The sequence below is a fragment of the Squalius cephalus genome (genome assembly GCF_949319135.1).
Source record: "Squalius cephalus genome assembly, chromosome: 21".
NCBI lineage: Eukaryota > Metazoa > Chordata > Actinopteri > Cypriniformes > Leuciscidae > Squalius > Squalius cephalus.
This window is the reverse complement of record NC_137142.1, coordinates 29,264,363-29,377,303: the sequence shown is the minus strand read 5'-3', so window position 1 is coordinate 29,377,303 and position 112,941 is coordinate 29,264,363. Positions and strand designations below refer to the sequence as shown.

The 112,941-nt window shown below is 38.8% G+C and overlaps 7 protein-coding genes across 15 annotated transcripts; 5 read left to right on the top strand and 2 right to left on the bottom strand.

Moving 5' to 3' along the window:
* Positions 1-4,860: 4,860 nt before the first annotated feature.
* LOC307148920 (exocyst complex component 3-like) lies at positions 4,861-18,555 on the bottom strand. Its single transcript, XM_079854858.1, has 11 exons — positions 18,308-18,555; positions 11,919-12,432; positions 10,804-10,891; positions 10,539-10,652; positions 10,327-10,427; positions 10,085-10,183; positions 7,968-8,097; positions 7,651-7,761; positions 7,404-7,556; positions 5,997-6,118; positions 4,861-5,875 (listed from the first exon to the last, which is right to left on the bottom strand). Exons 1-11 carry the CDS (start codon positions 18,408-18,410, stop codon positions 5,731-5,733), a joined length of 1,680 nt encoding a protein of 559 aa, XP_079710984.1. The 5' UTR covers positions 18,411-18,555; the 3' UTR covers positions 4,861-5,730.
* A 1,433-nt stretch (positions 18,556-19,988) lies between these two features.
* On the top strand, positions 19,989-26,783 carry LOC307148886 (eukaryotic translation initiation factor 5-like). Of its 2 annotated transcripts, XM_079854810.1 has the most exons (12): positions 19,989-20,080; positions 20,304-20,500; positions 21,858-22,137; positions 22,300-22,381; positions 22,489-22,661; positions 23,480-23,591; positions 23,748-23,875; positions 23,955-24,116; positions 24,804-24,965; positions 25,491-25,655; positions 25,758-25,898; positions 26,366-26,783. In XM_079854810.1, exons 3-12 carry the CDS (start codon positions 22,066-22,068, stop codon positions 26,459-26,461), a joined length of 1,293 nt encoding a protein of 430 aa, XP_079710936.1. In that variant the 5' UTR covers positions 19,989-20,080; positions 20,304-20,500; positions 21,858-22,065; the 3' UTR covers positions 26,462-26,783. The 2 variants fall into 2 exon arrangements, with proteins under 2 accessions (XP_079710936.1, XP_079710937.1); XM_079854811.1 differs by lacking the exons at positions 19,989-20,080; positions 20,304-20,500 and adding an exon at positions 20,619-20,751.
* A 1,525-nt stretch (positions 26,784-28,308) lies between these two features.
* mark3a (MAP/microtubule affinity-regulating kinase 3a) lies at positions 28,309-63,599 on the top strand. 7 transcript variants are annotated; one of them, XM_079854598.1, is made up of 19 exons: positions 28,309-29,317; positions 31,308-31,499; positions 32,017-32,070; positions 41,934-41,982; positions 43,600-43,665; positions 43,771-43,841; positions 45,921-45,977; positions 46,285-46,521; positions 46,599-46,718; positions 47,977-48,076; positions 51,706-51,818; positions 51,901-52,051; positions 52,608-52,810; positions 53,216-53,319; positions 54,525-54,764; positions 54,972-54,998; positions 57,863-57,972; positions 61,289-61,333; positions 62,541-63,599. In XM_079854598.1, the coding sequence occupies exons 1-19, from the start codon at positions 29,264-29,266 to the stop codon at positions 62,627-62,629; spliced, it is 2,082 nt and encodes a 693-aa protein (XP_079710724.1). In that variant the 5' UTR covers positions 28,309-29,263; the 3' UTR covers positions 62,630-63,599. The 7 variants fall into 7 exon arrangements, with proteins under 7 accessions (XP_079710724.1, XP_079710725.1, XP_079710726.1 ...); XM_079854599.1 differs by lacking the exon at positions 54,972-54,998; XM_079854600.1 differs by lacking the exon at positions 61,289-61,333.
* Positions 63,600-71,016: 7,417 nt separating this feature from the next.
* Positions 71,017-74,424, top strand: LOC307149386 (uncharacterized protein). Its single transcript, XM_079855683.1, has 4 exons — positions 71,017-71,336; positions 71,680-71,849; positions 72,024-72,127; positions 72,889-74,424. Exons 1-4 carry the CDS (start codon positions 71,124-71,126, stop codon positions 73,989-73,991), a joined length of 1,590 nt encoding a protein of 529 aa, XP_079711809.1. The 5' UTR covers positions 71,017-71,123; the 3' UTR covers positions 73,992-74,424.
* Positions 74,425-75,832: 1,408 nt separating this feature from the next.
* yipf3 (Yip1 domain family, member 3) lies at positions 75,833-84,688 on the top strand. The gene is made up of 9 exons (XM_079855589.1): positions 75,833-76,098; positions 77,436-77,645; positions 78,522-78,628; positions 78,725-78,770; positions 79,750-79,842; positions 79,956-80,087; positions 80,176-80,289; positions 80,374-80,497; positions 83,735-84,688. The coding sequence occupies exons 1-9, from the start codon at positions 76,027-76,029 to the stop codon at positions 83,875-83,877; spliced, it is 1,041 nt and encodes a 346-aa protein (XP_079711715.1). The 5' UTR covers positions 75,833-76,026; the 3' UTR covers positions 83,878-84,688.
* A 741-nt stretch (positions 84,689-85,429) lies between these two features.
* ckba (creatine kinase, brain a) lies at positions 85,430-92,984 on the bottom strand. Of its 2 annotated transcripts, none has more exons than XM_079855587.1 (8): positions 92,860-92,984; positions 90,331-90,535; positions 89,620-89,774; positions 89,238-89,370; positions 88,374-88,545; positions 88,008-88,131; positions 85,942-86,131; positions 85,430-85,820 (listed from the first exon to the last, which is right to left on the bottom strand). In XM_079855587.1, exons 1-8 carry the CDS (start codon positions 92,872-92,874, stop codon positions 85,642-85,644), a joined length of 1,173 nt encoding a protein of 390 aa, XP_079711713.1. In that variant the 5' UTR covers positions 92,875-92,984; the 3' UTR covers positions 85,430-85,641. The 2 variants fall into 2 exon arrangements, with proteins under 2 accessions (XP_079711713.1, XP_079711714.1); XM_079855588.1 differs by lacking the exon at positions 92,860-92,984 and adding an exon at positions 91,605-91,723.
* trmt61a (tRNA methyltransferase 61A) lies at positions 92,282-109,999 on the top strand. The gene is made up of 4 exons (XM_079855590.1): positions 92,282-92,456; positions 93,605-93,998; positions 100,059-100,325; positions 109,097-109,999. The coding sequence occupies exons 2-4, from the start codon at positions 93,668-93,670 to the stop codon at positions 109,414-109,416; spliced, it is 918 nt and encodes a 305-aa protein (XP_079711716.1). The 5' UTR covers positions 92,282-92,456; positions 93,605-93,667; the 3' UTR covers positions 109,417-109,999.
* Positions 110,000-112,941: the final 2,942 nt, after the last annotated feature.

The following is a 112,941-nucleotide window of genomic DNA, read 5'->3' as shown; positions in this document are numbered from 1 at the left end:
CTATATGCAGGGGGCAGACTGGTTCGAAAATTCAGCCCTGGCACTGTAGCCACACCAGCCCACATTACCACACAAACACGCGCATTGAAATGTGAGGTATTAGGGGGGTTCTAAAATTTTGATTTCTCTGACCTCCATATGTGCATTTTAAGGTGTTTGAAGACCAAAAAATTGGATAACAATAGCTTTAAAAGCATGTCAGTGTGCAGCAACAGATTATTTGTCAAGCAGATAACAGATTCGTAACCATGAGAATGAGGATAAATGTTGTAATGAATGATCCTTATTGTTGACAATACACAATCACATATTCCAAACAGGAATGGCCTTAAATGAGAAATCTTTCAAGGATTATTTTGCATAGGCCTAGATGTTACATTTCAATCAAACACCAGTGCAATATTTTTGTGTCCAGAGGCAAATGAGCAATTTATATATTAGCATTAAAGTTTGGTTTCAGCAACTCTTTTCTTTTTAAAAGTTAGAAGTTAGAAAAAGTTGGTTCTCTTACGAGAGGTTCTCTCGTATTGCATAAGTTGCTTACGCTACGGGTAAAGTCATCTTTTCTCGAGGTATGAAGCCAAAAAATTATCCTTAATTTTGTATTTATTGTCAACGCAGTGCAGCAGCTAGCAGACCTACAGCAAGCTTTCTAGCGCGCTCATTGCCTGCCCAGCAGCAACTTCAGCAGCCTACCACTGAGCCCTGCGTGACGTCGCGCCCTCACGTGTCACAGCCCGCCAGAATGAGGGTGGCTAAGTGTATAAAAGGACGGGCTCTGCTTACCTGATTTTCATCTCTTCAGCGAAGCTCTTCGCATCGCTGGGTCCTGAGAGAAGCCGCCGCCGTTGAAGCAAGCGACTAGCAAGCAGAGGACAGCGTCTGAGGAAGCCGGTTGTCTTCGCCGCCTTCAGCCATCCATGCCTGCTGCGCTAACCGGCGACAGTATCCTTTTGCTTCTGCTGTGTGTGCTCGCCTCCGCGACACACACTCTCTGTCTAAAAGAGCGCGAGGCGTTTTTCTCAAAATGCCTCGCAATTCCTGTGGCTCTTGCAGAGCCTCGCTCAGCGACGGAGACCGCCACGTGATCTGCGCTCTCTGCCTGGGTCGGGAACACGCAGCCCTCGCTCTGTCTTCGGGAGGCTGCGTCCATTGCGAAGAACTGTCAATGTCGACCCTGCGGGCTCGACTTGACTTGTTCGACGCCGAAGCTGTCACTCCGCCTGTCTCTGCTGGGCCGCGCAAGAAGAAGCACCGCTCCCAGAGGCCACCGGAGTCCGATGTGGCCTTCAAGTGCTCGCCGGAACCTTTCCCTCGAGCCTCGCTATCTCCCTCTCCACCTCCCCTTCCGGACGCGCAGCTGCCGGCCGCCGCCCGCACTGCCGCCGCCTTAGGGGATGAGGCGGACGGAGACGCCATCGGTGACAGCTGTTCCCTCCTGGCTTCGGATGGTGAAGAGTGGTCCGGATCTCTCCGTTCAGCCTCCTCTTCGATCCAGGAGTCCAGCCGGACTCGGGCTGGCGTGGGCGCGGAACTTCTTCGCCTCCTCACTAAGGCCGTCAACCAACTCGGCCTCGAATGGTCACCGCCTAAGGAGCCTGCGCCCAACAGGCTCGACGGGTGCTTTCTGCCTAGCCGCCGCCAAGCGCCCGCCTCTAGGTCAGCACCCTTCCTGCCAGAGCTCCACGCTGAGCTCTCTAAATCGTGGAACGCTCCATTCTCCGCGAGACTCCGCTCCCCTGTCTCCTCGACGTTCTCCCAGGTATACGGAGCCGCTGAGAGAGGCTAAAACTTAATCCCCCCCAGTGGAGGAGGCGGTAGCAGCGCACCTTTGTCCGCCCTCTGCGGGATGGCGTTCAAAGGCTACCCTCCCGTCTAAAGCATGCCGGGCCACATCAGCTCTCGTCGGCCGCGCTTTCACCGCCGTTGGACAGGCTGCTTCCGCCCTGCACTCTATGGCAGTTCTTCAAATCCTCCAGGCCAATCTCCTCCGTGAATGGACGAGAAAGGCCCGGACCAGACTGTCATTAAGGACTTACGGAGCGCGACGGACCTTTCCCTTCGTGCTACTAAGTCCGCGGCTCAGGCTATCGGAAGATGGAGAGGCACCGTCACGGAGAGGCACCTTTGGTTGACACTTGCTGACATGAGGGAAGCTGAGCGAGCCGTGTTTCTCAACGCCACGCTCTCCCCCACCGGTCTCTTCGGCGGGATTGTCGACCGTTTTTCGGAGGTGCAGAAAGCTACGCAGGCCATGAACCTCTTCCTGCCTCGACGCTCGAGCTCAGCTGCAGGCCGCTCTCAAGCTCAGCCTCCTGCACGAAGCTCTATCCAGCGTCCATCCCAGCCTCCGTCTTCGCAACGACAACAGGGCGGCCGCCCTAGATCACGCTCAACCAGCCGTCACAGGCCGCCTCCCTCGCGGGGACCCCGGCCTAAGATCGTGTTGAAACCTGAGCCCGCAAAGTCCTCCTAGCAGCCGCAAGGAGGAAGAGAAGGTTGAGTGCTGCCACGGCCGGACCGCCTTCAAAACGCTCCTCTCTGCCAGTCCCCTTAGAAAAGGCTACTGCAGAAGTGTATACTGCACCCAACGAGCCGGTTGTACAACCCGCTCGCCTGCACACAAACGCCGCTTTTTACAGCGACCCAGAGAAATCTCAAAAAGAGTATAATATCTGGTTATCCGGCTCACGCCGATGGTGTTTTGAGTGTAGAAAATGTGCCCATGTCCCAGTGTTCACCCCTACGCACAAGCACGGTTCCCCCTGTGTCTCTCACTCCCACAGAGCCCACTCTCATAAAGCTGGCGCTCACCGCTCGAGTGTTAAATGTAGGAAACCTGCCGTGCTCGCACCACGAGCTGATCTCGCTTCAGTCGATGAAAACCAGGTAAGCAGCCCCCGAGCCCGTCCTTTTATACGCTAAGCCACCCCCATTCTGGCGGGCTGTGACGCGTGAGGGCACGAACATATCATCTGACAGAGGACTGTGCGGCGGTGCTGACTGCGTTATTTTTATTTTTTTTTATTGCTGTGAGATTGTTTGCTGCTGCGCGCAAATCCTTCAGATATTCTAGGATAGGCTGAAATCACTCATGTGGTGCGTCTGCAGTGTCTCTGTGTGAGAGATTTCAACAATCACCAGTCAGAGACAGCAACAAAGCCAAAGCACAATGAAATAAGGCAACTTATGATTTCGGGGGTTTACAGTCAACTTTTCAAAATACATTCGGGGCCACACTCAAAACATTCGGGGCTGAAGCCCCAGCAAAATCGACTGACAGGTCTGATCAAAAGTAACCTGCCTTGTCTTGTCTGTTGGTGTCAGTGGCCTCTTTGCTTCGGGGTTTTTCATTGCGTGAAAAACGGAGAACAGTGTCAACACGATGCGTGAGATTTGGCAGCCCTGTCTTTACCAACAACATTGTGCATTATATTTCTCAAAAAACGATTGTATTATCGCACTGAGGGGGGGCTGGGGGGGCCTTTGGAGATAACTGGCCCCAGGGCCTTTACAAGTCATCCGTCCTTGCCTACTGCTCACTCGTACAAAAAAAGTATCGTTTATTTAGGGCGTTTTCACACCTGAAAGTCCGCACCAAGGTCAGAAGGTCATGTTTTGATACATTGTATACAATACATTCGGTTAGTTTTGGTTTGGTTTCACATTGCAATTATGCGAGCACACTAAAGAACTTTACATGACGTACTTGCGTCCTGTCATCATCATCTATGTGGGCTGCATCTTGACATTGATTGGTTTGTAAACGGACGTGCGTCTGACGTCAGCGTGTTGTCAATTCGGCGGGTAACTTGTGAATGAACAGATGTATATTGTTGCCACTATACTTTTACGCAAAGTGGCAGAGCAGTCTTTGGGGAAACTGTAGTGTCTTTCCAAGTCTTGCCCTCGGCGGTGGCATATATAAATGAGGAGACAAGTTTGAACAAGGCGGTGTTCTGTGCTCTTTTTTTAGGTCTTCTCTCCAGGGGTGTGTTTTATTGCAGGGTGTTTTGATCTCAGCTTTCAACTTAGCAGGAAAATTAAGTCTTACACTACCTGTTAGGATGGTTGTTGTTGCAGCACAGACTGTACAAAACATGTATTAAACAAAACATCTTAACACGCTATACCACAGAGCAACTGGAAGGCAGAATCAGCTGTAAAGTCTGCAAAACGACTGTTGAAAAAGGCCAAAGCTGATGGGAAGGATCCATACCTCGCCATGATTGATCAGAGAAACACACTATCACAATGGATCAAAGCAAGTCCAGCGGTTGTCCAGTAGGAGAGCCAGAACTCTGATGCTCATGCATGACAACCTACAACCAAAGGTAATTCACTCACAACAAGGGCAGATTGAAAACAGAAACCGTCAGGCTGTAATATAACAGATATGCGAAGGACCTAGATCCTCTAAAAGAAGGAGACAGAGTCCATGTCCAGCCAGGAGAGCCTAACAAAACATGGAGAAAAGCGACAGTTGTGTAACCTGTGGACTACAGATCTTATGACGTCCAGCTTGACTCAGGGAACATTCTGAGGAGGAACCGCCGACACCTCAGGAAGGACAAGGCCACAGTAATGGAACAAACTGAGACCAGACAGCCTGCAGAAGTACAGAGAGACAGGGTGACAGGCTTGAACTCAAGCAAGGACACTCCTGTTGTTTCTATTACAAAGTCTGGAAGAAAAGTGATCAGACCTTCCTACCTTAAAGACAATGTTCAGTAACCCAGTAATGCTTACCTCCAGTCCCCTGTGAGACGATGAAGAAAAAGAAGAAAAAAGAAGAAAAAAGAAGAAAAAAAAAGAGGCGGAAAAGATGACCAGTAAAGATGACACTTGACACTTTATTTTGTATATGAGTTTAACACTTTATTTTGTTATAGGAGTTTATTAACTGAGGGGAATATGTATTAGAATGCATTAAGGAGACATTACAAATGCAGTTAATACAAAGTTTAGTGAACGTATACATGCTGTTCTGAGTTACAGTTCAGGAAGTTCTTAAGTGATCAAATTGTCCTTAATATTGTAAGTTACTTAAAATAAAATAAAAAGGGAAAGGATGTTGGGATGGTTGTTGTTGCAGCATAGACTGTATTCAGTGTAACACCTGTTGACTTCCGTTGTTTACACCTATAGTACAGGCCGGGTTTGTTGTGTTCAGATAAGTGTACGCGACTATATTGGCGTTAACCATCCATTCTATGTATAGTAAAGAATAGAATGAAACACTACTCCTTTCAATAAAGGGTGTGTTAGAAGTAAGAAACTGATGGCTTGCTCAAGGCTGTTGATCTGCTGAATTTCAAACAATGCTATAACTTATTGCTTCCCTATATTCTATTTCAGCTCTCTTTCCATTGCTAAACTGTATGCATGTATGTGTGTGTATGTAGTATAGTGTATACTAAGCAATAAGGTACGAGAGGCTGTGCTGTATCTGAATAAGTCACAGCTGAAGGGCATTGTTAGGCACGAAGCAAAGCGCAACTCCTTAAGCCATGGCTTATTCACGATACAGAACTAGCCTCGAGTACCTTATTGCTTTTATAAAACGGTTACCACACAATATAAATATTAAAGCCAAAATAATATGTATATATACAACTTCCATGAAGTAAAATCACTAAAAGCCTTCCTTGATTGATCCAAATATTTATAATTAATTATAACGAGTTGTAATTAATTATTCACATTTCCTTTGGGCTATTTTGAAGCAAGTTATTTCCCACAAAAAAAAGAAAGGCCCAAAGAACGGGTGACACGTTTATTTGGATACAGGTCCCGGATCACATCCAGTATTTCCCTCACCTGTCGCTCTGATAACACCCCTTTCCAGCGCAGCATACCAGGTACATACTGCTCACTGCAAAACATTCAGAAGACTTCACTGTTTGAAAACTCTACAATGAAAAGAGATACATTAACAGACCTGCAAATACATGTTTGAAACTGTAGTGAAGTGTTGATGACTGATCTGGGTTTACCTCTCATGTGGGAAATCTCTGAACAAAACACCACAGGAAATCTTCAGTGCATCTACTTCACTGCAAAGCAAAACTTCACTCATTCTCTGAAGGAGCTGGTTTTGCTGAGCAACACTGCCATTCTGCAGAGAGAAAACTCAAATCATGAGCTTTTTATTTATATTATGTAATGAATGTAAAAACAAACTGTTCTCATGTGTACAGTCAAGGATACAGTTTGAGGAACAATTATGTTAAAGGGGTCCTATTATGCTTTTTTACATGATGAACTTTCTCTAGCATGTAATGTTGCTGTTTGAGCATGAAAAAGGTCTGCAAAGTTACAAAGCACAAAGTCACTCCAAAGGGAGTTATTCTCTATATTAGTGCGCACTGTTTCTGAACTCCCTGAAATGCCTCGATTAAAGTCTTGAGCTTTCTTCCGGGAACGAACACATCACAATATTCCTCGTTTTGATAATTCCCGCCCAAGGCATACACAAACAAAAAAAGGAGTGAGGCCTGGTTGAGTTGCGTTAATAGTGTGTTAAAACTCACAGTTATGGTAAGGGGCATGACATCTCCCAAACAAGCTCAAAACGGCTGACCAATTGGTGCATTCAAGTCCTCCTGGGACCGTTAGTATTACGAGATGTCAGGTGCGTTCAAGCTGCTTTCATTGAAGCAAGATGGTGTAACGGAGGCCAGCTAGTAAGAGCTGTGCAGGTAAACCTCCCTCCTCTGATCTCAAGAGGCACACAAGCAGCTGATGCTATAGAGACTGAGGTCTTTAGCGTCCTTGTTAGCGCACCTGCCTCCCATGACGGTGACCCGGGTTTGAGGCCCGTAGAGAGAGGGTGAGTAGGACCTGAGGGGTTACAATGGTGTTTACCTTCTCTTAATTAACTATGCAAAAATTCAGAACTAAGAATTTGCATCAGGTGTATTTTGCTTTTTTATGTTTTTAATTCATTTATGAAGCCACTGTAAACTTGACATTATATTGTTATATTACAGTGCTATTATATTTTGTGCAGGCAATTAGCTTATTTTAAAAAATCCCGAGCTTCCCACTCTTATTTTATGACACTGTTAATGTGCGTTCAGCTCGTAAATCTTTCTGGCATGACTTCAATGCACCAAATCAAAACACACTGATCCAGCTGACCAATCAGAGCACATTGCACTTTTCGGAAGGAGGGGCTTTATAGAGCGTTACAGACAGACTGGGAGGAGAGGTGCTGCAATAATGTAAAATATGTGAAAAATAATGTTTTGTGAACATCCAAGCATGAAAGGCTATTCTAGACTCCAAAACCAAAATCAAGAAAAAGGGCACAATAGATCCCCTTTAAATATTGTTTGACCCTGATTTCCATCAGGAAATCAGCCCATAAAATAAAAAAATTAAAGTGTCATTTTTTTCACCAGTTTAGAGAATGTTTCATGAAAACGTTGAACATCCTCTTTTATCTTTTCTTCAGCATTTCCCCAAAGCTTCTCTAGCTTTCTGAACTTTGTCTTCATCAGGCATTCCAGGTACACTTTGGAAACACAGTTGTAAGCTATTTTCACAATGATCTGTCAGAAATAAAGGAAGTATTGGAGAGAATGAGGGTGAGGTATGGAGCTTGAATGGTTTTTGAATGGTTTTAAGGTCATATACAGTGCATACCATTTTGATCTCTAAGGCGGTCGGAGGCAAAGATGTACACTGCCCGTGGATTGCTTCCATCAGAATATTAATATGCACTTTCTTTTTCTTGAAATAACTTTTTAAATTGGCCTACAAATGAACATTTAAAGACAAACAGGATTGCAAGATTGATATAAAATGTGTTAGGAAAGGTATCAGTATCCTTGGATAAATCTGATATGAATTTATGCAGCTGAAATAATCCCAATGAGATGGATAGAGTTAATTTCAAGTGCATGATAGCAATCTTTTCTTCTGAACAGATGATCATTAATGTTGAAAATATCGAGACATACCTGTGCTAAGGATGTCATGATCTTTTGAACAATGGATGAAGCCTTATCTTCCAGTTTCTGTAGCATGCTTATAGTGCTTGAGACATCATCTCTGTTGTTTTTATCTGGACTGATTTGTGTAGCGCAACATCTGTAGTAAAAGAACACTGATTTTATGAAAAAACTGCAGAAAATTCTCTGAATTAAAGATTGTAGGGTTTACTCTTACTGTAAGCATGTGAATCAATACATTTTAGACAGGGAAAAAGCCTATTAAAAGTGCACTAAAAAGTTAACTTAAAAAGTTTTTGATACAAAGAAATTAATATTTGCACTAATATCTTTTAAAATGATACACTCACAGGATATAATGACTCTAGTCATAACCTAGCCATTTTATTTTACACAAGGGCTGTCCCTAATAGTTAACACAATGTTTTACACAAATATGGCAGTCATATTAGTCACGATCTGTGTGCTTAGTTTAGTTTTCATGGACTTTTAGGCTTATATAGCAGCAGGTCAGGCCAGTGCATGCCTGCACACAATGGGTATACTGCAGGCATTCTAGGCCAACCTGCAAAGTCTGTTCGGAAGAGTCTGTCAGAAGAGATGCCTGAGGTCCCATCTGATCAGGTGTGTGAACCGGCCATTAGATCCATGCCTGTGGGAGTTTTAGTGGAGCTGGAAGAGGAAGAACAGCTAATAGACTGGAATACGGAGGTAGTGCTTCCCACCCTGTCCACCCACAAACCTTCTCTGTCACTGGTCCCCTCCTGCACTAATGTCTCTTCATCACCACTGGTCCCATCCAGCACAGTGTTGTCTTCATCGCCGCTGGACCCGACCAACACAGAGTTGTCTTCGTCACGACTGGTTCTGTCCAACACAGTATTGTCTTCGTCACCATCATCCTTGTCTATCACCAAGTCTGTCTCTGTCACCAACTTTCCTCTCTTGTTCGCTCCACTGAAGCCAGCCATTCCCTTGGCCCCGCCTCCACTGGATTCTTTCAGCCCTTCGGCTCCACCATGCAACCCAGATCCGCCTTGGGACTCTCAGTCACCAGCTCCGCAGAGGCATGGGGATTCCCTGGCTCCACCTCGGACCGTCGACCAGTCGGCTCTGTCCTGGCTCCTCGTCCCCTCGGCTCCAACTGGGACCGTCGTCCCTTCAATTCCACCGGGCTCCCTCGTCCACCGACTCAGTCCTTTTCAGTCGTTGCTCCACCATCGCCTGGGACTTCCAGGCTGTCGGCTGCGCACCATCTCTCAGGCTCCACCGGGGTCCTCACTCACACTCAGTCCTCAGGTCCACTGGCTCCACCTCAGCTGCTCGTAGCCGGGACTCCGCCTTTATCACCAGGTCCAGCGATGGTGTCGGGTTTCTCGATCCAATGGACTTCACGCCTCATCTCCCTGTGTCACCTCAGTCGGTCATGCTCGAATTACTACTTTGGCTCCTCCCTCCATCAGTGTTTTAGTCATCATGGCCGTCTCCTGGGTCGTTCTGAAATCTCGTTGGATGTCCATTCCTCCCTGGATCCTACCACCATCCACTCTTCCATGGGTCCTTCCACCGTCATCTCCTCCACATGTCATCTTTGGGCCACCTGCTCTGCCCAGGTTCCTCCCATGTGCCCCCCTATGGAAGCAGATTTCCTCAATCTAACCATCACTGTGCGAGGCCTGTTCATCAGTTACGTGTCTCCAGTGTTTCCTTTGTACTTTCCCACAGTCATCAGTTGTCATGGACATTCATTTAATCATCACACCTGTTCATTATGTTAATATTATTATGTTAATGTGTATTTAAGTTCCTCTTTGTGCTCCTTTCAGTTGTCCGGTATTGTTTGTGTGTTCACTGTTATTGACTTCTACACACTGTCACATAGTTTTTCTTCATGTGGATTACTTTAATTTGTTTGATTTCATATATCTTAGTTTTATCGAAACTACTGAACTTTCATCATTATCCTATGGACCAAATCGTTACAAATATTCCCACAATTATAATTAAACACTTTGAATAAATCAGTCAAGAGGGACAAATATGTCTTGACATTTTCATAATGCAGAATTAATTATAGAATGTTACAGTTTCTCAGCCATTTATACTTAATGATCATTAGTAAATACCTGAGTTGCATACAAGTGTTGATAATCCGAAACAGATACACAGAGTTCTTCTCAGTGAACTTAAGTTTTTTTAGACGTATATTCTCAGTATCCACATACCTAAGAAAACACATATTTATGTTAAGTACAGGATCACAAACCTCCCCTCTCCTGCACAAAATATAATCACTGGATACTCATTAAATGAGAGTTTTATCTGTAAACCTTGGGCAAAGGGTAATATAAGATGAGGAGAAACCTACTTCTGAGCAAAACCATGCAGCTCTTCACTACAGAGTATTTGTACTGCATGCATCAAGGTTAGACCAACTTTTTTTGCATCTAAAATAGCACAATTCAGACACTGTGAAAGCAAAACATAAAATATGTGAGCAATATATCATATAAATCCCCTGTACCTTTTTACATGAGAAAAAAAAAATAAGTCTTGCTTTACTCTCTCTCCAAGACTTACCTGAGTGACATCTATGTAAAGTCTTATGAACGTTTCCTCATCCATTGAGTCCTCATTATGTCCATGTTGCTCATCATAGTGCAGGATGTTCTGTAAAGTCCTAGAGATGCCATTCTGTTGCAATTAAAGTTGGACAGAGACATGTGTGTTACATCTCTCTTGTTTTGGGTCCATTCATGCATTACTGAGATATTAGTCATTATAATGAGAGTGAAATACAGTAATTAAAATAACACACAAACAGTCATAAACTGTGAAGTCGTACCTGAAGTTCTGGAAGCAGTTTCTGCTTTGCTCTCTCAAACCATCCTGTCAACAGCAGCGGGTCGTACACTCTCAGTTTTGAGTCTGAACTGAAACATACAGGAGTACATATAATAGAAGTAGTACACATCAATGTTCAAAAGGTTGGTAAGATTTAAGTTTTTTTCACAGAAGTCTCTTACGATCTTACGATGCATTTATTTGTTCAAAAACACAGCAAAAACAGGAATAATGTGAATTATTACTTCAATTTAAAGAACTGTTTATTTTAATATATTTGAATGTAATTTCTGATGGAAAAGCATATATTTGAAATACAAAAAGTATTTCTATTTATTAATTTAAAGGATTAGTTGACTTTGAAATGAAAATTTCCTGATCATTTACTAAAATTTACTGATAATTTGTCCATGTCTTTCTTTCTTGAGTCGAAAAGAAATTAAGGTTTTTGAGGAAAACATTCCGGGATTTTTCTCCATATAATGGACTTCAATAGCAACCAACTATTCAAATGTTCAAAGAAGGTTCAAATGTCCGTCTCAATGCAGCTTCAAAGGCTTGACACGATCCCAGTCGAGAAATAAGGATCTTATCTAGCGAAACGATCGGTCATTTTCTTAAAAACATATATATATATATATATATATATATATATATATATATATATCTTCGATCGTTATCAGCGATCGTTTCGCTGGATAAGACCCTTATTTCTCGACTGGGATCATGTCGAGCCTTTGAAGCTGCATTGAGACGGACATTTGAACCTTCTTTGAACATTTGAATAGTTGGCTGCCATTGAAGTCCATTATATGGAGAAAAATGCTGGAATGTTTTCCTCAAAAACCTTAATTTCTTTTCGACTGAAGAAAGAAAGACATGGACATCTTGGATGACATGGGGGTGAGTAAATTATCAGGAAATTTTTATTTGAAAGTGAAGTAATCTTTTAATTTAATACATCCTTGCTGAATAACAGTATCCATTTTATTTTTATCAAGTATCCAAAAAACTGTCTCCAAACGTTTGAATGATAGTGTGCATTTCAACAGTTCAAAATTAACTTGTTTGTTTGTTATACAAATTCTACATTTACAACAAATTTGCAGTTCATACCTGAAGAAAACATTTTTTACCCACTGTAAAAGGCAGAAGGTCTCTTTCACAGACAGATCTCTGTTTAGGAGCAGGTCCAACTTGGGAAAGAGGTGATGGCTGTAACTGTCAATAAGATGATCTAGCAGCCCAGTATCTTCCAGTACAGGTGTTAATCGAAGCACCTCATGGCATATCATGCTCTGTGTGCTCTTTAGAAAGTCTTGTAACTGCTTTAACTGAGATCCTTGTCGTCCCTCTACTGGCAGCGTGGGAATGTGGTTTTCCACAAACTGATCTATTTCTTGAAGATACTCACAGAGCCAGTTTTGAGGGAAGCTGCCTTCTTTCTTGTCTATGGTAACACCATTCAGTTTGCTCCATCTTTTCAACACCTCAGCTGCTTTGTCAAGGTCCTCAGGGTTTGATTGTTCACTCAGAATCGTTCTGAGAATATCAAGCTCTTTCTTTCCACTCACTTCAACCCCTGAACCAGATGCCATCGTTAAGTCAACTGTGCTTTCCTGTTCTCCTGCTGAATGGATGTGAATTTTTGTGCATTAATTGCTTTTGAAATTTTAAACTTGTATGTGAAACAACATGCAAAAGGACAGCACCCGTGTCCACATTTAAAGGAGAATAGCCTACTGCATTCTGCACTGTAAAAAAATCCAACTTTGATTTTTGGTCAAACTCTGTTTTAGAAGTTGAATGACCTATCAAATGTAGACAAAGTTTTGTATGAGCAACTTAAAATATTAAAAAGCAAAAACTTGAATGTCAAGTTTGGGTAACACTTAATAACGTAATAATAGGCCTAGGCCAACTACTAATAATAACGTAATAGTACTAATAATAACGTTGTTTTAAGCCAAGTGTTAGTTAATGATGAACTAATCATTTAGGCCTACAAAACATTCATAAATGATTAGCAAGTGATATTGTGTTGTGCCTGAACGCGTTCATTGAACGATAGTTCATGAACTCGTTCAATTTGGGCGAACCTGAACTGAACGTACTGTATTACTGCCTGATGACCGTTACTGTGAACTCGTTCATTCTGGTGTCTGTGAACGGCACGGTCTCTTAGTTTAACTTCGTTCAATAGAGTGCCAGATTTCTATAGAGCCTGAATTCCAGGCGAAAACCCGGCTAAAACACACCGTAAACAGGCCTTAATATGTAGCGGAAAAAAACACCCAATCTGGCAACACCAGCCACCAGTGTCTGACTTTCTTGTTCGATCTCGTTCATCAAAATGAACAAATCTTTTTTCGAGTCGTTTCGTTCGTTCATTTAAGGGGCTTTAAATGTTATACTATTAACTGGCAAATTCCCAGAACCCATCCACCTACGCAATCTTGATCATATTCTTAATTAAGAAATCATTATAATGCAGTCAAAAATCGTTTACAGGGAACATAAATAATTACTTTACCTTCCGAGTCTTTCGTTCAATTGTCACGTGACAGACGCAATGAACGTTCATGAACGATTCATCACTTACTTTACAAATCAAAACAAAAAGCAGCATGGAGGCGTCGTATGATCATTTAAACGAGTTTTATGACAAGGTCGGTGAGGATGGGAAAAATCTGACGCATAGCTTCAGTGTTAAAACTGATAAAATAATTGTCTGTGTGGTTCTATATGGGCTGTGGCATAATCATTTTGAAAAATAATATCTCGCAGCAACATATGGAAAAAAAGAACTATGAACTAGTTGGAACTGTGAACTTAGTTCAAAATTTTGAGTATGAACTATGAACTGAACTAGTTCATTTTAAAATTTGTGAACTGAACTTTGAACTAGTTCATATAGAAAGTGAACTTTCCCAACACTGATTTTATGTATGTTTTGTAAATTCCGTTACAAGTCATTTACAAGTGATCAGTAAATGATTGACCAATTATTTACGAAACATGACTATGCGTTCATAAATGATTAATAAGTGTGATATGTTAATTATTTTATGTATGCTTTGTAGATTCAGTTATTTACAATTGATTAGTTAATGATTAACTAATCATTTACAAAACATGACTATACATTTCATAAATGTTTAATAAATTATGTTAAATGTTTTTTATTTACAACACTTTCTGCATCCCCTTGTCACGATTCATGGGTTCACTGTCTCACCCTCGCTGTCTGTCAGTGTTGTGTGTATTAGTGTTGTGGGCGTGTCTCGTTATCCCGGCTGATCAGCGCCAGCTGATCCTCATCGAGCACCCTATTTATTGTCTGTGATTTCATCCTGTGATTTCATCCTGTCTTTGTCAGATTGTTGTGAGTCTTCACTAGGATCATTGAGCACCCGTCACTCCTGTTTCTGCTGGTTTCCCTCGAGTGGTTCGCCTTCCTGGATCTCTCGCTTCCTGTCTGGATTCTGCCTGGATTTATCTGCCCATTGCGTCCCTGCGTTGCCAGTGCCTCATCTACTCTGTTCTATCAACGCTGACCAGCTTCACTGCTTTTCCTGTTTATAATAAATATTGCTGTTTTCTCGCAATTGGATTCTACTCTCGTTCTTTCTATACAGAGTGTGACAGAACGATCTGACCATAACATGGATCCAGCGAAAGCAGCTGAGCTTCAGGAATTTCTTTCTAACAACGTCGTTCGGATGGATCGCCAAGAGGAACAGATGGCTGCTACTGGTCGGGCTGTACAGGCGCTGGTAACGCAGGTGTCCGAGCTCACCACTCAATTACAACAACTGAGGGTTCCCACTGCGCCACCCCTGTTCCCTGCGAGCCATCTAACATAGTCAACCAGCCCGAACTGCGCATCCCCACCCCCGAGAGATATTCTGGTGAGCCTAGTCTCTGTAGAGCATTTTTGACTAAATGTTTCATCTTTTTCTCTCTTCAACCAGTGACCTTCGCCACGGAACAGTCTAGAGTGGCACTGGTAATGACTTTGTTGTCTGGACGCGCGGCTCTGTGGGGAACGGCGGTGTGGGAGAACCAACATCCCTGCTGTTCCTCGTTCCAAGCACTCGGCGAGGAGATGAGACGGGTATTTGATCGCGCGGTTACGGGCCAGGAGGCTGCCCGTAAATTCGCCGATCTCCGCCAGAACAACAAGTCCGTATCCGACTATTCCATCGAGTTCCGGACCTTGGCAGCCGAGTGCAAATGGAACGAGGAGGCGTAGTGGGACATGTTCCTGCATGGGTTGGCTGACCGTGTTCAAAAGGAGATTTATACATTGGAGTTACCAAGGAGTCTCAACAAACTAATCGGATTGGCACTGCGCGTGGATACGCGTCGTCAACAACGAGAGAGTCGATCACACCAGACCCTGATTCCAGAATTTCCAGAGTATTCCAGTATCAGAGGTGGGAACACGGTCAGCCCCCGATCAATCAAGAACCCATGCAGGTTGGTCGAGCTCAGCTTTCCCGGGAGGAGAGGGACTGTCGGAGGACAAGAGGACTTTGCCTTTACTGTGGCACGGCTGGACACTTTCTCATTGACTGTCCAGTAAAAGACCAAGCCCGACAGTAGAACGGAGGTTACCTATCCTTTGCCGTTGATGTCTTCAGCCTTCGATCGGTTGCAGGGAATCTCTTTTCACGAAGTTGGACCTACGTAACGCCTATCATTTGGTCCGCATAAGAAGGGGGGATGAGTGGAAAACGGCTTTCAATACCCCCAGGGGACACTTTGAATACTTGGTTATGCCCTTCGGCCTGTCCAACTCCCCCGCCGTTTTCCAAGCACTCGTCAGTGATGTGTTGAGAGACATGGTTGATCAGTTCTTTTATGTCTATCTGGATGACATATTGATATTTTCTTTGTCTCTCCAGGAACATGTTCAACATGTCAGACGAGTGCTTCAAAGGTTGCTAGAGAATGGGCTTTTTGTCAAGGCGGAGAAGTGCACGTTTCATGCACAGTCAGTCCCGTTTTTGGGGTACATCGTCTTGTCCGAGGGAGTGTGCATGGATCCTGACAAGGTTAAGGCTGTGGTAGATTGGCCAATTCCAGATTCCCTCAAGGCCCTGCAGAGGTTCCTGGGATTCGCCAATTTTTACCGACGTTTTATTCGTAATTTCAGCCAACTAGCCGCTCCTCTGACTGCCTTGACCTCCACCAGAACGGCGTTCAGGTGGTCTAATGCTGCGGAAGTGGCATTTACCAACCTTAAGAGCTGCTTCATTTCAGCTCCCATTCTTGTAGCCTCTGATCCTTCACGTCAGTTTGTGGTGGAGGTTGACGCGTCAGAGGTGGGGGTAGTTGCAGTACTTTCCCAGCGATCTTCCGCGGACGACAAGATGCACCCTTGCACGTTCTTTTCTCATTGCTTATCGACTGCTGAACGTAACTACGATATTGGTAACTGAGAGTTGTTGGCAGTCAAGTTAGCATTGGAAGAATGGCGCCACTGGTTAGAGGGAGCGGGGGAACCCTTTATCGCAGTGATCTCAAACTCAATTCCTGGAGGGCCACAGCTCTGCACAGTTTTGCTCCAACCCTAATCAAACACACCTGATCCAGCTAATCAAGGTCTTCAGGATTACTAGAAAATTCCTTGCAGGTGTGAGTTGGAGCTGGTTGCAGAGCTGTGGCCCTCCAGGAATTGAGTTTGAGATCACTGCTTTATCGCCTGGACCGATCATAAGAACCTAGAATACATCTGGTCTGCCAAACGACTGAACTCCAGGCAGGCTCGGTGGGCACTTTTTTCAAAACGGTCGCTTTGAATTCTTGCTTTCGTATCGTCCAGGTTCTAAGAACATCAAACCTGATGCTTTGTCTCGAATTGTTTACCGCTCCGAACGCCCGTCTACTCCCGAGTACATTCTACCTGAGAAACTCATTGTTTCTACACTCACATGGGAGGTCGAGTCGAAGGTCCGCACGGCCTTAGAAGGGGTAACACCTCCGTCCGATTGCCCACAGGGTCGGTTACTTGTGCCGGAGGGAGTCCGGTCCGACGTTATTCGGTGGGGTCATGGTTCCAATGTGGCATGTCATCTAGGAGTTAGTCGAACCAGATTTTTGGTCAAACAACGATTTTGGTGGCCTTCTATGGCTTGTGATATTCAGGAATTTGTTTTGGCCTGTTCAATTTGTGCCCGTGGCAAAACTTCCAATCGACCCCCGGATGGGTTGCTCCAACCGCTGTCTGTCCCTTTGAGACCCTGGTCCCATATTGCGCTAGATTTCGTCATGATTGACATTGATGATTACAATCAACAGGTAGGTTCTCCTGGGAGCGTCAGGAGACGCTCCTGGGGGGGGGGGGGGGGTACTGTCACGATTCATGGGTTCACTGTCTCACCCTCGCTGTCTGTCAGTGTTGTGTGTATTAGTGTTGTGGGCGTGTCTCGTTATCCCGGCTGATCAGCGCCAGCTGATCCTCATCGAGCACCCTATTTATTGTCTGTGATTTCGTCCTGTCCTTGTCAGATTGTTGTGAGGCTTCACTAGGACCATTGAGCACCTGTCACTCCTAGCTGTTTCTGCTGGTTTCCCTTGAGTGGTTCGCCTTCCCGGATCTCTCGCTTCCTGTCTGGATTCTGCCTGGATTTATCTGCCCATTGCGTCCCTGCGTTGCCAGTGCCTCATCTACTCTGTTCTATCAATGCTGACCAGCTTCACTGCTTTTCCTGTTTATAATAAATAATGCTGTTTTCTTGCAATTGGATTCTACTCTGGAGTGTTACACCCCTAATCTAAAGTGTAAACTATTCATCACGTGTAAATGTGTTACACATCATTCGTAGATAAGATTTGTAGACCTTAAGCCTTATTAATTCTTGAAGTGGTAATTTACGAATGATGTGTAACACATTTACAAGTGATGAATAGTTTACACTAGATAAGGGGATGCAGAAAGTGTTGTAAATGATTTATTCATGCATTTATCATTGTGTTGAACACTGTTACTTACCTGTTACAAATGATCTGTGCATATATTCAAGGAATTTACAACACTTTCTGCACTCTCTAATTGCTATACAAAAATATTTTACATAATTTATTAAACATTTATGAAACGCATAGTCATGTTTTGTAAATGATTAGTTAATCATTAACTACTCATTTGTAAATGACTTACAACTGAACGTTATTATAAAGTGTTACCAACCAGCACTATTATATAATATTAATGCTCAGCTTAATGAGAAATGCAAGCTTATTGAACTTGGATCAATAAGTAAAAACTTTATTATTTTTTAGTTAACAAAATGTATATTATGTTTGACCAACTTTAAATAAGTTGATATAACAAGTCCTGCAGCTGGTTGCCTCAAGTTTTCTCAATTTCTGTGTTTTTTTTGTTTGTTTTTTACAGTGTGAATGCATTTTCCTCAAATATGCTGACCATTTTATTGTACCCTCCAAAAATGTCTGACTTCACTCAATTATTTAGAAATGAAAAAGCATGATCTTACCATCGAAGGTTTCTGCGTGCTGCATTGGCATCATAAGAGGCAACTGATCCTCTTTTTTCCTGGCTGTTTTTTTCTTCATAAAAAACTTTAATGCTTTAAACATTTTTGTAGGTGTAATGTTTCTGTATATTAAGGGCTTTTAGATTCTGCAATCTGTTTGATTTAGATCCGTGAAAAAGTCAGCTGTAGTACTGGTGCTCTATGGTGAAATTCAACTATTGTTGTTGTTTCTGCTCTTTCGCACAGGAGCAGTATCAGAGGCATGTTGCAGCAGGTTTGAGCAGAAAGTTTGCGCAGTTTCAAGTCAGAAGCTGGATATAAATTATTCTCTATTGTGATCAATTACTTTTATTATTTCTCATTCATCCATTCTCTATAGGCTACCGCTCAACATCTGTAAGGTCACGGGAAGACTGGAGCCTTTTATTATTCTTACAAAATTATGTATTAAAATATATTACAAATATTTGTAGTTGTTAGGTTAGGTGTTATGTAAAATGTTAGGTGCGATATATATATATATATATATATATATAATTTATAAATGCATATTGAACTTTTTTTTATAATAAAGTTAATTATATTGTAAACTAACCTCCCTAGACACTGACAAGTCTTTTTCAAATAATCAGATATGGCCAATTGTCGCCCCCTGTGCTCTGGGTCCAAAGTGAGTGTGACTGACACTTGAGTGGCTGACCAATTCCTCCTCCATCTCACCCATGGTAAACTAGGATCCACTCTTAACGAGTACCAGTTCTACAAAATCCGTAAATTTCCATTGAGGACCATAAACGGGCAGGGGAACAAGTTTTTTTTTTTTAGGATTTAAACCAGTCCAAAATATGAAATGAGGGTAGTGTGCAAGATAGGCAAGACCCAAGAACTCACTGGTATGGTCATGGTCATCAAGAGAGCGATAATCAGTAACCTAGAAAACAGAAAGGAAGTACAGGAACCAAATGGAATCCAAAAAGCAAATAAACAGTCCACAGAACATAATGTAAACCTGACATGCCACAAGTATCATTAAAGTCAATAGTCTTACATCTTCCTTTTTGTATGCTAAGTTAATGGTTTGCATGCAACCAGAGGGTAGGGGCCCACTAGGGGGGCCTCAGCAAACTTCTGGGGGCCCCAATAAGTCTTAAGATGATTTAAATTGTGTTATAATTCCGTAATCTTAATTAAAATGCAAAAAAAAACCAAACAAAAAAAAAAACAGTATTGTAGTCAAAAAGGTTAAGAATCATAATCTAAGTTTTCTGATGGCATTTGATACACAAAAGACATATGGAATACTTGGTGGTTTTGCATCTTTTGTGAATCTGATTTGGATGTGGTAGCCACATAAAGCCTAATTCCATAACATAGCCATTTAAGTTTTGCAATGACTATTTGGGTACAGTAGCCTAACTGCTACAGCCTGAACTCCCCTTACTATTTCTTTATTCAAAAAGGACGTAGCATTTTCTTTGATGCAAAAAGCCTCAACTAAGCTAACTTACGTAACCTATATAATTCTCCATCGCGGGGTATGAGTTGCAGCATGAGAATAACGTAAAACGAAATAAATACTGATTATATGTGATTCAGTGATGATTGACGTCAAAAGGAGCAAGTCAGCGTTAGGAAATTTAATACAGGAAGAGATTTTAGCCAATGAATGGCCACGGTAGGCGGGGCTATGTGGCTTGCACGCGAGGTACACGCCCATCATCAGCACTCACAACTCATTCTGCCTTTGCGTGGAGCAAAGAAGGTTCTGGAAAGGTAAGACGTGACAAGAACCAATTTTATAACTACATGCTGGTAATTTAACACGTTTCAGACATATATCTGTAGTGTTTCTAATAAATGCCAAATAAGTCGTTTGAAAAAAAAACATTTGTTTTCTTGTTATGACGAAGCGGGGAGCTGTTTAGCTTTATAAGTATCACACAGCAAGTGTGTTGCCAAGTTACATGTGACAAATCTAGCTTTTTTTCTAATCCAGCTTCTCTCCGGAAATCCGATACCCCTCGACTGATCGGCTGCATCGCTCAGCACTTCCCAGGTTTTATCTCTCTGTACCGTTGTGTCGTGTTACATTCTTTGGATCACGACCCAACATATCCAGGCTTTCCACTGTCAACCCTTCACTCCGTCGGTGGACGACTAGCGTTGTGTTTATGTCTTTATTTTACGGAAACGGTGAGTATACGGCCGGTTATTTGCTTAAACTGCTTTTCAAATACCTATTACACATTTGTAAATGCGTTTTGGGTACATATGACTTGGAAACGAGTGTTTTGGTGGTTTTTATAACTAGCTAATGGGTGTGAACTAGCTTGACGGAGGGGAACAAAATGGCGTCGTGGTGCTTTTGCGCACTCCGCTGCGCGCTAACCGTGACGCACTCTGCACCACCGCGACGATCACACAACTTTACGACTCTTTCTGAGGTTTGTCAAAGCAAACGAGTCTTTGCTGTGTTTAAATCATTTAGGGTGATATAACGGCAGTCGTCGATATTCGACGTGTTTATTTCGATGTAAAAAATAGCGTAATGGGTTTAGCTCGAGCGGGTAACCATGTGTACATCGACCTTGGGTGCAATACGTGTGACTCGGTAACGTTAGCTTACATATCATTTATTAACGCATGTTAAAAGATCCTTATACACTGGCGTGAGCTCTAAATATTTATTATTCTCTTAACGTTAATGTACTTTAAATGAGACTAACCGATGGACACGCGCACAATACTACGTGATCGTAATTTTACTTTTTTTGGTTTTGGTCTGTCACGTAACTTACAGCTGTAAAATTTTCCTCACCACGTGTTCATTTGGCTTGAGTCATTCTTAAACCTTCTGACGCAGTCGATGACGTGAGTATCTGGGGTCTTGATCAAGGACTCTATTTAATTATTTAAAAAAAATAATTTATAGTTTTCCTGTAATAATGGATGGCAGAGAGAACATTAAAAGTAATTTATTATATTTATTGTAAAGTTAATTATATGTGGCCTAACCACCTTAGATGTTTTATGACTTACTTTTATGCTCTTTGACGCATTAAATTAATTATTGAATGTGACAAGACAATAAACATTAACAACCTTTTTTTCTTCTTCATATTATTAGGCGTAAGATCATTAGTGAATGTGTTTTTTTTTTATATAAGTATTGTTTGTGATAAGTTCAAATAGATTGCTACACAATACATTTTATATATTTCTGAAACTATTTCCTAAATTCCTAAAAATGAGTCACTAAATGTTCAAAAATGAATATGATCACAGTTTTGATTCAAGTCCTGAATTGGTTATTATTCAAATGTTGCACAGAAGAGAAATGGTGCTGTTGTACTAAATATCTGCACAGCTGTGATTTTTATTTTTTATTTACAAAAATTGGCCAGCTAGTTTGTATATCTCTCTTGCCTACAAAATGGCTTTCAGAACAATCCAATGCATCAAGTGGGATGCCAAGTAACTTATCTAATTAATGAAAGGAGTGGAAATAGCCTAACTGTTGTATAATAGTGCATTTCACTTTGCTTTTCAGAGCTGTTGCGCAGCTGTTGGAAAGCGAGCGGAGGAAACCTAGTCCACGAGCAAGGAGTTTGCAGCCACTGTGGCAAGATCTTTTTCATGTCAGAGACCGAGCACACTTGCAGTTGTTTATGTCATCCCCTCTTCTCCAGACAGAAGATACCCAAAAAATCCCATTCAAGATCTTCTTATCTTGCTGATAGTGTCTCAGATCACTCAAAATGTCTGTCAACGTCAACCGCAATGTGTCGGACCAGTTCTACCGCTACAAGATGCCCCGTTTGATTGCCAAGGTACACAAGAGACTTGGTTTGGTCTGAATGCTATATAAATATGATAGTTTCACTAATTATTTTTGCGGAGAGTAATAATAATTTCTTATTGGTGTATAGTTGGAATATTAACAGTTGGAAAAGATCAAAAAAATGTTTTTTTCTGTCAATTTAATTTAATAGGTGGAAGGCAAAGGGAATGGAATCAAGACGGTCATTGTCAACATGGTTGATGTTGCAAAGGCACTGAACAGACCTCCAACCTGTAAGTTTGTTTTACAATTAGTTATAATCTAGACATTATTCTTTCAGTAGTGTTTTATTATGAAACAATTATGATTTTTTTTTTTTTTTTCTCTGTTATTTCATCAGATCCAACTAAGTTTTTTGGCTGTGAGTTGGGGGCGCAGACTCAGTTTGATGCTAAGAATGACCGCTATATCGTAAACGGATCCCATGAAGCCAACAAACTGCAGGACATGCTGGATGGATTTATCCGCAAGTTTGTGCTGTGCTCCGAGTGTGACAATCCTGAGACTGACCTGGTAAGTTGACGATCAGGGTTTTTGCTTGCTGGAAAGGTTTGTCCACTCATGGTTAAAAATTAAAGATTGTTTACTTTTTCCTTTTGCTGTCGGTCAGATAGTGTTTGGAGAACATTTTGAGGTGTACTTAAAACTTGTTTTTGCCTTTTTGGGCAAGGGCAGTTGCTCTGTGGTGTTCTGTACACTTAACTTTGTCCTTTGACTTTCATAACGCCTACACAAGTGTTGAAAAGATATCCATGGTTGTGAAAGCATTAGTTATTTGCTGTGTTCATATTCATAATTTAAAGCTCCAATTTATTTTTCTTATTTCAGTTTTAGTAATTTTAGTACTTTAACGTTTTATTTATTTTTATTTAAACCTAATATTTCTTACTTTTTTGTTTGTTTTAAGTTTTTCATCTAATATTTATATTTCATTGCAACATTATTTTAATAAGCTCAAAGTCTGCAAATGTCTGCTATATATGGGAGTGGTATAAATTGTTCTTATATTGATTGACCGTTTTAGCTATCTTAGCTCTAATCACATTTTAATTTACATAATTATCGGCGTTAAAACTGTATGTATTTTTTTAGAAGCCTAAGAGAAACTACTGATTTATCTAATGTCAGTGAACACTGTAACGTCATTTCGAATAAACCATTGCAATTCCTTGTAATAGCAAGTTTCTTCCATACTTCCACATTTTCAGCTGTTATTTAAAAACACTGCAATCCAATCCTCACATGGTTTTTGAAAATCGAAACCTTTGTCAATTCAAAAATCCTTTTATTTTCAGAAATGGTGCTCATAGTATCTAATGTTTAATTTGCAGCATGTTAACCCAAAGAAGCAGACCATCGGAAGCTCTTGCAAGGCTTGCGGTAATCAGGGAATGCTGGACACTCGGCACAAACTGTGCACGTTCATCCTCAAAAACCCACCTGGTGAGTTGTGGACTGTTAAAATGCATCTGCTTCTGTTATTTACTATATTTAGTATCAGAAATGTGTACTTTGTTTGCTGTTTAAATTTCTAATTTTAGCTTTTCATTTAAGCTTTATAAACACAATTTTTAAGAGCTAATCTGTTTCAAAATGCAGAGAGTGATAGCAGTTGTGTGAAAGAAAAGAAGGAGAAGGAGAAGAAAAACCGGAAGAAGGATAAGGAGAATGGCTCGGGGAGTGGTGAGGCTGGGAACCATAACGACATAGATGCACCAGATGCTGTGGTAAGAGATACCCATGAACATTTTTTTACTGTAATTTGTAACCAGTACATTAAAGTGTATGTTTGTGGGGATTGTGTAGGATGGTGAGGAAGATGACGATGACTGGGCAGAGGAAACCACAGAGGAGGCCCAGCGTCGGCGTATGGAGGAGATCAGTGACCATGCTAAGAACCTGACCCTCAGCGAGGACCTGGAAAAACCCCTGGAGGAGAGGGTCAACATGTTCTACAACTTTGTCAAAGTAAATAATGCCACTCTTGGTTTCCAGTGTAAAAACATTTTCTTATGATGCCCTTGCATCTGGTGAAGTTACACTACTGTTCAAAAGTTTGGGGTCGGTATGTTTTTAAAAAGATGCTTACTAAGGCTGCACGTACTTGATTTAAAATACAGTAAAAATGGCAGTATTGATAAGTATTATTACAATTTTAAATATACATTTCTATTTGAATATATTTTAAAATGTAATATATTCCTGTGATGGTAAAGCTGAATTTTCAGCATCATTACTCAAGTCTTCAGTGTCACATGATCCTTCAGAAATTATTCTAATATGCTGATTTGCGGCTCAAGAGATATTTCTAATTAATGCTGAAAATAGTTCTGCTGTTTAATATTTTTATGGAAATTGTGCATTCAGCGTTCTTTGATGAATAGAAAGTACAAACGAACCGCATTTATTTGAAATAGAAATCTTTTGTAGCATTATAAATCTCTTTACTGTCACTTTAGATCAGTGTATTGAGTCCTTGTTGATTAAGTGTTTGTATTTTTGTAATTTCTTGTACAAAACATTTTACTGACTCCAAACTTTTCAATGGTAGTTTACCATACTTCTGTAAATTAGATTTAAATTAACATGAAGGTTTAAATAATCAAAGATCTATTAATGCTACTAGGACTCAAACATCTCTCTTTTTCTACTCAGCAAAAGAAAGAGAGTGGAGCAATTGGCTCTGCCGATAAGGAGATTCTGGCTGAAGCAGAAAGGCTGGATGTGAGAGCCATGGGACCGCTCATCTTGAGTGAACTGCTCTTTGACGAGAACATTAGAGACCAAATCAAGAAATACAAACGTCACTTCCTGCGGGTACTTTTTCAGAACAACACCAGTTTTAATTTTAAATATTGACAGATGGGACACACAGTATCTGCATGTACAAGACTAATTGAAACACCCCTGTAACTTATTCAATTTTTGCCTCCATTTTAATACATTTTACACCCAGAATTTGACCGATTTTGCCCCGAAATTACCCCTTAAAATACTAATAAAAGTTTCCATCTTGGCCTAGTGATAGATGAATATTTATAGCAGGACACTGAGACCTGCCTACAAGCTGAGATGATGGTGTAAAGCCATGCTAAAAATAAGTCTTGACTAGCAATTTAAATGACACTTTTGAATCAGCAGCTTTGATATCTACCAGTTTTCACTTCCTTCTGAGATAAATGAAGATGAAGCTGTTTAAAACTGTCTACTGGTGCAAAACAGTTTATCTAGCTCAACATACGTGTCTGCGAAAGACTGCGAACAAAGTGCTTATGTTTGATAAATGTACATAGTTTTACCACAATCACAGTGCTGAAAGTGATAGATTCTCTTTTCTTGCAGTTCTGCCTCAACGATAAGAAAGCTCAGAAGTATCTGCTGGGAGGTTTTGAGTGTCTGGTGAAGCTTTATCAAAGTCAGCTGTTGCCACGAGTGGCCGTCATTCTCAAAGATCTCTATGATGCCGACCTACTGGAGGAGGATGTCATTCTCGCATGGGCAGAGAAGGTGTGCATTTCCCAATTTTACATACAACTTAGACTGATTGAGCATTTAATAAGATCAAGTTCTTTGAACTATGAATCGTGATTAATATGCCTTTGTTTTAAGGTATCAAAGAAATATGTTTCCAAGGAGCTGGCCAAGGAGATCCATGCCAAGGCGGCTCCCTTTGTCAAATGGCTGAAGGAGGCAGAGGAGGAGAGCGAGGGGAGTGAAGCAGAGGAGGAAGATGATGATGAAAACGTTGAGGTAATTTCATCCCCAATACATCTTTTTTTACCAGTTTGAAACTTTTGGATTAGCTCAATTTATTTATGAGCAGATTGGACAAAAGTCCCTTTATCCAGCTATAGCTGCATGATTTGATCTCAGTCCTTGGAAGAATTAGTTGTTTCTCAGGCTTCAGCCATTTCTCAAGAATATAGTGTAGCGGTTTTATTAACACTTGAACCTATGGAAGCTTGTTTCCACCATGGGAAGAAAAAAAAATCTATCCTGTTCTGCTATATATATATAATCACGTACACGTGGCATTTAATCGCAAACACAAACTTAATTTGTAGTAAATTAGAAGAAACAGCATTATATTTTATCTGTCAGCAGGAGCCTTGAGACTGTAATTATTACATTAGTCTTCTCTGGGCTAGAATTAGAGAAAGGCTTGTGTAATATTCTGATTCTTCGTCTTTCTCATTTGAACTCTCTTTGGTCTTCAGGTTGAGTACTCTCACTCTGCACGAGAGCTGAAGGTGGAGACCGTTCAGCCAAAGAAAGCAGAAGAGGATGATGACCTTGATATAGATGCCATTTAAAGAAATAAGTGAAACAGCAGCTGCCATCCTGGAACCTTGCTGCTTCCTGTTGTAATGATCAAACGGATCACAGTTGCCTCCTGTTTAGCCCCAGTCTTGTTTTGTCTCACTTTCTCCTTGGTTATATTTGATTTGCAAGAATGGTTTTAATATAGCTCTTTCATTGACTTGCTGCTAAAGTAATAAGAACTTTTGAGCTTTATTGTCTATTGAACAATTTTGTTGTATTGTGAGCTTGATTTTGATTCATGGGTTTGCTTATACTGTACATCTGATTTTTTTTTTCTTGAAATCATAAAATAAAGGTTTTTGCTGTACTTTATATGGACTATTTTGATTTCTTAACTAAATAGTATCACTTGATTCATCACTCCCTTCAACCACATGCCTTCTCACCAAAACCCTACCCTCCAAAAAAAGAATATCCAGAATATGCATAGCTCCTAGTCAAAGAGTATTTCTGATTGGCTAAAGAGAACACAGGCTGCTCCCCAGTCTACGGCTGTTCTTAGGACATCTATTGAGATGTTGTGTAGTAGTAACTGCTGCCATTGTCTATTGTGGGAAATAATATGGTTGAATGTCAAGTCTAAAATGGCCACTAGATGGCAGAATACAGCAGGGGATAACTGATGATTCACAGCAGGGCATAACTGATGATTCACCTCTAAACTGACATTAAGCTGTAAATGGGTGGTTCTCACCCTTTCTTTTTTACTCCAAGGTCCACCATTTTTTAGGGGTCTTGGCACTCCCCTTTTCCTCCAAGGTCCACCATTGTAGGAGCCCCTCTTTCTTTGATGTTTACATTTGGCATTTAATTAAAATGTCAAATGCAGCCAGGAAAATGTTACATCGCATTTGCAATAGGCAAATTCGATTCATAAAAGGCATATTGACACATATGGTGTTTTGAAATGCTTTTTTGTTTTTGTTTATTTGCTTGTTTTTCAATGTAAATTCATGTTCCAGTTACATGTTGACATTTTTAGGCTAAATAGATAAGCATTACTTACACTATAAAAAAAAAAACAACACACAACCAAAACATTTTTTTGTTGCTGCATTTTTTACATTAACATGAAATTGTTGTTCTATTTATTAAAACTAAGTATATTTCTCATTAAGCTTTCTCTCTTTTTCTTTGTTTACATCTATCCAAAATAACAATAAGAAGGTGGTATTAAATGCTATATTTTATTTGTAAATTGATGTTCAGCTGTTCTTTTCAATAGTCCACTTATTTTCGGGATCATCAGTCATCAAAGTTTGGTAAACTGGTGTCATGATGCTGGTCACAGACATGGAGATGACAACTGATTGCTTTAGGCATTTATAAATTCTGTTTACTTAATTTTATAGCCTACATATTTTATTTATTATTTATTCTGACGTAACTTTAAAAATATATATTTTTAAATGATCTTGAAGCCCTCTTGGAAGCTGAATGGCCCCCCCTGGTTGAGAACCTGCTGTAAACTCATGACTCAGGTGGAAGAACATATTCAAAACACATTAATTATATTAATTTTAGTCATGTTGATCAATTTCATTTTAATGTTTTGTGTTCGTGCAAGAGAGAGAGAGAGAAAAAAAGTTTTGTAAGGAAATACTTAGCATGGCCCCTGTTGAGTTATTTGGAAAGCATGGTTAATCTTTCACACAGCATCCTCTATAGTGTTTCCTAAAGTAGCCTATATCCAATTTAATAACGTTATAACCTTAAAAGGTTAATATCATAAAGGAATATATTCCTTGAGACAAACAATTTAAGACAAATTTTCTTTTTCTTTTTTTTATTGTTACATTGTTTTGTTGTTGTTGTTGTTGTTGTTGTTTTTGATACCTGGCCACAAGGGGGCGACCCGTTCCATGTAGAACAAAACAGCTGTTTCCCCAAAACTAATAAATCTAATCGTCCATCTCACGTCGGCACACAATACTTTTAATGACATTTCTCAAACGTGCATCTTTGAGTAAAGCACACTGACCAATTAACTGAAAACCTTTGTCTTCATTTGCCAAACCGGTCAAACCATATATGATGAAATTACAATTCAATTGAACAGGGTGTGTCACACAGTTGTTATGGTATGACGAAGTTTTCCCCCTTTTTCCATATGAACACCTACAGCTCCCTGAGGGATGCGGCGCTCTCCAATGAGCACAGGGATCCGTCTGTTTCCTCACTTCCTCTGTCTCGCTCAGGGCTCGGCTCGAAACTCCTGCGCTGTTGAGCAGCCATCTTGGATCTCGCTTTGAACCAGAGGCGACAGACGCGGCTGTTCGGGTGGAATGGAACCGTCAACAAGCGTGACTTCCCCGCGGACCCGACGCCTGTGATCACCCGCTTTACCCCGCTGCTGCCGTTACCACTGAATATACCGGACAGTCCGTTTGAAGGACCGTTCGATGAGCAGATTGTCTTTGGGGGGAGATCGCAGAGGAGGCCCCGTGAAGTGCAATTTTCTCCATTCTTACCTGAACCGGACATCCGAAATATGAAGCAGACAGCGACGCCAGGCCTGAAAGTATTATGTTTTTAGCAGTGCACAAGTTAACCGGTCTCGTTCGCTTTTCAGGGATCTTTTAGATGGCGTGCACTCGGTAATAAAACACAGTAACGTCCGCGAGCGTCCGGAATATTTCTCCCAAACTTTTAACAACTTTGTTACCAGCTATAAGAAGCAATTCAATGATATTGACCAAGCGTGTAATCGGTCAAATATATTTCCTATTCGTTGCACTGCAAAACCTGCTGCTCAAATTGTAATTCTGGGAAAGCAGCTTTCCATCAACACTATGTCAACAACAAGAGCCCCCCTGCCAACCGTCAACGAACGGAAGGCTGAAAACGTAAGTAACGTTAGCCTGTTTATGTTGTAGTAACTGGTTAATAGCAAATGATAACTGTCGTGAACTGACTCAATTCTGTGTTGATTATTCACTTATTAGTGTATTATTTGATCATGTCGCGTCGCAATGTATGGCTGTGTCCCAACATCTAGTGAGAAGTTACCTAGACAGCGATTTTAGTCAACCCGATGCTGCCGTCTAAAACCATTCAGCTCATTTCCTCCAGAATTAAGGGCAGTGTCGCATTCCATACCGTGTTTTGTGTGCTTTAAGTGGATTAGCAGTATCGTGCCAGTCTTTGGACAGATGGGGCACCAGGCTGAAGTGACGCATGGGGTCTGGGGCATCGGTACTTTGGCTGCTTTTCTGCATAATGAGTGCAACATATGCTTGATTAGTTAAAGCCCTGCACACTAGTGAGTGATCTTGCGTGGGTTTGCATGTTTAATGCGCCAATAGGATGCAGATATTGCGCATTGGCGTCAGTCTGTCCTATAGGTTACTGCTCATACGTCAGCAGTGAGGGAAGGTGACATGGGCACGCGCGCTTATGCAGGTCCCCCTTAAAGATGCCTGTGAATAATGAGCATTAAGTTACGGTCTTTGACTTTCCCACTGCATATATGCTGTCTGTCTGCCATTCAATCTGTTTTTCTATATGTCTGTCGTTCAGTTTGTTGTTCTGTCTCCATCTCTCAGTCTGTCTGTCGTTCTGTCTGTCTGTCTGTCTGTTCTAGCTATCTAAATATGTATGCATTGCTCTTTTTATGAATTGAGAATATTGTGTGTGCACACTGTTCATATATTAAGTTAAAGGATTCTGTAGATGCTTCGGTGTGTTCAATATCTGAGTGAATGTCATTCTTTATGGATCATGTATTGACATTTATTAATATTTATAATGTCTGTACATATTTGAATACACAACTCTTGCTCACTTTTGAAAATTAAGTCAAATGAGGTTTCAATCACCCATCCACTTAGCCCCACCTGCCCCAAAATCTCTTAACACACACACACACACACACACACACACGTACACAAGCACGGTGTCAAAAAGGCTCCAGCAGTGATGCAGCTCGTCAGTGTTGCTGGATGGGAGAGTATTGATGAGTTCTTCTAATAGGAAAGACAGGGTTGTTTGGTTCAATGCCATTTAACTTGCAAACACAAAAATGAGAGGATCACAATCTAATATGAGGCATCGTGCAAGCTTAAGCGTAAGTGACCTTTATTCAAGATCGTTCTGTGCGTTTTATTGCGGGGGGGTCGTATCATTTATGTTATTTAACGTTTATTATCAAGTGTTAGAGTGTTGGTGGATTTATAATCTATTAGGCAGAGCTTTGTGGATAACAGTCAAGTCGGGGCGTCAGGGACAATATGCAGGATTTAGTGGGAACATTGTATAGCGCAGTGTCAGCGTACCCTTACAGAGGTGTTAGTACCACATGAGAATCACTGACTTAATAAACATCATCCTGTTGCACTCGTGACCTCTGAATGGAACAGTTAGTTTATTTGTTGCCTGGTGTATGTTGCACAAAGGTCCTGTCACAAGGTTACAAGAGACCTTGAGAAATGTTAGAGTAATGGGATTAACTTATATTGTGTTTTTAATTTCAGACTTTGATTAACTTTTGTTAAACATGTTTGACGTCAAGGTAAATGCAGATGACTCATGATATAATTTTGTGACCGTGACAATCATTTGGGGTGATGATGGATGCGACTGTGCTAATAAAGCTCTCTGACGCTGGATGGGTGCAGTCAATATTAGTGATTTCTGCTTGGACTGGGACCTTTGTGTCTGTTGCCAAATACCTGGTCTTTGTATGACTGTCGGAAATTGTGTAAATTCCTGGAGGGCAAATGCTTGGATAAAATGAGCAAGACTGAAATTATAATTTAGAAATTTTGGGAGGGATTTAATATACATTTTTTGTTGTTGTTATTGTTTGTAATTTACATGTGTTTTGAAATCTAACAGCATACAACGAATGGCCATGGCCGAGGGGAGGTGACCTCTCGATCTGTGAGGTCAAGTGGTCGAAACCGGAATTCTGGCTCAGGATTGGATGATGTGCACCCTCTTGTTGGAAATTACCGGCTGCTAAAAACCATTGGAAAGGGCAACTTCGCCAAGGTCAAACTGGCTCGCCATATCCTCACAGGAAGCGAGGTGAGGAATCAGAAGTCATGAGTGTGTTTCCTGATCTGTGGGCTTTTCCCACATATTAGCTTTTCTGCTCTCATGTTTCCTTTTGGAATTTTTTTGAATTACAACACGTATACAGACATTTATAATAATGTTACAAAAGATTTCTGCTTCAAATAAATGCTGTGATGTTGTACTTTCTATTCATCAAAGAATCCTGAAAAAAAAGTTTCACTGTTTTCACAAAAATATTATGCATCAAAACTGTTTTCAACTTTGATGATAAGAAATATTAGCACCATATCAGGATATTAGAATGATTTCTGAAGGATCATGTGACACTTTTTAAAATATATGTTTTTAATAGTAATGTTTCACAATATAAATGTTTTAAATGAATATTTTGATCAAATAAATGCAGCCTTGGTGAACATAAGAGAATTTCAGAAACATGATTTATTTTATTTATTTTACAGACTCTAATCCTTTTTAATGGTAGTGTATATAGTCTAGGTTCTCATTTTCCTCTTCTCCTCCTTAGGTGGCTATAAAAATGATTGATAAAACCCAACTGAATCCAACAAGCCTTCAGAAGGTGAGGTTCACATTTGATATTAAAATGTGCATGTGTTATACTGTATGTATTGAATATAAAACTGTCATCATGATTCAGGTTTTTTCTTCCTCAATGCTGTTAGTGTTGTGTAATTTACCTTCAGGAAGTTCACGTTCTCTGTTTGTTCACGACTCTGGGAAATTGTTTTTGGCTGTGCTATACTGTGTACTGGCTACTTGGTTAGTTTTGTGTTTGGTAGTGGCGCAGTTCCACATGGATTCATAGGTAATGTTGGCTTTCAACTTTCAACAATGTTAAACTGAATACAGATTGCAGTGCTGGTCTTCTATCCAGAGCGTTTATCAGAGGCTTGTGTAGAGGAAATGGAACATCCTTTCAGCTGGTGTTCTCAGTCACCCATCATCATGAGGAGTCTATTCAAACAGAAGCTCCTCTAGCAGTAACCTTCGCACTCTTGAGCACAAATGCTGAAGTACACCAGCTGTGCTGCAATACTCTGCCCACCTACTGCAGGCTGCGCCGCCACTCAAGCCGCTCTCCACTGAAAACACACTTCCACACTTGTGCATTTGCAACCTTGCGTTTGGAAAGGTTTATTTCTAAATATGTACAAAGCTGTGTGGGAATGTGGAGCGAGCAAATGCTGTAATTTGTTAATGCAATTAATATAGCATGGGCAACTTGTGTTCTATATGTTAAGACATTTTGCTCCCTTAAAGCATTAGTTCACCCAAAAATCATTTACTCAACTTCATGTCGTTCCAAACTCGTAAGACTTTCGTTCATATTCTGAACACAAATGAAGATCTTTTTTTTGATGAAATCTGAGAGCTTTCTGTCTCTCCATTGACGGCTGAGCAACTAGTACTCAAGTGCATAAGACTAATCCATATGAACTGAGCGGTTTAGTCCAATATTTCTGAAGACTTGATCACTTTATATGATGAACAGATTTAATTTAGGGCTTTATTCGCATTTAAACATTGATCAGCGAACATAAACAGAAGCTCAACCGTACTTGCTTGACTCACGAGAACGAACCTCATTGGTTCTCACACGTCAAGCGAACATGCTTGAGTTTCCATTTACCACAACTGATGTGAATGTTTAAATGGGAATAAAAGCCTAAATTCAGTCTGTTCATCATATAAAGCGATTGAGTCTCTTTTCAAGCGATCCATTCATATGGATATGATGAACAGATTTAATTTAGACTTTATTCACATATAAACTAGTGCTGCACGATTAATCGTATCGCAATCGCAATCGCGATGTCAAGCCTACGCGATTGTATGACGCAAAATGCTGCGATTTTATATTAAATAAACAAATTAGCGCTGTTAACGCACTTATTAATGCAAATGCTTTTAAACCATTCATGCGCGATAAGACATAAAAGAACAAGCTGCCTGTGAATGTCCTCCTGACACACACACACACACACAAACACCGACGCGCGCCAGTATCAAGTTCTCTTTCGCGGTAGAACGAACAACACACATGTATGCCAAAATGAACGCGCTGCCTGTGAAGTGACAGACAGAAAGACTCGCGCTAATATCGTGCGTGCGCACAAAACAGCATGACAGAATACAGTTCTCTTTCGAGCTTGAACGAACAATAACACACACAATTATGCCAAAATGTCTTTTTGTCGAGTGTCTTCATAACATAAGAGTATCTTATGATGAACATGAAGAGTTGTGATGACTCGTGAAAGAATGAGGCGCGTGTGAGATCCGAGTCTCTGACAGCGGCTGGTCTTAAAGGGACAGTACACAGTAGCCACTAATGACATCTGTCGCTAAAGTTATTCTTTTTTTCTTTTTTCTTCTTCTTCTTATTTTTCTTTACCCCTGACATGTATGGTTATATGTACTCTTGTATGTAAATTATGTTTTGTTCTTGTTAAAATGCAATAAAAAAAAATAAAAAAATCTGTCGCTAAAGTTAATCAAAGAACAAAGGGAACAGAGAAAAACACTCACTGCTCTTGACTAAAGAACTTTTTTCTTTAGGCTGATTATCACTAATCTGTGTGTGCATTTATTTTCCTTGAGAACCAAGCAAGTTGACTCATGAAACCATTTGTTTATTATATCGCATATCGCAATCGTAATCGCAATATTGACCTCAATTATCGCAATATGACATTTTCCCCAAATCGTGCAGCCCTAATATAAACATTTATCAATGCACATACAGAGTACATAGAGCACATCAAATATGGTAAACGCAAGCGCAAACATACTTGATTGGCGAAACCTCATTGTTTCATGTGTGTGAGTAAATGATGACAGAATATTTATTTTGTGGTGAACTATTCCTGTAATATCTGTATTCTTCCACTTATTTGGCCCAGACACAATCTTAAAATGCTCTGTGACACTGTTATAGATTCAATCAGTATTGCTAAATCTAAAGTGCCACAGTTTTTTTTTTTTAAAGTAAGTTTTTGGACCCCAACAAAAACATAAATTAATACATTTTGGATTGCTCTGGTGGATTGCATGCATCAATAATCATACAGCGCGACCATTGTAGTCTGATTCATAAACTGATGATTCTTATGATTTTTAACAAACCAGAAGGACTAGTGAATCAGTTTTGACTCACGGAATAGTTTGGAGTGGCTCTTGTCTTCTTTCTGAGTCGCAAGTCATTACTTTCATCATGTCAAACTCAAAATGAATGAACTAAATTATTATTATTAATATTATTTTTAATTAAGGAACTGAAAATTTTCCCATTTCAAAAGTCTCTTTAATGGCGTGTTCACATTTGCGAAATTTTGAAAAAGCTCAATTGTATGAGGCACTGCTCGGTGCAGACAAAAGTCACTGTGGTCTGTTGGTCAATGCAGCAAATTGGCATGGTCAACTGAACCCATTGCCAAATCTGCGTGGATCTTTTCATCCTCTCTGGAAATTCCCAACCATGTGGATTCTTATTGAAATTACTGGATTTTGTCTGTGAAAATTTGCAGAGCAATGGTAAATGTGACAGTGCATAAATGATGCTCCTTTAGTAGGAACTCTGGGATAGTAGTTTAAATGGAATTACCCAGTGCAATGGCACAGAAATAAAAAACAATCAACTTATATTGCTTGTTGCTTTATGCCGTTGCGCCTGGTTAGGACAGTGTTATGGTGGTGAACAGTTTGGAGTTCATAATCAGTCTTCACAACAGCCAAGATGAAGGGAGGAGGAAGAGGATATGAGGGGGAAGGACAGATGGACATTTTGGTGGGCTGACAGTGAAGTGACAGACTGGAGGGACCTCAAAATGGTATGAGATGGAAGATAAAGACTGGAAAACAGGCACAGACACAAACAGCCTGATGACAGTCTGAATGAGAGGAGTAGAAGATGTACATACAGTATGAGTGATAAATGTGAAATGAAAGGCTGGAGGGAGATGTGGGAATGGGATGATCAGAAGAATTCAAATGATAATGCTAATCAGTGCTCGCTCAGAGATACACAAGCCGAGCCGCGTCTCTAATTTTAGCTGGAATCTGCTCGCCGCAGCCACCATTAGTTTTTCCACAGCGACCATTGATTGGGATTCAGAGTATATCCTCTCTCTGTGCCCTGCTGGTCCTCAGCCAACACACGACTGTGACTCACGCACCGCAATAATGACAGACCGACACAACCAGGCCGTCTCTTTGGCTCTTTTTATGTTTTTGCTGTAATCCTCTATGGTGCGTGACTGCGTGTTGTAACAATGATGTGTTTTTTTATATGAAATTTGAGGTAGTGTACACTACAGATCAAAAGTTTGGTGTCAGTAAGATTTTTCTCTTTTAAAGCAAGAATGCGTTAAAGTGATCAAAATTGACTTTTAAAATGCTACAAACAATTTCTGTTTCAAATTTCAAAGAATTTTTTTTATCAAAGAATCCTGAAAAAAAGCTTCAAGCTGTTTTCAACATTGATGATAATGTTAATGATTAATGAATGATTTCTGAAGAATCATGTGACACTGTAGACTGAAGTAACGATGCTGACAATTCAGCTTTGCATGACAGGAATAAATTACATTTTAAAATATATTAAATTTGAAAAGTTATTTTAAATTGTAGTAATATTTCACAATAAAACAGTTCTTTATTTTTTTAATCAAATAATGTAATCATAGCGACTCTGGTAGTGTAGCTTCTGTAAAAGTACAAACTTATTTGGAAATATGGCATTAAAACCCTGAACCATACTGGAAAATGGTTGAAGAAAGTCCAATATTTCTCTTCTATTTAAATTATACAAATTATACTTCTATTTAATTGTATACAAAGTTGATGCATTTTCTTTGTTTTTCATTTTCTAGAAATAGTTTAAAAACCTTGCTGTATTTTTGTGTAGTAAATTAAGAGAAGGTACACCACCATCTTGCTCAGACGAAAGTGACTTGAACGCACCTAATGTCGCAAACACGACTCGAAATACGCAAATACGAACTTCCCAGGAGGACTTGAATGCACCATTAGTTAACAATAACAACACTTTTCTGAATAGCGTGAAATTATGTGTCCTTTATTTCTGTTGTAGTCTGTTTGTCTTCATTTCTTTTGCCGTTGATGCAGTGGAGCATGCGGTGATGTTTTTAGTATTTAGTTGTGTTACTCTAACACGTGTCCTCATGATTGTGCATGTGTGTTGTTGTGAGTCGGAGGTTGTGTAATTGCTCGTGGGCGTCTGAGCTCCACACTCGGTCTGGTTCCTCGACTGAAGTGAGATGTTCTGCTGTGGACTGGTGTTTTTTAGTCATCACAGAGGCGTTAAGATGGTGCACCAAAGGGAGGGAGAGTGTGAGAGCTGAGAGAGACCAAAGAAAATCTTAAGAAAAAGAGAGACAATCATGTGGAAAATATAAATCTGATATTAAATAAATTAAACCTGGAATAAATGATGTAAACAATGATGTGAAAGCAAAGTTATGACAATATGAAACGTGCAAGTGATTTAGATATTGTCCTTTTTATCCCCCTTTTCAATATTCTGGTAGCATTTTACAATAAGGCTCATTAGTTAACGTATTAACTAACATTAAAATTCTGGCGTTCATTGTCATGTTAGTTCACAGTGCATTAACTAATGTTAACAAGAATAATGTTCGATTTTAATAATGAATTAGTAAATGTTGAAATTAAGAACTAAGATTAATGAATGCTGTAGAAGTTAACTAACGAAACCTCATTGTAAAGTGTTATCATAATTCCTTTATCTGAAATAAGAAAGCATTTTTCTTATCACAAGCCACAGATCTGAATGTCTTTTCATCAAGGAGTTGATTGATTCAGACATTTTGAAAGTGCCACTGTCTAATGACAAATGAGAGACCAGGATGGCATCATTTGAGTCATGTTATAAATCAATAGAAACACAGTCTTCTCTCAGGCCTCTGTGTTTCACCCAGCTGATAGTACTGAGACAATTCTCTATGATGTATCTTTATTGTTCCTATCTGTATTCTGAAGATTTTTAGAGGGGTTTCTTGTTCAGATATAATTCACCTGATTAATAATTTATTAACAATATATTCCTAAACTTTTTTTTTTCTGACCGTTGATTAGTTTATTTATGTGATAAAAAAGAGAGATAAAAAATCATCAATGTAAAAACCTTTAAAAGGTTAGTTCACCCAAAAATGAAAATCTGTTAAAATCCAAACCCATAAGACTTTCGTTCATCTTCGAAAGACAAATGAAGTTATTTTTAATGAATTCTAAGGGATTTCTGTCCCTCCATTGAAAGTCTATTCACTCAAAACTTTGATGGTTGTAACATTCATAAAGAGATCACAAAAGAAATCCAAATGAATCAAGCGGTTTAATCCAAGTCTTCTGAAGAGACACAATTTGCTTTATATGATGAACAGATTTAATTTAGGCTTTTATTTACATATAAGCATTGATCAGCGAACATATATGGAGCTCAACCATCTTTGCTTGACGTGCAAGAGCAAACCTCATTTGATTCTTGAGGAGCCTCAAACATGCTGTATAACACATGAGAATGAACCTCATTGGTTCTTGCACATCAATCACGCAAGCTTGAAAACTTCTGTTCACCAAATTTTAGTCCTCTGTACATTTGCTGATCAATGTTTAATGTGAATAAAAGTTGATGTGAATGTTTATGTGAATAAAAGCCTAAATTCAGTCTGTTCATCATATAAAGCGGTCGAGTCTCTTCAGAAAATTTGGACTTAACCACTCCATTCATATGGATGATATGATGAACAGATTTAATTTAGACTTTTATTCACATAAAAACATTGATCAATGCAATGAGCACGTCAAATATGGTAAGCGCATGCACAAACATACTTGATTGGCGAAACTTCATTGGTTCTTGTGTGTTGAGTAAATTATGATTTTTTTTTTTTTTTTTTTTGTGAACTAGTCCTGTAATGTCTGTATTCTTCCACTTATTTGGCCCAGACACAATCTTAAAATGCTCTGTGACACTGTTATAGATTCATTGCGTATTGCTAAATCTATAGGTTTTTTTTTTTGTTTGTTTTTTTAAGTAAGTTGTAAAAAATTGGACACCAACAATAACTATAAATAAATAAATTTTAGATTGGATGCAACAACAATCATACAGCGCGACCATTGTAGTCTGATTCATAAACTAATGATTTTTAACAATCCAGAAGGACTAGTGAATCAGTCTCATGAGAGATGTTTAAATCAGAAAGTCATTACTTTCATCATGTCAAACTCAAAATGAATGAACTAATTTATTATAATTATTATTATTTTTGATTAAGGAACTGAAAATGATTCCCATTTCAAATGTCTCTGTACAGGTGTGTTCACATTTGTGACAAAAGCTTAAATTAAATCAGTTAATCATATTAAGTAATTGTGTCTCTTCAGAAGACTTTCAAACTTCTGTTTGTTTCATATGGATTTCTTTTACGATCATTATATATGTTGTGAAGCATAGTTTTGGGTGAGTAGGCTTTCAATGGAGGGACAGAAATCTCCCAGATTCCATTAAAAAAAACGTACTTGTCTTTCAAAGATGAACAAAAGTCTAATGGGTTTGAAATTTAACGTGGGTGAGTAAAATTTTTGGATGAACTAGTCCTTCAACTGTAATATGCCAACTAAACCAAACAAGAATTTGATCCTGACTTTATCCAATGTTCAGAATTCTGTTCTGCAAATGTATACAAACTTGTGCCTATTTAATGCCTCATTCGTATATTTCAAATGGAATAGGTGGAATAGGAATAGGTGTCCTTAACAAAAAGTCTTGGGTGTCCCAGAATGTGTCTGTGAACTGAGTTTCAGCTCAAAATACAACACAGATCATTTATTATACCCTGCCCAAAATGCCCCTCTTTGGGTGGAAGCAACAACATGTAGTTCCTTTGTGTGTATCTTTAAATGCAAATGAGCTGCAGCTGCTCCCCGCCCACCTTTCCAGAAGAGGGCGGAGCCTACAGCATGTGCCACCGATACTCTGGCAACAACAAAACAGGAGAAACGAGAATGCGAATGTATCCACGAATGTGTTTTTGCCTTCCACTGTGCTGCCTTTCCATTATTTTCTAAACGCGCTTTAGACGGGGGGGGGTGGGGGGGGAGTTTCTTCCATTCGCACACAACACGTGTTTGCGTCTAAAAATGCAAGACACGGGCAGTGTAAAACACAAAATGTCGAGACGCGTTTTTAAAAGTTAAACTTCTTTTAACTTGTGTGCTTCGTTTTTATAATACCGTTTCCTGTGCGAGACACTGTAGGGGATGCGAGCGCAATGGTCAAACAAGTCCGTCTAGCACATTTAAAAAGAAAAGCAATGGAAAACTAGCGCAAGTGAAGTGACGTAACTGACACTGGTAGGCTTTAGCTAGGAGATAAACATGGGCTGCGTCCAAAAGCGCATACTCTTGTGTTGGTACCTATTTTGAACAAGTAATTAATTCACGGCCGCTAAAAAATTATGTTTGTGTGTATTTCATTCGCCATGCTGCCATTATCATGTGACCTACCAGTGTCAGTTACGTCACTTCACTGCCATTCACAAATCCTCTCCCGTAGCCTCATGGGATAGTAAAGTGTCCATCGTATGCGCACTTCAGAATCTCGGCAGAAGTAGTAGGTCATCCTGGTACTTTTTGCCTGCTCTTTTATGAATACTGTGAATTAGGATATGTGATTACGAATGCAGCCATGGTCTAGTAGTGTGTGTATAGCTCACTCAGGGGAGGATCTAAGCTAACAGGACAGTTTCCATCACCAGTCATAGGTGGGGCTTGTTACATTGTGACAAAAAACACAATGAATAGGAAAAGTGAATGGCTTATTTTGAGACACTGTTTATAATTTAAGGGGAATGTAAAAAGAGTAAAGGGTGGATTTTTACTATTACAAGGTGGCTGTGTACACACTGCCGACACACATTTATGTTCAAACATCATGTAAAAGTGAATTTTGCATAATAGGTCCCCTTTAATGTACTCAACTGGGGAATTATGGTGATACAGTGCTATGCATAAGTTTAGACACCTATGCTAAAGTTGACTAAAAAGAGGAATAAAAAATCATCTTTTGGAAACTGAACTTAATGCCTTAATTTAAAAAATTAGGAAAAATCCAACCTTTAAGTCTTTGTGAATGAATAATGTATCGTAAATAAATAAATGTTCTTCCTTAAAATACAGGGTGCATAAGTTTGGACACCCCTATGTTAAATTCCCATAGAGCCAGGCAGATTTTTATTTTTAAGTATTTTTTTTTTTTTTTTTTTTTTAGGATACTATGCATCCTGATAAAGTTCCCTTGGCCTTTGGAATTAAAATAGCCCCACATCATCACATAGCCTTCACCATACCTAGAGATTGGCATGGGGTACTTTCCATAAGATCATCTCTCAATGCAAATCAAACCAGCTATTAGGCTAACTGAAATAAAACCATGCCAATCTCTAGGTATGGTGAAGGCTATGTGATGATGTGGGGCTATTTTAATTCCAAAGGCCAAGGGAACTTTATCAGGATGCATAGTATCCTAAAAAAAAAAAAAAAAAAAAAATACTTAAAAATAAAAATCTGCCTGGCTCTATGGGAATTTAACATAGGGGTGTCCAAACTTATGCACCCTGTATTTTAAGGAAGAACATTTATTTATTTACGATACATTATTCATTCACAAAGAAAATTGGTGTCCTTAAAGGTTGGATTTTTCCTAATTTTTTAAATTAAGGCATTAAGTTCAGTTTCCAAAAGATGATTTTTTTATTCCTCTTTTTAGTCAACTTTAGCATGGGTGTCTAAACTTATGCATAGCACTGTATCTATTCGTTAATATTTACTGTATTCACCAGTGGATTCTTCCATTAAAAGAAATCCCAGTCAAGCCAGTATCTGAGGGAGGAAATCTCTTGCTGAGTTTGTCTAAATGAACATGTTTTTATTGTATATGAGTTCTGCCGTGGCCCATGAGTGGTATAACTCAGATTGTAGGGTAGTGAGAATTGGATTGGGTTTATGCTGTACCGAAAGTGTTTCCCTGTGGTCCAGAAATCGCACTGCGTCTCTCGCACCCTCTCAGAAGCTACACTTGTGGAAAGCAGAACATGCTAACAGCTCAGGAACACAGTCTGCCTACTATAGCGCTATTAAAGATGCATGACACTTCCATTCCATTGAGAGGGGAGGATTCAGCCTTTTTTTTAGGGATCAATAATGAATAGCACTTAATGCTAGTTTCCACTGAAAAGCAAGCACTCTGTTCACTATGACAATGACACAGTCCAGCTGTATTTAGCTTCCTGTTCCATGTTAATGCTGAAAGATGGTACAAAGCTTTTGTTTAACAATACAATGTGACATGTTGATTTGAATTGTTCTTCTCTTCAACAGCTTTCCAGAGAAGTCACAATCATGAAGAATTTAAACCACCCAAATATTGGTAAGTGTTTATTTGCACACCCACACACACACCCCCACCACCTCCATAAGTAGAGGCTTAGATGCTGTTCCTCTCATTTAGTTTAATTGATTCTTCCACATTTGTTGTTAGTTCCTGTTTGCAAACAGCATAATGTTTAGCAGAGCCAGACACGTCGTCATGTCTTCACACAGAGAGGGGCTTTATGTTTCACTAGCCTATATTTAGACACACTGTCGGTGGTACGGCATGAGAGAGCTTCGTGGTGCTTCACGACCGACAGACGTTAAACAAAATGGGATGAAGTGGAACCTTCTTTTAAATGTGCAGAGGAGTATTTATAAATAAGAAATGACTTCCAAAGAGATAGGAAAATAAAGCTCATGAGAGCGAGGCAGTAAAACCGCTCTTACAAAAACGATTGTGGTATTATTATGGAACAGTTGATAATATCACAGTAGTTTGATGTATACCAAGTGATTGCCATATTCATATGCCTTTCTTTACATCACAGTAGTTTAGAATTATTAATATACTATATTTTTGATTATTTTGTTTATATTTTCAGTGTTTAAGTTTTAGTCATTTTGTTATGTGGTTGTCATTTCTATTAGTTTTTATATATTTTTAGCTCTCAGTTTTCATTTTAGTAATTTTAGTTTTAACACTTTTGCCAAGGCAACATTTGAAAATAATATTCATTTAATATTTAGAGTCATTAATGAAAGAGATTTAATAGTTTTAGTTTACAGTAACAACATTGTTTAGATGGTACTAAAACTTACCATGAAATTGACATGTTTTTGTACCATGCTATGTTTTATTTGGTTATTTTTTTCTTTTTGTCTTTATATAAAATAACAGTAGTTATTAAATATTTGTCCCTTCTACTGTTTAATAACACAGAATTTCATTCCAAACCAGGGATGATGTTGACTTGCATGAAAAAGTGAACATAGTGTCTGTCTGTGTCTGTCTGTGTGTGTAAAATGTATATAATATATTTTTCAGGCAAATACACAGAAAACTTTTTTTGAGAATTGGATTTTGTAAGATTGAGGCCCTATTTACACTTGTGCATTTTCATTTTATTCAAACGCATAACTTTTGCTAGGGTTACGCCTGGTGTCCACACTACTCCGGAGTTTTCCACCCTTTTGGAAACGCTGCAGACCCCATTTTAGTTTGAACACACCAGGGTTGAGTTTCGGTGTAGACGGACCAAAACAGAGACTTTTGAAAACGAAGGTGTGGCTGCCCACATTCATTCCCTGATTGGGTCTTCTGGATCATTGCGTATTCTTCCTGAACACACTACCAGAAGACGACAATAACAGACCAGCCTCGACGACTTGTAAACGATAAAATGGAGACAGAACTGCATTTTAAAACACCATAATGCGAAAACGCACTAGTGTGGACATAGCCTACATGGCCAAGTTGTTTTTAAACACATATGTGAACACCCCCCTAATAAATGTCTGCTCGGGATCAGATGAACCTGTCGTTATGAACAAGTCTTGGAGATATCAAGATTTGTGCCTGATTTGACCCGAAAGAAAGCCCTTTTTCCTTTGCATCCTTTTTCTATGTGTGCATTTTCATCAAATTCTCTCTTCTCTGTAACTTTCTTTATAGTCAAACTGTTTGAGGTGATAGAGACTGAGAAGACACTGTTTCTTGTGATGGAGTATGCCAGCGGAGGTAAGTGTATTTGTGTGTGTGTGTATGAGAGAGAGAGAGAGTTTAATTTTGTGTTCTTGTCCACTCTTGGTCTTATCTTTGACCTCTCTGCTCTGTGTCGTGCAGGTGAGGTGTTTGACTACCTGGTGGCTCATGGGAGGATGAAAGAGAAAGAGGCCCGAGCTAAATTTAGACAGGTGCAGTTCTCTTACTGTTTTCTTTCAACATGTTAGGCAAACACATCTGATTGGTTTGCTACTCGGTGTGAGTTTAAATGAGTCTCATCAGCCCACTAGGCACATGCATATCGTGACTGATGTTACATTAAATCTTACAAGTGCCCTTTGACACAAGTATGTTGAAGAATGTGAGGTTACTCAATGTCACTGCACTAAAATGTGGAGGGACTGAAGACACTGACATCATAGTTAAAGTAATATTACGCTCAACTGTGCCATATTATCTGAACTTGGAGTGTATTTGTTGCTTTTCAGTGTGTTGTGTAATACTTTAACTGGGGACAGAACGCTTAGTCATTATCAGCATGGTTGAGCATGGCCAATTCTGTGAAAAATAAAGAGTCAATCAATGCAAACCATTGAATTTTGGAAAAAGCTATTAATCCGAGTAGACAACCCATGACAAGGCTGGTCTGGACCAATGTTCTTTTCCTGACATTTGTTTAGAAATATCTATGCATGACTACGGTCTGATTGGATGCGAACGTCAAAGTTTCCACAATATTTTTTTTTATATTAAGTGATCAATAGCTAAAGTAGTTACGGTTTTGCCAGTGCAAAAGTTAGGTCAGGGTGCAGGCTGTGCACTTATTTTTTGGGGGGGGTGTTATCATTGGCGCTAGTGGCCTAAAAAAGCTCATTAGTACAAATCAAAGTTTATTAGTGCACAGAGAAAGTTAATTAAAATTGCTTTATTTTTCAATAAAAAATATATATAATAAATATTTTGTTTGGCATTCTTATGCTCATTAATTATTTGAATAAGAAACTGTAATACTGTGAAATATTACTACAATTAAAAACGACTCTTCTGTTTAAATACCTTTTTTAATTTAATGTATTCCTTTGATTTAAAAGCTGAAATTTCTGCAGTGTCACATGATCCTTTAGAAATAAGATGCTGGTTTTCTGCTCAAGAAACATTTATTATCATAAATGTTCAGAACAGTTTTGCTGCTTAATATTTTTGTGAAAACTGTGCTTTTTTGTCAGCATTTTTTGTTGAATATAAAAAAAACTGCTTTAATTTGAAATAGAAATCTTTCGTAGTGTATCTTTTATCAGTGTCACATTTGATCAATTTAACATGCCCTTTCTGAATAAAAGTAATTTAAAAAAAAATTGTACTCACCCCAAACTTTTGAACTGTAGTTTATAATCAAATAAAATGCATGTAATAGTTGAATCATTCACACATTCGTCATTCACTCATTAATTGACCCACATGACAGAAAATCATACTGACGAATCACTTACTTTAAAGGGAAAAAAAAGAAAAATAAATTCACCCTCATGCCGTCTCAGATGTTTATGACTGACTTTCTGCTGTGGAACATAAACAGAGATTTTCTCTGTGAGTCCATATAATGCAAGTGGATGGGCAAAAACGTAAAAACATAACAAAATGGACAAAAACTGTAAACAATGTTTTATAAAATGGATAGTTCAGGTCCTTGATTCTGATTGGTTGAGCCGCAATCGAAGCCGTTGTAAATTACTCAACAAACAAACACCTGTGACCGCATTACATTAGTATTACTGCGCAACTGCCGTTTGTGAATTTATTTATATTAATTTTTTTTGCTACATGTGTTGCTTGGCAACCTTTTTGGAACTACATTGCTTTGGTGGAGGAATAAATGTGTTCAAACGTTATATTTTTTGTTGCTGGTGTTTATTTTATGAATAAAATAAATATTAAAATTAATATTTTTATGGAGTAACCGTTTTATAAAAGCAATAAGCTCCTTGAAGACGTGTCTTACAGTGAATTTAGGTTTTTTTTTAACAACGCCCCTTAGCTGCTCTAAATTCACTGTAAATCACGGCTTCACGGGGCTTATTGCTTTAATAAGCACACCGTGAAACTCATAATAAAAATAATGTTTTAATAAAGTTATAAAATACCATTTAAAGGCAATACAATTGATTGAATAGACTATTTGATGACCCTAATCCTGATCATTTTTTCCCAATGATGATTTTTTTTCTCCAAACTCCAGACAGATGATCTGATTTATTTATTGTGTTGTACAGATTGTGTCAGCTGTGCAGTATTGTCACCAAAAACACATTGTGCACCGAGACTTGAAGGTAAGCAATTGTTGTTTGTTCTCATGTTTTTGTGGATAAACAATAAGAAAAGGGATATGACGTGATTATATTAAAGTGTATAGGTGTAAGAACTTCCAAACAAAAGACGAAAAGGATTCTACAGTGGCTCCAAAATGTATTCGGACACCTAAACAATAATTAGAAATTACATTTCATTGGAAGATGAATTATCAAACCAAGTAGCATCTTCAGAAAATTATTCTCAAAACTAATTTCACTTTTCTTATGCCTTTTTGAGTCTTTCTTTTTTCCCCCCTTCTTCTTACCTCTGTGTTTTTTTCCCCAGGCTGAAAACCTGCTGCTAGATGCTGATATGAACATTAAGATAGCTGATTTCGGCTTCAGTAACGAGTTCATGGTGGGAAATAAGCTTGACACGTTCTGTGGCAGCCCCCCTTACGCTGCCCCCGAGCTCTTTCAGGGTAAGAAGTATGACGGGCCGGAGGTAGATGTGTGGAGTTTGGGGGTCATACTCTACACGCTGGTCAGCGGCTCCCTGCCCTTCGATGGACAGAATCTCAAGGTTTTAACCTCCCTTTATCAATGTCTATATGTGTGTATGTGTACATCACTGTATACTTACTGCTGTTTATTACACAGGAACTGCGTGAACGTGTGTTGCGTGGTAAATATAGGATCCCTTTTTACATGTCCACTGATTGTGAGAATCTTCTCAAGAGGTTCTTGGTTCTAAACCCAGCCAAGAGAGGAACGTTAGAGGTTAGTCTGTTTCTTTTCCACCTTTTTTTGGTTGGCCGTACCTCCTTTTTTATCCTTAATAGCATGTCAGACATTTTACATAATTAATGCCTGATTTGTACTGAAGAGAGGGCTGAGCAATATATTGATTATTCTCTATGTATTTATTCAATATATATATATATATATATATATATATATATATATATATATATATATATATATATATATATATATATATATATATATATATATATATATATATATATATATATATATATATATATTTTAGCAACATCAAGCATTCGTAACTTTAAATAATTTGTATAATTGCTCAAAAATATGTCTTAGTGAATTTATCTGTTAATAATGTGTATTGTTATAGTGGTGCATATACATTTTTTTGTTCGTTTGATTTTTTTAATTAAACTACATTTTTACTGTATTTTACTTTATTGTTTTAAACATTTGTAATCTAATTGGCTGCAATGTCTTTTGAGTTTTGGTTGAACTGATAAAAAAAAAATACTATTAATAAGAGTATCAAAAAAATACTCTTTTTAATATTTACATTACTGTTCAAAAATGAGATCAGTAATTTTTTGGAAAAAAATGTATTCAACGAGGATGCATTAAATTCATCAAAGGTGACAGTAAAGACATTTATAATGATATAAAAAATAATTTATAAATTAAAATTCTTTAAAAAAAAAAACTTACAAACCCTAAACTTTTGAACAGTAGTGTAAATTAAAATAAATATTATTCTGATGATTTTAAACATTTGTAATGTAACTGGTTTGGTCGCAAGGATCATTCCTCTGTAAAACAAATCACCCTTTTAATGCATTTCAGAGCAAATATATTCATATCTATGTAACACTTTACCAATAAGGATAATGTATTAACTAACATTAAATAAAAATGACCAATACATTTGGTACAGTATCTTTGTTTACATTAGTTAAATACAACTGTTCATTGTTTGTTCATGTTATTTCACAGTGCATTAATAATGTATTAGTAAATGTTGAAATTAACATTAACTAAGATGATAATAAATGCTGTAGAAGTATTGTTCATTCATAGTCCATGTTAATTAATGTAGTTAACTAATGTTAACAAATGAAACCTTATTGTAAAGTGTTTCCCATATCTAGATATACTGAATACCAAGGTTTGAAAAATAGCGAGTTATACATTTTTATACGGCCCGCCCTAGTAATGGTGACTGTCAGTCTCAAGCTGGAGATGATTGTTTCTGAACTTTCTCCTTCAGCAAATCATGAAGGAACGCTGGATCAATGCTGGCTTTGAGGATGATGAGCTCAAACCCTTCCTTGAGCCAGAAGCCGACATTTCCGACCAGAAGAGAATAGGTAAGAGGAAACCTCACTGTAATTAGTTCTTTTGCCACCATTTCAATAGTCTCGTGTAGCCAGTAGCAAGGTCCGGACTCCATTGTAGCTTTCTTTGGTGAAGGACCGCCCAATGTCTGACCGACATGCAAAGCAACCAATCACAGTTTGTTTTGTTCCACGTCACATTTTTAAGGTTGTGAAAATGCAAAGTCGATGTCCCTACGACAACAGACCGGCATGCTACTAATAAATTATTCATTCAAGAACGTTGTGCAAGTTTACTGCAACAATGGCGCCATGAATTTCACATACTTTTTTTAAAATTCAGCGTTTAGTTGATCCTGAGAAGCGCTCATTGTCATAGTTGTAAACACAACAGCTTTCTTCATCAATGAGGGGGTTTGGCATCACAACTGCTTTGTTTCAAGGCAGACAGTTAAAGAACACAGCAGACACATCTCCTGGAAATCCTGTAGAATTCAACCAATCAGATGACAACTTTGAACATCCTGAGGTGTTTCCACTTTTGTGTGCCTTATGCATGAGATGTTCAGCCAACGGCCCGTGGGCGTGACGTCTGAGGCTGAGACTACCATTTCAGTGTTCATTTGCATGCAAGAAAGGCAGCGGAAAGCATTTTGCGTTGTCAACTTTCGAGCTGCCCTTAGAGCAGGTTGAGGGAGATTTATATTTACATCCACACTCTTATCACAGCACTTGAGAGAAAACATCCAGAGACAGTGATATGAGGGCTTGTTAGTGTGGGGTATTGCGTAATACCCAGCAGCTGGCTCCCTCATCTATCGACATCTCTGATGTCTACTCCTCCCTCTCCCGCTCTATCACAGCGAGGATCTCCTCGTGTAGCAATGTGATATGATCACATGACTCCAAGTACTAGAGTTTAGCTTGCAGGAGCACGAGGCAGTGCGGTGCACCAGAGCTTTGCACGCTTATCTGCAATCGATCTGCTGTTCCGCACATACGCCTGTCAGTTTAACCACACACATGAGCACACACCTGGTTGCTTACTGAGGAAACTGCAGGAACAAGAACACTTGAATGTGGAAGCCAGAATTAGATGGTGACTGGTCTTTTCTAGCCTTCCGCCCCCATTTTGAGTGAAGCCTCACGTTGAGAGGAGCATGCTGGAGCTTGGCAGCCCTCAGCGGTCCTTTTGTGTGTGTGTGTGGAGAGGAGGTGAAACGGGAAGCTTTGGTTCTTTGAAAGAAAGCCCTTAAGTCAACCAGCGTATGGATTCCCATGAGCCCATTAAAAGGAAGAGGCTTAATTCAGGCTCATGAAATATATATTTCCATCTTGTTTCAATCTGGAACATGCATTAATAGAGAGCTCTCCATCACACAACATCCGACTGGCCCTTCATTCACTACACCCAGTGCCTCAACATATGGATGCCCTTTCGGAAACTCAGTCCTGAGCATCCTGACAATTTCTTTTAGTTCTTGTTGTGTTCTGTTAAAGTTAAAATAGTGTTTAATTATCTGTCTCTGTTCAATTTATAACTTGTTCAATGTCTTTTATACATTATCGTTGAGCTGCCATAGCATTTTAGATTTTAGGTTTCCTTTTTGCTTAATTGACACCTAACAATAAGTTTAAGTTTATTAATATTAGTGGTTGCACTCACTTTTACAGTTTGTTACCCGAGAAAGGAAATGGACAATATGGGTTTAGGTTAGTTCTAGGGTAAGGTTCAGGGTAGTTCTTGTTATATATCAGTTATTGTAATTAATATAGATGCTGTCATATGTACATGCAGAACAGGAGTGTAAAATTAGCATTAGTTAATGCATTTACGTATCATGACAATGAGCAGCACTTTTTTATTATTAATTTTGCAGCATTTATGAATCTAGGCTAAATGTTCATTCATAAATATACTACTGTCCAATTGTTTATTGTCCATTAGTTAATGTTTTTTTTTTTTTTTTACTTCAAATGTAAAAAAAAAAATTAGTTAACACTACCCAGAGTGCCAGTGGAGTGCCCGTGGGTCATTAAGTCTTAATTATCATCTTAAGAGATATTAAATTTGGAGACAGAAGATATCATTCGTGATATGTCTTAATGTGTATATATCACTGGCAAACTCGTCGTTTCAGAGAAATTCTCCATTCTCTTAAGCGCAGCTGCTTTGTACTACAGGGTTTAACAGGGTATCTGTTATGCTTTTGCTGTTCCATAAGTGCCACCTACTGTCAGAGAGTGAATTTACATTTTGATTCACCCCACAGCAAAAATGAACCCATATTTTTATGCAACATACATGCAGTGTTGTTAACCATTGGAATATAAATATAATCATTTATAACTTTTTATTTTTTTATTTTTACGGTTTAGGATGTTACCAAAAACATTGCCCTACACCTCCCAAATAGTCTTAATTTTATTTGTGGAAGTCTTAAAAAAGGTCTTAAAAAGCCTTACATTTTATTTAAAAAACCCTGCATATACCTACCGTTCAAAAGTTTGGCGCCAGTAAGATTTATATTTATGCTTATGCCCACCAAATCATTTATTTGATCAAAAAAAAAAAAAAAAAAAATATATATTAGTAATATATGAAGTAGTATTATAGTTTAAAATAACTTTTCATTAATACATTTTAACGTCATTTATTCTTCAGTGTCACATGATCCTTCAGCAATCATTTTAATATGCTGTTTTGCTGCTCAAGAAACATTTATAAATATTAGCAATGTTAAAAATGGTTGTGCTGTTTAATAGTTGTGTGGAAACTGTGATAATCCCCACCCAAATGTCAATTTTGTGTAACATTATAAATGTCTGTTACTTTAGGTCAATTCAGTGTGTCATTGCTGAATAAAAGTATGAATTTCTTTAAAAATTAAAAATAAAAACTTATTGCCCCCTATCATTAGCTAATAAATATATTTTTCAGTTAAAACAGGAGGTACAGCTTGTTCTTTGAGTAACAGTGAATGGTTGGCTATTGGACAGATCTGTGTATTGTTAGCACATGTAGGTGGAACGGATGACTCATACATTCTTACAAATAAACTGGATTTATCTCTGTATATCAACCTACTGGTTTATAGTGTGTATAACAACTGAGGGGTTGATGTGTGATATGATTATGCTAACATTTTAAATATTTAATTATCCTCAATCTCTAAAAGAGTTGAATATGGTAGTCTTCAATTAGAGTCTCCTTTGGTAGATATCACCCCTCTTTCATGTTTTAGCACAAATGGTGTGGGATCACTTGTGTGCTCAGGTTTAAAAATACTTAGGGGTTTATGTTAAGTATTATTAAACTACTATAATTATTGCTCATGCTTAGGAATCATTTATTAATAGCTAATGATGTAATTGCTTAAAGTTCTAAAACTAAAAGTAGACTCTAAAGGCATCTTTGCACAGCTGGGTTTGGGCTGCTCTGTGCATGCTCATTTTTGATTTGTTTATGTCTGCTCTGACACACTTCAGGCCCTAGTACAGTTATAATTGCTGTGTAAATGCATTCATGCCACCTCTGAGCAGCATTAAACAGTCTTTGTAAAGATGGCTAAATTACATTTCAGAAACACTTCTATGCCACCTTTGCAGTGTAAATTTGGCATTAAGCTGGTCTGTATTTTTTTGTGTGTGTCATTCTCCAGATGTGATAGTGGGCATGGGCTTCTCCAGAGAGAAGATCCAGGAGTCTTTGTCCAAAATGAACTATGACGAGGTCACAGCCATATACTTACTGCTGGGCAGGAAGACCAATGAGGTGAGCTGCTAATGAAGAGAGGTTCCTTATAACGGAGTTTATGGACCATAGTACATGTGTGACTTGCTGTTTTTGTGTGTAGGAGGTCAGTGACTCCAGCTCCAATAGTAATCTCTCCGTGGCCAAGACCAGGCCAACCAGTGAGATGAACGGCCAATCACCATCTCACCTGAAGGTCCAGAGAAGCGTCTCCTCCAGTGAATCCAGAAAATCCAGACGCCATAGTGACCAAGGTGATTTTCTCTTTACATACTGTCAAACATCAGATCCGAATTGCACGCATAAGCACAGGCCATGAGACGCTGTTTTCTGTGCTGTGAAAGCAAGGAATGATGACTCGGGCTCGAATTTATATGGTAAAACCGACACCATCGTTACTGTTCATATCACTTTGTTTCAAGTGCTGAGGAAGTCTCTAGGGCTGAATAACAGATATGGTAATGAGCATTTAGTTTCCGACACGCTGTAAGCCAATCGCTACTGACTGGGCCATCTGACCAAAAAGAGCAGAGTAGACTCTGATTGGTCAGAGTTCTTGGAAAGGAGGGGTTTAGAGAGACTGAATCCTTTTATTCAGACACTGTGAGAAAGGAGGTGATGCTGCAATGTAAATTATGAAAAAATTAAGTGTTTTTTGACCTTGGATGCATGTAAATCTATTGCAGGAGACCTCTAAAACAAAATCAGGAACCTTTAAAATAGCATAATAGAGGTGCTTATGCTTGAGAATTTGCAGAGAAAAGCCTTCAAATGTTTCTCTCTCTCATTTACTGTCTTTCTCCTTCACAGTTGGTGTGGTCGCTAACTCGGCGTTGAGTAACTCCAAGAGGACTGTTCCTGTCACAGCCGACAGTGATGTCAAACAGGAAGGTGGAGTCACAGCACGCAAGGCCCCCACTCACAGCCCCCCCAGCCCACTCCAGGGTAACGCCAACAACCCCAACAAAACAGACATACCTGACCGGAAGAGAGGCAACTCCATCACACCTAATGTAAGTTCACCCTTGCTTTTTCGGTCATTATGAATTTCACAATATTACTGTTTTTCAAATCAAATAAATGCATCCTTGCAATGTCTCAAAAACATTTTTAAAAAATCGTTACACTTTATTTTAAGGTGTCCTTGTTACAGTTTAATTATACATTTAAGTTATACTAATAATTAACTACATGTACCTACTATAGGGTTATAATTAGATTTTGTTTAGGGTTATGTGCATGTAATTATGAATAGTTTATAGTATTTTTTATAGAAACTACATGTATCATGTGTAACAAGGACACTGTAAAATAAAAGTGTTACCAAAAAATCTTATCCCAAACTTTTGAGCAGTATTGTACATAAATTTCCCATGATGTAATAGAGCATTACTCTTCCATTTTTTGATGTCACACAGAATAACTCCGGATCGGGAGGCATGTCAAGGAGAAACACATACGTGTGCAGTGAGAGAAACAACACAGACCGCCTTTCTGTCATTCCTAACGGGAAAGAGAACAGGTACAGGCTGCCCCTACTGTGTCCTGAGTGATGTACAGTACCTAATATTGAACACACTTTTATGCAATTTACTACTTTTATCCACAGCCACATAAAGGTGCAGAAAGTGATTTCAGAGAAACACTGTTGATATTTGAAATCAACCCAAACAAACACACTGTCAAGTGTCTCGTCTAACTGCGTGCTTTCCCACACTTGAAAAAGGCAGGTTCTCACTATTTGAAGATGTAAACTGGATTGCACTCAACGATTAGGCCTTGTGAATTATTTCCATCCATTTATTTATTATAGCATTAAGCTATGTAGGTGAAAAACCTTTGAAGAAATAAACATGCATACAGTGTAAATCACCAGCAAACCTAATAAAATGCATACATTGGCAGGTTTAACCTAACTTAATTTTAACTTTTGCACAGAACTACATCGAAAACATCAGTACCTTAAGTTAATGAACCATTTAAAACATGAATATTCCACCAAGCCTAAGAAATATTGCATATAGGTCTGAGTTGGTAAATATTACATATTCAGTTAAAGCTTGTAGGTATTACACAGCCCAATAACAAAATGCACGAACACACAATGCAAGAGTGGATGTCTCTTTATCACAGCTGAAAAAATACAGTAAACAAGAGTACGTATAGTACGCATATTCAAGCAAGAGTTGGTTGTCAGTCACCTGAGCTCCAGACGAACAATGACACTCAAACCTGTCCTGTTACTGTTGCTAACATTACAACAACAGCATATCTTGGTCCTGTGAAACTACAAAACCAATGTTACTCACGTTATGGAGCAGAAACAACGCTGCCCTGGCTTCCGTTTCCAGGCCTTGCTGCTTAGGCCTGCTAAAGCTCTTGCATGATCGTAACCCTTCTTTTTCCAGTGAATTTCCTATGACCTTTTCTCTTTTGCAATGTCTCTCAGCCATCTCTCTTTCTACAGTCTTTCTTCAAATCTCCCTCTTGCTCACTCTCTTTCCTCCCCCAACATGAGTGGACATGCCCCCTACTGCTGATTGGCTACAAGTGTGTTGTGGTGCTCGGTCCAATCCACCTTCAAAAATATTTCTCAGAAATCGCTTACTGCACCTTTAAAATGCATTCAAGGTGTATTTTATCATTGTTGTCCAAACTGTTGCTGGCGCCTTGCACTTGCACGATCAGATTTAGTGAAACCAAGACTGATATTGTCTCTGTCTGTAGTGTGTCTTTGTCTCCTGGCTCACGCGACCCTGGTGCCTCCACTCACAGCATCAGCACTGCTGCAACACCCGATAAAACACGATTCCCACGAGGCTCTGCAAGCCGCAGCACCTTCCACGGACAGCTGAGAGATCGTCGCACGGCTACCTACAACGGCCCACCCGCCTCGCCTACGCAGCCTCGCAGCCGTGGAAACGCCAACAACCTGCTCACCAAGCTGACCTCCAAACTCACTCGCAGGTAAAGGATCGTTCACAAACGCATAATTTCTTACATTTCTTATTGAGCCATTCGTTCAATTTAGGCTCGACTTTTCCTTCCCGTTTCCTGACCTCTCTCTGCTTTTATTTGTATTTTTTTTTTTTCTAAGGGGTCATTAGAAATGGTTTAATTTTGTCCATCTATGTAATGTCTATCCTTTTTTTTTTTTTCATTCTTGTGTTGTAGAAATATGTCATTCAGGTTTTCCAAAAGGTAGGCCATTGAGTTCATGGGGTGTAAATCTGTCTATAACGTAATGAGAAGAGTCCAGGGGCTGACGCACTAACCCATAGAGATTTGATTGCAGTGATTTGGAGTTTAATGCTCTCTCAGTGGTTGATTACAGCATGCTTTAAAACACTGCCTGCATCCTAGTGTGGCCGAATCAAATCTATCTACCGCTCTTTAACTGATTGCTACTAATCAAAATGTTTGCATGACACAAGCTGATTGTGCAAAACAATGTGTATAACTTAATCTGACATTATAAAAAACACTTCATTTAAATGATTCAACTGATTCCACAAAGGCTTTGGTACATTCTCAGCTGGACGGTGTGTTGAGAGATCAGATTCAGTAGCTCTGTATGATTCCTAGACAAAAAAGACAGCATTTTTTATTTTATTTTTCCCCAGTTTTTTTTTTTCTTTTGTAGAACAGGGATTGATTTGCACTAATGTTCAAAAAGTTGGGATCAGCGAGATATATTTGTGTATTTTTATGGTGTAATGATGCTGAAAAATTCAGCTGTGCCACAATAGGAAAATTACATTTTAAATCAAATTTATATAAATGTTTTCAAATGTAATTTATTCCTGTTGTGGAATTAATAGATTATTTAGTAGTTAAAGTAGTTAGGAGTAGTTAAAAAAGCCTTTATGTGAAAACTAAAAAACAAAACAAAAAGAGAGAGAGATGATCCTACTTCTCATAAAACATTCACTACTGGCCTTAAGAGATATAACTATAGATGGAAAGGATCTCAAGCTGACTAGCTGAAGACGTTACTGTAGCTTTATCCATTAACAGATGGTACTTCCTTGAAAATAAATCCCAACACAGTGCTACAACAACCATAATGACCCTTCACAATAGATGTTTTAAAATGAACTGTGATAGAGCTACATATGGCAATTTATCTGTTCAATAAAATTCCTTACTCACCTGTTGAGCAATAAAAACAGCATCTCCTCGTAGGTTTAACAACATTTCAAATCCCACAATTCTCGCCATCTCCGAAAAGCCAAGCTAATGTTGATTCTTGTTTTTATTACAAGCTCTGTTGCGTTCTCTTTTTGCCAACAGATTCTCCACTCTTTGTCGTTTTTTTAAAAACGGGTGATTCCCGGAGATTTAGCTGCTCCATGTCAACCTTTCTTGCTCTTTGTAACAACTAACCTATGTCACTCCCACACCATACACAAAGTGGCCAGAGCAACTTTTCTATATTTATGGATATGACGAGACACGCACGGGTGAGGGACGTATGTACACAAATCCCCCCGAAAAGCATCCCGACATGTCTAAAATATAAACACTCATAATAGGCTTACCATAATGAATCAGGGTAAGACAAAAACGCATTTTGGAAGAAAGATTCATGTATTGACTCATTTCAATTTTGATCATTTTGAGCTAAAAGAACATAGTGTAGTTTTAAAATCTTGTGAAATGAATTTGATGGTTGAATTGGAAGGCCTTTTGATGCTGTGGCAAAGTGAAGAAATTACAACAGAGCTGGTTGTACTATCAATTAAATGTATTTAAATGTAATGTTTATTATTATTATTATTAGGTGAAAAGAGCTTGAGTAGTGTGAACTGAGATATGAGTCCACTTGTAGGGCCAGAGACAGTACAAACTGGGTTTACATTTTGGTTCTCTATAAAGGAACCGTTTGTCCCTGCAAACACAAAAAATTGGTAATGTCCATAAGGAGGTTTTCTGGTGTTAGAAGCCAGTGCTGGTTATAGACATTAGTGATGGATTTGGATGCGTTTTCCCTTTTATAGGCATTTCAATAATTTATTTAATAAAGAGTTCTAAAATCAACCACCAATCACAATATAAAAACTTAGATTATTGATTTCTGGAAAAAGATAAAGGTACAAGACTGTGTACTTAATTATTATGAAGTATTGATCTAATGCAGTTTGTAAGTCAATAATGCAGAGTATAAAATACAATATATTTGAAGGGTGTAGCAAAATATTTGTTCAAGTTGGTTGAGAGTGTAAGGAGACAGAAATATGGGAGGCTGAGCTAAATTTGTTTCTCTGGCAATAGCGATTTGGTTCATCTCTGATTGGTGGATCTCTTCAGATTTATGGGTACTGCTGTTCTTCACCAGATACATTAATACATATACATCAAAAGTTTGGGGTCTGTAAGATTTGTTTTGTTTTTGAAAAGTCTCTTACGCTTACCAAGACACATTTATTTGATCAGAATTACAGTGAAAACTTTACAATTTAAAATGACACTTCTCAATTTGAACATATATATTTTAAAATGTCATTTGTTGTTGTGATGGTAAAGCTGAATTTTCAGCAGAAATTGTGCTAAAATGCTAATTTAGTACAGTTCAGTACTGCTTAATATTTTTCTGGAAATGATGATACAAAAAGCATTATTAATGTTTTTCTTTTTTTCTTTTCTTTTGTTCAATTTAAAGCGTCCTTACTAACCCCAAACTTTTGAACAGTAATAAATGCGCACCGGAGGCCTGTGTCCCTGCAAACAGAAGTCTATAAGAGCATATGTTCACATCCTAAAGCAGGGATCAGGTGGGAGGAGCCTGTTCTGGCTCATAGAGAGGATTGTAAGTAAACTGCACTGTAAGCTGCAGCCGACTCCATGTTGAATGACCTTGAGGAGTCACCTTCAGATGATCAGATTTGTGCTATAGAATATAACTGAACAGATCACACACTTTCTCTAATTAAACTTCTAACAATACGAAATGCTCTAATGTTGAAACTGTCTCTATCTATCCCTCTCTTCCCTGTGTTTCCTCCCTCCCTTCCTTCCTTCCCTTCCTCCCTTTCTCTCTTTCTCTGTCTGCCTTCCTCCCCCAGGGTCACTCTTGACCCGAGCAAACGGCAGTCTGCCGTCAAATCAGGGCCGGCTGCCCCCTCTGTGCCCCCCACCCTCACAGTCCCCTCCAACCCTGCGGCAAAGACTCTTAGTAAGTCTGCGCTCCACTCGTTTACATTCTTCCTCTTTCTTTATCATCCCCCTCTCCTCCAGCCTCTGCCCTTTCCACCACACCGCAGGGTTCCCACAGCATGGAAAACCTGGAAATATCAGGAAATTTTAAAATTGTGTTTTCCAGGAGTAATTTTTATTATGGAAACACTTGGTGTATATAAAACACAAGTGTGTATAATAATATGAACACGTGCGCCCATACACACACACACACACATACACATACATATACATATCTCACAAGTGAGTACACCCCTCACATTTCAGCCTACATTTTAATATATCTTCTCAAGGGACAATACTATAGAAATGAAACTTGGATAGATTTTAGAGTAGTCAATGTGCTGCTTGTATAGCAGTATATATTTACTGTCCTCTGAAAATAACTCAACATACAGCCATTATTGTCAAAATAGCTGGCAACAAAAGTGAGTACACCCTAAATCAGGGTTCACCAATCTCGGTCCTGGAGGGCCACTGTCCTGCAGAGTTTAGCTCCAACCCCAATTAAACACACCTGAACCAGCTAATCAAGGTCTCACTAGGCATACTAGAAACTTTCAAACAGGTGTGTTGGAGCTGGTTGGAGCTAAACTCTGCAGGACAGCGGCCCTCCAGGACCGAGATTGGTGAACCCTGCCCTAAGTGATAATAGCTGTTCGTCGTTTAACCATGCAAAGGCACATGTCCTATTCATCATCATGATGTTTTTGTCTGCTTGACAGGACCATACAAATTTGTATATCTTGAATTAGAGCAGTTAAAATTTGTGCTTTGAGTACAATTCTCTCATACTGACCACTGGATGTTCAACATGGCACCTCATGGCAAAGATTTCTCTAAGGATTTGAGAATTAGAATTGTTGCTCTCCACAAAGATGGCCAAGGCATTAAGAAGATTGGTAACACCCTGAAACTGAGTTACAGTACAGGCCAGGGTCATACAGAGGTTTTCCAAGACGGGTTCCACTTGGAACAGACCTCGCAAGTCCTCGTGCTGTGAGTCCTGTGAGTCCTCGTGCTGTGCGTCAGGTGCAGAAGCTGGCTCCAAAAAACAGACGCATGATGCCCTCCCTTCAGAAACTGGGCCGAACTGCATGATAACGACCCCAAACACCACCAAGATGACAACTGCCTTTCTGAGGAAGCTGAAGGTGATGGAGTGGCCAAGTATGTCTCCAGACCGGAACCCTATTGAGCACCTGTGGGGAATCCTAACATCCAGCAGCTCCGTTATGTCATTATGGAGGAGTGGAAGAGGATCCCAGCAACAACCTGTGCAGCTCTGGTGAACTCCATGCCTAGGAGGATTAAGGCAGTGCTAGATAACAATGGTGCTCACACAAAATATTGACACTTTGGACACAGTTTTGACATGTTCACTTAGGGTGTACTCAATTTTCAGAGGACAGTAAATATAAGCAGCACATTGACTAAATCTATCCAAGTTTCATTTCTATAGTATTGTCCCTTGAGAAGATATACTAAAATGTTTGCTGAAATGTGAGGGGTGTACTCACTTTTGTGAGATACTGTACATTCATACATACATGCATACATGCATACACAAATTATATTTAATAAAAATGTATATAACAAAATATTAGGGCTGTCAAACGATTAATCGCGATTAATCGCATCCAAAATAAAAGTTTGTTTTTACATAATATATGTGTGTGTACGGTGTATAATTATTTTCTATATATAAATACACACACATGCATGTATATATTTAAGAAATATTTGCATGTATATACTGTGTATATATATTTATATTATATATAATTTATATTATATATAAATATTTGATATATAAATAACACATTTTCTTAAATATATATATGCATGTGTGTGTATTTATATATAGAAAATAATTATACTCCGTACACAGACATAAATTATGTAAACACAAACTTTTATTTTGGATGCGATTAATCGCGATTATTCGTTTGACAGCCCTACAAAATATATAATTACCTGTCAAAAGTTTGGAAACATTACTGTTTTTTGAAAATAGTCTCTTAATCTCACCATGGCTGCATTTATTTGATCAATAATACAGTAAAACTGTGGTACTGTGAAATATTATTACAATTTAAATGAACTAGTTTGTGTTGTAATATATTTTAAAATGTAATTTATTCATGTGATGGCAAAGCATTTTTAGCGTTATTACTCGTCTTCAGTGTCACATGATCTTCGTCTAATAAAAATTACCATTATAATTAAAAATATTAGCATTTTTGATAGATAGATGTAAATAAATAAATAATGGCAATTATATTTTTTCCTCAATTTATTTAGTTTTTCTGTTTTAGTTTTTCATCATTTTTTGCAGTAGGGTATGCTTTGCTCAAAAATATTTCACACCATACTGATGTCAAGGATATGAACACATTTGAAACGAATCTTGCCAATATATCAGTCAAACCAATTCACAAATTGGGTTTAAATGATTCATTAGTGAATCAGTTTTCATTAGTGAATTTGAATGAGTGGGAACCCTGTCTCTAAACATGTGGCTCTGTATTGGCTTTTTGTTTTAGCTCCGTCCACCAGTTTAATTTTTTTTCTTTTTGTGGGCTTTGAACTGCTCTTTTCTTCCAGATTCAGCAGCTCTGGCTATAGGCAGTTGTAAGAATTCGCAGATGAAGAGTGTCTAGAGTAAGGGCTCGTTTAAACACACAAACAACAGCTACAACCACACATTGTGTTTAATGGAGAGCGAAAGGCTGTGTGTGAGAGTGAGAAAGCGAACGACTGTTTTGTCTGTCGATTTTAGTCCGACACGATGGTGTATCCATAAGGACGACGCACCCTCTGGCATGCGAAGAGCACAGTGTATGTACAGACACGTCCTCTATATCTGTATATGCGTCTGATGTCAGGTCTCAGCCAATGTCTCACATCCAGCGCTCAGAATAGGCTTTTACCCATCATGCACTCTTTCAGTGAACTTCTAGATGTATATTGTTCTTTGAAGGAAGCAGCATGGCAGTTCAATTGAGTGCATGGTGAAAAACTGTTGATTGTAAGAGTCTTGTACAAGTTGTTTTTGTGTTTGTCTGATCCAGCGTATTGGTGACATTGAGTCTATGGGAGGTTAACTTTTTCTGCTTACCTCTTTTTTTTTTTTGCTATCTCTTTCACTCTCTCTTTCTATCTATCTCATTGTGTGTGTAGTGATTTGCTCTAAAATGACTAAAAATTATTTCCTTTTCCTTTTTCTCTCTATCCATTCCTTTTTTTGCTGCATTGTGATCTCTAACTTTTCGACAAATTAACAATAAAAGAGTCTCAACCGAGTTTGAGAGAAGCGGGAGATTTGAGGGCTCAAGGTGAGGTGTCGTGACTTTGGAAACCCTTATTTCCTCTCCTGGCTCATTATTTTAGTGTGTTGTGGATGTATACTTTCTGTCTCCCACTGTATGAGATATCCGAGTGTATTTTAGTGTAGTGTGTACAGCACGAGGGCCATTAGTCTGCTTTAATAATGAATGCTCGAGTGATGTGTTTTTTGTTGTTGTTGTTTTTTCATTTACATTAGGGCTGGGCGATATTTAATATTGAATATTCACTGTACTTTCACATTGATTCAGCTGGTTATTTGAAATTAATTAACACTAGCTATGTTTCCAACCACCTATTTTTATGCGCATTTTGGGATATCGCATAAAAAACAGCTGGATGAATACGCCAAGGTGCGCATAAATTCTAAAAACGCGCTTAAAAAAACGAATGCGCTCATTCGAGTCGGATACATTTTTAGCCGATAAGAAAACATACGCATAAACTACTATGGAAACACATTTACTGAATAATTTCCTCAATGCACATCAAAAAAATCATGTGACTTTGCGAGATGGGACGACATAACTGGAATAACCAGCGGACTGATCTTTTTGCATCTGACTTGCTGTTTTGGTTGTTCTGAAATGCCTGAGCAAAGTCTGTCGTCAAAAGTTAAATTCATAACACTGGATGGAAACATAGCTACTGAGTATCACAATGATTTTAATGCACTTTATTTGGCCAGAGAGCATCATTAGACTAGTTTTGCTGAGTGTAATAATTCTCTGGTTTCGATTGTTACATCATAGTCTGATTATAATATCCATAGCAAATATGGCATCTTGTTGAGTTTGAGTTCAGTTCATTTCTGCGAATCAGTTCAACCTGTTTATTTGATACATTTGACTAATTCAACAATTATTCAGTTTTCACTGAAGTGCCAGTGTGACTTTGGTGGTGTATTTTTTTAAAATATTAACATGTAGAAAAATGCTGACTTGCCCAGCCCTAATTCATGTTATATAGCATTAAAAAGGAGCTGCTTCTATGCATGACTTAGTTTGCTGTGCATTTGATTGCCATTAATTCCCATGTGTGCTGATAACCCATGCATGCATCCGCTGCAGTGATTCATCTCTACCACTGTGATTCAAGTCTTCGTGAACAAGTAACCTCAGTATATAAAATAATCTTTATCCATTGCCTTAACCTTACCTTTCTCTCTTTCCATTCCCGTTCCGCTCTGTCCCGCAGTCGCCATGTATCTGGGGATCAGCAGAAAGATGAAGGGAAAGATGGAAAAGACGGGAAACCCCGCTCTCTCCGTTTCACCTGGAGTATGAACACCACCAGCACCTTGGAGCCAGCCGACATCATAAATGAGATCCGCAAAGTTCTGGACGCCAACAGCTGCAGTTACCAGCAGCGTGAATGCTTTCTGCTTCTCTGTACCCATGGGGACAGCCGCTCCGACAGCCTCGTCCAATGGGAGATGGAGGTTTGCAAACTGCCCCGGCTCTCACTTAATGGTGTCCGTTTTAAGAGGATATCTGGCAACTCCATCGCTTTTAAAAACATTGCTTCCAAAGTTGCAGGCGAACTCAAGCTATGAATATCTTTAATCTTACTACATAGATGAATTTATGAAATTGTTCAGTTCAATATAGACAAACAAATTAAGCTGTACAATCGTTAAGTAGCAGTTCCCAATATTTTTTTTTTTTTAAATAAACCACTTAACATGTATTTGAAAAAATGTATATACTGTAACATTGCTTAAAGCAATAATTTCTTTAACATTGGTCACAATTATCGTATTATTGCGCAAGTTGTTAAATGCTGTAAAAAGAACAGGTTTGAACCTTTCAGTGTTACGCTTGTATGCACATCTGAGAATGTTCAGCGATGAACCAACTCATTACCATCACCGCCACTTCAGACTGATGAGTTGAGACTGATCATTCAGGAAATGGACACTAGATGGAGATTTGTGGGGTTTTGTTTTATTTTAGCTTTTAAACGGGCACTATTCTGTGGTGGTTTTAAGTATTGCGTGTTTTGGGGCGGCTCTTGTGTAAAGGGTGCACCCGAATCTGGACTTTTTGAAAATTTGCTCTGCACCTCTGTGTATTGAGGGTGCTCGTCTGTGAAAACGGCTGCAGTAAACCTGATTGGAGCTCAGTTTCACTGTTTGAATGTTATTAAGAGCAACATTTAGATGTTTTATAATTTATTTCACGTTATTGCCCACTCAAGTGTATTTTTTGTGTAAATATTGTACTTTATGCGGTAATTACACATTTTCATACTGTTTTGTTGGATTTCTTTGAAACCAAGAGGGCATCTTGTAATCTTTCACTTAAAAGACTCACCACAGATTCCATTAAACTCTCTGTAACTCGTCACGGTGTTCATAGCAGAGATCTAATACAGCTACAAAATGATCTCAATATTTGTATTGCCTCTTTTTTTTATCTTTGTTAACTCGTCTTTTTTTTCTGACTCTGGATCACGTGAGCTGCAGGTCCACAACTTGGAGATCAAAGAAAATGGTAGGAGTTTCAAGAGTTTGGGGTTGGCATGAAGTCTTTTATGCTCACCAAAGCCGCATTTATTTGATCAAAAAATACAGTAAAACTAATGCTGTAAAATAGTATTATAACTTGAAATATATTACAATAAAAAAACAATTAATTTAAAATGCAATTTATTCCTGTAATGGTAAAGCTGAATTTTCAGCATCATTACCCCAGTCTTCAGTGTCACATAATCCTTCAAAAATCATTCTGTGCTGATCTGGTACTACTTGTATGTATAAATAAATGTCTTCAACATTAATAATAAGAAATGTTGCTTAAACACACATTTTGTGTGTGATGTATATATCTTTAACCGTATTCAGTTCTGAACCTTTACATTTGGTAGAAATTGCAGTTTGTGAATGATTTCTATAAAACTTTGATTCTATAAAACATTTAGTCCTTGAATAATTCTTAAATCATTAATAACTGTAAAACTTAACAGGTAAAAGTTAAATTGATGTGGGAACCCTGGAATTGTAAACAGGATAGAACAGGGAATAAAAACAAAAAGCAAGTCATCACAGGCCAAATTTTATTTTCAGATATTCTCATCCATGTTTTGCCCTGAGACATCTATATGTGTAACAAGAACTGACCAGAGCAGATACAAAGGAGCCTTAAATAAAACATGTCCTCCAAGAACAATCAACAAACATTCAAATCAATCGGTTAACAAAGGTGAGGGGAGGTGGAGAGAGAAGAATGTGTGAAGTGAGGTTGAAATGCAGTCTACTTTTGGGCAGGCATAAGGTCATCAATGGACTGGCCTTTCTCCAGCCGTTTCTCCATCTCGATCATCAGCTTGACTCCATCCACCACCATCTGCACCAGCTCCACCTCAGAGAAGCCCAGGCGGTCAGCGTTGGAGATGTCAAAAATACCACCCACAGCTGCAGTGTCCACACCACCTAATGAACAGAGGCACCACTTTATTATTGCCACCAGTTTACATGATGTATCTCTGTTCTCGATGCCCGGTAGTAATAGTAATAACTATTTTCTGAATACTTTCTCACACTTCAGAAAGTGGATCAAATCAAATTCATGTATTGTGATTGACTGTTCACTGCAGATGTCACACTTTCATGTGGATGTGCTCCAGAGTGAATTAGTCAGCGAGTTAACAAATCATCAGTCATCAAACCCTAACCTCTCTTTCACAATGCGAGCGTGAGCGGCGCAACTACATCGTCACTACAGCAGTACATTCACACTGGAAGCGTTTGTACAGCGTCACAGCAGCGGCTACATGTAAGCAAACATTTCTTTACAAAGACAACAGTAAATTTGTTTTTAGAAGTTGGTCATCAATAAACTTGATAGACTTGAAGTTTGTTTAGATGGGGAGGTGTACTATTGTATTGATGTAAACAAAAACATCCAAGAAAACAGCTCTGATTTGGTCGTTTCAGTCATACTTTGATATGTTAACAAGACAGCAAATATTAAAAAAATAGTAATAATTAAAAAACCTACACTCGGGTTTGATTTGGGTAGTGCTATAGGCTATGTACCTGTCTGTGTATTACATAAACTAAAAGAAAGCGCTATATATATATATATATATCAAAAATTTTCTCAGCACATTTGATTCTGCATGGTTTTAGTGTAAGACTGCTAAAAATATGCAGATCAAATTGCTGTTGCTGCATGTATTTGTAGGATCTGGAACAAACTGACAGGAAGTAGGTTCTTCTCAACAAAAGTAGCACAGGCAGTGCATTAAGGACAATCTAGAACACTGACCAGATGCTCCTGGTGTCGGGCCAGCAGCAGGGGAGACACAGGAAATGTTCATCGATGAGCTGCTGCTGCTTGGGATCAGTCATGTTCTTCAGAGCGTATTTTCCCTTTGAGATCCCCAGACAGGACACCCAGAACTACAGCAGACAGATCAACAAATCTTTTTTTAAAGGAGGTAGCACAGGCAAGTGACTGCCTGCTGAGCATTTCTGCTTGCCGCACCTCTGACGGTGCCATTGCGGGTAGCTGCATGGTCGTCAGCCGGGAGCCACCCTTCACTGATGTTTCGCTCCATTAATCCCAGAACATCTCGTGTGGTGGAGCAACGGCAGGGACGCTGCAGCTGACCCTAGGACCTTTGCTTTCCCCACGCCTGGTCCTTCCTACTTAACCAAAGCCAAAAGCTTCCCTGCTTTGTCTCCTCCGCCAGGTCTTTCAAAGCCTTTCTGATGTTGGGCCCGGTGACTCCCATGCTCTTCAGGAAGCGCTGGGTGGATGCTCCCATGAACCCCCTATACAGCTGACTTCCACCAGGTAGCTGACAGCTGACCACCCAGCCTCTCTGCATTCGGCTGTGAGGTCGAGGTACCAATCTTTTTTCCTCTCAAAGGTTGCCTCCATTCCTCCCTCCCATGGGACAGTGAGCTCTGCTAAAATTACTGCCCGGGCTATGGGAGACCAGACAATAATGTCTGGTCGAAGGTTGGTTGTGGTGATCTCTGTTGGAAACCTGAGCTGCCGATCGAGGTCCACTCCAAGGTTCCACTCACAACTGCCAGCCAGGGCTGATCTCTGTGGCTGCGTGATGTTGGGGGCGCCTCCTCCCTCTCTGACGAAGTGGATCGGCCGCCTTGATGTCGGTGGTAGGCGCTCACAGGCTGATTCCGCCCTGCGTACCTCAAGGATCTCAGCCAACTTCCGCAGGACTCGGTCATGGCGCCACCTGTACCGACCCAGGGTCAGTGCTTTTTTGCAGCTTGACAGAATGTGCTGTAGGCTCGAATTTGGGGCATTGTAAAGTTGGAAACTCTCCTCTGAGCCATACCACAGACAACGGTTGCTGGGGCTTGGGAGGGTGTCGTAGGTGGACCTTATGAGGAAACTCAATCTGGCTTGGGAGATCTTCCACATGTCGGCCCAACCTACGGTCCTGCTTTTTACTCCTTCCCAGGTCGTCCAGTGTCCTTGCTGGCACTTGCTAAGGGCTTTGATCTGATAAATAATAAATAATACAAATAATAAATACACATCCTAGACGACAGATTAAAATTTCTATGTAAGGAATATTTATGTTGGTCCAATCACACATGATGATACTCATCACCACTAGAGGGAGTAACATGACCAAGTTTCAGGAACATAAGTTCTGAATGCTAATTTGCTATGCTATGCCCTAAAATAATGTACTTTGTCTGTGAAGAAAAAGTAAACACTTTGAGTGTGTAGCAGGAGAAAACAGAAGTTTTGGGACATACTACCACATAACTGCATCTTTATTAGACCAGGTTGAAGCACAGTTACATGCATCCTGTTACAGTAAACTCACCTGTCAATCATCTTTTCACTGTAATGATAGTGGCTGGTTTTATAGAGTAGTGGCAACCCTGTCTAGTATATGTAAGAGGGTCAACCAGGCGCTCAGGTAAAGTTATAACGTCCGTGATAGGTGCTCTTGGGGTAGGGAAAAACATCCAAAGAAACAAAAAACAAGTCCCAGGCACTCAGTCAACTTTCCAATGAGAAAAAAGCCTTTATTTAGTATGGCTTAAATCATTTTAAAAATACACAAGCCGACATGTTTCGACCAACAAGTGGTCTTCTACAGAGCAAAGTCACACAGAGAATGAGTATAACGCCACATTATAAGTTAAGTACTTAGAAAATTCAATTAACCTAATAAGGCCTAATACAATCAATCAACCCAATAAGGCAATCAGGTCAACAGCCAACATCATAATCAACAGAGCAGGTGAAAATAACACAAAACCAATAAAGAAAAAAAAAAGTATCTCCCAAAAAATCTCCCTCAACGTAGGTTATCTGGAGAGGAAAATAAGACAAGTATCATGTATTGAGTCTAGTATATGTTTGCACATGTGCAGAGAGTGGGTGTGGGCCTAAAGAGTTTGGCATAGTGTGCGCCACTGTGAAAGATACTAATAAATGTAAACGTTACTCTTCAACCGATCTGGAGTTTGTGTGTATTGATAAAGGAGCATCTCGACCAAAACAGTCACGGTTACCATTCTCATATAGCCTACACACTCTACATTTCAATTCATTTGATTTATGCTACTCAATTCTTCCTACCAGATTGGAGAGAAAAGAGGCATTACATTGATCTGCCAGTTATGGGTCTTTCATGCACAAAGCTCTCACGTGTTTGCATAATGATGCAATTGGCAAATCTTTAAAAAAATAAAGAAAAAAGTTCACACTGTTTTTCATCAGGTTAGATAATGATTATTAAAATCACTCAAAACCCTTTATAAGCCTCAACTGATTAGGCTTATCTGTCTCGCACTTTCACCATGTTTTTTAGTTTAACACTTTAGGTCAATGTTGCAGTGATATTTTATTATCAATGGGATACTATTATAGTTTTTATTCATATTTTAAATTAGTTTTCATTTTTATTTTAAACATTTAGTAATTTTGTTGTGCGTCATAATAGTTTGAGTTAATGTTTTTTTTTTTTTTTTGGTTTTTGTTATAGTTAAGGCGAGACACTACAGGTGAATAGGGTAAAATTGTTAACTTACAGATATCACCATCAAACTTTACCAGTTGATTACTCACATGAATAGGAGAAAAAAATGCATTGCAAGTTTTCTGTAATTTTATTGTTAAATATGCTAATGAGGCTATATCTAATTAAATATGCGCTAATTTGCATATATTTTGTAGTGACGAATCTGACCATTGAAAAAAACAAGGTTCAAAATTATTTTTGCATTTTGTTGATATATTCAATGTAAAGACATGTTCAGAGGGGATTATGAATATACCCTTTTGTTACCCTGTAAATCAGAAAATACTGGCAATAGCCTTAAAAAATTGATTTCCGCCCTATTTTTAGGCATAAAATGTCATATAAATCAGGCCAAGAATGATATATCAACAAATCCCTCTGAACAAATCTTCACAATATAGTTAGGAATACAACTGTAAAGTTTGGTGTATGTAGGTGCTACAGAAGTGGAAAATCATCACTAGGAGTGCAAGAAAAAACTCATTTTGAGAAAACGGCCTTTAAAGATTTTTATGGCAAAATTCCACTAATTTCTATTGAAAGCCATGAATTACAGACAAAATATGCTTTAGGTCCAAGTAAAATCCATCTATCACACTGTTTAACATCCAAAACTCATTATTGCTTCATCCATCACTGATCATAACATCCAAAACAACACATCAACAGTCCATCACACAGGTGGAATGGAAAAACTAAATACCGGTATCACAGTCCCTCAGGCAGATACATTTAGCTGTCAGTGGAGCTGCTGTACCCTCTAGAACTTCCAGCTTCTTTTCTGGTGCTAACTTTGGGAAGTTTTATTCTTTTGGCTATTTGTCCAAGGTGTAAATCACTTAGTGATGATGATACTTTTTCCCAGTGAAGGAGGAAGTGCATCTCTGTCTGACCCAGTTGGTGGTCACTGAGCCTGTATTTAGTCAGGATCCGTCTCTTCTTCTCTGACAGTGTGCAGATACTCTGTCAAATAACAATTTAGTCTACTTTGTTTGCTTTCTCCAATGTTCTAAATATTGATATTTTGAATGAATCATAATTAGTTTTGTCCTGTTGAGTTGTTTTGAACCAGTGCTGAAGGGAGCCTGGTTGGTTAGCTTCACCATCAGCTGACTGAGGGGACTGTTTTCAGGATTTGGCTTGTGGGTTTTGAGTGCTTTGAAATGTAATGTGTCTTTTTGACTTACATTTAGATGTGTTCAAAATGTTACAGCTTGTTCGTAACGCATCGACACCGACACACTATGTCAGGGTTCTCATTGCGCGGCTCGCGACCCTCGTGCGGCCCGCCAGTAAGCTTTAATTTGTGGCTCGCATGGCTGTAAAAAATACGGCGATATCATGCAGCCAGTCACTACAGATATTTCTTAAAAACCTTAAAAATAAGTAGGGCTATAACATAACCCATTACAAACTCAAAGTGTCAGCTATATTACAAATAATTTCGATCGGATTAAAAGAGGTGGTTTATCGAGAGAACATGTAAATACTTGATCGATTGAGAACCGAAACTGAAAGGACGACGTATGGCTCTCCTACTGACTTTGTCCTATCAGTGCGGCTCTCATGAAAAAAATTGTGAAGACCCATGCACTATGTGATGGCATTTCATAATCTTTTGTATTTGTTGGTAATCCCTTGTGTCTTCTAGCTAATGACAACTGTTTTTGGCTTCTCTGAGAGAATTTTACACGCATATGTTTCGACATTTTGAACTACCGCGGAAACATCAGAGCGCGTCACGTGATGATTCTGGACGAATCACGTTGTCAGAAATTGGCATCAGCCAATGAGATTGCGCATTTCGAGTTAAATCGCCTGTTTTACTTGCATGATTGGTTGCTGATAGACAGGAAATGACCATATTTGGATCCGACAGCATTGTACAGAAAAGAGAGAGCTTTCCAACGGTGTATTTTATGATGGGGTAGAGACAGCGATCGCGGAACAGCGGGATGATTTAGAACGCCAACTTTTGATGAATTTAGGCGAAATCTGCACACTCAAACAGACAAAGTGTAGTAAAATAAAGACCTAAATGTGTATTTTGGGCTTTTTTTCAGCACAAGTCTGAAAGAATACATGTTATTGAAGACAAATAACCCAAAATCTCAAAATTGACCAGTGAAAAAAAAACGATGTTTTTGCCTGCCGTGTCTCGCCTTAACTCAGGGGTTTTCAAAGTGTGGGGTGCGCCTCCCTAGAGGGGAGCCAGAGCATTGCCTACAACCCTATGCCTACAACCCATTGTGCTTTGGAGGAGGATTCGGTTTGGTTCCATCCATAAGTTCAATCACATACCAGGGTTATTGTTAACTCCGGTGTTTTCAAAGAAGGAAGTGATAACTTATCCCGCCGCTATACAGTTTGATTGACAGGCGATCTGACCAATCATAGCGCCGATATTATGTGCCCACCCCGTACGCGATATTTTTTTCCCCAGGATGGTAGGGGAAGACTCATGAATATTCATTGCGGAAGTCATCCCTGATTGGGCTGATGACCTACCCCTAACCCCACCCCTAAAGCTACCCGCCACTGGGGGTCTGATGACCTACCCCTAACCCCGCCCTAAACCTACCCGTCACTGGGGTTAAGACCAATCAGGGATGACTTCCCTAATGTTTATTCATGAGTCTTCCCCTACCATCCTGGGGAAAAAAAACATCGCAGCCCGTACCTATCCGCCATTTTGTCCGACAAACAAACCAGTCCGACAAACCAGGCGCAGTAGACTAGCATCGGCGATTAACTTAGAAAATGGTGAAACGGTGCTCGTATGGGACTTGCAACGCAGACAGCAGGTACCCAGAAAGGCTGGGCAATGTACAATTTCATCCGTTCCCTAAACCTATCAGAAATCTGGAGAAGTGTATGAAATGGATACGTTTGTGTGGACGGCCTCACCAGAAACTGAGTTTGGACAAGCTGAGAAATCATTCCACAGCCAAACACATCTATGTGTGTTCAAAGGTAACGTTAACTCAATTAACAGTTATACTCACTGCACCTTTCCACAGCCAAACACATCTGTGTGTGTTCAAAGGTAACGTTAACTCAATGACACTTATTGCACCTTTTTAACTGTGTAGCACAGTCTTTGTTTTATTTTGAACATGTTTTACAATTTGTCGTCACCGGAGTATATTGTTAAAAGCTTAACGTAACTACGGTAGCTAACAGTTAAACATTAGCGAGCCTAACGAAGTTTTCCCTGACATTTCTGACCTTTGTCTGTACTGTATGAATTTCCTTTTAAGATACTTAAGACGTAATTTAGGATGACTAAGTCCATTCCTCTGTCATCAAACTCCAGCACTTCGTTGACGGCCGGCCGACCCCCGCTCACCCTGATCCTCTGCCAGCATTGACACATGACGTTAAACCTGCGAGACGTCCCGGTCCGCCAAAGTTGCGACCAGAGTCAGTGCCAGCGAGGAAAAGACTACGAGTTGACAGGATGCTGGATAATACTGAAAACATCAGGTGCTTCTCTTATATTCTCTTTTTTTTTTTGGTCATTCATATAAAGAAAAAGCAAATAATTACAATATTTATTTGATACATATGACATTACAAATTACATTCACATCAGATGTTATATAGCCTGCTAAGCATATTATTTTGGAAATATCAAATGTGTATAAATTATATTAACAGTGTCGGGGGTGATCTACAAGACATGGGTACTACAGGAGAGATGGCAACAGAATCATTAATGGAGGATACCACTAAAGAGGAGAGCACTCTGGTCACCAAAATTGGTATGTGTTTTATTTTTTGTTAGTGATGTCTAACTGCACAGGGCTGGTAGGAAATGCTCAACAAAAGAACCAGTCTAGTTTAGATTTAATTTTCCCCCACATTTCTGCATCAAATTTAATGCGTTCCAGATGGTAGTCATTGTCACATTTCACAAAAAAGTCACACCATGGCATCCCAGTTATTCCCATCTGTCCCATAACTTGGTAATTGTATTCGTGATTACGTTTGAGACTGTATGTGTCACCACTGTGCTTTTGGGGGTATTTACAAACTGTAGCTGTACTGGTCTGGGCACTTTATTTCTAAAAGTCCATAGCTTTTGTCGCAGCCACAATGAAGGACTTTCCTGTCAGGAGATGTGCCTAAATGGCGGGTGTTGGGATTGATGACAAAGCCACACATGTACACTTTATTTTCTTGTGAGGGGGTGTATTGGGCTGCAGCAACTGGCTCAAGCTCCAGGCCTCTCTTCATTGCTGAGGTTTGCAGTGTCTTCTTCCTTGGCATGCTGGTGGCAAGCTGCTTATAGTCTGGATGAAGTAAGACGAGGAGAGCGTACACAATGCCAGATGTTGTTGATGCTCTGTTGTCTGGTTTGTTTCTCCAGTGCCTCAGATTCAGACCTTGAGACCTTCATGGCATTATAGCATTTCATCTGATCTGAAAGAAGAACAAAAAATATTGCAATGTTATTTACATTTTATGTATGTCCTGTGTTAATAAAACACTAGTTCTAATCATTTCATTCTTATTTTTACAGAGTGCACAGATGACCAACCCCAGATGAAAGAAGAACAGGAGGAACTGGAACGACTGAAGACTCTTCTTGCTCAAAAAGAAAAAGAAAATGACTTGCTAAGGGCGAAAATACGAACTTGTCAGACTCCTTACCCACTAACAGCCGAGGTGATAAATAACAGCAGTGTCCCTAACTACTTCCGATACTGCACTGGGTTCACTTACGATGAGTTTAACAAACTGTGTCGATTTTTCAGACTACCAGATAACGACACAGTACCACAAACACACATCCCCTTGACATATGAGAAATTAAACAGGCATATCCAGCATATGCCTTTGCGTCAACAATTTCTACTTGTACTTATGAGACTAAGACAAAACTTTGACCTCAAAGAGCTAGCTTTCAAATTTCAAATTGATATGCAAAGTGTTAGCACTTTATTTAGTTCATGGATTGACTTCATGTATGATTGGCTAGGTAATGTGATGGTTTGGCCACACAGGGACATCATCACAGAAAACATGCCAGGCAACTACAAATCAGAGTTTCCAACAACTTTTGCAATTCTGGATTGCACAGAGATAAAGATAGAGAAACCCAGCTCACTGTTAGTGCAAAGTCAGACTTGCTCTAAATACAACTCTACTAACACACTTAAGTCTCTGATAGTCTGTGATCCTCGTGGCTCCATTATGTTTGCATCTACACTTTACCCAGGATCCATTTCTGACCAAGACTTATTCAGACAGTGCAAAATCAAAGATTTACTGAAAGGTCTTCTTCAGTGTGGCTACCTTAAGAAAGGTGATGGGCTCATGGTGGATAAGGGGTTTCTCATTGAGAAAGATGTGAAGGAGCTTGGCCTTAATCTAAACATTCCTCCGTTTGCAAAGTCAAATCTTCAAATGCCAGTCCCAGATGTTGAGATGACAAAGAAAATAGCCAAATACAGAGTGCATGTAGAAAGAGCAATAGCCAAAGTTAAAAAATTTAAGATTGTATCTTGTAGGATCCCTAATACCATGTTAGGAAATATAAACCAGATATGGTTTGTGGTGTGCATGTTGTCTAATTTCCAGCAGCACATTATTCAGGCAAAGGCTGATGAAGAAACCACATAGGGACAGCGAAGTGCTGCAGTTAACTCATGTGGCCTTGATTTTTGTCCGCCTGTCACACAAGTTATTAGAATGAATATAATGTATTAACCAACATGAACTAACAATAAGCAATACATTTGTTACTGTATTAGTTAATCTTTGTTAATGTTAGTTAATAAAAATGCAGCTATTCATTGTTTGTTCATGTTAGTTCACACTGCGTTAATGAATACAAATCTTGATTTTCATAATGTATTAGTAAATGTTGAAATTAACATTTAACTAAGATTAATAAATGCTGTAGAAGTATTGTTCATTCTTAGTTCATGTTAACTTGGGTTGTTAACTAATGGACCTTAGTGTAAAGTGTTACTGAATGAATTTGCATTTTGTATCTTAAAATTCTTAAAGTTTCTTCAAATTAAAACAAACAATGGCTATTTGTGGCCACCGGTATTTTGCCTAGCTGTTGTTCTTTGCTAAGCCAGTAGGCTACACTGTTGGTTCCATTTAAGGCTTTGGTAATCCTGAAATTTGGTATTTGGATCACAGTGATCCAATCCAATGTTTCTTTACTGACATAAAAGTAAGATGGATCAGGTGATCCTGGGTATGAAAACATGGGATTTCCAAATCCGGATCAATTTGATCCAGATTAAATTTTTTTAAACTGGGTCCAGGTGATGCGGTAGTTTACTTTTTTCCTGTTTTTTTTTTTCTTTCTTTCATTTCGAATCACGTTCACAGCCTGAAAATATCCCTCGAACGCATATTGCAGACCTTTCTGTCTGAAATCAAGAAATCATTGGAACTATACGGTTATCCGGACCACACCTATTTGGGTAGGGTTAGGGTTAGGGTTAGGTTAACTGTATAGTACATTTACGTGTGGTCCGGGTAACCGGATACATTTTTCCAGAAATGATTCACTATTTCCCCAGGGAGTGCACAAATTGCCAGTGGAAGAATCGGATAATGACGCGAGAGGCCATGATGACCTCGCGATATTACGATTGCGTTCTCAAATGTGATGCTGCCATCCAGTGACCATTGAAAACCATTTAGATAAAATCGATGAAACTAAATTTCAGAGATTTTAATAGCCTACACTTTGAGTACACGGGATACAGTGCCCCCTTCAGAAAATTGTACATTTACTAATCATTTTTAACTTCATTATATACGAGTTTAGCATGTAAAGGACGATACATCATCCAATATGTTACCTATATATATATATTATATATATATATATATATATATATATATATATTTTTTTTTTTTATAAACTGAAACATATGCTAATGTAGTATCCACTACTTGTGACCATAGACAGTATAAGAAGGCTTGTGACAAGCATGAATGGACGTTTAAGTAAAAAACAAATCAAAATTTAAAGTAACAGTGTCTCATAAGTCGTTTTATTTATGTTTTTGTTTGTTTTATATTGTCTCAATTAGTGCCAAATTTCTTTTATAAATTGTAAATTGTTTGCAATTTTGTTTAGCTTAATCCCATTTCTTCACATGAATGTGATATATTAAAATAAAAATTACTTTTGGAATCAATGGTGTCTTGTATAATAATAAAGATGCTAATAATATATGGTTTAATTTGTTTTTAACAAACCTAGAAATGAAGTTCAACAAAAAACTATTTTCAACTAAAAATTTATTTTTATTTTATATAATTCTATTTTGACATGACGTACTGATATGCTTGCCCGATGTTGACATTAAACGGCGAAGTTTTCTGCTTTTGAGCGTATGTAATAAATTTTTTATGTGGTTAAATACAAGTTTATATGAAAATCTTCCAAGACTGGTCTGTCTGATACAATCCGGAAGTTTAGATCTGTGATTAGAGGAAGTAGCGTCACAAATTGCGTCGTCATCACGTTACATTTCTGTCCCAGCGCTGTACAGCTGGCAAAACAATTCACACAAACCATTTTTAATATCAAACTAAAATGAGCACCAGAACCAAACTATAGATTGTATCGTTTTAATGTTCTAGCAGCTGAAGTTTCTGCTTATATTCGTGATAGTGCAAAACAATGTCTGCATCACAAGGAAGCAAAAACACGAATACGGAACCATGGGGTGGTTTTGATGACAACATTATCCAGGTAATTTACGTCAACTCAACTCAGCATTATACACATAAACACTCGATTCTTCTGTTAAACAAGCCGTTTGCTTAGTCTGACCACACCGTTGTGGTGGTACTATCTTTATTTCTATTGGATCTTGCTCACTAATTACCATATTCATGCACATTTGTGTACTATTCAAAGCTTCTTGAGATACAGTAAGCGAAACTCTGATGTAAACAATTATGTACATATGTTAGTATAAGTGGAGGAGATAAATGAGCGCCATTTTATTGTTATTACCATGTTACATGCTCAGAAACATGCTAGCTTGTCATATGTACAAATAACCATGGTTTTACCACTGTACCATGTCCAAAAACATTATTATTGCATCCACAATCATTTGCCCACCCAGCTTTGTAAGATAAAATCCTTCTTTGCTAGACCTGATCATTATTTTGGTTTACATTCATATTAATATCAAAAAGTAGCATTAAAAAGTTAATTTTAGGCTAACTAATAGTCTAAATTTCTACTATATACAATGAATAAGATTAGTAGCTAGATAACAACTTGCTTTGCACTTTTTTTCTGGTTTCACCTCACTCCGGTCTAAACTAAATTATTTTTTTGTAATTTTTCTACACATTGTCATATAAATAACCTGATAATACTATAGTTTATTAAGGTTAAAGTCTTGCTTACCACTCTTACTAAAGCACACTTACATTTTCATTGTGTTCTGAGTAAATAATTTGTTTGTAACACTTTACAATATGGTTTGATTTATTAACATTAGTTAATGTATTAGGCTAACTAATATGAACTAACCATGAGCAATACATGTGTTACTGTATTTATTCATCTTTGTTAATCTTAGTTATATATATATATATACAACTGTTCATTGTTTGTTCATGTTACTTCACAGTGCATTAACTAATGTTAACAAATACAACATTTGATTTCAATAATGTAGGCTACTTGTAAATGGTGAAATTAACATTAACAAAGATTAAATGCTGTAGAAGTGCAATTTATTAATAGTTAATGTTAAATCTAGTTCCATTCACTCTGATTATAGAGCCAGGATTTTTTTTATATAATTCTGATTGTGTTTGGCTGAAAGAAGAAAGTCATAAACGCATAGGATGGCTTGAACGTGAGTAAATTATGGGATTATTTTCATTTTTGGGTGAACTAACCCTTTAATACTTTCTATATATTTGCAGTATTCAGAAAACTTTAGCAAATTATACAAAAATAAAGGGAAAATAATCCACCTCCATCACATTCTCTAACTTATTTGGAGTGTGAAAATTGGCTGTATTTATGACAGAACTTTCTCTCTTTCTCGTGACCGACCCCAGGGCAGCGGCTCGGCTGTGGTGGACATGGAGAATATGGACGACACCTCGGGCTCCAGCTTCGAGGATATGGGGGAGATGCATCAGCGCATGAAGGAGGAGGAGGAGGTGACGGAAGAGGCAGCCGCTACGGAGGAGGACAACGGAGAATATGGAGAGTTCCTCGGGATGAAGGGCTTGAAGGGACAGTTGGGCAGACAGGTTGCTGATGAGGTGAGCCAGAGGGAGGGCTAGGAACCTGATTGACCTGTGAGGCCTGTTTACACCTGGTGTTAAGATGCGTTTTCGTCGATCAGATCACAAGTGGACGATGCTAAATACAGGTGTAAACGGGGTCTAAAATGTTTTGAGCTTGTCCACTTTCAACCACTTCCAGAGGTAGAAAACACATTCGACCAGATTGTTTTTGTAATGTAAACTCTCATGTGATCAAATGTGTTCAAACAGCCACAAAATATCTACTCTCCGCCTAATGAGTAAACATTATGGAAAGCACACTAGCCAGACGGGGGTCAAACTTTATCGGCTGAAGATCCAAGTTTGGTTTGAAGATAAAAAATATATCAAGCACAATGTTCTCTCACCATTTCCTGATTTCTAACACACATTCACAGCGTTCGGTTGGTCTTGTGGCTGTCAGAGCAGAAACTAAAGCTCCTGCTCTTCGTGTGTTTTTCCGTCATATCCGGTCACGTTCATATGTAAATATGAGCTTATTGTGTCCATTAGATTGAAAGATCTGAAAAAGCCTATAGATTTACCCGCCCATAGACCCTCCCCTCGAAGAAATCAGGACAGAAGTGGTCAAAAGTGGATGAAAGAGACCGATTTAAACACCAGGTGTAAACGGGAACGTGTCTCCCTCGTCTACTTGTGATCCGATCGACCAAAACACTTAATCTTACATCTTAATACCAGGTGTAAATAGGGCCTAAGTCACATGTGCATGAAATGAGGTAGAATGTCTGAGCTGCTCTTTTCCATTCAACAGGTGTAAATCATTTATACTGAAAAAAACCGTATCTTTATAGATTTCTGTTGAGCTGTCTGTTGAAAAGATTGTTACTAATATAGCGTGTATCTACACAGGTATGGCAAGCAGGAAAGCGACAGGCCTCAAAAGCTTTTAATCTCTACGCCAATATTGACATTCTCCGGCCGTACTTTGATGTGGAACCCATTCAAGTCAGAAACAGGTAAGATCCATGTCAAGCATTCTAGCAGCGCTTTCACAGTATCTACTGCAGCTTCACCACTGCTTCAGACTCAATGACCAACTGCTTAATACACAGGTTGGTGGAATCCCTGATCCCAGTCCGAATGATCAACTTTCCACAGGTAAGGCATTCAATCATTTTAGCCATGCGCAATAAACAATAGAAAGCGAGTTTAATTGTACTGATAAGAATTATTAACCCTATAAAGTCTAATGTATCATGTTTGATATGCAAATGTCTAAGCCCTCTAAATTATCAACATGATCAATACCTGTTGCACACTATCTACTACATTGCGTTCTGACATCAGATTGATAGTTTGATTATCCATACATCAAAAGTCACGTTAAAATGTGAGTATCAAATATGATCCATCCGGCTTTTGAGTTTATTTGTTCATTTCTCAGTCATTATTGTATTGCACTGCATTATATGTTTTGCCCCCTACAATAAAAATGACAGAAATTTTATCATAAAAGCTTTTAAATATCATCTTGCTAAGACACATTTTTGGGAGATATAGAGTGACATCTGATATTTATATACACTTTATGTAAGCATCTGCTTGACTGCTATAAAGATCTCAGAATTTCATCTTACTTTTTGACATTATAAATATCAGTAAATGCACCAAATTACAAATTTTTGCTCAGTTTGGGCCTCTGAATAAAATTTTGGTGTTTTTTTCCCTCTTTGAATATACGCTTTATATTCACCAATATCATAGTATATGCACCATAAAAGCCTTAAGTATGAAATATGACATTCAAAAAAAAAAAAAAAATCTTGTTTGTTTGTTTAAAGGCTCAGTAAACCATTCCAATTTAAATTAAAATAGTTTTTTTCTGACTTATTTCTTGTCAGAGGGTTAATTCATTTTAATGTATTTACTTTTTTTATTTTGCATATCTGCATTTCTTTTCCTCGCTGTCACTGTGTCACACAGCACATTTTATTTAGTTTTGAGCATTGTGGAAAGCCAAAAGTGGGACGAAACCGTGTTACTCATTTCACTGGACACGACAGCGCAGACTTATAACGGCAGATGTTATGAGCTCTTTTTGCTTCATTAGCTACTTATTTTTTTCTTCTAAACCCAGAAAGTTGCAGGAGAACTGTATGGACCAATGATGCTGGTGTTCACACTGGTGGCTATTCTGCTCCATGGCATGAAGACATCAGGAACCGTCATCGTAAGCAATGTTCCATACATTTGGAGTCAGTGAGAAATTTAATCCAAAATGAAACTCAGGCTTTCTTCATCAGAAGTCTGTCGTTCTTGACTGGTGTTTGTTTGTTGAAACAGAGAGAGGGAACGCTGATGGGCACTGCCATTGGAACCTGTTTTGGATACTGGCTAGGAGTGTCTTCCTTCATCTATTTCCTTGCTTACCTGTGCAACGCTCAGATTACCATGCTGCAGATGTTGTCTTTGCTAGTAAGTAGCTCACATTACCCCTGGAGAGAGTGTATAATGTGCCCAATTCACACTGTGATAAAGTGTGTCTTATTATCTTTGTTTTCAGGGTTATGGTCTCTTTGGCCACTGTGTGGTCCTTTTCATCACATACAATGTCCACTTCCACTCGCTCTTCTACATTCTCTGGCTGGTGATTGGAGGACTCTCTACTCTACGCATGGTAAAGCAAAATGAACAAGGGCCAAAATCATGCATCACTGTAAGATGTGTATTCACATTCCTTGCGTTCGTGTCCTCCTCTCAGGTGGCTGTGCTCATCTCTCGAGCTGTTGGTCAGACTCCTCGCCTCATACTGTGTGGCACACTGGCTGCTCTTCACATGCTCTTTCTGCTCTACCTGCACTTTGCTTACCATAAGATGGTTGAAGGTAAGACATGAGTCCGAGAGCAAGTAGAGCTGGGCGATTAAGCTAAAAATGAATGTATTTTGTTTAATATATATATTTAATACCCTGAAAAACTGTTAACAGTAAAAAAAAAAAGTTAAAATAATAAGAAATAAATGTAAAATGGCACATTTTCCACACTGTTCCACACATCGGTGGCGACATGTTGTGTTTCAGCATGTTGAATCACAGTTGAGAGAGCGCTCTAGGGTGCGTTTCCCGTACGACGACGCAACTCGCCGCTTCACTACCATAGCACAATGCATCTTTGAAGAAATCAACTAGCTAGTCACAACTGTTTCCTGAATCCGTATTGTCGCAAATTGGTCATTCAACCACGTTGGTTAATGATGTCACGCACATGGTGGAGTAATAACTTCTTTTAATGAATCTGTTTGAGATTGAATTAATGCTAGATGTTATGCTATAAATTACAGACATGACATCTGAGGACTGTTTCTCATTGTTCTCAGTTATTTTGCTTTATTTCCAGATTCATTCATGGGCTCGTTCTTACGACATGCGGACTAAAACTACGCTTTAAATCTCTTGACAAACTAAAAGACGTAAATTACATCTGTATGTATTCTAAATAAAAGAGACAGTTTGCACTGAATGTCAGCTTGCTTATTTTGCTCAAGATAAGGATTTATTGAGTCCATCTCATGCAAACAAGAAAATCTGCTTGTAACCACAGCGCGAGAACTGTCGTTGAGACCACAGAAATTTGCGATGCTGTTTGCGACAGTTTTGTTAGAACTATGTTTTCGGGAAACACCGACTCGTTGAACTATGCTAATAATGACGGAATTTGCAACCATACTTGGCTAACGATGCTTTTGGGAAACACACCCCAGATTAGCTCAGTCATTGCATGAGAATAAAAGCGGAAGTGATGAAAGCGAGAAAAGAGGTCAAGACGGCACAGACCAGAGGTCGTGTTAACCGAATATTTTCCGTCATTAGTAAGTGACAGGAAAATTTGAAGACAGGTTAAGTACCTGATATACTTCAAGTGAAATTTAAGAACAAACTAATGTCATGGGGAAGCGTGTAGTCCAGCTCCCTCTCTCTGGTTGTAATTTGGGCGTAATAAGTGGAGCTAGAAGGTCCTCTTGCTTTGTTCGGTTTGTTAATCCGCAGTCCTAGTTTCGTTTTTCTTTTTGAATGACGAATATAGACTATTGGTACCTGCTGATTTAAGGTCCTTGCACTCGGAGTCTGAAATTCTCCTCTGAACTTTTTGCACATTAAAAAATAAATACGACCTCACGTTTTTTCAATCTACTTTAGACACTAGGGGCTTTCGCACCGGAGGAACCTTTTCATAGTTCCTAGATCTATTGGCGGAAGTACCCGTTTTTTGCCATGTCAAAAAACATAGTTAAATTGTTCATAGTTCATAATCCAACACAACTTTGAGGTGACTAAGCAAAACATGATCATGTATTTCTGTTCAGCTAGCAACACTAGACATCAACCACACGGCATATGCTAATAACCTTTCATTACTGTCTACTTTCTATGCATAACAGTTCTATCTAATAACGTATTAGACAGGACTGTTAGACAGATCGTAAAATAATGGACATGGAGAATGCGAGCACTGTGTGCTCAGGCTCTGGCTGGTGTTCTCAGCGCTGACAAAATAAAGGCTTACGTCACTTCAGAGTTCCCTACTGCCGGTGCGAATTAGGGGTGCACGATTCAGAAAATTTCACGATTCGATTCGATACCGATTTTTAGTCTCAAGATTCGATTCAAAATCGATTTTCGATTCAAAAACGATTCTCGATTCAAAAAACGATTCCCAGTATGTAAATATAGTTGACTTTTTCCTGTGTGATTGCAGTAGACATACAATTTAAAAGAAAAGAAATAACAAATTAAATGAAGTTTGATATTACTTTGTCTTCATAAAAACTTTTGCAACTAAACAGTGCAAAGTGCCAAGCTTTGGCCAGCTTTCAAATACATTTAATTCAAGTTTAAATTAAAACTTAAATATTTTTTATTTTTTTACATTTAGCTTTAAAGTGATGTAGTCAGATCAAACAAACAATACTGCTAAATGTAGTTTAAGGAGTAGGCTATTGACGGCAAAATAGGCTACAGAATATTTCGTTCTGTATTGACAGGTGCAATTTTTGAAAATCGATAAAAAAAAATACAATAAGCCTACATTATATCTGCATTTATGTCAAAACCTAGACTTTCAAACATCAAAATGTCATTTATTAATATGAATATTCGTGTCAAAATGACATAAACATTCTATTTTGCCTGGAAACGCTTCCAACACGCTTGCGTGTCGCGAGAAAAATAGGCGTCGGTTCTATTTCATGCACGCGTTTTCCGCACGACTCGGGCCACACCTGAGACGCGTGTGTCACGCAGGCTGTGTGCAAGCTCTAACCTGTTAATGGGAGCCGAAATAAAAACAGACACGCCACACAGCCAGCCAGCCAGCCAGCCTTCCTTCTGCTCCGCTTCTGCTGCACTTCTTCTTTAGGCTATGACAAGAGTGTGCAGGCGTAGTGCAAGTGTGAATTCGATGCTGCGCCATCTATGGGAATGGCAAGCTAGACTCATTTCAGGACAATACCAAAAAATATATATTTCAGTAAAAAAAAAAAAAAAAAAAAAAAAAAAAAAAGAATCGATTTTTGGAATTCTATGAATCGATTTTGAATCGGTAAAGTTTGAATCGCGATTCATATGTGAATCGATTTTTTTGCCCACCCCTAGTGCGAATGCAACCAGGAAAATGTTCCTAAGGGAACCATTAGTTATCGGGGGACCACCCTGGTGGTTAGTTCCCAGAACTACCCGGTGCGAAAGCCCCTACTGCCTCCAAAATTTTCGTCCATCATAAACAAAATCGGATGGAGTTCGATTTTCTGCGTTTTTCGCATCCATAGCAAGCTTGTTGGGAGGTGTTTTGACAATTCAGAGCCACTGAATGACGAATACAAAAAAACGCATAGGAAAATTTCAGTTGGTGTGCAAGGACCGTAAGAAAGATATTTCCTTACAGCACAGAACGCACATGCTTTGTAGTCTTTGTGGCCTGTTCAAGCGCAGGTTTTTTTGATCAGCCGACGTGAGGCGACAACACAATCAGCACTAGTTCTTTGACGTTGGCTTGGTTTGTCAATGTCTCGGTCTTTACAGGCCTTACATTGCCATTTTGTCATTGTTGTGTTTTTCTATTTGCAGGTATTCTGGATACTTTGGAAGGACCCAATATTCCACCCATCCAGAGAGTGGCCAGAGATGTTCCTGTTGTTGCAAATGCTGTTGCAAATGCTGTTGTAAATGCAACCATCAATTCAATAGCTGCAATTGTACAGTCACAGTGATCATATTGGGCTTCTGGGTTGGTCTCACAGGCCAGTGAGACTGGTGTACATATATAGGGTCAGAGCAAAACAAAATCATGAGGCAGTCTCCATTGAGCTCAGTTTGTATCTCGTATATTGTTCCTGATGCTGTCAAACAGACCTAAAAGGATGCTTTTAGGTCAAAATGGCTTCACTTCATTTTGGCTCATTAATATAATAATGAGCAATAATAATGACAATAATTTTGGCACACTATCCCATTCACTGTATGCTTGTCTTAACCATTTTTGTTGCTAAAAGTTACATTACCTATGACCTGCTAATGTTAGAATGGTTTGGTTTATTACGATGTGTGTGGATTCCTTAAGGATGCTGATACTAATAACTGAAATTATTCTTCAAAATGTTTTGTAAAACCCAGCTGGATGTTTGCGCTGTTTGAGAGTCCACTGATTGTCCAGTTACAGAGACAGCTAATGACATCACACAACACTTGTGTTTTTAAATCTTGTTGCATAATTTCACAGTTGAGAAGGAAGTCTTCGTCAAGACTCGTTAAAGAAGTCTGTCTCAGTCGGAAGGCAAAATGCATAGATGCAGAAATGCAATGATATTTTATTTGAAGAGGAGAAAGGTTGTGATGGTGCATGCAGTCTTTTTTTCTGGTCCATATTTAACCAGCCATTGTGTTGCAGTCTGATTCCTGCTATTTAAAGCTATGGTTGGGTGTGAGGGTTTTCTGGGCTCTCTCTCATTATGTTGTCTTTTACATGTGAGCTTATTTATAGGATTCTTGTAAAGAGAAAATAAAGAAACGCTGTTGTCCTTATTTGTGATCAGAAGCATCATGGTGTTCATAGCAGAGATCTAATACAGCTACAAAATGATCTAAAAATATGTATTGCATCTGTTTTTTTTTTTTTATCTTTTTTAACTCGTCTTTTTTTTTTCCCTGACTTTGGTCCACAACTTGGAGATCAAAGAAAGTGGTAGGAATTTCAAAAGTTTGTGATTGGTATGATTAAAAAAAAAAGTTATTAAAGAAGTGGTTTATGCTCACCAAAGCTGTATTTATTATATGGAGAGAGAAAAAAAACAGTAAAAACAAGTTGTAATACTATTTTACAATATTAAAATATATTACAATGGAAAAGTTTATTTAAAATGCGATTTATTCCTGTGATGGTAAAACTGAATTTTCAGCATCATTACCCCAGTCTTCAGTGTCACATGATCCTTCAAAAATAAGTGTTTTGTTGTTTAGGCAACATATTTTATTATTAATGTTGAAGACTTGTATCTATAAATAAATGTCTTCATTAAAAAGAAATGTTGCTTAAACAAATCAGCAAACACACTGTGTGTGATGTATACATTTAATCGTATTCAGTTCTGAACCTTTGCATTAGGTAGAAATTGCAGATTGTGATTTCTATAAAACAATTTCTACAAATTCTTGAATAATTAAATCATGAATAACTATAAAACTTAACAGGTAAAAGTTAAAATTAATGTGGGAACCCTAGAATTGTAAACAGGATAGAACGGAATAAAGACAAAAAGCAAGTCATCACAGGCCAAATTTTATTTTCAGATATTCTCATCCATGTTTTGCCCTGAGACATCTATATGTGTAACAAGAACTGACCAGAGCAGATACAAAGGAGCCTTAAATAAAACATGTTCTCCAAGAACAAGTCAACAAACATTCAAATCAATCGGTTAACAAAGGTGAGGGGAGGTGGAGAGAGAAGAATGTGTGAAGTGAGGTTGAAATGCAGTCTACTTTTGGGCAGGCATAAGGTCATCAATGGACTGGCCTTTCTCCAGCCGTTTCTCCATCTCGATCATCAGCTTGACTCCATCCACCACCATCTGCACCAGCTCCACCTCAGAGAAGCCCAGGCGGTCAGCGTTGGAGATGTCAAAAATACCACCCACAGCTGCAGTGTCCACACCACCTAATGAACAGAGGCACCACTTTATTATTGCCACCAGTTTACATGATGCATCTCTGTTCTCGATGCCCGGTAGTAATAGTAATGTGCTGTTAAATGTTCTCCAGCTGAAATCAGTTCTTACCTGTTCCACGTTTCTGCAGCCTCAGTCTCTTAAGGACCTCTTCAAACTGGCGGTACTTGCTGAGATTAGGCAGTTTGACATGCACTCCTGCACGCAGGCCTGTGCCGAGGTTGGATGGGCAGGTGAGGACGTAGCCAAGGTGTTCATTCCACATGAACGAGTGACCCTTGTTTTTGAACAAATCCTCAATCTGAAAGAACAATCAAGAGTTTTTTGCAGCTCTGTTCAAGCCATTATTTATCTAAAGTGTCTTACGTACACCAGAAATAATTTAATTTACAAGATAAAGCACATTTATGAGGAATAAGTTTCAGGATATTCAAAATATCTGTAATTAGTGTGCGTTTCAATACAAGATGCTAAATACAGTTGTTATTTAAACTTTGACAAGATGGTCTCCACAAGGGTTCTTCTCAAAGTGGTTTCAAAAGAATGTATTGGCAATAAAAAATTATTTGCAATGTGAAAAGCAAAAAACAAACAAAATGGACAAAGTTTTAATAATCCATCTATAAATTACAGGAACGTCTGTCTGTCTGTGTCATTCGCATATCTCCCGAAGAGATTTCCTGTCTTGCTACGGGCACGAGTAAGTGCAGTGCCAAGTTTGACGTTGTTTGGCTTAGAAATGCAAAAGATATCGTTAAATATAGCACACATTGGCTTTTGCCGCTCTAGCCGCTGGCCACTCCCCCTCTCACACTGCACAATGAGTGAGCACAGAGACAGAGAGGGTCAAAGAAAGCAGTGGAGCTTAAGTAGCGTTTTCTCAGAGTTCACTGTGTAGCCTGCTCTCTGAATCATCACGCTTATTCAGTTGTGGATGTTAACTGAATCTGTAAGTCAGCTACACTGTTTTCTTCTGAATATTATACATTTTATTCTGGTGCGCTTAACGTTATCGCTACTGTGTAATAGTAGCCTATGCTATTCACTAACTAAACATATCCTATTCAATGCGTTCACAGTCTTTTTCACAGCCATCATTTGTAGTAGCCTATTCACAAACTGTTTGCTCAAGCATAGCCTGGTCTCAATGCTATAGATGCAAAGATACAGTTCTAAATGTAAAAGAATAGCTGAGTCCAAATCACAACTATAACTATAACGGCACAGAGGAAAGATATCGTTGGAATCACTTTCAGCTAAAAAAAAATTCAAGTTGATGAACGATAAAAACTTTGACAGCCAATCAGAATCCATCCTGCTTTAAAGAGCTCAAGAATTTAAAACGGCATATTACTAAACTTCAGCACACGCTTAAAACAAACAATGTTGTGGTCCACTGATGTGGATTCATAGTGTGAATGGGCCTCTAGAGATTGCAAACTAAAACTGCATCAATCAGCTATGAGCATTCAGATACTTTCTTTAAACTGCCTTCTCAAACTTTAGTGGCAGCAGCTGTTTTTCCTGCCTTGTAAATGTTTCGGTTTATTATATTTAATATAACGATCTCTCAATTTTCAGTGATTGGCTGTTTGCTGCAGATGTCACATTCATGTGGATGTGCTCCAGAGTGAATTAGTCAGCGAGTTAATAAAATCAATCATCAAACCCTAAGTCAGGGATGGGCAACCTCAGTCCTGGAGGGCCACTGTCCTGCAGGGTTTAGCTCCAAACCCTGATAAAACTCACCTGCCTGTAGCTTTCTAATTATCCTAAGATGCTGATTAGCTTGTTCAGGTGTGTTTGAGTAGGGTTGGAGCTAAACTCTGCAGGACAGTGGCCCTCCAGGACTGAAGTTGCCCATCCCTGCCCTAAGTGTTGTGAACACGCTGAACCTGATCTACACCGGGTTGAATTTGTTTGGTTTTGTCAAAGTTCACCTATTCTGATACTCAAAGTTTGTTCAACTAGCAACAGGACCACAGTTGCAATCACTTTCAGAACAAGTTTTTCCAGCTGATGAATGATAAAAACATTGACAGCCAATCAGAATCCACCCAGCTTTAAGGAGCTCATGCAACACGCTTATAATAAACGTTATTTTGCGTTGGTGTGGGCACTGATATAGTGATCATTCTTGGTGTGAACGGGCCTTTAGGATTACAGGGATGTAATACCTTAGTGAGACCTGTGCAGAAACGGGTGAAGACCTCTTTCATGTTGCCACCTTTCTGCATGGAGATGACACGTAGGTGATCCTCCTCATTCACCCACACAAGGAATGTCTTGGTATCATTGTGCCTGGAAACAAGGAGAAAATGAGTGAGGGAATGTCTTCCAAGTCCAGCACAGAAATGCAATGGTTAAGCCAGAATGAAATGCTTTCCCAGTAAAGAATGATTGCCAGAGTATGGTGTCTGATATATAAACACAGATTTCTATAAATATAAATTAACAAATAAATATAAAAACTGGATACAAATTGTATCCGATAAAAAAACTAAAAAAATAAAACTGAAATAAGGACAATCTAGAACACTGACCAGATGCCCCTGGCGTCGGGCCAATCACGAGCCATCCCTGAGGCCAGCAGCAGGGGAGACACAGGCTTGTCGAACAGGAAATGGTCATCGATGAGCTGCTGCTGCTCGGCATCTGTCATGTTCTTCAGAGCGTAGTATTTCCCTTTGAGATCCCCAGACAGGACAGCCAGAGCTACAACAGCCAGATCAACAAATCGGTTATTAAGTCCTTTATCTTTTTTTTTTTTTTTAATAAATGATTTCTTAAAGAAACATCCTAGACTACAGATAAAAATTTCTATGCAAGGAGTGTTTAGGCTCGTTCGACTTGAACCGGCGCTGCACAGACCGATCGGTTTATGACATCAAAGTACAGTAAGAGCGATTCAAAAGCAGAAGGAGCTCTCTAATCGCTCTTGCAGTACTTTGATGTCATGAACCGATCGGTCTGTGCAGCGCTGGTTCAAGTCGAATAAGCCTTTTATGTTGGTCCAATCACACGTGATGATACTCATGACCACTAGAGGGAGTCACATGACCAAGTTTCAGTAAGTGCTGAATGCTAATTCCCAATGCTATGGCCTAAATGAATGCTTTGTCTGTGAAGAAAAAGTAAACACTTTAAGTGTGTAGCAGGAGAATGTTAATGTTAACATGTTAATGTTTTTTTTTAGTGGTTTTCGTTTTAGTTAACTAAAATAACCGTGGTATGTAGTTGAACCAAACCGAATCCTCCTCCAAAGCACAATGGGTTGTAGGCAATATTAGCTGTTAAAGTGTGCATGGACTTGTAATTTCTACAAATAGTAGACCATCCAAATTGGGATGCAGCAGATCTTTTTTGTCATGTTTCAAATAAACCGATGTGGTGCTGCAGTGATGTACCTTCCACAGAGAGCTTCTCAACGGCTCTTCTCTCTCCACGACTGCAGTGGGGCGGCAGAGAGAATCCGCGGATGCTCCTGCCTGTTCTGACGCGAGAGCTCAACACGTACTTGGAGTCCAGGTCATCACCACCCTGCAGGAACAAGAAGTCATTTGAATAAGCAATTTCACTGTATCAGTGAATAAGTACAACAACAAAAAACTCATCAGAAGGTTGTATTTTGAAAATGTCTCAGCGGTTTTGTCTGTACAATGAAAGTGAGTGGGGTCTAATGTAGTTTTGGACAAAAACATTCTTAAAACACCTTTTGTTGTGTGTGTGTTTGAAATAACATGGGGGTGAGTAAATGACGGAATCATTTCTATCACTTCATTTTCATACCTTGAGGTTACTGGGGTTGAGGTCAGTCTTGTGTTTGTCTGTAGGCTTGTATCCTCCATGTCTGTCCTGAATAATAGGGTCCAGCAGGTCCTTGAACACCTCATAGGTCTCCTCATCCCCAGCCACACAACCCACAGTCATAATGAAGGGGTGGCCTGAGATGGGGAAAAAGGTCCATGAACACAAATTAGGAGCCATGCACCTCAGAGGCCGGCACTTCTAACTAAAAACATCCATTCTTAACATCAAGTGCTTTCTCTTAAGACCATCTTAAAAATGTCTACATGATCTACATCCTCAGCTGGCTGTTGCTTGATGACCAGCAACACATGACAACATGGGGTGAAAAAAAGAAAATACTACACTTTGCTGCCAAAGGTTGAAGTCACCTGTTGGGTTATGAATAGGTTTAGCACCATTTGTCTCAAATACTTGGAGCATTCTTTCCTTTCGGAAAAGTGTTCATGACCTGTTTTTAGGCCAATTGTATTTTATTATCCATGCCAGGCAGGTTGCTCTTATCTATACAGGAAAACATTGTATTCGATGCCCTCTGCACTGAAACACGAGTCAGCAAGGTCACTGACTAACACACAACTATATTAACACTTCTTTCTGATTGTAGCGTAATGTTGTTCTAAAAATATACTATGTTCTAAAAGTGCACGAGGTGTGGTCTTTAGAGGACTTTGAGTTGCTTCGGGACTTTACCTGGGTTGTCTACCCCGGTCTGGATTACATCATCCAGTGTAAACCCGCTGGGTGTCTGTTTGGAGCGCAACTTCTCGTATAGCGCCGGTGTGAGGACCTTGGCCATATGGTTGTTGTGCTTGCTGAGGTCGGGGTATTCCTGCTCACAGGTGTTCTTCATCTTCAACTGGTTGTGACTGTTCCCGAAAGGCATGGCTGCTGTTCGCTGAGCACGGTGGGATTGGGATGGAAAATAACTGTGGTTACACTGAATGTGAAATAAAGCCAAGAGGCATCCTTGGCTTTTCATGGAGAAATATGCATACAGTTGAAGTAGTATCTATGCAAGATGGAAAATGTTTTTGAGACTAACTACTTTTATGCACGTGATTAGCGTTACATTTACACATGTAAAAGTGGCAAATGAGAAGTCTGACCAACATATGCTATGGTTCAACAACAGAAATACTCATATAGGGTAGAGAGACGTTGTACTAAAATAATGAATAATTTGTACATTTACAAAAAATACTGTACAAATTTGTAACAATTTAAAAATACTGTAAAATGTTACTCATGTCTCAACTGAATCCATAGCGTGACGAATGACTCTTATGAACCGATTCTTTTTTTTAGTGAATCAAACGCGGCCAGTGAAGTACGATGCCCGAATGAATAACTCATATGTGCCGATTCTTTTTAATGAATCAAGGACGAAACACTCGGACCGGTTACAGATTTAATCTGACATATAAATAAATCGAAAGTTAATTTTGTCATGTCCGACTGGACTAATGTTAATACAAATTATTAAAACATCCATGTACCTGTAAAATGGCAATTTAAATAATTGTAGATAATGAACTTCTGATTTGTTAAATTATGCATCTTTTAAAAACATTTAACGAAGCTCGTCAGATCAGATGATTCGGGTCTACATCTAGTCATCGTTGTGTTGTAAACTAAAATGCATAAACTTTCATGCAGAAGTACGATCGATGCGATCGATGACTTAAACTGGGCGTCCACTGGACGGGAACACTTCAACGAAAGAGAGAGAGGTTGAGCTGTCATTGTGGACGCTTTCATTCACAAGAAGGCTAGAAATGTTCAAAAAATGCATGATTGATAGAAGACCTCCACGATGCATTAAAAAGCAAGTCTTTCTGATCAAAAGGCTTAAATCGCCGTTTATAGCGTAGTTGCAATACTTTTTCCAAATACAATTTAAATTGCGATCTAGCTTAAGCTCCCACATTAACAAGAGACGAAAACTTTTTAATGAACACTCTTACCGTGGGTTGTGGATTACTAGAGCTAGGGGAAGACTGAGCTGAGACAAAGATCCCTATTTTTACGGTTGGAGTATGAACTCTGCGTGGCGTCCGTCTGTTCTCCAGCGCCAGATAATGATGGAGCGTTTGTTTTATAGTACATGAAAGCCGCTCCTATTGGCTGCTATTTGCAGTCCATTCATCCCATTGGAAGAATCTGACACTGGAAAAGTTTGACTGCTCTCAATATGTAATATATAAGATGTGCAAAAATGTAATGTAATGTTAAGATTCCCAGGACATGGAAAGTGTTTGATTTTGCATGGTTAAACGTAAAAAATAAATTGGTCACCAGCGACTGTTTGCTTACTAACATTATTCTAAATCTCTTCTTTTGTGTCCAATAGAAGAAAGAAGTCCATACAGGTTTAGAATAACTAAAGGGTGAGTAAATAATGACATGTGAACTAACGTTATCCCTTTAACAGGAGTGCATTTCTGGTTTGAAGGGAAAACGTTACTTCAGTCTGACTAACGTTAGAGTTGTGGGGCTGTGAAACACCGTCCTGAAACACCACGCACATTTCTATTTGGTTTATCTTGACGTTAAAACAGATACTGTTCCTTTAAAATACTCTTACATCATTTTCCTGAGACTGGTTGTGTCGTGAGAAGTAGACGTTTTGCGACAAGTTGTAGATTTGTACATGGCGAGCAACGCGTTCACATGCGTTTGAGTCTATCCAGATGAGGTAAAGAGCCGCTCTGTAGGACGGACCGCGTCTGCATGCATGCGGTTTATCAAGCAAACTAGCCGCACACACGTGTTGTACTTTCTTTCTGCTCTCTCCCTAATATAAAATTATAGAAACGGTGAGTTTTTGAGTCTTTCTTTATGTTAAACATATCTTTATGTCGAACGACGTTCGTTAAGACATGTCAGTCAGACGCTTCCTTTCCAGCAATGCGTGAACGGTTAACGTTACTCTGTTTACGCTTTGAAAAAAAAACACTTCAGTTTGTGCTCGATGTAAGTTAGTCTAATGAATGGTCTTTTTAAAAAGTGTTAGTTCACATTCAGTTTAGCCCTACTGTAAAAACGGTAATTTAAAAATATTTAACGTTATATTTCTTAGTAGTCGATGGTTGTAATGAAACCGGTGGTCGCTGTTTAGCGAATCCGTTCCTCCTGTTCACCTTGCTGAATCAAATAACGTTACCTAAAACAAAAATGTTCACAGATATCAACAAGTGCGTTATTATCAGATTAACTTACAATATTGTTGCCCATTTTGTTTTTCTGTTCTGAACTGTCTCCGGACTGCGGTTACAAAGAAGGTGCTGGTAATGTTCAGTTTGACTGGTTGGTAACGTTACTACGGTGACTAACGGTTTACAACTAACGTTATTTAAATCAAAATACGCACTGACTGGATTTTGAGTAACGTTTAGTTAGGTGACGTGCGTGTTTTTATTTGAAATTATGGGCTATGTGTATCTTAATATATTGGATAAAATATTAAACGTTTACATTTGTAAACCGTTTACTTTCAGTACAATATTAGATTTGTTTTTATTTTAATTTAATTTTAATTTATTATTACTTTTAACTTCCAAGTGTATTTATTTTTACGTTTCTATTTAATATAAAAAAAAAACCTGCTTTCTTGGCATTATTGCTTTAATTGCGTTAAACAAAAGCCATAATACACAATTAGACATAATCCTCCAAGAAGTGTCAACAGTGGAATTTTTGGTCCATCTCTCTAGAAGTACAGAAATTATTTTGACAGGATTTTAAAAGGATGACAGCATAAATCAAGTTAAAATGAATAAAGTGTCTGAGTCTGTTTTATGCTTTTTTTTTTTTAACAACACAAATATTTTTTTTTAAAAGATGGGAATATCCTAAATATTCAATTTAGTCTATGAAGTAATATGATGGTATATAAATATTAATGTAAATGTTTTGTTCATTAACTTATGACAATAATGTGTTTGGTTGTTTTCATTTATGACAGACCAGTGTAATTTAATCATCCAAGGCCACACTTTTCACTGAAGTTGAAAGCCAGCTGTGCCTCATGAGTTTTGTGGAATACTCCGAGCTCATCCAAGAAGGGGATGTTGTCATTATCTTCCTGGGTCATGATTCCATGATGCCTGTCAAAGTTCAGTCCGGAGCTCAGACGCAGACCCGCTATGGGGCTATCCGCCACTCCAGCGACCTGATTGGACAGCGCTTTGGTACCAAAGTGACTTGCAGTAAGGGTGGTTGGGTTTATGTGCTGCACCCCACACCAGAACTGTGGACCGTTAACCTTCCCCACCGAACACAGATCCTCTACACGACAGACATTGCCAACATCACACTGATGCTGGACCTCAAACCGGGCTCCGTCGTCTGCGAGTCAGGTAAGAATGAGAACCAAGGATTTTGGTCTTCTGAATTTTTAGAGATCTTCTATACAGTCTTATCCTTGCTGTAGCAAGGAGATACTTGACTTTTAAGTGTCAAGCTGGTGAACTCAAGTCATATATACACAGAAGGACACTTCATATTCAGATTTTTTTCTGATGGAGGTTTGATCAATGAAAGTGCTCCATATTGCCTGACAGGCAATATAACCCTAATGCAATGTAACCCTTACTCTTACGAGGCTCAAAATCAGCTCAGTCTGTCAGATTAAATGAAGCCCACTTTTCTCCAGTGTACTTCTGAAATCCACCCTACTGCAAAACCCATTCTAAAAATGGGAGTAAAGCAAGTCTGAATGAAGATTTGTTCAGATGCTTTATTTAAAATATTGAATAATTTCTGTTCAACACAATAACAAAAGTATATTGTCCCTGCAGGTCCTTAAATTCAATTTTATCATATTGAAGGCCATAAATTATCTTTAATGTTTCACACAGTATATGATCATTTCAAGATGCCTTACGTTTGGGTACAGAAAACAGGAATTGCGACATAGTTTAATGTGAATATTAAACTTCAAAAGGCTATGATTTAATTTATAGTGCAATTAATGAGCACACACATTTCAAAGTACAAACACAGCGCTTTTGTGGGTTCCACAAGCTCGTGGTTTCATTGATATATATATATATATAAATCTGTGCATCGAGACAGTCTGCATATGCGATAGACTACTTAATCTAGTATGAACAGTAAAATCCCATACTGAATGCTGCAAAAATAGGTCAGATCTGGTCTGGTTAGGACACGGTGTTAAAGTGACATCAGCCTAATTTTCCTGCTTCTGTCTGTTTTTAATGTTAATCAAACAACAAAAGACTCACTCAAAAAATCACTCAATGCTCTTGTCTGAATAACTTTTGTAACTTTAATAAGGATCCAATCCATCTATTTAATTAAATACAGTGAAGACTATGCAGTGTTTTTACATTTGATTATTCAATTTCTGTGCCTAATCTACCTAATCTGTATCTAACTACTGTTAGATTTACCTGAAAAAAAATGAAAAGCACTGTTTAATTAATTTGCATCTTTGTTCTATTGTTTATTTGTGCTATTGGTTGTAGTTTGTTTTTATTTTATTACAGACTGTTAATTTGACTTTAATAGTGTTTGAAATTTATATTTTATACTATATTTATATAGATTTTTTTTAAATTTGATTTGTTCTTGCATTCCATGTAAAAAGTCTGGTGAGTAAAATGAAAAATGTACTAGCCAATGACGACTCAAGCTTCAGTGTGTCCATAGAGGGTTGCAAATAAAAGTTAGTCCACATAAAGTTAAGGTATTGTTGTTCGTTACAACGGTAACCACTTGCGTGTCCGGGTTTGAATGCTCTTCTCATGTATGAAAAGTATCTGTACACATGACGGGTGCCAAAATCGCAAGAAAGCTTGATGTGTACTGACAACAATACATTATGTAAGCGTGCTCTCTTTGTTAGGATGTTGATATAGCAACTGTTCAAGTTTCAGTTAAGTTTCATTCTTCCTGTTTCTCCTTTAATCCGATATAAAATTTCATACCGTATTGTCCATACATAACCGGTAGTATAACAATCCTATAAGCAAGCTTAATTATATGCTAGTTTAACATGACGTAGAAGAAAATAGAAAAGTTTTGGCTGTCAAAATACTCCCTCACCTTGCTCATCATCCAAGTGGACGTTTCTCTGAACTCGGGTGATTTTTTTTGTTTTCTGCTCCAGATATACACTTTTCAAAATAATATATTTATTTTTATATTTAATTATATTTATTAAAATGTAACATTAATATGACGGTAATTTAAACGTAGCTTTTGTAAATAAAAGCAAAACATTAAATGTGCAAAAAAAAATATATGTGTATTCTGTATATTTAAACGACTAGTATTTTCAAGTCGACTAGCAGCAGCAGTATTGTTTAATCGACTATTCAACTAGTCTCGCACATCTCTTTTATAGATGGATGGATGGATGGATGGATGGATAGATGGATGGATGGATAGATTTTTTCTGAGCTCACTGGCAGATATTTGTTGTTCATATTGAAACAAGGTGTATTGTGAAAAGTGCAATACAAATAAAATTGACTTGTCTAGTTGGAGTGGGCAGAGTAGGCTCGGCAGAGATGAGTTGGAGACGAGACTCTTTTCAATTTGGCTCATTCAACTTGTTGGTCCTCTTGTATTCTGAATGAATCCATTAAAGGCTGTTGAGCGTGCACACACAAAACACACACTCTGCTCTGTCCTCGGTGCCCTCCAAACGCATTGAGCTGGACAAGCATTTAACACTTAGATATCAGTGCAGTGTTCAGGTGAGTGTGACTGTCCCACAAAATTGGCACATGTGCAGGCTGAAGTTTGTTTTTCATCATTCAAGGATACTATCAGATATTTCTTTTGGAATAATTCAGTGTGTTCTTTCTCCCCTGCTGAGCCTCCCGTTCTTACGTCATTGACTGTTCTCTCTGAATGCAACGCTGTGGACTAAACATTGACCCTATTGTTGCTATGAGAACAAAAGCATACTAATGGGTTCTTGAAGAGGAAGATGGGCCATTAACATCAGAGCTTGCTCACATGCACGTGTATCACAATGTACATGTTCATGCACACGTTATTACTGTGTTTAACTCTGTGACCATGTATACGTGCACTATTTTCTGATTAAGGTCAATATTCCTCTAATAAGATGTTTTTTGTTTTTGTAATATTCCACATGTTAGTGGCCCGAATACTAAAATAAAACATGCATGTACTTTTCCTGCTATTCTCTTGTGGAAATACTGGAGAGGCTTGCTTTTGCCATTTATTGCGGTGCGTGATTTTCTGCACAGCAACTTAATCAACTCATTAATTCTCATTCATGTCATAGACAAAAGCACACAAAAGTGCAGTGAATTGTAAAATGTAGAGCATGAGACTGTGCAAGACACTATGGAGTTGTCAGTCCCTCTTATTTCTTAATGACTTATTTCTCCCTAGTATTGGCTTAATCACATTGAGCAGATTCTCCTCTTAATCTGAATCCTGGTACATGTAAAGGTAGTCTAGTTAGTATGAACTGTGGAGGGTCTTGTCTACATTTACATACACAATTTTCCAGTTAAGGACTTTATTTTGAAAGAGACATACAGTACAGGAATATTACAATTGAAATTAAACATGTAATCACCCAGAATTACAATTTGCACATATTTAAAGACTGTTCATTTTGGTGCATATTCTGATCCAAATATGGAGCATAACATTATGGTGCATATTCTGATAGACTTATTCCAGTCTTATTCTAGAAAATGAAATATTGGAATAGTTACATAGAATAGTTCACCCAAAATTCAATCCAAGCCCATACATTTTGTTAATCTTTGAAACATGCATGAAGAGATTTTTAGTGAGATTTCTGTCTCTCATTTGAAAGTCCATGCAACCAAAACTTTGATGCATTAAAAAGTTCATAAAAACATTGTGAAAGTCATTTAGGGGTTGATTCACATAGAAACTAAACAACTCGAGAGCACATTAAACATGGTAAACAGAAGCTCAAGTGTACTCAAGCGAACCAGTGAGGTTTGTTCTTGTGTGTGCCAAACAAGTGCTTTTGAGCTTCTGTTTACAATATTTGACGTGCTGTATGTGTGTTGATCAATGTTTATATGTGAATAAAAGCCTTATTAAATCTGTTCATCATATAGGCCTAAAGCAATCCTGTTTCTTCAAACACTTGGATTAAATGGCTCGATTCATATGGATTACTTTTATAACCTCTTTATGAACATTTTGAAGCTTGAAAGATCTGGTGGAATAGACTTTGTGGTGGGACAGGTTTTATTAAAAAGATCTTCATTTCTGTTTTGAAAATGTTCCTTTTGGGGTGAACTATCCCTAAAATTAAAATTAAATCATAATTTACTTACTCTGGTGTTGTTCTAATGCAATATGCCATTCTTTCTTTTTTGGCTCGTCCGACCAGCATCAAGCTAGCAATAGCGACCAGCATCAAGCTTTTTTTTTTATAAAACGCAAAAGTATTACAGAATGACCCCATGCAACACGTGCCATATATTTTTTTAAGTGTTCTGGGTGTGTACGATAGGATTTGGTGAAAAAACTAAATTTAATGTATTATTTAACGAAAATCCTGATCTTGGCCATTGGTCTTCTGTGCACAGCTATGCAACGTGTGTGAGTCTATTAGCACCACAGTTCACTGACTCGCCCAGAAAAACACACAAGTTGTGAGCAATCAAGATTAACAAAAACGCAACATGAAATACAATCCATGTACTTTCTTCTCTGAGGTTAATATCTGTTGTGTTTGTCGCAACAAAAAGTTATCACATCTGTCAACTATCATTCTGACTGTCATCAGACAAACAGATTTCTGGAGATATTCAACTCAGTGAAGAAAGTACAAGTATACTGTTTTGGGATTTCTAGGCATTGTATTTTATGACGCATATTTAGTAATCTTAATTTCTCACAATTTGTGTGCTTTTTCTGGGCGAGTCGGAGTGAACACATCGAAGAGGTCACATCGAGGTCAGGATTTTTGTTAAATAACACATTTCGGTTTGTTTTTCACCAACCCCTATCGTATACCCCCAAAACACTTGTTTATATGGCCTGTGTGGCATGGCACCATTATGTGATACTTTTGCATCTTTTTTAAAAAGCGTGATGCTGGTCGCTATTCACTGCCATTATATGGACGAGCCCGAGCAGGACATTTTTTTTTTAATTCCCCTTTTGTGGTCAACGTTGTGGTCATGCAAGAATTGCATACAGCGTTAGAACAACAGCAGGGTCAGTAAATTATCATTTTAATTTTAGGGTTGTTGTATTACAAATTTATTAAATATTTAATTTAGGTTTACATTGAATTTAGCATGTTAAGGTGATGATTATCAGAGTTTCTAGCAAAAGACTCCGGCCAGTCCTGTTTTACTGAAACTCTTAATGGCTCTTGGAGCTTGTGTTTTAGCAAGAGAGTCCTGCCAGTCCTGTACTCGAGTCTCAGCATTTGAATAGATATGCTGAGTGGATTAGAAGTGGCAACACTGTCTAGAACAGGTTCCTAAACCTGTCTCATCACAAAGTTTTGGTTCCTGCCCCTAAATGTATATAAACTGTAAGAGAACGTTCCCTTAGTGAGATTTTGTTGGATGACTGCAGCAAAGTACAGCGAAGTTCTCAATAAAGAATAACTTCTGTTTGAACTTGATCCCAACATCTCCTGGTCTCTACTTTGAAGAAGGAAAAAGTTCCCAACAGGGTGAACTATCCTGTTAATGTGGTTATAGCAATGAGGTGAATGTGTTTACATTTATACTTGTATAATTGGAATACGACCAGATTTTATTTAGTGTCTGAAACTGTTGGATTCCGAAAAAGTGTAATTTGATATTAATTTAATAATCTCAAACTCAGACCACTTAAGCCCCTTTCACACAGCGCTTTGAATCCGGGAAATTGCCGGCAAATTGCCAGAGTGCCTTCTGTGTGAACGCAAACACGACCCGAGATTTATTCCGGCATCGATGCCGGGTTGGGGACCTAGTAACATTGCCGTGTTCAGTCCCGGAACGCGCGCTGTGTGAACAAAAGCCATAATAATGCCGTGTCGTAGTGATGATGCTGAAGCGCGGGATCGTTCACCAGCTGTGAAACGGTACGTAATGCGCAAGTTTATGATCGAATCAGAGAAAAAAATGTACAGCGTGGTTTCTCGAGAGAGAAATCGCAGCTCATAAGCAAACTTTAAGATGCTGCTGAGACATTAAAGTCACATCGATGTCACGTGTCTTTACGGGATTTTTACGGGTTGTGTGTGAACGCACTCTCTGATTCCGGAAAATCACTGGCAGTGTGAATGAACCAAAATCAAAAGAACCTGGGTCAAATCTCGGGTCACTTTATCCTTGTATTTTCCGGAATCTCTGTGTGAAAGGGGCTTTATTCCCAGTGGTGGGCTTGTTATAACAGCAGATTTTGTGTCTGTTTTCCAGGTACAGGCAGCGGCTCTCTGTCTCACTCTATTTTGCGGACCATTGCTCCCACCGGTCACCTGCACACAGTCGAGTTCCACGCTCAGCGAGCCGAGAAGGCCATCCAGGAGTTCAAGGAGCACAAGGTGTCTCACCTGGTTACTGTTAGAAACCAGGACGTGTGCGCGGAGGGCTTCGGCATCACAGGTGTAGCTGATGCGGTCTTTTTAGACATCCCTTCTCCGTGGGAGGCAGTCACACATGCCAAGAGGGCCTTGAAACGCAAGGGTGAGAGTACACAACTGAAATAACTAAAGAGACATTATTACCATATTAATGCTAAATGGCATGTGGTTCTCTGTCGCCATGACTAATGTATGAAGCCACTAAAGTGAGTCTTCAAATCACAAGATATAAATGCTACTGAAGACTACAGTGACCTTTATGAACCCACAACTTTACAGGCATTTAAATGGTGCCGTTTTAAAGTTATCAATATGCACACACTTACAAAAAGTACTTTATATATGTGGTATTTTGATATCCATGGCATTTTCCTGGTTAACCAAGGTAGTTTTAAGAATACCATAGTAACATCAAGGGACATTTCCAAAAAAAAAAAGAAAAAAAAAAGATGTGTAATATAAGCCTAAAAACTCCCCTCATCTGCCATTGACCTCAATGAAATTCCCAAATAACCTCCATGGAATGGGAGGTTTGGGGTGAGATTCCTAATTAAATTGTGAATTTCTTATTTAAATTTGTGTAGGTTTTCATCTCAGTTAATGAGGCAGCTTCTATGAATCATAGACAGAGACCTCTTGTTCTGCATAATTACATCTTAGTTTTGTACCAAAATGATGTCACACCAGTAACTTTAATTAATCATGAAGACTTTGGCTTGAGTTTGCCCAGCTCGAACAGATTTCATGGTTGTTTTGTCTGTGGTTTCTCTGATCATTCTGTTGGAACAACTATTTGTTTTTTATCGAGTGGGCATGTCAGAAAGGGTTTCTTCAGAAGTGACCAGACCACTTGGCAAGAGGCTGTTTCCATGGGAACTACAACTCACTTTGCCCTACTGGGCAGGCCTAGACTAGTCAGTGTCCCAGTAAGGGGTCAGCAGTGTATGAATTATTCCCCTGTGTCAGTAGGATACTGAAAGAAGAATTTTCATAAAAATACATCGCCCTTGGCTTTTAACCCATAACTCTCCTGCCTTTGTAAAGGTTGAAGATGAGATTTTTTTTCTTCTTTTTTCGAATTATTTAGGTAAAATTTAAAATAAATAAAAACACGTACAATCATTTTACAAGATAAATGTCAAATAATTCATTTAAAACCATTTCGGTTGAAGTAACGTCATACAGTGACAAGACACTGCTGCAATTTCATAACAACCCAAATACTTTGAATTTGTCTACATGTGTCTAAAGATCAGCCTTGGCGGAGTATAAGATTAGAGAGGATCTCCTGGAGGAAATCGAGTCTCTCTGTCTCATTATAGTGGAATTTCTGCAGCGCTCTACGTTACACCCCCTTTTAGAGACTCTGATTTATATACACACACACAGAATGTTTTGCTGGCTGGGTAATAATGACCATAAAGGGGCATGCGGTGAGACTTCAGTGAGCATGGGCAAGGCTCTAGAATTCTCAACATTAGCTGGTCTCTTTCTGATTCTTTTGACAAATTGACTATCTGCAAAACTGACTATGTGCCGTACTTATCAAGAGTTCAGTGCAGAAAACTTAAGCATGGCTCTGACTATTAAACTTTGGTTAACTCCAAGCCAGCTGTCCTTGACTACTAACTTGTTTCTACTTTACATTTTATTGCTATTATGCAACAATCCGAGTGTGTAGTGATTTGAGCTGATTCTTTATCCTGCCTGTTTCCTTATTCCTTCTCATTTTTGGCCTTTCAGTCTTGTTACTCAGTTTAAGTGCTCAGAGAATCCGAGCTGTTGGTCGTAACTCATTTCTTACTCAGACCCCTGTTGCCAGGAGACCTGATGTCTGTTTATGACTGTGTTTTCATGCAAAGCCCTTATTTGTCAATGGAATTGCACAATCAACTGCACAATCTCTCTCTCTGTCTCTGTCTCTGTCTCTCTCTCTCTCTCTCTCTCTCTCTCTCTCTCTCTCTGTATCTCTCTATCTCTCTCTCTCTCTCTCTCTCTGCAAATTTTCCCCCGATTTGCAGTCTGGAGTCAATGCTAATTGCCAAAAATCAAAGCTGTTCTGCAGATTTTGGGCATTTAGAGTTGACAGATTTCACAGAAATCACGTAGTGTATGATGGGCACAGAGCACGATTTGATTTGTGTGAAAAAGTAAAATTTTTAGGGGGGGGAAATTAGGTCCACCCCTAAACCTAAACTTTTGTAGTGGGGCGTAAGCACATTGTACAAATTTGCCACCAATTCGGCAAAATGAAAAATAGTTACAAATTCCTTTGTCCTTTTTAGAACACCTATTGTTTCCATTAGTCATACGTCTCCTACGAGGCGCATGTTTTGGCATGAGTATGTCAGAACCACTTAAAGGAGAACTCCGGTCAATTTTAACATTGAGCTCATTTTTTTGTACATTTGGAGTGCTGTCAGTACAGAGAACAACGACAAAAATCTGTGTTGCCTACACCGTGTTATCCTCTTTTTAAAATTTGCACCCTGTTGACTTCAATGGGGCAAGTTTTAAACCTGCTTTTAGCCTCTTAACATCCTTGATGTGTCATTACAAGTGCACAGCCATGTGAGTGATTCCTTTAGAGTTAAAGCTGCAGTCGGCAAGTCTGGCAGATTGAGTGGACAGCCAAAATTTTGAATGTTTACAACTCTCATGCCCCTCCCCCACTACCAACGAGCACCCGCCCATCGTCAGTGCGTGTGTACCATAGACTGTAAAAAATAGGTGTGTACCTGATTTTCTGTGAACGCGTCCGTCTCTTCAGCATCGATCAACACCATGGACTCGGAGGTAGGCTGCCCTGTCTAATCTATCCATAGATAGCAATAACCGAGGAATTGGAAGCTTGTTAGTAGATTTTCTCTCCGCCATCACGCTTCGTACAATCTTCAGGCGAACTTCAGGCGTGTCGTGTGCATGTGATATTGTAATGTGCGCGTCTGCGCGAGGGAGAGGGGATCTGTGGCGTGTGCACGAACTGTGATTGACAGTCAGATCTCACACCCCCCTGCGCTGATTGGACCCGATGAGACGGGAGCGGTGGATTTTTGCAAAACAAATAACACGCTCCAGGTGGAGTTAGAAGCTCGGGTTTTTTTCTAAAACCACCTTATTTATGTTGTTCTGTCGGATTATAGTGTCAATTTCACTAAATTTGATCAAAAAAATGTTGCCGACGGCAGCTTTAACATGGGTGAATCTGACTGCAGTAGATGTGAAAGATATGAATAAAAATGATGTTATTTCAGCCAGCGCACATACCTGTATTTACATCCTGTTTTCGGTTGAAGTCCATAGTAGTCGATTGTCGAGTTCACGCGCATAGGTTTAGTACGTATGATCATGCGCCCGAACTCGACAATCGACTACTGTGGACTTCGACCGAAAACAGGATGTAAATACAGGTATGTGCGCTGGCTGAAATAACATCATTTTTATTCATATCTTTCACATCTACTGCAGTCAGATTCACCCATGTTAACTCTAAAGGAATCACTCACATGGCTGGGCACTTGTAATGACACATCAAGGATGTTAAGACTAAGAGGCTAAAAGCAGGTTTAAAACTTGCCCCATTGAAGTCAACAGGGTGCAAATAACACGGATAACAAGGATAACACGGTGTAGGCAACACCGATTTTTGTCGTTGTTCTCTGTACTGACAGCACTCCAAATGTACAAAAAAATGAGCTCAATGTTAAAATTGACCGGAGTTCTCCTTTAAATATCTTGTAGTGTGTGATCCTCAGTTTTTTAGTATGATGTCCAGATTTTCTCTGTAACCATTTACAAGTAAAGTGTATGATACTCTTCAGGTTTTAAAAGTTGTGTAGTGTATTCCAGCCTTAAGATAGATGTGCTTTGTGTGAGTACTATTTGAGTTGCCTATGTTGAACGTTTCAAATCATTGTTCATCCATCAACACCTTGAACTCTGCATTATGTTCCTCAAACCATTCCTGAACAATGTGTGCAGTGTGGCAGGGTGCATTATTCTACTGAAAGAGGTCACTTCCAGGGAACACCATTGTCATGAAGGGGTGTACTTGGTCTGCAACTGTGTTTAGGTAGGTGGCAAGTGTCAAATTTACATCCACATGAATGGATGGACCAAGGGTTTCCAAGCAGAATATTGCCCAGAGCATCAAACTCCCTCCACTGGCTTGTCATTGTCCCACAGCACATCCTGGTGCCATCACTTCCCCAGGTAAACAGAGCACACGTACACAGCCGGCCACATGATGTAAAAGAAGACGGGACTCATCGGACCAGGAAACATTATTCCACTGCTGTAAGGTCCAATTCCCATGCTCGCGAGCTCATTGTAGGCGCTTTTCGACAGTGGACAGGGGTCAAATACGCACAGCCCCATACGCAGCAGAGTGCGATGCACTGTGTGTTGTGACATTCCTCCCATAACTATCATTGAAATTTAGTGTGCTTGAGCCACAGTAGACTTCTGTTGGCTTGGACCAGACAGAATAGCCTTTTTTGCCCTCGTGCATCGGTGAGCCTTGGGTGGCAAACACCCTGTTGCCAGTTTGTGGTTTGTCCCTCCTCGGACCACTGTTGGTAAATTTTCAACACTGCTGACCAGGAGCAACCCACAAGCCTTGCTGTTTCAGAGAAACTCTGACTCAGTCGCCTTGCCATAACAATTTGGACCTTGTCAAAGTTGCTCAGACCTTTATTCCTAACTATTTCTCCTGCATCCAACACATTGATAATGAGAACTGATTGTTTGCTTGCCATCTGATCTACCCACAAGTAGAATCACAATTAGACAGCAGGGTAGCAACAGAGTTGGGTTACACTTTATTTTTAAGGTGTAATTATAAAGTATAAATTATAAATAATTATAAAATAATTGTAAGTACTGAGTAACATCATTTAACAATATGCACTTACTATAGGATTAGGGTTTGGTTGAGGGTTATTTGCATGTAATTATGCATACTTTACTGTTTACTATTACTATGGTGAGTACATGTAACGTGTAACAAGGACACTGTAAAAAAAATAAAAAAAATAAATAAATAAAAAAAAATAATAATTTGTTACCCAGAGTTGAAATTTAAGCAATTAGTTATAAGAGGCTTTATTGTGATTTAGAATTATATCTGGATACATTAGATCGGTCTTGGGCCCTGTCTCACACCTGGTTGCCCGTTGATGGCAACATTGGCCAGCAACATTGCTCAAAAAGTTGCCCCGTATATCATCACCTTTACTGTATTGCAGATTTTAGGATGGCCGGAACGCTGTATTTAACAATCAGCATTGAGGGCCTGAACTATTTGTTTTATAAAAGTATTTTTTTATGCACCAAGTGACTTTGGATCCCTGATGCATCCCTGTGAAAATTGTCAGGCTCAAGAGAAGAGAGTGAGACAGTTCTGCATTGCTTTCCTACAGTGGTTCCCATTCATTATATTTCTATAGCAAATGTTGAGAGTGAAGGATGGGGTCATGCTGGATTAAGTGAATGTGATTGGATTGAGTCTAAAGACAGATTCAAAGAGTAAACTATACCCATTAAGGTCTCTTTCTCATACTTCTCTCCTCACATAACCCTGTCTATCTTCTTACTCTGATCAGCAGTGGCTATTTTTGTGCATGTTAGTAATACCACCTTAAGCCCAAATTCCCTCCAATCATGTTAGTGGAGCAAGATGGCAAAGGAGTGGAAGAGATTGCTGTTTCAGTTTTACTCCTCTATTTATCATGTTATTATGAAACCATTTAACAGTAAGGCAACAATATGCAAACATGTGCATGTCGACTGCTCTCTAACCCTTAACAGCTTAGTGAGTTATTGGTTGCTTCCAGTAAGCCTGTTGAGGATCCATATTCTTTACGACATCACTTCCTGATTATTCTCAGCAGGCCTGCATGAAATCTGCACCCACAGAACTTTATTTGTTGAACAGCCTACTGGGTGTGATCTCCTCGGCCAATTATGTGATTTTGGGGCGGGGCTACCTACAATGGTGGATGGGTGGGGGTGGGGGTGGGGGTGTTGGTGTACTCACACTAGGCACGATTGCCTTGTACCGTGCCCTGGCGTGATTGTCCCTTATTTTCACTTGATTGTGCTGCACGTATCAAAATATTATTACAGAGGCAGCTGACTTTAATGGAGGAATTTGCAGCTTTACTTGCAAACTTACAATTCAGGTTCATCAATAAGGTGAGAACCAGACCCGTTATAAACCTAAATATACTTGAATGAATTGAAAAGTGTACTATCCAAGTAGTTATAGAAGATGTTTGCTGTCGTAATGACAGTAGCGCACACAAAAGTAGCAGCTGCTCCATGCTCCGGCGCGGTTAGCGATCACTCTACATGCTCTGGCCCACCTCTTCCAAGCGGGCCCAGGGATGGTTAAACAAACCGTGCCCGTGCACAGTACAGAGAAGATCACACTAGTCAAACGAACCAGACTTTAGGGGTCAACTGTGCTCAGGCACAGTTCAGATTGTCCAGTGCGAGTACACCCTTAGACTTGTTTTAAAATGGTCATCTGTTCTGCAGTTCCGTTTGATGCCCCTAGTGACACTTCAGCTTTACATCCACTATACAAGATTGCTGTATTATTGCTGTAAACTGAGGGGCAGACTCAGAAAAAAAAAAAAAGATGTTTTACACGATTTCTGCAATTATTTCAGGTGCAAGTCTTCTGTAGACTTGCACCTGAAATAAGTGCAGAAATCGTGTAAAATATCTTCTTTTTTTCTAAGTCTGCCCCTCAGTTTACAGCAATAATTACTGCATGAAATGTTTGGATCTACTGAGGAACACTGTCGCGGGCAGATGGCCATTTCTTTTAAAAGAGAACTGAGCAAAAATATTCCTGTTCCTCATTGCTTTTCAAGTAGTTTCAGGTTTGATTTGACGTCAGCCACAAGTGTGGTCTTGTCTGGTATTTGATAAGGTTTTACAAATAGTAATTCTTGTTGCTGTCAAACAAAGAGGTTCATTTAAACTGCTAATAAACAGCTATTCATGTTTGCACAGAGTGTAGCGCAAGTGCTGGAGACTTGTGTATCTGCTCAGTGGTTTGATAAAGAACAGATGCAAACTTGTAGACAGACATGGTGAGTCACAGAGATCCAAAATCTCTAAATCTAAAAGAGATCTAAATCATAGAATGAGAGGCATTTTCCAGTCTCAGGAGACCATGGATCACGCCGGATGAGGAACACCAGCGTCAGTTGTGACTCAACAGTCCAGTTCGAGTGTGAGAGTGGCTGTCTCTGCCACAAAACCTGCAGTTGCAAAATGCATTGAATTTTTTTGCATTAGTTTGTCTGAAAGTTGGCAACACTGGCCCAGTCTGTTGTGATGAACATTTGAGTTTGTTAAGAGAGACATGCCACTCTAGTTTATACGGAATGCAAAAAAACGCAGACACACTGGACAAAGATGAAACTTTCTAGTGTGAGTGGCCGTGTTTGCAATATCAAATGAAGTATACTTTGAAAGGCAATGCGTTTGACTGTACGCATATGCTAGTGTTCGTGTCAAAAATGAAGTATACACTCTTAAAGGATTATTTCACTTTCAAATTAAAATTAGCCCATGATTTACTCACCCTCAAGCCATCCTAAGTGTATATGACTTTCTTCTTTCAGACGAATACAATCAGAGTTATATTCAAAAATATCCTGGCTCTTCCAAGCTTTATAATGGCAGTGGATTGCAACCAACAGATTTGAAGCTCAAAAACGTGCATCCCTCGTAAACTCCAAACGGCTCCTGTGGGTTAATAAAGGCCTTCTGAAGCAAGTTTGTGTAAGAAAAATATTCATAATTAACACGTTACAAAATAAATGTCTAGCATCCGGCCAAACGGTCATACGCAGTCTACTTGCCCCTAATGCGCAACTTACAAAATGTATGACGTCAGAAGTAGCGTAGTGCGTCATGGCATAGTGTAAATATCAGCAGTACGTCACATTACTCGCATAAGTTGCGCTTTACACTTAAGTGGAAGCTAGTTACACTAGCGGAAGCTAGTTATTTTACTTTATAAAGTTTTAAATATTAATATTTTTCTTACACAAACTCATCGTTTTGCTTCAGAAGGCCTTTATTAACCCCCTGGAGCCGTTTCGAGTTCGTTTACAATGGATGGATGCATGTTTTTGAGCTTTAATCTGTTGGTTGCAATCCACTGCCATTATAAAATGAATTTTTGAGTGTCGGTCGGCGTAGGACGCCTTCTCAGTGCACGAGAATAAAAGCGAAAGTGATGAAGGCGAGCAAAGACGACGTCACTGACAGAAGGCTAACCTGAGCATTCGAATGCACAAATATTTTCATAATTACATGAGCCGACTGGAATGAAGAAAGTGATCTACATGATTTATATTCAAAATCGTAAGCAAGCGCTGCTTTGTTTTACAGTTTTTATATCTGCAGTCCTAGTTTCAGTTTCCCTTTTTAATGAAAATAGACTATAGATACCTGCTGATATAGATGGATATTTCTTACATGCGTTCTGCACATGCTAGTTGACGGTCGCCTTTAGTCATTTTGGTGTGTTCAAGCGCAGCTTTTTGGCCGAGACGCAGTTGACGAGAGGCAACAACATAGTAAGCTTTCGTCGCCGCTAGTTTCTTTGACTTCGGATTGGTGTGTCCTGGAATTTTTTTTTCTTAGTATGAAGAACATTTTATAATCTAAAGGACACTTTTTCCAGTATAAAGAACCTTTTGTGCATTGAAAAGGTTCCATGGATGTTATAATTTCTTCATGGAACCATAGATGCCAATAAAGAACCTTTATTTTTAATAGTGCACTTGAGGCTTTAGTATGATAATTAGCTAATAATACTACAAATATTTTCTTTTTCACTGTCTTCAGGAGGTCGTCTCTGTTCCTTCTCACCGTGTATAGAGCAGGTCCAGAGGACTTGTGAGGCTTTATTGAACCATGGCTTTGAGGAGATCTGCACACTGGAGGTTCTGCTGCGGGTGCATGACGTTCGCTCTGTCACTCTGCCCTTACCAGACTTTGGACCAGAGGAGTGCTGTACTAACAGCACACAGATGGCTTCAGATCTTAATCAAGAGGAAGTCCCAAACACTGGGAACACCTCTGTAATCTGCAAGACTGCCACACCACCAAGAGAAATGGCAGGACACACTGGATACCTCACCTTTGCTACCAAACCACGCGACTAGAAGCATTGCTGAAGCTGACCACAGAGGAGACTGTTGTAGAGTGTGAGTAACGCAGACTCGCTAAATGTCATGCAATGACGTCACCTGTACACACCCTCAATATTCGGGATGCCCAATCTTGTTCCTGGGGATCTTCCTTCCTGCAAAGTTCAGCTCCAACCCTGATCAAACACAACTGAACCAGCTAATTAAGATCTTCAGGAGCACTTGATAATACAGACAAGTGTGTTTGATCAGGGTTGGATTTGAACTCTGCATGTGGGTGGATCTCCAGGAACAGGACTGGGCACCCCTGCGGTCTTGTTCAGCTTCATTTAGATATAAAAGATTGGTTAACAGCTAGATGGGCTTTTACATCAATGTAACCGTTCAGTGGAGTACAGATTGATGTTCATGTTTTTATTTTTGTGCTTTTTTTTTTTTTAAACTGATAGATCTTTTACTACAATAAAATATATTGAGATGGAAAAAAACATTGTAGTTTTTGTATTTCTTTCTCGTGCTGTGGCAGGTTTGTATGACTGTCAGCTGCTGTGTGCAAATACTGTACAACATCATATAAATAAAGCTTTGTTTAAGTGTGAGGTTTTTATTTGTGTTCATCAATGTGATATCAGCAGTTTCTCACCACTAGGTCTCTAAATTCAAGGTTGTTACGGTCTGTTCTGTATTTGTGTGTGTTACTTTCTTGCATGTGGAATGCAAGATACTGAAGAAGAACTAGATGCGCTAACATCTGGTAAATGTTATATCGGAAACAAACTGCTGAGAGCTCCTCTATCCACGAGTCCAAAAAAGGCCGTCCCTCTGCAATCTGATGCCTTCATAGATGCTGTATAACGGTGAAATTATTTTATTATTCTCTCTCTTGCTCATTGTGTTATAAACCTTTTGTGCTCTATTTTTGGAAACACAGAGGATCGATTTTATAGTTGGAGATAGTCATAATCTGAGTTTGGAAGTGTACTGTACATGATATACTTCACACTGCCATTAGGCAATAGATAATGCTTTTCATAGGTGACTTTGTTACATGATCATCACATGCACAATGTAGTTCAGTGTTAGTTACCATCGTGGAAACCAAATTTGTACTTTTTGTGTAATTTTTTTTTTTTTTTTTTTTTTTTATTCAACGATATTACATTTCTGGCTCATACCATATAATACTATATTTATTTTCATTATGACATCTAACAGATAAATAGACAATATAAAAAACAAATTCTTTGAGTGAATTTTGGCATCACATAATGTATGAAAAATTAATATAAATTTTTATATTTAACTGGTATTAATGAACTATTAAAAAACAACTTTTAAGTGTGCATTATATGACAGCAAATCTATATGTAAAACTAGCTTTAAAAAAGCTTGAAATGGAAGTTGCTATTAGTGTTTGTATATCAGGGTCAAATGGCTTCTCGAATAAGAAAAAATGTAGGATGGGACTATATTTTGTCCATAAGGAATTGATTGGATCTTTTGCATCGGTTTATTCATCACACTGGCAGTGTGCTCTATTTACTAAACAAGTGCAGATCAGTGTACTATGAATACAGAAATGTTGTGACTGCATACATTATAGTGCAGAAATGGTAAGAATAATATGCAGTTCCTCTCAGGGCTCTGTGTTAATATGTTCAGATCCATATGATTCTCTTAATATATGAGGGATTGTGGGTTATGTAATGTTGGAACTCAATTGTATAAAAGGCTCCTCTTCCCATATCTGTTTATTAATTGCATCCATATGTGGGGGATGGAGACTTGATGATGTAACAAGAATGGGTGTGTGTTACATTTAAGCCATCTGCTTTCTGTTAACACATTATACAGTGAGGAATGAGAACGGAGAGTGGTCCCCCCCCCCCCCGCCCCCACACACACACACATCTGATGATCTAAACCTTTGCACAAGACTCTAGAATAGCAGCTCTTAGTGCCTACAAATACTCACTTTAATCAGCTTGACAGCAAGGCCTCGATTGTAGGTTTCTGAAACAGACTCCGGGTGATAATGATAATGATGTGGTGGGCTCAAAGTGTGTGTTAGTTCTCTGATAAAGTGAGAAGCAAGACAAATAATATAGGAATGGACAGAATCAATAATAGGATCAATTGGAGTAAATCCAAAAAAGATCACATAAGAAAACATTATGCATAAAAAAAAAATCCTATTGGATCGTCAAATATTCCTATTTTTATTTATCAAGTTGTATATCTGTAGATTGCTTTTCCCCTTTTGAGTAGGGATAAACTTTGAGTTTATACACTAACATTCAAAAGTTTGGGGTTTTTATTTTAATATAATATAAATAAAATGTAATTTATTTCTGTGATGGCCATTAATCCAGTCTTCAGCGTTATATGATCCATCAGAAATCATTCTAATATGATGATTTGCAGCTCAAGAAACATTTCTTATTATCTATGTTGAAACTTAATATCTTTATGGGAACAGTGATGCGTTTCCCCCAGAATTCTTTCATGAGAAATTGTTTGTAATATTAAAAATGTCACCAATTTAATGGCATTGTTGAATAAATATGTACTTACTGTAGTAATAACAGTAAATAGGCTATTATGTCTAATTACATGCAAGTAACTCTAAACCGAGTAGTGTACATTATCAAAAAAGGACTAAAGCAAATGAGTATTGACCCACCACCATTTTACTGTTAACAGCTTTATACTTTTAAGCAGTGACTGGCATCTATTTTTGACACACAAAGGTGCTTGTGAGTTATAAATACCCAGCCACCCTTTCTAGCACATTCTCTATATAAGCATCTCTCTCTCTCCCTTCTCTATATAAGCATCTCTCTCTCTCTTTCTCTTTCTCTTCTCTCTCTCTCTCTCTCTCTCTCTCTCTCTCTCTCTCTCTCTCTCTCTCTCTCTCTCTCTCTCTCTCTCTCTCTCTCTCTCTCTCTCTCTCTCTCTCTCTCTCTCTCTCTCTCTCTCTCTCTCTCTCTCTCTCTCTCTCTCTCTCTCTCTCTCTCTCTCTCTCTCTGTGATCCTAGACTTCAGCCCCATTAATCCAGGTGCAGGGAGGAGAAAAAGCAGCAGTCAGCAGAGCTAAAAGCACAGCAACTTGAGCGCAAAGAAGGCTTGTGCTGGTGATACTTTAGGCCGTTAAAACACTTACACAAGCTCAGATTAGCAGTTAGGAACGCCTCGCCGTCAGTGTGTTTACGCAAGTTACGTAATCGGATTACTTTTTCCCAAGTAACTAGAAAAGTAACACATTACTTTTAAAATTGCAACAAAATTTCTGAGTTACTTTTTTAAATAAGTAACGCAAGATTCTTCTTTTCCAATTTATTGACTGACCTTTTCTGTCCCCATGTTGGGAGAAATCTAGAGTAAGTGCTGAGGTGTGTGTGCAGTGTAAACATGATGGTTATTGTAGTTCTCGACTAAATGTGAGCATGCAGTTACTCATCTCACTTGCACAAAGACAGATTTAGTATTCCTCAAAATGAATAATAAGAGTGAAATGCAAACCCAGAACATTACGCAAAG

Excerpts from the sequence above, each read along its gene's own strand:
- yipf3 (XM_079855589.1), top strand. The coding sequence starts at position 76,027 with ATGTCTGCATCACAAGGAAGCAAAAACACGAATACGGAACCATGGGGT. Across the intron at positions 78,629-78,724 it reads CCCATTCAAGTCAGAAACAG|GTTGGTGGAATCCCTGATCC; the intron begins GTAAGATCCATG and ends CTTAATACACAG. Across the intron at positions 78,771-79,749 it reads GAATGATCAACTTTCCACAG|AAAGTTGCAGGAGAACTGTA; the intron begins GTAAGGCATTCA and ends TTCTAAACCCAG.
- mark3a (XM_079854595.1), top strand. The coding sequence starts at position 29,264 with ATGTCAACAACAAGAGCCCCCCTGCCAACCGTCAACGAACGGAAGGCT. Across the intron at positions 31,500-32,016 it reads ATATCCTCACAGGAAGCGAG|GTGGCTATAAAAATGATTGA; the intron begins GTGAGGAATCAG and ends TCTCCTCCTTAG. Across the intron at positions 51,819-51,900 it reads TGGGCAGGAAGACCAATGAG|GAGGTCAGTGACTCCAGCTC; the intron begins GTGAGCTGCTAA and ends TTTTGTGTGTAG.
- trmt61a (XM_079855590.1), top strand. The coding sequence starts at position 93,668 with ATGAGTTTTGTGGAATACTCCGAGCTCATCCAAGAAGGGGATGTTGTC. Across the intron at positions 93,999-100,058 it reads CTCCGTCGTCTGCGAGTCAG|GTACAGGCAGCGGCTCTCTG; the intron begins GTAAGAATGAGA and ends TCTGTTTTCCAG. Across the intron at positions 100,326-109,096 it reads GAGGGCCTTGAAACGCAAGG|GAGGTCGTCTCTGTTCCTTC; the intron begins GTGAGAGTACAC and ends CACTGTCTTCAG.
- LOC307148920 (XM_079854858.1), bottom strand. The coding sequence starts at position 18,410 with ATGTTTAAAGCATTAAAGTTTTTTATGAAGAAAAAAACAGCCAGGAAA. Across the intron at positions 10,184-10,326 it reads CTGCATGGTTTTGCTCAGAA|GTATGTGGATACTGAGAATA; the intron begins GTAGGTTTCTCC and ends GTGTTTTCTTAG. Across the intron at positions 8,098-10,084 it reads AACACTTGTATGCAACTCAG|ATGTTGCGCTACACAAATCA; the intron begins GTATTTACTAAT and ends CTTTTACTACAG.
- ckba (XM_079855587.1), bottom strand. Across the intron at positions 89,775-90,330 it reads GACCGGGGTAGACAACCCAG|GCCACCCCTTCATTATGACT; the intron begins GTAAAGTCCCGA and ends TCCCCATCTCAG. Across the intron at positions 86,132-88,007 it reads TCTGCACAGGTCTCACTAAG|ATTGAGGATTTGTTCAAAAA; the intron begins GTATTACATCCC and ends TTGTTCTTTCAG.
- LOC307148886 (XM_079854810.1), top strand. The coding sequence starts at position 22,066 with ATGTCTGTCAACGTCAACCGCAATGTGTCGGACCAGTTCTACCGCTAC. Across the intron at positions 22,382-22,488 it reads ACTGAACAGACCTCCAACCT|ATCCAACTAAGTTTTTTGGC; the intron begins GTAAGTTTGTTT and ends TTATTTCATCAG. Across the intron at positions 22,662-23,479 it reads ACAATCCTGAGACTGACCTG|CATGTTAACCCAAAGAAGCA; the intron begins GTAAGTTGACGA and ends TTTAATTTGCAG.
- LOC307149386 (XM_079855683.1), top strand. The coding sequence starts at position 71,124 with ATGGTGAAACGGTGCTCGTATGGGACTTGCAACGCAGACAGCAGGTAC. Across the intron at positions 71,337-71,679 it reads ACATCTATGTGTGTTCAAAG|CACTTCGTTGACGGCCGGCC; the intron begins GTAACGTTAACT and ends ATCAAACTCCAG. Across the intron at positions 72,128-72,888 it reads CACTCTGGTCACCAAAATTG|AGTGCACAGATGACCAACCC; the intron begins GTATGTGTTTTA and ends TTATTTTTACAG.